This window comes from Salvelinus fontinalis, chromosome 39 (assembly GCF_029448725.1).
Source record: "Salvelinus fontinalis isolate EN_2023a chromosome 39, ASM2944872v1, whole genome shotgun sequence".
Taxonomy (NCBI): Eukaryota; Metazoa; Chordata; class Actinopteri; order Salmoniformes; family Salmonidae; genus Salvelinus; species Salvelinus fontinalis.
Genome location: NC_074703.1, coordinates 16,136,425 through 16,265,734, shown reverse-complemented (window position 1 = coordinate 16,265,734; position 129,310 = coordinate 16,136,425). Strand labels below are relative to the sequence as shown.

The window sequence follows — 129,310 nt, the reverse complement described above, 5'->3', positions numbered from 1 at the left end:
TATGATGTTCTGCCAAGCGCCTCAGGGTGAGCTGCAGGTCACAGGAATGTGTGCGCTCAATGCTGCCAGCACTCTACTCTACCGGTCAACATCACAATCCCTCTACAGGTGCTTTCTCTCTGTAAAACAGACATACACACTCACCCATACACATAATCTCTGTCTCACCCACACCCACACACACACACCCACACACACACACCCACACACACACACACACACACACACACACACACACACACACACACACACACACACACACACACAGCTGTCCCCACCTCTGTAGGTCCTATTCCACCTGCAGAGTAAGGCCTAATGCAGGTAGCCTGCTCCTTTTATGGGGTTATCCCTGAGATTTAGACAGATTAAGGGCAGGAAACGAAAGAGAGCGAAAAAAGGTTTTGTAAGAGAAGCGCAGGAAACTGTGAGTAGAGGTCTTTTCAGGTCAGGTACTACTGGCTGGCAGAGGGGATGAGTGATTTGTCTCCAGAGAAGAGGGAAAATGAAGCGAAAGAGAAAGAACATGAGAGCCACACATCTCATCGTCCTAGTGGGTGGGGACGATCAGTGATGCTGAGATGGAGCATGGGAGACATCGGACCATACGCCAACAGATGCAGAGTACTCCATTAGAAACAAGGGCTCATTGTATCCTTTTGGATGGCCCATGTACGAGAAGAGCACTTACTTACTGCATTAGAACTACAAGAGGGCACGCATTAAATTTGATCATGAATCATTTTTAGTGACAGCTAATCACTTGTTTCCACGGATGGATGTTTTTTAGTCCGAGGGCGCAGCCCTTTGGATGGAGTTGTGTGTCTACAAGGAGTAACACAGAACAGTTTATTTTACTCCATTAATGTATGTGTAAGGGGTGAAACAGTAGGTTTTATTGTGCACCGGTGTTGCTGCACGACAGAGTAAGGCAGGTATAGGGGAGGTGAGACCTCCACTCTTTCAATCCCGCTAGACAGGCCTGTATGTTTCTTGGAGCGTACGCACTAACCACCATCCGCAATCATAACATGCTACCACTCTCCTGGTCGACTCTTTGTTTGAACAAGTCCAATGTGGTCGGTGCCGTACGTTTGCAGTGTTGGACACAAGTGGTGCTGGAATGGCTACGTGAAACACAGAGAAATCAATGTCGGCGAGTAAGACGCCGCAACCTCTCTTTGCACACACCACTGAACTTTTTCCAAAGGCTATAATATCCTCTTAGGGTGAATTAGAATTGCAAAGTGCAAGGAGATTTTTGTGAGAAATGTGAGTCATGAATCTCTCAATCAATAGTGTCTCCCAGAATCAAAGTGACTCAAGACCACCACCTGGTGGTCTGAGCTCCAACCTCTGTTACTAGTCTCTCTAGACCAGGGATGGGCAACTCCAGTCATCAGGGGCCAGAGAGAGGTCCCACTTTTCCCCCATCCCTAGAAAACACAGGTGATTAAACAAATTGCGTTCTAAACTGAAAATCACAATTAGTTGATTATTGGAGTCAGGTGTGTTAGCTAGGGCTGGGGCAAAAGTGACACCAATCAGGTCCCCGATGACTGGAGATACCCATCCCTGTTCTAGACAGACAGCTTTCCTCCCACAATGTACCAATGATCCATCTTAACACGTCTGGAAAGGAAAGGGAAAGTGGGATACCTAGTCAGTTGTACAACTGAATGCATTCAACTGAAATGTGTCTTCCGCATTTAACCCAACCCCTCTGAATCAGAGAGGTACGGTATGTATATAACGTCAGTTTGGCATAGAGGAAAGGGCGGCGTTAGTACATCCAGCTTTTTTAAGTCACTGCCTTATACACTTCTTGCCCTATCGTAAACATCCCCTGGACACATAGTAGCTGGTAAAATGGAGATCACAGAGGTTATTTTTAATGGGGGCATTTTTGGTAGTGGCTAGTTTGCATCAACTACCTTCACTAAAACCACAGCAAAGGTGTTGCCTGCAAACGTTGGTTTTGATGTGTCTGCCTTGTGATTTGTTGGGAGAGTTGTCTGTCTGAAGAGGACCCTCCCGGAACAACCAAGAGAATCTGCCATTAATCCCAGACCTTGTACTGTTGCTGCCCTAAGGGCTTGGATTTCGGAGACTGCTTTGTTAACTTCTTTGGCATACCATGTAATTTTTGGCAAGTTAAATCAAGTGTAAACTGAGTTTGAAGCTTGTAGTATTAAAGTATCCATATTAGGATATTCTCATGACCCTGAATCTCTTATTATTTTGGGGTTTGAACAAGGAGATCCTTGGTTTGAAGTTGAACAGTAGGATAACCATGACGGAGCTATTTCTCATAGACCAGGAAGGCTTTCCTGGTTAGTAGGCCGACTTGGCTTCCAGCTTAATCTCCAGTTGTAATGTAATAACGAACGCAGAGAGGAATCAAAGAGAGATCAGACAGGTGTGAACTCTCCACCTCTTTCTCTGTAATCCCCTCCACCACTTCAGACAAGATGAGGCCTTCAGCTAATTCCGCCCCAACCCACACATGCGAAGCCAGGGGCTCAAGAAAAAGAGAACAAATGCTAATAATGAGCAGTATTAGAGGAGAGAAAACAAAGGAAGAGATTAGAGGTTTTCTTTGAGGTAAAAAAAAATATTTCCTTTATTCTCCTGGGGATTTTCTTAGGCCTACATGATGTAAAACCAGCCTGAAGTGGAAATGTGTTGATCTGGATGAGGGCAGTTGAGAGAAAAGGCTGCAAAGCATTACAATACAGACTAAATTCGACTACAATAAATCATTAGAGCACTCAGTACAGTGGGTTACACAAAATGTAAATTGGATCATTTCGGTCATGGTTTAATTTCAAGTGCCTCTGTGCAGTAATCAGTGCAGTAATCATTGGATTTAGCAGCATTTTTTTGTTTATGAATGCAAAAGACAGTCCATGATCTGTGCTTCATCTATGTCTTCAGGGAGGACTATGTGAATCCAATGACCCATCATTTTGAGTCTGAGGAAGCTAGCGTGCCAAGGTAACGATGGTCCGTGACATTAGGAAACACTAAAGTTCTGAAGGCAGGACGATACTGTACATCATTGGGGGATTTGTGGTTAGTATGTGAGGCACAATAATTGTGCTTGGAACCAATAGTGGTTATCTTATCGTCATGGCAACCCCTTTTGTGTTTGGGGGCCTCAGCAGATTTGGATCTCAGTGGTGGGTTTTTTATCTGGGGGGGGGGTTTTTGGATTCGAGCTGTACTGGATGTAAGCTGAAATACGCAAATGATTAAGTGCCCAAGGACGTGGATGTGTGCACCGCTGCACTCAAATCGAGCGGTATAGTAGATCAATCTTCGGCTCTGTGCACCATTTTCTCTCCACTGGAGAGGTTGAGTTTCTCTGTGAGTAAGATGAACCATGTTTGATTTACACTGGAATAATTGAACAGGAAGGCCTCCCACTCAAGGTGGTTGGAGGCTTTCACAGCCACTGTGTACATCATGGTGCTTCAGAGTCTGAGTAGATATATGAAACGATTTGCGTTCTGGCTTTAAAAATGAATATGGGTGAACTCTGCTGCAGACACATTGTCACTGATACAGAAACAAGGCCTCTATCACCCGTTGAACCCACAGGCAGAGAGAGGAAAGAGAGGAGATGGAGCGAGTTTATCATCCCCGTTGTGAAGCCCTACTGACCGTGTAGTGTTATACTGTGATGTCTGTGTGTCCAGGTCCAGCTTTAGATCCACTGGGCCTCAGTGCTGGCTCTGACAGTAGCCAGCTGAGGAAACATAATATTTAAATCATTCATAATTAGCTCCTTCCCTTTACTAAATAACACGTGAAGACAAATGGGTTCCAAGAATTTTCTAAATGGAAACAGTTGGTTTGGAATGGGAGGCAGTGGCACATGGGCTTATATTGTAGTACTCCCCACCCTCTTTGACGTTCTCGTTCATGTTCCCTCTTTCTCTTGCTCGCTCGCTCTCTCAAATGCAAATACACAGACTTCGGATACTTTCTTGTCTCTTTCCTTGATCTCCCTCCATTGTCACTATTTTACACATGCATTCTAAGGTTTTTCTCTATAATCTCTCTACTTAGATAAACATTCTCTGACATATTTACCCTGTACATTTCCATGTGTGTCTCTCTCTTTTTCATGCCCTTTGTGATTGGACTGAAAAAATGTAAATATTTATTACTTTGTACATTCTCCTCACAATACATATATAACATGACTGTACATATCAATACATACACCCAACAAGGAAATATTAATTCATTGTGCAAAGAAATAGAAAGTGTTTTTCAGTTGAATAAATATATACACAGCATTTCACATCCATCCATTTAAAGGCAAAATATAGTTACACTCTAAAGAAAATACAATAATAATGCAAGTATTAGCCCAGCAGGATTGAAGAGGTGGATATTCAACTGATTGTCTTAAATGGAGCTACTGTATTTTGAGCATTGATTGTTTGTGCATTTGGCCCCATGGCCACACAGAGAAATTACAGATTGCACCTTTAAAGACCCAAAATGGCTTTCCATTCCCACCCCTCCAGAGGTATGTGTTGAGGCCCTCAGCCCAGTTTCTCTAGGGCACTGTGGAGTATCTTCAGGTTGTCTCTCATCTGGCCTAGGGCATGCTGGATCTTACTGGGCTGGTCCAGAACCTCCAAGCTGCAGGTGAATGGGTTGTACCGGACAGAGATGGGCCGTTTGATGGACGACAAATACCGCCTGCAGGTAGAACAATAAGGGTTTAAAACATTGGGTCCATATTTGCGAATAAGCAACCATGTCATTTTAAACAGTTTCTCTGGCACCAAATGCGTATCAGCCAATTCAAATCTGCGATTCACTTGCATGTGACAGAAGTCAATGAGTGTCGAATTTGGTCAACAAAAAAAAAGAGTAGCTTATTTGATCAAATAGAAGAAGTTCCGTAACGCATAAATTGAGCTAAGTAGGACTCGTGACATCCCGGTAACTTTTAGAAAAAACACTTTATATTGGAGTTGTTTCGAGATAGCTATACATATTCATGACATGAAGCTAGTAGCATAGCATCTCTCTCCATTGAATACAGGCGGTTGACGTCAACAATTCTCATCAAATATTCAAATAAAGATTACAATAATGAGATGTATCCACCAAACCACAAAAAGGATAGGAGGGAGCTAAACAGCCTGCCATGCTGCTTTCTGGACAAGTTTGGATGGGTCTCAATGCATTGCATTCGTAACACTTTCGCATTTGCGGTAAAAGGTGACAGAGCTAGAGCGGTGTTTGTCTGACAATGAGACATCCCAAAAATCGTCTTCTAAGGGGTTAAATAAAATGGTTTTGATTCTTCAAGGGGTCTTCAGATTCAAAATCAAATAGCAAAATGACCTTAAAACAATTCCATATACAGTTGAAGTTGGAAGTTTACATACACCTTAGCCAAATACATTTAAACTCAGTTTTTCACAATTCCTGACATTTAATCCTAATAAAAATTACCTGTCTTAGGTCAGTTAGGATCGCCACTTTATTTTAAGAATGTGAAATGTCAGAACAATAGTAGAGAGAATGATTTATTTCAGCTTTTATTTCTTTCCTCACATTCCCAGTGGGTCAGAAGTTTACATACACTCAGTTAGTATTTGGTAAAATTTCCTTTAAATTCTTTAACTTGGGTCAAATGTTTCGGGTAGCCTTACACAAGCTTCCCACAATAAGTTGGGTGAATTTTGGCCCATTCTGCCTGACAGAGCTTGTGTAACTGAGTCAGGTTTGTAGGCCTCCTTGCTTGCACACACTTTTTCAGTTCTGCCCACACATTTTCTATAGGATTGAGGTCAGGGCTTTGTGATGGCCACTCCAATAGCTTGACTTTGTTGTCCTTAAGCCATTTTGCCACAACTTTGGAAGTATTCTTGGTGTCATTGCTCATTTGGAAGACCCATTTGCAACCAAGCTTTAACTTCCTGACTGATGTCTTGAGATGTTGCTTCAATATATCCACATAATTGTCCTTCCTCATGATGCCATCTATTTTGTGAAGTGCACCAGTCCCTCCTGCAGAAAAGCACCCCCACAACATGATGCTGCCACTCCCGTGCTTTAAGGTTGGGACAGTGTTCTCCGGCTTGCAAGCCTCCCCCTTTTTCCTCCAAACATAACACTGGTCATTATGGCCAAACAGTTCTATTTTTGTTTCATCAGACCAGAGGTAATTTCTCCAAAAAGTACGATCTTTGTTCCCATGTGCAGTTGCAAACCGTAGTCTGGCTTTTTTATAGCGGTTTTGGAGCAGTGACTTCTTCCTTGCCGAGCGGCCTTTCAGGTTATGTCGATATAGGACTCGTTTTACTGTGGATATAGATACTTTTATACCTGTTTCCTCCAGCATCTTCACAAGGTCCTTTGCTGTTGTTCTGGGATTGATTTGCACTTTTCGCACCAAAGTACGTTCATCTCTAGGAGACAGAACGCGTCTCCTTCCTGAGCGGTATGATGGCTGCGTTGTCCCATGGTTTTTATACTTGCGTACTATTGTTTGTACAGATGACCGTGGTACCTTCGGGCATTTGGAAATTTCTCCCAAGGATGAACCAGACTTGTGAGGGTCGACAACTTTTTTTCTGAGGTCTTGGCTGATTTCTTTTTATTTTCCCATGATGTCAAGCAAAGAGGCACTGAGTTTGAAGGTAGGTCTTGAATTACATCCACAGGTATACCTCCAATTGACTCAAATGTCAATTAGCCTATCAGAAGCTTCTAAAGCCATGAAATCATTTTCTGGGATTTCCCAAGCTGTTTTGAGGCACAGTCAACTTAGTGTATGTAAACTTCTGACCCACTGGAATTGTGATACAGTGAATTATAAGTGAAATAATCTGTCTGTAAAAAATTACTTGTGTCATGCACAAAGTAGATGTCCTAACCGACTTGCCAAAACTATAGTTTGTTAACAAGAAATTTGTGGAGTGGTTGAAAAACGAGTTTTAATGACTCCAACATAAGTGTATGTAAATCAAAAAGAAAAAAGGACCAAGGCACTCTTCATATAATTAATTAAAATGCCTTTATTAGTATGGCATGTTCAATAGAAACAAAGTTTTAAAAATCCGACGCGTTTCAGCTGCATGGCCTTCGTCAGGGAGTACAAAAACATTATACAATGTACTTTTTTAACAGCTTTTCCAATTAGCCCTAATTAGAAGAGGGAGTGGTTACAAAATTGATTGGACACACCTAGTAAGCAATACTATACACATTAAAAAGTGAAATACTGTAGCTATGTTATCATAAAAATACAATTCCAAGCTCGAAGTATCAGGACACTTAGAAAGGTAGTTCTAACCTTAAATATGACTGGGAGAAGTGTCAAGAATAAGAAAGAAATATATTCCATAGTACACTAGAACACAGCAAAACATGAACAACAAGTCTAAACATAGCTGAGTGCAATTGAGCAAAATGTCCACTAGATAACAGCAAATGGACCTATCACAACCCTACAGGAAGGATGAGAAATCCATATCGTCATTTAAACCAGGGTACTTAGTGGCCTGTAGCTTGTAAATCCCAAAACTTTCCCTTTGGTTTAACTGTTTAAGACGGTCCCCTTTTCTAATAGATGCCGCAATATGATCAATACCCATAGCTTGTAGGGAGGCAGGGTTGCCATGGTGTAAGGACTTATAGTGCCTTGCCATGGGGTAGTCTTCATTGCCTACCCGTATGGCGTACTTGTGTTCCGCTAAGCGGTCTTGAAGGCGTGTCTTTGTCCATCCAATGTAGAACACCTTGCACTGTGGACATTCCAATCTATAGATGACATGAGTGGTTTTGCAGTTAATGAAATGCTTGACGTAATACTGCATTTTGGAAGCTGTGTCAACAAAATACTTCTTCCGTGCAATATTTCTGCAATGGTTACATTTAAAAGAGCCCTTGGGTTTGTGGTCAAGCCAAGTTTTTTGAGAGTCACCCGGAAGATAACTGTGGACTAATTTGTCATTTAGGGTAGGACATCTCTTAAAGCTTATGACTGGTGGCTCAGGAAAGACTTGGCTTAATAGCGTATCACTTTGGATGATTCCCCAATTATTTTGAATGATTCTTTTAATGTACTCTGCTTCAGTGCTGTATTTTGTAACAAAATACACTCTCTGATGTATCACGAGGCACTCACCTTCGCAACAAGTTCTCTCTGTCAAGTAATCCAGCCCTTATACCTGCATCTTTCAGGACCTGAACGCTGTAGCCCCGATTCAAGAAGCGATTCTCCAATTCAGCAGATTTGACAGTCTGTAGTCTGTTTCCTGATCGCAAATTCTGCAGACTCTTTGGAATTGGCCATATGGAATATTCTCTTTTAGCCTTTTGGGGTGAAAGCTGTCTGCTCTCAGAATGCTATTCCCATAAAGGCATTTTAATTAATTATATGAAGAGTGCCTTGGTCCTCTTTTCTTTTTGATGACCAATTTACCCCTTTTACCAAAGAGCACCTTCTGTCTACCAAATTTACTATTGTGTTCCTTAGTAGCGCTTCACTTCCTCCTCTTTCTACTAGATAAGTGTATGTAAACTTCCGACTTTAGCTTAGTAGTACATCCTCCCCCGATTTAAAACTCTTATTGGTTCAATTTAAATGTTGGCAAGTATGGACTCCAAGTGTCTCCTCACGTCATCTCATCTCTCATAATGATGTGTTAGCTAACACACCTGACTCCAATAATCAACTAACCATGATCTTCAGGTCAGAATGCAATTTGTTGACTCAGCTGTTTGTGCTTGGGATGGGGTAAAAGTGTGACACCAGTCCGGCCCCCGAGGACTGAAGTTGCCCATCCCTGATCTATGTCCATCCATACTCTGCTCATTCAGATTACCTTAAAATATTACAAAACGTAATATACTAATTACGAGTAATTAACTCAAACCCAAGGTATACGCCACATGTTACACATTTCCTGTGACGTACTGAAGTGCTCACATATAGACATACACCACTTGTACGCATTGATGTACCTCATCTTAATCTTGGCATCCTCAAAGCTTTCTGAGACAAAATAGACAGGTTGGAAAGTCTGGTCCTGGTAAGGCTGGATTGCTGTCTCCTCTGGGTTGAATGGCTTGTACTCAGGTTCGTTAGAGAGAGCATACTGAAAGATGGAGATATGTGATTAGTTATCGTTTTAGACTCCTTCAGAAATGATTAGCGGCATGTTATATGAAAACAGATAATAAATTAGGAATGAGTCCCCTCTATCAGTACAATTCTACAGAGTACCAATGTCAAATACTACTCACAATGAGTTCTCCATATGAGGACAGGAGGCCGGCACCGTATGCCTTCACAGTTCCATTCTGCTTGCACAGTCCAAACTCCACGGTGAACCAGTACAACTGTCGGAGGAATGACAACAAGTGATGAGGAAATGATAAGGCTCCATTTCACACATTAGTCAAATTATCAGATTGGTCAGTATTTTATATTTCCACTAGATGGCAGCAAAGGTCCATTATTTGCAGTCCAACACCCAACCTTAATGCAGTATCTAATGTTTTACCTCTGATTGGTGACTGCTTATTTTGAAATGAAAGCTCAAAGGTCAGCTCTTACAGTTGAGTCTCTCAATATCCTCGTCTGACGCTCCCAGTGAGGCAAGGCCAATTTCCTGCAAGTGACAAACAATGGTAAGTGTTGCGCACTGATAGGACAATTAATGTATTATTATAATTGATATATTATTACTCCCAAGCATCATATGAACCATATTATAAGTTTAAATGTTTTTACCTGGGAAAACTGGGCAAATTCTTTGTCTGCAAGCATAGGAATATGGCCGAGTAACTCGTGACAGCAATCTCTGAGAGAAGGAAGCGCAAAAGCTGTGACTACATGACGCACATGAATATGTCCATTGATTAGACTGATTATCACGATACACATGAATCATACATATGTTATTTATGATCAGTTTAGTAAACTTGTTTTTATGACACACAATATTTCGAGTGATTCTACTATGTCAATAACACCAATTGACGTATGGCTCCGGGGAGTGCATGGCGGATGTACTGGGTACTGGGTACACTGGAACACTCTGAAGGCCAGGCTAGCTAGGAAGTCTCTGGCGGAGAGTAGCCCTGCCACCGGACGCGGCTGGAAGCCTGTCTTCTCTGGACAAACAAGAAGACATAGCAAGGTACCACTGTCAGACACATATTCACCAGTGGCATTGATGCTGATGTTCATACATGGTGTTTCTGCAATACGAGAACAATCCCTAATGTTGTTATTACTGTTGTAAGCAATCTACATGAAAATTAATAAGAGGCACAATCAATCCATAAAGGTGGGCACTGCGCACAGTCATCGACCAGAATTAGTCTTTCAATGGAAAGTCGTGGGCATGCAGGATTTGCCTCTGTCGGTGTTTATTATATTCCTTGAAGCTGGGCATAGTGCTGCTATTGCTCTGTCCCTCAGGCAGAGATAGACTGCTGGGCCTCACCTTTGAGGAAGGCAGAGACCTCCCGGAGCTGGGGGAAATTGTCCTCCGTAGCCACACTCCTTCTCCAGCTGCTGCAACCCACCCAGGAACTGTCTGCATGCCAGGTCAGGGTAGATGGTCCTCAGTGTCCGGTACACCTCTCTCCTGTTAAATGACAGCAGCAGCAGAGTCATTAGAACACTGTCATTCCAACTCCACAGCTATATTGACTGTAGACTATTATCATTATGAAAGAAGTCTAGTATTATGGTTTGATGTCCATCTCCAGTATACTATACATCAGCTGTTATTCTCACCATGTGGCCACCTCCTCTGGTGTGTACTCCACTCTGGGTAATGGTTCCCCCTTGTGGAACAGGGATGGATGCATCAATACGGCAGTCATTCCTTTACGAATGCATTTCTACAATGTCATGCCTTTGGTCCAATGATGCAGTGCTGGCACCTAAGAGCGACTGACTACATGGGAATAACTTTTTTGAAATATGAAAATGATGGGATCAATTTACTGTTTGTAATTCGCTGCAAGTTCAGCAATGAAGCACCTTCTTTTTCTGTATTCTGGATCACTGAATCCCTGTAAAAGGAATCATAACATTTAGTTAGCCATAACATTTTTTGTTTGTTATCCTTTTTGATAGTTGAGTATTATTGCTAACAATTCAATGAATTATACAAGTATTGTATCAATGCCATATAAATGGTAGCCTAGCAATATTGCTAAGGTAAACACTAACTGGATGATCCTGGTCCATATCTGGGTCATATTTCGTTATCAACAGGTTGCATTTATCCAGATCTCTGATATTTCTGGGGAACCAGGGAACTGAAACAGGAAAATATGGCAGAGCATAATTATTTCACACAATTTAAATGATTAGTTATTGTATTCTAAACCATCATTTTTTTTAATAAGAAAAACGTTACTATTATTAGAAACGTATGATTATTATTTCATTGAAATGTTCTAACCTTTTCCCTCTGGGATGGTGCGTACGTCGTCGGCGACTCTCTTGAGTGAGTTGATGAAGGTGTCTGTGTCAGAGATGTGCACTTCACACCTCATAAAGAACTCCAGATCACCACAGCCACTGTTCTTAGACTTCCTCCCTGGTCGGCTCTCAATATGCCGAAGCTTGGCTTCAAACGTCTGAATGCATGGTAAAGACATACATATCATATTTAAGCAAACACATGTATATTTTATCAAATTGATTCGATGCGGTAGACCTGATTTATTGAAGCTCCATCTGCAACTCACATCTAATGATGAACATGCTTTCCTTACCTCAAAGACTTTGCCAGTTTTAAAGAACCCTGCATTCTTCTCGTGGCTGACTGCGAAAACAATGTTCAGTGTCACGGTTCCTTCCTTTTCCTCAAACACAAAGCTTTCACCACCCCGCGATGGGCCAGGGGAAGAGGAACCGCTGGCGCGCTCTTTCCGGGCATCTTCGATCAGACTTCGCTTTCTGCCGACGAACGGAATGTTTAGCACAACACTCTCCGTCTTCATTGAACTTCTGTCGATTTGTCGTAGACTGTCTTCAAAATATTTTTGCAGAGTTGTATTGATTTGTTTGATCGAATAGTCTATATAGACCTATTCCCGGATACTAAGACTCCGAGGCACAGCTGTGTCTGAAGCTGTGCTATCAGCAGGGAGACAGGTTTATATCCCAGTGCCAGACAATTCTTTATGGAAATGAGTTACGCAAATGCACACGTCTGAGTTTTAGGTGTTATGCGTCATAACAGCCAATCCCCTTTTAATGGAATAAAAAAATGTTGATGAAAGCACGTATAGGCCTAATATATTGCGAAATAAAACGTTTTGTAGCCTACAAAATAAGATTATGAATACTGAGTTTTACTTACATTTATCCTAGGCTATATATTTGTATTTCCATTGATTTGTAACAGGTGCAACAAGTCATTGTGCAGACATTTCTTTTCCCCTGACTTGGGATGCTCTCCAAGGTGCTGAAACGCACTTTGGCAGACTAACACAAAATATGTTCTCACAACCAATTACAGCCTAATAATAATAAAACATATATAATCATAACAATAATTATTTTGAGAATTGATCTGAAATAACATTTTTAGCATACATTTATTTGTCAAGTTAATAATAACACATGTCCATGCATATTATACAAACAAATGTGATAGTAAAGAATGAAAAAACAGTCGATCATTTGAATTAATCAGAATTCAGGATATAATCAAACACATTCTCTAATAACGTGCTGGACATAAACATTGTATTTCGTTATTGTGTTATATAGGCCTAGCTATTTATAGCATAATGCAAGGATTTATTTTTGCCATTTGCGATTTAACCAATATAGATAGAATACTCAAGTGCGAATTAAATCGTCGTCAAAGCCTGAGCTAATAGTTCTGGAGCAGCACTATTCCAAAGTAATCCTTCTCAGCTGGTTACAGAAAATGACATCGGTTAACCTATCAATACTGTAGTGGCGGTGTTGGATTTCTAGAACATACTGAAAAAGGTATGATAAAAGAATACTTATTTTAAAGTTAATACTTGTTTTATGTAACTTCATATTTACAATGACTGACAAATTTTCCGATGTGCCATTTTCATTGGCTAGTAGTATGCCTCTGTGTGATTCATTGAGAGAGTGCCACTCTAATAATGACTACTACAATTAAAATGTTCTACTTAAAATGACTAGCGTCTGGGTTGCAGTAGTTATTTATGAATTTATTTAAAGATGAAGCAGAATGCAGTAGATGTTATAATGGACAAGCACACAGATTATAAACACAAAGAGTATAATGGAAATCTACAAGATTGATGAAATACATAGAGATTCTATCATAGCGCACATCAGTATTGAAGGTGGTCTCCTTACTCCATCTTCCGCAGGGCATTGCACAAGATCCCAATTTCCCCTAAAATAAAAGCAACATGATCAAATTAGGTAGTTCATATGTAAAAGATTAAGAAACATTCAATTCCAGTAGGATTTGGACATTCATACAGATATTGTCTTTAATTCAATTAAACTATGTTTTCAATTTGTAAAAGGCAAGACAAAAATATATCCTAGTGTGGTCTTCTGTAGCTCAGTTGGTAGAGCATGGTGCTTGCAATACCAGAGTACTGGGTTTGATTCCCACGACCACCCGTATGTAAAATGTATGACTGTAAGCCGCTTTGGATAAAAGTGTATGCTAAATAGCATATATTACATGCAGTGTATATAAATTACAATTGGTAGAAAATCTAATTTGAATAGTAATAGTTCTAATAGTACTTGAGGTTGGTATTTGCATAAGGGGTTATTGAGAAGTTAGTTTTATGAGGACTCTATAGAAATGTCACACACCACTGATGTTGTCAGCCAGGTTTCTCAGCTGCTGGGTGTTATCCAAGACTTCAATGCTTTGGGTGTACGCATTGTAGCGCACTGAGAAAGGCCTGGGGATGGTGTCGGCAAATTTCCTGTATAAAAGGTCATAACATAGGACATTCAGTTGAAAATGTGAATGTATATATTACGATATAAAGATCCAGAGAGTTCCGAAGCAAATACAGTGAATGAATGTGACATAATAAACGTTTAATTATGTACAGATGTTAAATATTACCTGACTCTCTCTTTAGCATCGTCAAAGCTCTCTGCAACAAAGTAAATGGGCTGGAACTCAGTGATTGGGTACTTCTGGAGGCTGGTCTTTGCAGGGTCAAATGGTTGAATCTTGGGCTTGTCTGTCAAACAGTACTGTAAAACAATTCAAAACAGTCAAATGTTATTCCAGAGTTTGACAATCCCCACTTATGGGAGATGTACCAGTGTCATGAATCAATCTACAATGAGCAGAATCCAGGTTACAAGTCCTCACTGTTTTGAGGTCACGGACCACAAGCAGTGTGCAATTCCTCAATGATATTCTGTGCCCCGTAAGCCTCGGTAGCAGTAAACAGGAAGTGTAGTGTGAATGGCGTCCTGCTGTGATATGTCTCAGCTAACTGCTCATCCTCTGATGACAACGTCTTATGTAACTGGTGACTTAAGATATGAATTCTGTCTCTGCCCCCTACTTCTCCAGTGAACCACTAACCCACTCCTCACCAGTTTCCCCCAGTGACACATTTAGCCTGAGCCCTGTGTGGACCACTAACAAACTGATTGACAGCTGAATTCGTAGCGGGTTAGGAGAACTTACCTGGCAGGTTTGGAAAATTAGGTTAAGATTAGGGTTAGCTAAAATGCTGAAACTGTTCCCGACGTGACTCGAACATATCTAGCTACAACCAGGTCTGCCCTGAGAACAGTCTTTGTTTCCACTAATGCGATGCTGCTGACTGACAGCCCACTGGGCTACATCATAGGGATTTGTCTATATTAGAACTGCAGGAAGGAGGCCTCTGCACGTGGGCATTAAACAGGTCATGAAAGACAACCTCGTAAAAATAGCCACATGGCTAAATGAATTGTTCCACTGTGGCTGCTTCTAGCATCCATTTCTCATTGTAAGTCGCTTTGGAAGCTGTAAATGTAATGTAAATACCTGCAGCTCTCCAAATGATGAGAGAAGCCCAGCTCCATAGGCCTTGATCTCAGAGCCCTGCTTGCACAGGCCAAACTCCACTGTGAACCAATAGACCTGTGGACAGACAGACACAAGGGCTCGTCACATATTCAAAATGGTTTTGTATTCCTCTGGTATCAGGAGTCGGCTGTTGCTGATGTTGTGAGACGTCTGAGATACTTACAGTAGCAAGCCTCTCAATGTACTCGTCGGGGGCACCCAGGGAAGCCAGACCGATTTCCTGTTCAGAACAGCGTCAAATAAATCATGTTATTGTCTATTTGCATCAGGATATTGTGCTGTAACACAGATGAAAGCGTTCTACAGGAGCAAAACCAATATTAGAGAAAGACTGGCACATTCAGTACAGTTGCATGGCATTCTTCTCAATCCTCCTCAACATTATGACTAGCATGACTGTTTTTGAAGCTGATCTTTAAAATGGTGCCCTTTTTCACGCCAACAATGGATAGTTCTCTTAAGTTATGATACCAGCAGTGGTTAAAGAACGTTCATGTCCTCTTGTGTTCTTTACCTGTGAGAATTGGGCAAAGGTGGGGTCAGCAAACAGAGGAACATGGCCCAGGAGTTCATGGCAGATATCCCTATGGAGAGATGTAAGTCAATGACTGTAGAACATATTCAACTATGTACAACTGGTCCCAAGGTGGGATGTGACACCTATATAAAGGTATGGACACACCGGTGGCATTTGCCGGCCGAACGTACTTAACAGGGTGCCGGCTGTAATTTGCAAACCGAGTACAAACCGATTCTACATGTAGAAAATGACGGAAATCGGACGGGCCCTAAAACATACAATGGCGAACGAGCGAGTCATTGATGTTTTTTCTCCTTAAAATGATGAGGGTGACACTCACGGCTCAGGTGTGTACATGGGCTTGGATTGGTGACGAATGTACTGTGTAGAGTGGAAGACTCGGAAGGCCAGACCAGCCAGGAAATCCCGAGAGGAGAGCAGGCCAGCCACTGGGCGCAGCCGGAAACCTGTGCACGCTAAAACAGAGAGGAGGGGAAGGAACCAATGTCAGTGTATGTGGGACGCTGATAGAAGCAGAGGAAGTGTGGCACTTAGCCACGATCTGTTGTCTTACACTGCAGGTAGCGTGAGATGTCCTCCAGCTGGGGGATGTTGTCCTGCCTGTAGCCGCAGTACTGCTCCAGCAGGGGGAACACACGGTTGTGCTCGCGGCAGGCGTGCGTGGGGTACAGAGTCTTCAGCTCATTGAACACTGTGCTCCATGTGGCCTTCTCCTCCGCTGTGTACTCCACCTTGGGAATGACCTGGCCACTGAAACAGAGAGACACACTGTTGTTAACAGACACTTGTGTATAATATGTTCTTCTGTACACACACACAGTCCCTATTTGTTGAGGGAGGACTAGGAGGATAGATGGGTGGGGGGGATCAGTTAGTGGATTCACTTCATTATTCTGCCAAGGTCCCACTGCTATGTAAATGTGAGCTTCCTGTGAGGGCATTTTCATTGGGGCTGGCGCTCTTTGTAGTTCCTGGGAATAATGAAGTCTCAATTATGCGAACAAAGCTAGAGGCTTCAAATCCACCACTGTCCCCTCTGTAATTTGTCCCCTTTTGTTTGTGGTCATTTTCAATAAAAGGCAAAGCGGGGAATGAAATGTGGCTGGAGGAGAGAGCCATAGATCACTTCTAGTAGGTTCTAGAAGCTCTCTTCACCTCTGCTGTTGTGTAAAAGAGAGGGACCCAAGAGAAAAATTATTCTAGTCTGGATTGATAGTTACTGTCTGTAGTTGTAGGCAATGTCGGCAAACTCCTTCCTCCTGGTTCTGTACACTGGGTCTGTGAAGCCCTGGAGTGAAAGAAGTAATCAATGTTAGATCTTATTTATGGTCACTGCCTGGCCCTGTATATAGTGTGTAAATCCTCAGCTAGGACTACTTGGACTTTGACAGCATCATACTCTCCCACTCTGCTGAGAGCCCTGGCTGGAAACACATTTTTAAATGAGGCCTTTGTAGAATGTATGCTGCTAATGAGGAATACATTTCACTTTAAAGGCGGTGGCAAAAGGGAGCAATTATCTATAATTATAGGGGCTCAATTAAAGCAATGACATCAATTTGGGGCCCTAGAGAGTTTCCATTAGAATAGATAACAGAGTGGGGACTGTCATCACGATTTGAATCTTTCATAAAACACACGTGTGGGTGCACATGCATACACACATGTACATACGCATGTGCACACACCCACATAAATCAAATTAAATTGTAATCGTCACATGCTTCGTATAACAACAGGTGTGGACTAACAGTGAAATGTTAACTTACTGGCCCTTCCCAACAATGCAGACACGCATACAATACAAAGCAGACAGCCAGTACACAGTGTGTAGGATGTAAACAGACAGTAATGATTGGTGGATCCTTACAGGGTGATCAGAATCCAGCTCAGATCCGTAGCTCAGAATCTGGTTGGCAAAGCGATCCAAGTCCTGGATGTCATTGGGGAACCATGGAACTGTAGGACGGGGGAATCTCCTCATTACCCAGTTCAGGTGAATGTGACAAATAGATATATACACATGGCCAAAACAGACCAGAGTAAAACCAGTCGAAACAGTGGTGCATAACTTCTTGAGATGTAGAAAACTACAATTTAGTCATATTTACAATTGTCTGTAGTATATCTGCCTTGTGTTCAATGTCCAATTCCAAAATGTAAATTGATTGAAACAAGTGAAGCCCAAATGAATATTGATGTGGATGGCTTTGTGGGGGTTTTGCCTGCAGGGTGCGTTTGTATTGGGATAGAACACTATCCAGTAACCATGTTGACAGTGAACAGAGCAGCAGAGGAGGTCACCCATTGGCTCATTTATGACAGTTAGAAGTACTGGACATCAACCATTAATCTAAATCGAGGCCGTGTGGTCCAGCCTGAGGCTAGGGGAACAATGGGACCCCACCAGACTCCTCTCAAAACAGCCTGTCTCCATCTCAGACCATAAATATCTCTAATATCCTCCAATGCCACATTAACCTGTCCCCCTGTCCAGTAGACCATAGGGCTAGACAGAGGGGGCTGAGGACAAGGGCGGCTGGCTTGGTGGTGGCCGTCTATCTCCGCCTGTCTGTCTGTCCGGGATGAGCGATGACCCTGTTAGGGTTCCCCTCCTCTGGGTCTGTGATAGAGGCAGTCTGTTCTGTGACAGTCGGTGACACTGGGCTCCTCTGTTTGCAGCCAGGCCAGTTGGTACCCAGTAACTAAACTAATGTCATTGTGGAAACAACTAATAAAGGAGGCTGGATGTGAGGGACAGGCCATCCGTCTCCGCGGCGACGCTCATCACATCATTAGACAGTCTGGCTGGTGGCCTGCTAATGCGCCACCCAGAGTTCAGATCATGTGACACACACACATGCTTTGTCTACTTCCCCCTTCTCCCTCCTAAACACAAATATATCATCATATAATTATTGTTATGTACACTTAAAATAATGATTTAATAGTCATGATTTTAATCAGTCATGGTTTTTAATACTTTCAGTCATGGTTTGTAATATGTTATATGCATATCTAGATTGATTATTCATTGATAATATATATACACACACTCATACACACCAGGATTAGGGGGAATTCCATTTCAACTCTAGTCAATTCAAAAAGTAATTCTGTATTCCAATTCCAAATTTTCCTTATTAAAAAGTGTTGACGAGGATTGGAATTAACCCCAACCCTGATACACACACCTGTGTCCTTCTGTTTGTTGCGTGAGAGCTCGTGCACGTGGCCACTGATCTCGGTGCGCAGGCCGTCGATGACCTCGTCCAGGGATTTGGAGTAGCTGGTGTCCACGCTGATGAAGAACTCAAACTCCTGGTTGTTCAGTCGTGACGGGCGAGACTCGATGTGCATCAGGTTGATGCCCTTCTCCTGTTGAGTCAGAGACAGAGGAGAAGCCATGTAGCTCTGTAAATCCTGTGTGACAGCTAAGTGGTTCAATCCTGCTATTAGATCTTGTACATTTTGGTTTTATGTTTTTGTATCTTTAACTTTAAAATCATTATTGTGTTATTGAAATATTATTGACAATAAAAGTTAGGTTACGTTTTTGAAAAACGACTTTAAAAACCTGTGATTCAACTCATGACGATCCAGCACTGGGAATAATGTATGTGGACTCAGCATACCGCTAGAGGGCGCCAAGGGCACATCCAAACAGTGGTCATTTGACAGGCTTTGTGGAGTCAACCATGCCCTTAGGACAGGACAGCACAGCACTAAACAATCACCCAGCTAATGCACTGTGGGCTGGGTGTTATAGAACCGACTAGAGCCAGGATGTGAGCTGTGGTAGCATTGAAAGGGCTTGCACAACAACATGCAGCATTTTTATCAATGCCATCACATCTTTGAAATCATTCTGTCAACTTTTTGCATTTTATAAAATTGCCACTTAATACCAGAGAATATTTTCCAGATTATGTTCATTTTGGATGGGATTCGATGTGTGCATATACATATTTATGCATTTCAATATCAACTGTACATCTCAATATCAATTGTAGTTTTTGGCCCATCCGGAGAAACATGCAAATCTATATTGGTTAATTATTTAAAACATTTGGTTTGGTTTAGTAACTGTGGGGAGCAGAGAGTAGAACAATCTCTTACTGCCATAGGCCCAGTAGAGAGGCGGGGTCAGGTGGCACACAGTCCCATTTCCCCTCACTCTACTCTCCCTTCCCCCCTCACTCTCGTCCCTCGTCCCCCCCCCTCTCCATCTCCATCTGGATCCCATTATCCAGACTTGCGCTCTATGGAAACCATATGGATCTGCTGTTGTTTCAACATCCAACAGCACTTAGTTACAAAACAATGCTCCACACCCCTCTCCCCCCATGGCTGGCCTGGCATCTCTCTGCATACTTTACATCTGATGTGCCGTTATTGACTCCTTGTGGTGTCAGTGAGTTTGTTTGCCCTGTTTATTAGGTCTCTGTCTGCGTGTTTTAGTTTAGGCAGATCGTTTAGTGTTTCCTTTGTTGTTGACAGGAGATCCGTACTGCAGTGTTATTCTAATATTCATCTTTATTTCATTTTTTTATTTTTAAAATAAATGTTTAAAACATACAATATACTTGCAGTGAAACCGCTCAACAACTACATCACATTAGTTATCTAACAGACTCCCATCCAGAGCACACAGAAGCAACCAGGGTCAACGCCCTGCTCAAGGGCACGTTGACAGATCTCCCACAAGGTCAAAAAACGGGGACCTGGCCTCCCGGGTGACGCAGTGGTCTAGAGCACTGCATCGCAGTGCTAGCTGCGCCACCAGAGTCTCTGGGTTCGCGCCCAGGCTCTGTCGCAGCCGGCCGCGACCGGGAGGTCCGTGGGGCGATGCACAATTGGCTTAGCGTCGTCCGGGTTAGGGAGGGTTTGGCCGGTAGGGATATCCTTGTCTCATCGCGCTCCAGCGACTCCTGTGGCGGGCCGGGCGCAGTGCGCGCTAACCGAGGGGGGCGGGTGCACGGTGTTTCCTCCGACACATTGGTGCGGCTGGCTTCCGGGTTGGAGGCGCGCTGTGTTAAGAAGCAGTGCGGCTTGGTTGGGTTGTGCTTCGGAGGACGCATGGCTTTCGACCTTCGTCTCTCCCGAGCCCGTACGGGAGTTGTAGCGATGAGACAAGATAGTAATTACTAGCGATTGGATACCACGAAAATTGGGGAGAAAAGGGGATAAAAATGTAAGAAAAAAAATAGAAAAAAACGGGGACCTGAACCAGCGACCCAACAGCTACCGGCCCAAGCTCCCAACTGCCAGCCCTCCAAGGCCCCTCAACCATATGAGACCCCCCCACAGCCCCCCCCAAAATAGATAAATAAATAACGAAAATCTATTTCCCACCCCCAAGAACCCCCTAATATTAATTTTACAGGGAGCCTGACCAGGCTTATCTAGGGCAATATATGCCCCCCCCAGTTTATATGGTCCCAGGGCATATATGGGCCGTTTGGATAGATTTGTGTACTTCCTAGGGATGTCCCTATGCTCCTGGTGACTTTTGAAGTGGAATGAATGTCTACCACAAGGCCTTGTGTGAGTGATATTAACCCTACCCGTGCCCTGGCTGCGCTAAGGCCTTGGTCCGGTCATGACAAGCTCACTGATGCTAGGAATTGACTCCTCACATGGCATCCAACCCACATCACATGGGCTGGAGTTTCAGAGGGATAAACAGGGAGTTACTGAGATGTAGCTGGGGACTGGAGCTGCATAGGAGGACTTCTTGACTCCAAATTAATACTGTAAATGTACATGGGTATAAATGATGCTGATTATGCAGCTGGTGATATGGATACACGGAGCCAATGTAAACGTTTCCTTTGTATTCAGTCCTTCCTACTTGAGCTGTCATTTTCAGTTTCTCACATTCAAATTATGATGGTTTCTACTTGGATGCCTTCGATGTTCCACTCCACACACATGAATAAAGCCATATGGGAACATTGTGTTCCTAAACCATCCATATGATCCTGTCCTCCCACTGATGACTGAGAGGTGCCCTACAGGGGGGGGGGGGGGGGGGGGTGCCAACTGATGTTGCTAAGTACAGTGGAGTCTGGTCAGTCCTGGGGAGAGGGAGGGCTGTGTTGATGGTTTTCAGGGTAACATGGCCTGTTTTTATAGAAAAGGAGGGTGTGGATGCTGGGAAGTGATTGGACTAAAACTGGGTCTGATGGTGGGGAGGTTTGGGGTTTTACAGGGAGATGGGGGTGGAGTAGGGGGTGGATCTGGGGAATGAGAGCTCATAGGTCCAGAGGAGCTTCTCATGTTTACAACTGCATTTGGAGTACAGCACGTGGAAGATACTTATTGATCTCCACAAACACTCATTAAGATTTCTTGTTTTACTTTGTGTTTTACTCCATTTTTTATCTGTAGTGGAGAGTGGGGTAAGTTGAGCCATTATTTACATTCAGGATCACTACATCAAGGGAAATATAGTATTCTTTCTAACAAAGATATCTACATATTTCAGGATAGTGTGTATCCCTGGAAATAATCAGAATTCATAACAGTTTTGAAAACATAGCTTGCCCCCCATAAAAGCGGTCTCTTGGCACAACTTACCCCAGGTAAATTGAGAATAGGGACAGGGTAGGTTGAGAATAGGGACAGGGTCATTTGAGAATAGGGACAGGGTAAGTTGAGTGGCAGTGTCCTGTGACAGTGGGTGATGGGGGTGGAAGGTCAAAGTTGAATTCATGGAATGGGGATGTGGTATATTGTATATTTAACTGTATGCCTACATTCAGATATAGATCTCTCTGTTCAATATCACTAACCCTTCCATTTCTTGACCAGTTGTCTGGGACAGGGATGTTGTTTCCACGTACCAATTTGTGGGCAAGTTCTTTTGAGGCGACTAAGCCCATGAAACTGGTCTGCAAGCTCAGCCTCCATGTCATCAGATAAGACCTCGTGCTCCTCTGCTACTCTGTCATAGCCTCTCTCTCACAAAGGTACACGTTCGTTTTCTTTTTTGTCAATGTACCTCTTCAGTGTAATTCAGTCTATTTTTTTCATCCATTACTGCTGATCGAATGGACTTCTTCCCCTCTCTCACTCCCTTGGCTGCTCTCTCAAGAACCTCAGGGGGGACTAGACCCCTGCTTGTTTTACATTTGTAGACACGGGACATGATGATGTCTGCTCTGTAACAAGACAAATGCTATATCTTGAGTTCATATGCATGACACATTGCAGGCATAATATGCATAAAACTGACCAAAATGAATCATTTGTATGGAGTATGGTAGCCATTGGCTCTACTTACCCCATGTCCATTTTCTCAACTTACTCCAAGGCAAACATTTTGACTATATTAGCCAACATGGCTACAAGGAAGAACTTTCAAGCTAGGTTTAGGATGTCATATGAAGCTTATAGAGACCCCAACTGATAAAACCATCTACATTTGTTAAGATACAAGCATCATGAAACGTAGTAACACACTAAATGAATTACTTTCGTTCTGTTTTTTGGACCTAACTTACCACTTTTTCAATGTGGTTTCTTCCTTCACAGACTCCATGAAATGATGACCTCTTCCTAAGTATTTGGTCAGATGATTAATTTTGTGTATGGTTTCTTAGAAACAAGGGGTGGCTCAACTAACCCTTTGACTCAACGTACCCCACTCTCCCCTACAAGTGAGGCACAAGACAATCCAATTCTGTTTCGACTACTAGGACATCAAACTTCGATAGCACTTCATCGTTGAAGGTTAAACAATGAATGTGCTGCCCAACAGCCCTGACTGCGTGCTACGAAGTACATAGTCACTTAAGTCAACACAGAATTAAAAAAAAAGGATGCACCTTGATACAGGGTCAACTGTTGCTGGTGGCACAACACAACATGGTTAAATGAACGCAGTAGCCATAACTGGTGACCATTTTGGGGTCTGATGGGTGTCTCCAGTCTGTTTGACTATTTCAAAAACAGAAATCTCGGCCTGCATTGTGGATCAAAGAGCGGCCTGGAAAGATTGTGTACACAGCTGCTCCCGTAGATATCTAAGATAAAGCTGTCATCACACTAACAGTTAGAGTGTAGAGCCGTAAATCATAGAGCCGTAAATCATAGAGCCGTAAATCTACACAGTCGGGCTTACATCCCCTCAACTCTAAATTCAGTCACCTACATTAACAACATTGGCTACTAATACATTGGGCAACCAGCACATTGGACAAAGACGTCAGATCAACAGCCACATGTGGGTTAATATTTGATTGAGTTGTCAACAAACTCAAAATATTTCAAATAAACCAAACCTTGAACCCTGGTTGGAAGGTCTTGGGTTAAAATGACACAAAAATGTTCAACATGTACGTGTTATGACAGCTATCCATAATGATGTAATGGTATTATTTTGATTCTGAGATAACGAAGAAACAATGTTGAGTGACACTACTTTTTGCCCAGAGGTTGAGGGAACATACTGCACCAACCTAAACCCTAGGATGAGGATACATCATGTAAAAACTTTGGGGTAGGCCTCCAACTCCTTCACACCCTGCTGGAAACTCTCCACTAACATTTGGCTAGTTAAATGTTCATGTAAATTCTGCCCCAGAGAAATGTCCAGTATTCACATGCATTTACTGGTAGTATCCAATGGTGGAGCATTGTTTTCCATTACCTTGGCCTCTGTTGCAGGAGCCTGCATGGAGATGTAACAAACTGGTCTATATGTATGAGAGAGCCTGTTCCAATTCGACACAGAGCTGTACACATTAAAACACAGCAGGCCCTACGGTACGATTTACTCCTACTGGGGGGTACTATGCACTGTATTCATCCAGACACAGGTCCTTCACTGAGGCAGGTACCAGGATGCAGGAGGATGGTCAGTAACCTCTAACATCTGGAGCTAACTGGAAACATGCTGTCTTATGAAGCGCGTTTGGTTGCGTACCTTGTAAATTCTTACATGGAGGAAGAGAAGGGAAGAGAGCGAAGGTCTGGCTGTCTCTTTAAATTGGTCCCTCGGACTGACAAATGGCAGCTAGTAAACTTCTGTCTGATCTTCTAGAGTCGCTCTGCTTTTTATGGGCGTGATCGTTACCTCCCTAAAGTTGCTAGCGATAAATGGTCCTGTCTAGCTCATTGGTAGAGATGGTGCTTGCAACGTCAGGGTTGTGGGGTCGATTCCCACAGGGGACCAATATGAAAAAATGTATGCCCTCGCTACTGTAAGATGCTCTGGATAAGAGTGTCTGCTAAATGACTCAAATGTAAATGTAAAAAGAACTGTCCTCCTGAAGGAGTTACTAAGCAGTTTTCCTGGTCCAGAACACAGCTGTGGAGTTGACTCTGAAGATACTGCACATCATTTGGATTAGTCTTTTTCCATCTGTTTTATTCATATTTGGTACGCATGGTATGAAATGGATAAAAACACGTAATCGTTTACTTTGTTTGCTTATAGCCTGTTGTTGTGCTTGTACTGTTCAATAGCCTCATACCCACCTCTCTCTTTCTCACCTACAGAAACTATTTAACCTTCTAGCTTTTAAAGTTACATTTTTTTTAAAGTAGCTATTTAATCTTTTACATATTTCAGCTTTTACATATTTCAGCTATTTCAGCTAATACTGCTTTCAACTTTAACAGCTATTTCAGAAATTACTGCTTTCAGCTGTCACAGCTATTTCAGCTATTATTTCTTTCAGCTTCTACAGCTTTTCAGGTTTTTGGCACTCCTAACAGACTGACTGACTTCTTATTTGTCCTTGACCAATGACTCATTGGACAAACACATCAGAGCATTTCAGAATAAAGATTGAACATTACTTTGCATGTGTGTGACTACAATACATTACTGCACATTTAAGATTGTTTGTTTGCACTGTGTACATATTCATATTCACGGTTATGTTGAGTGGTTTACTTCAAACAGTCTGAGGGCTTTGGCCAGCGCCCCAACCTCCTCCTTCAGGGAGAAGAAGCAGGACAGCACCCCCGCCTTGGCACTGGTCTCTTCCTCCAGGTACATGGAGCCTCTCCTCTGCAACAAGACAAGATTCACAGCAATTTGGCCTATGACCCCCAGGGCTGGACCTTACCACTGCACACATTCCAGGGGGCGTTGAATGTGGTGGGCTGTGGATTACATTCTCATCTACATAGCTATGTACAGTGGATATATCACTGGCCTGGGGGGGGGGGTTATGAAGCTGAGTGGAGTGATTGACATGGCTATGCTCTCCTAAAGTGAACCTTCTGTGGCGTGGTGACCCTTGCCATTACCTCAACTACACAACTATTTCTCTCTCTTTATGCCCTCTCACCAAACTGCAAACGCATGTCGCCCACTCCCTAATGACTGAGCCTCCACAATCTGACCCACAAACCTGATAGATCAAACAGTTGAACAGATATGCATTATATCATTAGGATTGTGTTAATTTATTCCATTGCATTTACTCCAAAGTATCACTCACAATGAAAAATCATGTTTGGTGCATGTGTTTGTGTGTGGGCTGTGGTTATAGAACCCAGGTTATTTTGAATATTCTAAAGGACTTACCTCTCAAAGCGCAAAGCTTTCACACCTTTAACCTTTCCTCTCTGACCTTTGTAGTAATGACCCCTGAAACCATCTCCTCAAAATCTCTACTCAGCACAAATACCTCGACATCCCCAATTCCTTGAACTTCACTGTTTATTGGGATTCTATCACTTTAGAATTTCTACAGTCCATTATTGTGATGAATTAACAAACACTAAACGTTTTATCATTACTTCTCAAGCAAAAGCTGATGTTAAACTGTGCACCCCTTTTCTAGATCAGATTAAAAAGTTTTAAAAAACATATTTATTACCGCAACCTGCATGGATTCATAGTCACTGACCTTTAACATTATTCACAATTACCATATGTTTACAGCAGTCTGGTCTGTGTTGCCATTCTGCTGACTAGAATATTCCAGTCACAGTGGACAACATATAGCTGGACAATGAACAACGTTCTAATAGCCGTTTCACGAAATGACACTGACTTTTTACAATAGCACGTTTTACAGGGGGTCTGTCCAATGCCAAGTATACCTGTTCCCTTCCCTATCTCGTGACATGGAATTTACTGCACAATAAGAATGATATGGCTGTATTAAATAAATTGAATCATAAAACCATCAATTATCACTATCTAGTATTATAAGCCAATAAGTTTATACGTGTATATTACTCATTCAACATTATAACATAAATTGTCATCACGATTATATTATTAGTGATAAACAACTTCATAAATTTATATTATTCATTAAACATTTAATATTTTTTTTCACACTAGATTGTATGTTTAAAATGGCTTACCTCTTTGCCATTGTCAGGTGTGGGATAGTCCCCGTTAATTCTTTTGTATGCTGCGTCCATCTTCCAGTCTTCTCGTTGCGCAGGTATGAAACCACTGATGCTGAATGTGTGTGCTTTGGTCGAATTTGTTTGAGCAACTCAAGTTAAACTTCAGCCGTTCATGTTGGACCACGTGACACCACCCCCGTTATGGTTTGTATCCCTGTCACGCAAGGAACAGAGGCCTATGGAGCCATGAAGTTATGAAACGGCTTTATTGGCACATCTGGTTCTTATTGTCTAGTGCTGGGGTAGAGGTGGCTGGGTAAATGTTCAGAATCAACGTTTCATAACCATCACTACCTGCCAAGCCTCCACCCACTCAGTAGGACTTCCCTGTGATGTAACAGATAAATATGACTTAGTTATAATGATGAAGAGGATGGTCGATGCACGCCTATACTGTGATGCATGCTCATAATGAGCCATTAGACCACTATAATGACCCGAAAATCAATAAAGTCGTATAGCTGCTACTCATATAAGGCTATGTTATGACAGTAAGCGACGCAACTTGTATCGATCAAAAGTTCATTGCATTTATTTTTTGTAGGTATTTTGTGTTATGAATGTTTCGGGGTCGGTTTTGCTTGCTTGGCCCCTCTTATCTGCATCCAGTGATGTGATGGTGCTCCTAAATGCCACAAGGTGGCGCCGAACAACAGGTTAAAACAGGTTGTAGCTAATGTTCAATTCAGCGGCCAGACTACATGACGTCCCTCTAAAAACAAACGGAGAGTTGTAAATTACTTTTCAAAAGCCGTATAGGAATACATGTACTGTATTTTTTTGTGTCACGTGCTAGGGCAACATACCTGTCAACTGGTGAATAAGCAGTAATTATTTTACATTTCACATTACTCTAATTTAAACGTTAAACAGCTATTTAAATAAATTGTCATACAACTCCATCCTTTCTGCTGGTGTTCAACAAACACAGTAGGGCAATAGGCCTAGACATGTAGGCCTATCAATAATATACCATAGGCCTACCTTCTTTGTTGCAGAGAATTCTATCTACCTCTCCTTGTTAAAATAGACCACGAACAAGCATTTGATAGCATATGCCTACTCTGCACAATTCAACAATGTGGTATTAACAATGAGAACACACCCAACCCACTCATGGTCATTATGGATAGTGACATGATGATAAATGCATGCAAGGAGAGGGTCTGACCTCTACTTGAACTCTGTATAAGAGCATTCATTTCTTCAGACTGCACATATGTCATCTCACTGTATATCAGTGACTACACACTTGTCTCATTACATGCCAATGACTGCTGTTGGATTCCATTGCATAGCTGCACAGATCGTCAATGCTGTAATAACGGTGTCATTAAACCTCATTAATGTGCCTGTCCGCTTCCTCAATGTGTTCTTCACACTGTACATCAAATCGGGGACACATTGCCTCATTAACGGTGATGGAGACAATTGCTCGTTCTTCATGTGAAGTGGCCGAGTGTGTGCAGACAACGGCCTGTTCCATAGAGCCTCAGTCCTCTTCTCTCTGTCTCACACAGAGCATCTGTTCTCACTAAGTACTCCTTAAGCCAAATGTGTTCTGGGACATTCAGTCAGTTGTGTGATTCATGTGAAAAATAGTGAGGAATGAACATTTAGCCTGTCTCAGGACCCATTCCCGGAATGTTACCCACATGTATTCGATCTGTTGTGAGTTTCTTAGACCTTTTGTGAGTCATTATCTGCACTATCATTATGCAACACAGACCTAGGATTTAATGATGTTGTTGTGGTGTTTTTCTGAATAACTGCAGACTGCAGAGTCTGTGTGATTGTAGAGACTAGACTAGGAAGCTGGGTTGGGAGAAGACAGATGACTGGGGGGAATTATAGAATTGTGAGGCTTAATTGTGTCTTCATGAGAGAAGAAGAGTTGTTGTTGATTTATGGCCTGATTGACGGCGGTCCTGTGAATCGGGTCCACATGTGCACTGTCTCCCAGCCCCAGTCCAGTGTCCACAGGGGTGCTGAAGAATCTGCTCTGGGTTTCCACTGGCATTGTGCAAAACTCTTTTTGAACTGAGTGAGAGAGAGAGAGAGAGATTGGAAGGGGGAGGGAGGGGAAAAGACGGGGGGATAAAGAATTAAACTTTGAGGCTTTCAGCAGGGCTGTTGTAAAGAGAGTGAAAGGGGAATAGGGGCCGTGTGGCCAGCCACATGGGCTGTTCTCACTCAGATAATGGAGGTCTTTCTGTGGCACTTAACCCCCTCGCCGCACGCTGGGAACGGGCAGCCGAGCGCCCACCGCTTCTCAACAGACACGCTCAGACACGCTCACCCGCTGCATAATTGAATTTTACACCCAGGAAAGTCACCCCTAGCCACCTCCCTGCTACACGTGGCTCTGGCAGCAACTCTCCCAGGATCACAGCACATCTCACCCAGGCCAGCACAGAGAGGACGCAGGCCCAATGTAGGTAGACCCATTGGGAGAAGGGTGGATAGAGAGGTATAATTACTCCATGTGATGGTAGACCGTGGTCTACTTTACTGTAGAATCTTGGTTGAAGTGTTTGGTGGACTTAAGCATTTTTTTCTGGACACCATTCAGTTGTCTCTCTGACTTCATACAATACCGGATTCTGAAATGTCAGTGTGCAGTGTTTGTATTAGGAAACTCCCATGATACCATCGAAAGTTGGTAGGAAGGGAGGAAGAGAGGCAGATAAAAATCTCAATAGTGGAGATTATATTTAGACTGAAAGAGGAAGTCTGTGTGTCACCAGTCCAAATAGAACTGCCCTCAAATAGAACTGACCTAACTGATGAGATACATTTTAGCCTTAGGGTCTGTTTCCACAACATAAAAGGGTACTGGGGGAGAGGGGTTTGGTTATGTCTCTAACCTGGCAGTTGGTGACCCAAGAGTGTGTGTGCGGGTGGGGGTGTGTGTTTGTGTGTGTGTGTGTGTGTATGGGGGGGGGTTAACGATGAGGTAAAGAGAGTGAATTAAACCGACCCATTAAAGGCCCTGGGTGTGGAGGCTGGCTGACGATCTCGTCTTTAGGAGGGACGCGGACGGCTGAGCAGGCCCTATCTCTCTGCTCCGGCTCTCTCTGCCCTCTTGACCAAACACAATAGTTGTTTCCTCCCCACGACTTGGTCACTTTCACCTGTCACTCAGACTTTCTCCTGTCCCCCAGGGCTGTGTTCCTATCTCTCTGTGGGTCTGAGGAGAACGGCTCCAGGTGAGCGTCCATGTGTGGCAGGCTGCTCCTCCTCAGCAGTGAGTGTGTGTACTGTGAAGCCAGACTCCCCTCTCTCACTCCCCTCCCCCCAGCCATTCTGTTCTGTACCCCTCTCAGTATCACCACCCATCCAATCTCTGCCTTTATATACATAGTATTATTTACAGAAATATCCCTCCAATCTGAGCTCCATGATATCACCAGAGACATGAAAGTATAATGGTCACCCATGTTTGTTTGCATCATGGTTTGTCTGTCTGTGTAGGTGAACGACCCAGCCAGGAGACTGAGTTTCTTTGGTTTGTTCATTGTTCATCATCTGCTAAATAGCATGTTATTTCATTCTAAGTTAATGAGAGAACCTATTAATGTAACTTAATGTGTGGTAACTTGCCAGTGAAGCTGATGGGGAGATAGAGTTTAACTTAAAGCCCAGTGTTGTTTGCTCCTGTGTTCATTGAGGGTTTCAATACTTCCGGCCTCCATCTGCTGGCTGATGCATTCGTCAGGTCCATTGTGAACTCCCACACACGCCTTTCAAGCTGCTCTGAGACCTGTATTTACATGGTGGTGATCATAGGCAGACTGCACAGTGTTTGTACCTGCGTGCCTTAATTAGATCCCTGTGATGGACCGACATCCTCCTGCTCTCTGTCACACAATATACCAGTCTCACTGTGCTGCCCACACAGACAGGACATCACTTCACAGCAGCTAATCAGCCACTACAGTCATGTTCACTACATTGGTCAGCTTTCCTGGCTGTTGCATGACGTCAATGAAAGCCTTAAAATGAGCTCCTCACAAACTTCGGCGAGTTTACATTCTGGCATTAGCATTCCATGAGAATAGCTCAGAGGTTATTTATAGGGCCACGAGTTTTTCCTGACCACATGACCTGCCCAGGAAAACTTTTCGCCCTATATTCAACATTGTGATGCACTGACGTACAGTTTCCGCCACCAGAGGACGCCATTCTCTGGTCTCCCCAGGCAACCTCCTCCTCCTCTTCGCCTGTCGCTGTGGCCCCTCCCTTCAAAGGCATAACCTCTCCTAATCCCCCGGTTTCCGTGGAGACGGCTCAGACGAGCAGGTGACGCATTGACAGGGAGCAGATGGTTGCCCGTGGAGGTAAGCATGGCTGAACAATGCCCCCATATTCATCATACAGCCCCTCTCTCTCAACTTCACTCTCTGCATTCTCAACCACACACACACATACACACACACATCAGCATAAACTCTGTAACTCCCCTCCTCTTGAAAAGCTGTTTTTTTTACACAGATGCATGTACACACATGCACACACACAGGCACACAAACAGTAACAATTATTAAACCTTTCAAAGAATGTTGGTTTCTTGGCCCAGGGGACATTCTGATGGACTAGTCCTGGACAGTATTTTTAGAGGACTGAAGGGTGGATAGGGATTGTGATGTACAGTAGAATAATACAGTATTGTTGTTGGGGTGGGGGCTACAATACATTGAGGGATTGACAAGAGGTTGGGATATACTGAGATTTTGGAAGAGGGCCAGTAGCACAGTTAGATAAACAACGGGACCTCCTTGCCCTGGCCTCTGCGAGTGCCTGTCTTCTTGCAGGTGTTTGTGGGGCCTTCGGCGCAGTAACTCACTTTTCTAACAAAGCTCATTCGTTACTCTCCATCTCCCCTGGAGATAAAGTACAGACATCCCTCTCCCTTCCTCTCTTTCTTTCGTCCAACTCCAGAATAATCCAGCAACAATACAGGAGCTTGAAGGCGGTGTGCAGCGATTCGCCGGAGGCCTGACTTGTTTTGAGGCGGGGGAAGGTGGGGGGGGGGGGGGCATTATGGAGATCAGCTAATGCATGTAGAATACTGGCGAAGAAAGTGTGCGCCTGTACAATGGAGTCCTCTTTGGTGGCTTCAGAGCGCTGTGCTTAACCCACCACACCTGGAGCTCAAAACAGGGTGCGAGAGTACCCCAGCACACCCCACTTCACCCCCACCTCGCTCCACCTCACCCCACCTCAGCCACCAACACACTTCCAGCACCTATCTATACAGTCTGAGGAGCTGGGCTCGGGGTGGAGGAGGGGGGCTGCCTGCATTCAGGGCCTGACTATGATAAAGACGCACAGTGAGGAGCCATTGAAGAGCCCTGTGCCTAAAATGGAGTCACTAATAGGTGCCTATTCAGCAAGGAAAGGGTTTTCTGAAAGAAAAAAAAGTTTTGGGGGGAAGCAACAATCGCTATGCCCTGCTACCTTGTATATGTCAAATTTATACAGTCCCCAGCCTACCCCCTTTTTGCTATTTAAGAGAATCACCATTGAAGAGATTCCATGTATAATTTGGAGTCTCCTTTTCTTACTTGGAAATGAATTGAATAGTCTGTTTCTAAAGTGAGTCCAATCGAGTGGCATGGCTCTCCAAAGAGAGACACGCTCTCTCTTTTCTCTTTTCTCTTTCTTTCTCTCTTTTTATCTCCCTCTCTCCCTGATTGTTACCCCCGTACACATGTGTCCAACTTGTACTGAATAGGTGAGGGCCTGTTGACCAGCATTTTGGGTTTCTTGAATACCACTCTTTCTTATAGGCCTACTTTGTGCCAGTGTGCCAGTTTTGCACGTGCATGCACCAGCTGTTTCCTTGATGGGGACACTCACAGAATAGTTTTTGAATATGTAATTTGGACCCAGAACAATATGGGTGTTAATGCATGCAGCTTTGTGTATTGATGAATATAGACTAGTGAATAGTGACCCTGTCTATGAGGAGGATGTGCATGGCTGTGGATAGTATTGATGGTTGTTACTAGGCAGAACAAGGGGCCTTGCCCAGTGGGAGAGATGTCATTAATATTGAAATGCTGGGACCATATTGAGAGAGAGGGCACTAATGGAGGAATACGGGGACCATATTGTGCAGTGTGTCACAGGGCTAAGCTGACAGATTGATGAGATGAGGAAAAAACGTTGGTACCGGAGGGGGGGCCCAGTGTGATGCCCCAGGCTGAGCGGGGACCAGGGGTTGGAGGGAGCCCGGGTAGCAGGGTTCCCCTCAGTCCTGCTGGGCAGAGGTCATAGTCCCCCTTTGATTCACAGCCCTGCTGCCAACAATGGGCAGCACAGAGTGGGCAGGCCTCTCTCCCTTTGAACAGCGTGAATATGCTTGTATTGGTATTTTTATGGGGCTTTGTCAGCTTTGTGTGTTTGTGCGTGTAATGTGTGTATATGCATATGTTTTGTGAGTGAATGTGCTGGGGATGCTATTGCCTTAGCAACTCTTTATTTGACATTTGATTTTAAACAGGTTATAAACATTATTATAAGCTGGGTGGTTCGAGCCCTGGAGGCTGATTGGCTGACAGCCGTGGTGTATCAGACCGTATACCACGGGTATGACAAAAGGTATTTTTGCTGATCAAATTACATTGGTAACCAGTTTATAATAGCAATAAGGCACCTCAGGGGTTTGTGATATATGGCCAATATACCTCGGCTAAGGTCTGTATCCAGGCACTCCACATTGCCCTTAGCCGTGGTATATTGGCCATATTCCACACCCCTCGGGCCTTATTGCTTAATTACCTTGTTTGTTTTTCTAAACCATTACATTAAGTCAATTCATAAGACGTGTTGTTTAGCATTTCTATGTGCTTTCAGGTTCTTATAATAAGGGATTTAGGAACAGAACAGTACATGACAAAGTGGTAATAATGATGTAACAGCAGGTATAGGGTTGTAATGGTTCATCTAGTATACAGGCAGACCCTCAAAATGAAGTGTTACCCCATTAGTTCAACACTAACCTGTGGATTGCAATGGAGTATCAATCTTGGTATGGATCTGACGTCAGATCAGTTGTGATGTGTCATTTAGAAGAAAAAACGCCAGTTTAATTCAGGGCATTCAGACAAGCATAATATAAAGGTGATATAACTATAATAATGATATAAGCTATATCAAAGAAAATGACCCATTATCGTAAAAAAGTGTTGAGACATCACAGCACGAAACAGACTGCCAGTGACTTATCCCAGGCTGTGCTTCCCTTTACAATGCATTTCCAAGCAGTGTCTTAGCAACTGGCATTGTGACATCTGGATTACCCAAGGTGCATTGCAGAGACCCCTGTTGGGCAGAATGGAGGGAGCCAAGGGGAGAGTGTGCTTTAGGAAGGGACCTGTATAGGCAGGGTCAGGAGCTCAGATACACCCATGAAGCTTTAGTCTGTCCGAAACAACTAATTTCCTTATTGAGTTCATATGGGAAAATACTTTTGTCTAAAATGTAAACTTTTACAGAGTTAATGGACTGTGCTCATGATAGGAAAACAGCTTTACAAAAACTTGTGTTACATTTCTCAGCTTTTCATCAGTTTGAAAAGAGCTTCTACTAGACATACAATTTAGAAAGGCTGTCAAAGATATCAAACAGCCTACAAGATAGCTTGTGTGTGTCAGTGTGTGTTTAAATGCCTCTTGTCACTAGGGGCAACGGTTACCGTTACTCTCTGGTTTGGGGTTTGTTAATATGTCACTACTGTTTTTTACAAAATGTCCTCTCAAAACAAATTCTAAGTTAAAAAACATCCAACTGAAGACAGACACACTCTAGATAATAAGCTTTGATTGATAGGTCTCTGTTTAGAACAAACACAGGCACATACACATGTACACATTCACACGAATGAGGTCTGATTTGGGGAATTGATAGAGTCCATTGTTTCCACATAGCTTGGTCTCTATATCCCCTGTAATGTAACTATGTCTAGGAGATGTATGCTCTAGCGTTATAGCAGCCCAGAATGTGATCCATTTCTATTCTCTGTATTTGGGCTGAAAAGCTCTCTGTCCAGCTGTTTGTAGTTTCTGGTCTGGCCTCTGTGTGTGTGTGTGTGTGTGTGGTTTGGTTGGGGACGATCTTCATTCATGGCTTTGGAGGATCACGGGGTCCGCCTGACCCAAATGTGAAGGACATATAAGAGAACATGAAATGTGTTTTTGTGTGTAAATGTGCCTCAAAGTTATGACGAAAAGGAACTCTGCGTTCGTTAGTATTATATTACATTCATCTGTTTTTACTCGGGGAATAGCATGCACCAGTGACTTAGACTGGTTTAACAAGGTGGTAATTATTAACAGCAATAATCCACATATGAAAACACAGTTTCAGTCCTCCACAGGAAGGTATTTCATTCTCTTCCTCCCCATGTCCATTCAGTCGCTGCAAGAGTGAGGTAGCTATATCAACATCATGGAGAAAGAGCATATTTTGTAGTATGAGCCATATGAATTGACCTGTAGATGTCACATTGTCCTCTCACTCAGTCGGGCGACAGAGAGGGGATGTAGGCTACAGTTTAATAGAGAGGTCAGAGAGATTAGTTCAGGGGACATGTGGGTCATTGAGAATGGGCGAGGGCCAGAGCCTTGCTGGGGGAACAGACTGGACAGAGAACAGCAGGACCAGAATATCCATCCTACCAGGCTCCTGGCCCGGCCCAGACGTCCAGTCAACACCATCACCTGGCAACATGGCTCCTGCTCAGCACTCCACCAGGACAGGGTGAGTCTGGCCACCGAGCCCTCCTCTTAATCAACAGCAGAATGGACTGAAGCCGGACCTCCCCCATATCCCAACTGAAAAACACGTCAAACTCTGTTCAATGAGTCCCACGGTGAGAACATGAGAGAGAAGAGCTGTAAGACCTGAGCATCTGTTCACCTCTTTGACACTAATGAATGTTAAGTAGGTTAGCCGGTAGTGTGCCACCGTCCCAGAGGTCATTGTGACCGGGGTGGCAGAGGGATGCTGGCTTTGTGTCCAGCCACCCGGTGAGGGGCCGAAAATGGCTGGAACGCTAACTCCTGCTCACACAATCACCAGCGCCGATGGTAGCCATATTGATCCTCTGTGCTACCAGATTAAAGTATAAAGAGAGCTCTGTCTTGCCAGTGGGGGTCCCTTCTGACTCCCAGAGGTCACTTCGGGGTCATGGAGCCCTTGCAGCCCCCTGACCCACAACAAAACGTGTACACACACCAGAGGCAGGACACAGACCTTGCAGGGATGAACCCTATTAAACAGGACCGGTTGGATGATCACATTCAGCTCTCATTATAGCTGACCCTGGGCTTTCTCTTTTGGATCTGGCTGCTCTCTGGTTTTGTCTCTAATTTTAACCTGGTCCGGTCCATGCTGGGGAGCTAACTCTGCTCTTTTGTGTGGCCGTCATAGGTTTGCTATGTGCATGATTGTCTTCTGAACCCGATCTCCTCGTCCGCGGTGCCATCTTGCGTCGTATAATGGTCTCATTGTTTTCCGACACCTGTGGTTCCTCCGGTGCGCGCTTAGTGTGTTGTTCTTGTCCTTTGTGTTGCTATGGTAGTCCTTTGTGTTGCTATGGTAGTCCTTTGTGTACAACATTGCTAAATTGAGTGTGCGACATTGCTGAATTGCTGCGGCGTGTATTTACAATATTATTTTGCGTTTGTCTGTAGTTCTATCTGTAGTATCAGTTCTCATGAGGCTTGTTGTGTGTGTGTGTGTGTGTGTGTGTGTGTGTGTGTGTGTGTGTGTGTGTGTGTGTGTGTGTGTGTGTGTGTGTGTGTGTGTGTGTGTGTGTGTGTGTGTGTGTGTGTGTGTGTGCTCCCTAATGCAATCATATGTCCCTGTATTGGCCCTTTATTGCTGACCTCAACAGGATGCTCTGATCAGGATGCTCTGATCAGGATGCTCTGATCCCTGGTTCTCTGTTCGCTGTGCTGCAGCCTTGATTAAACGTTGATGAAATGCCTATTATTGTACGCTGGCTCACAGAGAGGGTGTAATCAGGGGAAAGTGAATTAATAAAACATCCCGTCTCGTACTCAGGAGAGGAGAAAGGGATCCCCTGAGAAACACAGGCAGATGGCCACAAATCTGAGAGGACAAGGGAAAGTGGGATGGGAGAAAGCGAGGGTAGAGAGGAGACAGAGAGGGTAGAGGGAGCGAGACCAGCCACCACTTTGGCGATTAGCCCTTAATTGGTAATTTGATCTCCCCTTTTCCACCTACTCGTTATTGATAAGCTCCCATCATATTTCCCCTTTTGACTGCCCCTGGACTAGCAAGTCAGCATTTCCTGCCCTCTGAGGCCAGGAGCCTGGCAACCCACGCTGCGGCCGTGCAATGGTAAACAGCGCCCCCCCCTGGCAGGAAGTGCCTGAGGTCGGTGGAGAGGAGGGGTGGGGGGCGTCCTTGAGACACAAGCTAGTGGAAACTCCATCTGCCAGGAATCTACCTAATCTCATCATCTGAATTGGACAAGGAAAAGGGAACGCCAATCACTTTAGACAACCCTCAACCGGATTATGTGTTTTGTGATGACGGATCAATGATGATGAAATGGCATCAAAAAGGAAAGCGGTCAAAATCACTGCACCGCAGTGCTAAGGCGCCACTACAGTTTAGGGTTTGATCCCAGGCTGTGTCACAACCGGCTGTGACCGGGAGCCCCATAGGCCCAGGGCCCTCCAGGGTAGGGGAGGGTTTGACCGTTGGGGCTTTCCTTGGCTCATCGTGCTCTGGCGACTCCTTGTGACAGGGTCGGGCGTCTGCGAGCTGACTCCGGTCGTCAGTCGAACAGTGTTTCCTCCGACACGTTGGTGCGGCTGACATCCGGGTTAAGCGAGCAGTGTGGTAAGAAGTAGTCGGCCAGGCGGGTCATGTTTCAGAGGACTCCACCTTCACAATCGCCTCTCCTGAGCCCATTGAGGCGTTGCAGAGATGAGCCAAGGGACCTAATTCAGGGAGGAAACAGGGTATAAAAAAATATGCTTGTGGACATACTACCCTGAACACGCTTGTTAGTGATTAGTGGTTAGTGGTTAGTGCTGGGACTGGAGACCGCCTGGGAATACCAGGTGCCGGAAGCTACAAAAAAGAGAGTAATAAATAAATAATATAAACGTAAATTATGAAGAGGATAGATTGATCAGATTGGAATGACCCCACTTCCCTGCCATGTTCCCTGGGGTGTAGTTTTACACCATTAATATGACATGTAATTACTGTCTGTGTGCCCTCTTGCCCTCTGGCTCAACTCTCATGTTTAGTAACAGGCTCAGGGCTCAGGGCTTCTCCCAGCAGCACAGTTCATGACTGGGAATGAGCTCTGGTCCTTATTCATCACAGCACTGTTCTGGCAGTCTGGTGAAATAGGACATATTTGGTAGCTGAGCAAAAGGAGTCTGGGTAAAACACTATGCACTATACATCCCCCTTTCCTCTTCCTGTCCTCCTCTTGTCCTCTCTTTTCTCTATTCCCAGTGAGATTTGCAATTATCACCAACTCACAATTCCCTCATCCACAGCCATGCCATCCTCTGGTGTGTAAATGTACTGGGTTTCACATTCAATGTGTAACAGTCCTGACCTATTTATGTTAGTTTTTATGTGTTTATGGTCAGGGCATGTGTTTTGGGTGGGCAGTCTATGTTATCTGTTTCTATGTTGGTTTCGGTTTGCCTGGTATGGCTCTTGATTAGAGGCAGGTGGTTTGCATTTTCCTCTAATCAAGAGTCATATTTAGGTAGGGCATTCTCACTGTTTGTTTGTGGGTGATTGTCTCCTGTGATGTCTTCGTTATGTTAGATGTATTCACTTTTGGAGCTGTTTGGCTGTTCGTTCGTTTCGATGTAACGTTCCTGTCCGTGAGTTTACGTTTATGTATGTGAGTTTATGTTCAGGTTCCGTTCTACGTCGTTTTCTTATTTTGTAGTTTTGAAAGTGTTTTGTTTTGTTTCGTGTTACCATCTTTCATCGTTGTTCATAAATAAAGATGGCATATTTCCCTGACTCCGCATATTGGTCTGAAGATCCTTCTCTCCTCACCTCATCTGAGGATGAGGAAAGCGACAGCTATTACAGAATCACCCACCAAAATACAAAGACCAAGCGGTATGGGAATGCTAAACGGAGTAAGGGACAGAAGAAGGAGCAATGGACATGGGACGATGTATTGAATGGAAAAGGTGTCTATACATGGGAGGAGATCCTAGCAGGTAGAGATCGCCTTCCATGGGAACAGCTGGAGGCACTTAGGAGAGCGGAGGCTACCGGAGAGAGGAACCGGAATTATGAGGGAACGCGTCTGGCACGGAAGCCGAAAAAGCCCGTGAGTAACTCCCAAAAATTTCTTGGGGGGGGGCTAAAGGGTAGTGGGCCAAGGGCAGGTAGGAGACCTGCGCCCACTTCCCAGGCTAACCGTGGAGAGCGGGAGTACGGGCAGACACCGTGTTACGCAGTAGAGCGCACGGTGTCTCCTGTACGTGTGCATAGCCCGGTGCGGGTTATTCCACCTCCCCGCACTGGTAGGGCGAGATTGGGCATTGAGCCAGGTGTCATGAGGCCGGCTCAACGCGTCTGGTCTCCAGTGCGTCTCCTCGGGCCGGCATACATGGCACCTGCCTTACGCATGGTTTCCCCGGTTCGCCTGCATAGCCCAGTGCGGGCTATTCCACCTCGCCGCACTGGCAGGGCGACCGGGAGCATTCAACCAGGTAAGGTTGGGCAGGCTCAATGCTCAAGAGAGCCAGTACGCCTGCACGGTCCGGTATTTCCGGCGCACTAAGCCACCTGTGCGTCTCCTAAGTCCTGTACACACTGTCACTTCTCCCCGTACTAGTCCTGAGGTGCGTGCCCTCAGCCAGGTGCCACCAGTGCCGGTACCACGCACCAGGTATAGAGTACGCTTTGAGAGTTCAGTGTGCCCTGTCCTTGCTCCACGCACTAGTAGGAAGGTGCTTATCATTAGCCCGGTGCCTCCAGTTCCGGCACCACGCACCAGGTCTACAGTGCGCCGTATACGGCCAGAGCCATCCGTCTCCCCAGCGCCATCTGAGCCATCCGTCTCCCCAGCGCCATCTGAGCCATCCGTCTCCCCAGCGCCATCTGAGCCATCCGTCTCCCCAGCGCCATCTGAGCCATCCGTCTGCCAGGAGCCTGCAAAGCCGCCCGTCTGCCATGAGCCTGCAAAGCCGCCCATCTGCCATGAGCCTACAGAGCCATCCGCCAGACAGGAGCCGCTAGAGCCGTCAGCCAGACAGGATCTGCCAGAGCCGCCAACCAGACAGGATCTGCCAGAGCCGCCAACCAGACAGGATCTGCCAGAGCCGCCAGCGAGCCATGATCAGCCAGAGCCGTCAGAGAGCCATGAGCAGCCAGAGCCGTCAGAGAGCCATGAGCAGCCAGAGCCGTCAGAGAGCCATGAGCAGCCAGAGCCGTCAGAGAGCCATGAGCAGCCAGAGCCGTCAGAGAGCCATGAGCAGCCAGAGCCGTCAGAGAGCCATGAGCAGCCAGAGCCGTCAGAGAGCCATGAGCAGCCAGAGCCGTTAGAGAGCCATGAGCGTCGAGAGCCGTCAGAGAGCCATGAGCGTCGAGAGCCGTCAGCCTGCCATGAGCGTCGAGAGCCGTCAGCCTGCCATGAGCGTCGAGAGCCGTCAGTCTGCCATGAGCGTCGAGAGCCGTCAGTCTGCCATGAGCGTCGAGAGCCGTCAGCCTGCCATGAGCGTAGAGAGCCGTCAGTCTGCCATGAGCGTCGAGAGCCGTCAGCCTGCCATGAGCGTAGAGAGCCGTCAGTCTGCCATGAGCGTCGAGAGCCGTCAGCCTGCATGGACCTGCCAGAGCCGTCCAAACAGGACCTGCCAGAGTCCTTCAGCCGGGATCTGCCCCTTGTCCCGGTGTTGCCCCTTGTCCCGGTGTTGCCCCTTGTCCCGGTGCTGCCCCTTGTCCCGGTGCTGCCCCTTGTCCCGGTGCTGCCCCTTGTCCCGGTGCTGCCCCTTGTCCCGGTGCTGCCCCTTGTCCCGGTGCTGCCCCTTGTCCCGGTGCTGCCCCTTATTCCAGTGATGGTCCTTATCCTGGTGCTGCCCCTTGTTCTGGTGCTGCCCCTTGTCCCGGTGCTACCCTTTGTCCCGGTGCTGCCCCTTGTCCTGGTGCTAGCTGTTTATTTAGGGGAAGGTAGTGTTAGGGTGGGCATTAGAAGGGGTAGAAAGAAGAGGGGAGTGACTATGGTGGTATGGGGACAGCGTCCTGAACCGGAACCACCACCGTGGTCAACTGCCCACCCGGACCCTCCCCTGGACTTTGTGCTGGTGCGCCCGGCGTTCGCACCTTGGGGGGGGGGGTACTGTAACAGTCCTGACCTATTTATGTTAGTTTTTATGTGTTTATGGTCAGGGCATGTGTTTTGGGTGGGCAGTCTATGTTATCTGTTTCTATGTTGGTTTCGGTTTGCCTGGTATGGCTCTTGATTAGAGGCAGGTGGTTTGCATTTTCCTCTAATCAAGAGTCATATTTAGGTAGGGCATTCTCACTGTTTGTTTGTGGGTGATTGTCTCCTGTGATGTCTTCGTTATGTTAGATGTATTCACTTTTGGAGCTGTTTGGCTGTTCGTTCGTTTCGATGTAACGTTCCTGTCCGTGAGTTTACGTTTATGTATGTGAGTTTATGTTCAGGTTCCGTTCTACGTCGTTTTCTTATTTTGTAGTTTTGAAAGTGTTTTGTTTTGTTTCGTGTTACCATCTTTCATCGTTGTTCATAAATAAAGATGGCATATTTCCCTGACTCCGCATATTGGTCTGAAGATCCTTCTCTCCTCACCTCATCTGAGGATGAGGAAAGCGACAGCTATTACACAATGTGTAATTAGTGACAACAAGGTCATTGTGTCCTAGCCAAGGCATTCACAATTTATGGGGAAATTGGTCGTTGTCCATCTCCTGGTAATTATTCAGAAGGGCTGCCATTAATGGCTGAGCATATTGTGGTGTGTTTTTCTAATAAGTTGACTTATTTAAAGATATTGTTCGATATAATGTCTGTCATCATCTGTAGAGGTGATGTTCATTGTTGCACAGAGCAGGAGAGGCCCATACATACAAAGGAAACTTGTCACTCCAGGTCTTGGAGATGGGTAGACCCGATGCTGCCCTGTCACTCCAGGTCTTGGTGATGGGCAGACCCAATAATGCCCTGTCACTCCAGGTCTTGGAGATGGGCAGACCCAATACTGCCCTGTCACTCCAGGTCTTGGAGATGGACAGACCCAATACTGCCCTGTCACTCCAGGTCTTGGAGATGGACAGACCCAATACTGCCCTGTCACTCCAAGTCTTGGAGATGGGCAGACCCAATACTGCCCTGTCACTCCAGGTCTTGGTGATGGGCAGACCCAATACTGCCCTGTCACTCCAGGTCTTGGTGATGGGCAGACCCAATACTGCCCTGTCACTCCAGGTCTTGGAGATGGACAGACCCAATACTGCCCTGTCACTCCAAGTCTTGGAGATGGGCAGACCCAATACTGCCCTGTCACTCCAGGTCTTGGAGATGGGCAGACCCAATACTGCCCTGTCACTCCATGTCTTGGAGATGGGCAGACCCAATACTGCCCTGTCACTCCAGGTCTTGGTGATGGGCAGACCCAATACTGCCCTGTCACTCCAAGTCTTGGTGATGGGCAGACCCAATACTGCCCTGTCACTCCAGGTCTTGGAGATGGACAGACCCAATACTGCCCTGTCACTCCAGGTCTTTGAGATGGGCAGACCCAATACTGCCCTGTCACTCCAGGTCTTGGTGATGGGCAGACCCAATACTGCCCTGTCACTCCAGGTCTTGGAGATGGGCAGACCCAATACTGCCCTGTCACTCCAAGTCTTGGAGATGGGCAGACCCAATACTGCCCTGTCACTCCAGGTCTTGAGATGGGCAGACCCAATACTGCCCAGTCACTCCATGTTCTGGAGATGGGAAGACCCAATAGTGCCCTGTCACTCCAGGTCTTGGAGATGGGAAGACCCAATAGTGCCCTGTCACTCCAGGTCTTGGAGATGGTCAGACCTGATGCTGTCCTGAACCTCCAGGTCTTGTTGATGGTCAGTCCCAATACTGCCCTGTAGCCACTTGCAGCATCAAAGCATGGATAATTTCCCATCTTGAGAGCAGACTGGCACAAGCAGGCACAGGTCAGGAAGGTCCACCACACAGCTCTCAAAGGGGGGCTGGGGGTCAGAGCAGTCCTCTCACAAGGCAAGTTCCATTGTACTCCTCCTTCTGAGGCCCTTGTGCCCCGTCACCTACTCCGGTGTGGGGTTATGGCCCATGAATGAGGGGTGAGCCCCTGGAGCTGACTCGGCGGCTCTGGGAGCTGCCACCCGCTGCAAAGAGAGATGGATGAGCTCCACTGGTGACTGCGGCTGGGTTTCCGATGGGGATGTGCGCACGTCTCTTGGTGATTGATGAGCTTAACATAGTGCCCCATGCCCCATGGGTCAGACTGATGGACACACCCAGACACTGTGCTGTCCATCCAATGGAGCCGAGCTGGTAAAAGAAGGGCTGTTAAGTCACACATGGACCAAAAAGTGTCAAACCAAAAGCAGTCTGATAACTGAACAGATAGAGCAAAGATGTGTTTGAATGGACACATTACAATTGGCTATCACTATGATGAAGTGTCCAGTCTGTGCTACAGTAGAGCCCCACTGCTGGAGACTGGAGTAGTGGAATAGTGGTACAGACCAGCTCATTATAGAGACAGAGGGGCAATTGATGCACCAGGAGGGGTTTCACAGGGATGTCTATGGAGCTCTCTCTGTCTGTCTCTGTGTCTGTCTCTGTGTCTGTCTGTCTCTGTGTCTGTCTGTCTCTGTGTCTGTCTCTGTGTCTGTCTCTGTCTGTCTGTCTGTCTGTCTGTCTGTCTGTCTGTCTGTCTGTCTGTCTGTCTGTGTCTCTGTCTCTGTCTGTCTCTCCGTCTGTCTGTCTCTGTCTCTCCGTCTGTCTGTCTCTGTCTGTCTGTGTCTCTGTCTCTGTCTCATTGGTTTGTTTGCTCTAGCCATTGTTATTGGCCGGGCCACACTGAGTGATATAGATAGTCTTCCTTTGAAAGCAGTTCATCTCAACACTCTCTCCATCAGCATTAGTTCATCTAAAGTTGATACATTTGTCTTGGTCTACAATAGTGTTTCTGTACTTTTTCTGAATTCTTTACAATTGAGAAATGACCTGAAAGGATTGGATGTTGAATGTTCCTTTCTGTCAGGTTTAAGAATGGCCTGAGATGATTTTGTATGCCTTGTTGTGTGTGTTCGTGTGTTGTGCTCACTGATGTCTGTTGTCCTGTCTGTTTTCCAGGCACCTTGTTATCTGTCCTTTGCCAGTAAGGCCATCTTGTGGGACCGAGGACTCTACCACTACACAGTAAGTGCCAAAATACAACTCTAACTATACACAGCACATGTACAGCTATGTAGAGTAATAAAACCACAATCTTTATAAGGTGCACAAACACTGTTACATTACACATAAAAATACAAAAACTGCACAAATTCACACATACACACAGGCATGCATAAAACACACCCGCAAACAAATACACACAGACGCACGCACCCACACACACACACAAACACATGCTTGTCCCCACCCCTCCCCTTCTCTCTAAAGAGCTCTGTGAGTAGTTGTGCCACAATTAACTGTGGAGTTGCCATGGGGACAGCAGAGTTGTGTGGGCCGGCTTCCTGTCTTGGCCTCTGGTTAAACAAACAAGTGAAAAGGGGGGACAAAGACGTTCGCTGGTCCTTACAGCCTCATTTACATCTTCAACTGCCTTCAGCACTTCTGTATTCACCAAGTTTATCAGCCCGGCATCACCCTGCTCTCATTCTCTCTCCTCTCTATGCACTGGAAATACCTGATAAATCATCGGGGTGTAACGAGTAACGGTAAACAGCTCCTGTCTGACGGTGACAATTCAACTCCACACTGAACTTTATGGGCCGTCCCAATCCAAACAGGCCCATTGGACAGGCCAAGCAGATGAGAGGCTGTTGAACCAGTGGTCCGCCACTCAGCCGATGCTTCCGATCTCCCACTACCGTCACCCAGGACACGATGCTTCCGACCTCCCACTACTGTCACCCAGGACACGATGCTTCCGACCTCCCACTACCGTCACCCAGGACACGATGCTTCCGATCTCCCACTACTGTCACCCAGGACACGATGCTTCCGACCTCCCACTACTGTCACCCAGGACACGATGCTTCCGATCTCCCACTACTGTCACCCAGGACACGATGCTTCCAATCTCCCACTACTGTCACCCAGGACACGATGCTTCCGATCTCCCACTACTGTCACCCAGGACACGATGCTTCCGATCTCCCACTACTGTCACCCAGGACACGATGCTTCTGATCTCCCACTACTGTCACCCAGGACACGATGCTTCCGATCTCCCACTACTGTCACCCAGGACACGATGCTTCCGATCTCCCACTACTGTCACCCAGGACACGATGCTTCCGATCTCCCACTACTGTCACCCAGGACACGATGCTTCCGACCTCCCACTACTGTCACCCAGGACACGATGCTTCCGATCTCCCACTACTGTCACCCAGGACACGATGCTTCCGATCTCCCACTACTGTCACCCAGGACACGATGCTTCCGACCTCCCACTACTGTCACCCAGGACACGATGCTTCCGATCTCCCACTACCGTCACCCAGGACACGATGCTTCCGATCTCCCACTACCGTCACCCAGGACACGATGCTTCCGATCTCCCACTACTGTCACCCAGGACACGATACTTCAGACCTCCCACTACTGTCACCCAGGACACGATGCTTCCGATCTCCCACTACTGTCACCCAGGACACGATGCTTCCGATCTCCCACTACTGTCACCCAGGACACGATGCTTCCGATCTCCCACTACTGTCACACAGGACACAATGCTTCCGATCTCCCACTACTGTCACCCAGGACACGATGCTTCCGATCTCCCACTACTGTCACCCAGGACACGATGCTTCGGATCTCCCACTACTGTCACCCAGGACACGATGCTTCCGACCTCCCACTACTATCACACAGGACACGATGCTTCCGATCTCCCACTACTGTCACCCAGGACACGATGCTTCCGACCTCCCACTACTGTCACACAGGACACGATGCTTCCGACCTCCCACTACTGTCACCCAGGACACGATGCTTCCGACCTCCCACTACTGTCACCCAGGACACGATGCTTCCGATCTCCCACTACTGTCACCCAGGACACGATGCTTCTGATCTCCCACTACTGTCACCCAGGACACGATGCTTCCGATCTCCCACTACTGTCACCCAGGACACGATGCTTCCGACCTCCCACTACTATCACCCAGGACACGATGCTTCCGATCTCCCACTACTGTCACCCAGGATACGATGCTTCCGATCTCCCACTACTGTCACCCAGGACACGATGCTTCCGATCTCCCACTACTGTCACCCAGGACACAGGGAGTACCGAGACAGTAGGCTGCAGAATGCACACGGACACAAACCAACCACAGGTGCTCAAACAAGAGCACTGGTTCTAAGATAGGTTATTTATACACATGGGTGTTTACAGAAGGAGTTAGCTGTCAGTTTAACAGTTCCAGGATCTGTCTTGTATAGTGTTCTGTTGTCTCAGGCTCTGCCAGTGATTGCAGTAGTATTGCCCTCTCTGCATACCAGGGCCTGGTGCTGCTGAATCAGTGTAACCAGTGACCACACCGTTGGACTAACACTGATCATTATGCCAAGACGTTATGTCAAAGCTGGCATGGAAATTGTTCTTATTGTTCTATTCTACCAGATCTATTCAACACTGTTTTCAAAGGAAGACTATCTCTACCACTCAGTGGGACCCAGCCAATAACAATGGCTAGAGCTTTGTACTGTTGTGTTGGGGTAGTGGGCCTGTCGTGTTGTTGCGTTGGGGTAGTGGGCCTGTCGTGTTGTTGTGTTGGGGTAGTGGGCCTGTCGTGTTTTTGCGTTGGGGTAGTGGGCCTGTCGTGTTGTTGCGTTGGGGTAGTGGGCCTGTTGTGTTGTTGCGTTGGGGTAGTGGGCCTTTTGTGTTGTTGTAGTGGGCCTTTTGTGTTGATGTGTTGGGGTAGTGGGCCTGTTGTGTTGTTGTGTTGGCGTAGTGGGCCTGTCGTGTTGTTGCGTTGGGGTAGTGTGCCTTTTGTGTTGTTGTGTTGGGGTAGTGTGCCTTTTGTGTTGTTGTGTTGGGGTAGTGGGCCTGTTGTGTTGTTGTGTTGGCGTAGTGGGCCTGTTGTGTTCGGGTTATGGGCTTGTCGTGTTGTTGCATTGGGGTAGAGGGCCTGTTGTGTTGGGGTAGTGGGCCTGTTGTGTTGGGGTAGTGGGCCTGTCGTGTTGGGGTAGTGGGCCTGTTGTGTTGGGGTAGTGGGCCTGTCGTGTTGGGGTAGTGGGCCTGTCGTGTTGGGGTAGTGGGCCTGTTCTGTTGGGGTTATGGGCTTGTTGTGTTGGGGTAGTGGGCCTGTTGTGTTGTTGTGTCGGGGTAGTGGGCCTGTTGTGTTGTTGTGTTGGGGTAGTGGGCCTGTTGTGTTGGGGTAGAGGGCCTTTTGTGTTGTTGTGTTGGGGTAGTGGGCCTTTTGTGTTGTTGTGTTGGGGTAGTGGGCCTGTTGTGTTGTTGTGTCGGGGTAGTGGGCCTGTCGTGTTGTTGCGTTGGGGTAGTGGGCCTGTCGTGTTGTTGCGTTGGGGTAGTGGGCCTGTCGTGTTGTTGTAGTGGGCCTTTTGTGTTGTTGTGTTGGGGTAGTGGGCCTGTTGTGTTGTTGCGTTGGGGTAGAGGGCCTGCTGTGTTGTTGCGTTGGGGTAGTGGGCCTGTTGTGTTGTTGCGTTGGGGTAGAGGGCCTGTTGTGTTGTTGCATTGGGGTAGTGGGCCTGTTGTGCTGTTGTGTTGGCGTAGTGAGCCTGTTGTTGTGTTGGGGTAGTGGGCCTGTCGTGTTGTTGTGTTGGGGTAGTGGGCCTGTTGTGTTGGGGTAGTGGGCCTGTTGTGCTGTTGTGTTGGGGTAGTGGGCCTGCCGTGTTGTTGTGTTGGGGTAGTGGGCCTGTTGTGTTTTTGTGTTGGGGTAGTGGGCCTGCCGCGTTGTTGTGTTGGCGTAGTGAGCCTGTTGTGTTGTTGTGTTGGGGTAGTGGGCCTGTTGTTGTGTTGGGGTAGTGGGCCTGTTGTGTTGTTGTGTTGGAGTAGTGGGCCTGTCGTGTTGTTGTGTTGGGGTAGTGGGCCTGTTGTGCTGTTGTGTTGGGGTAGTGGGCCTGCCGTGTTGTTGCATTGGGGTAGTGGGCCTGTTGTTGTGTTGGGGTAGTGGGCCTGTCGTGTTGTTGTGTTGGGGTAGTGGGCCTGTTGTGTTGGGGTAGTGGGCCTATTGTGCTGTTGTCTTGGGGTAGTGGGCCTGCCGTGTTGTTGTGTTGGGGTAGTGGGTCTGTTGTGTTGTTGTGTTGGGGTAGTGGGCCTGTTGTGTTGGGGTAGTGGGCCTGTTGTGTTGTTGTGTTGGGGTAGTGGGCCTGTTGTGTTGGGGTAGAGGGCCTGTTGTGTTGGGGTAGAGGGCCTGTTGTGTTGTTGTGTTGGGGTAGTGGGCCTGTTGTGTTGGGGTAGTTGACCTGCCGTGTTGTTGTGTTGGGGTAGTGGGCCTGTTGTGTTGTTGTGTTGGGGTAGAGGGCCTGTTGTGTTGGGGTAGTGGGCCTGTTGTGTTGTTGTGTTGGAGTAGAGGGCCTGTTGTGTTGGGGTAGTGGACCTGTCGTGTTGTTGTGTTGGGGTAGTGGACCTGTTGTGTTGTTGTGTTGGGGTAGTGGGCCTGTTGTGTTGTTGCGTTGGGGTAGTGGGCCTGTTGTGTTGTTGCGTTGGGGTAGAGGGCCTGCTGTGTTGTTGCGTTGGGGTAGTGGGCCTGTTGTGTTGTTGCGTTGGGGTAGAGGGCCTGTTGTGTTGTTGCATTGGGGTAGTGGGCCTGTTGTGCTGTTGTGTTGGCGTAGTGAGCCTGTTGTTGTGTTGGGGTAGTGGGCCTGTTGTGTTGGGGTTATGGGTTTGTCATGTTGTTGCATTGGGGTAGTGGGCCTGTTGTTGTGTTGGGGTAGTGGGCCTGTCGTGTTGGGGTAGTGGGCCTGTTCTGTTGGGGTTATTGGCTTGTTGTGTTGTTGTGTTGGGGTAGTGGGCCTGACGTGTTGTTGTGTTGGGGTAGTGGGCTTGTTGTGTTGGGGTAGTGGGCCTGTTGTGCTGAGGTAGTGGGCCTGTTCTGGATGGTGGATGTGGGGTTAGGAAGACGAGTTGGCGGGCCACTAGTACTACTTCAGGGGCCTGAAAAGCAAAGCAGGGTCATTTTCTCTCAGTGAAAGTAGACAGTTGCTCTGAATGCTAAGCTGCATCTGAGCCTGGCTTCTGACACGAGCTGATAATCAGATTTACTCTGCTGAATCCGCTGGACTCCACAATGCGCTCCACTGTCATCCCCCCTCTGCCCCCCACAAACCTCCCCCAACCCCAAACTTCTCCTCTACCAGAGCAAAGCTAATTACACCCCGCAGAAACACAAATCTCCATGATTTAAAAAGTCACTCTTTTTCATGGGTTTAACCTTGTTAGAGCCTAAGCCTGGCTTTCTTATACGCCAGGCTCTCTGTGAGGAATTCTCTGTTCCTCCTCTAGACAGACACACACAGGACAGAAACACACTTCTGTTTCGCCTCGAGTCGTCTCCCTGTCAGTGGGTTCACTCAGAAAAAGTGCAATTAAGTGTGTGTGAGTGTGAGCCTGTGTGTAAGCGTGTGTGTTAGCGTGTGTGTGTTTGGAGGGGTCGAGAGCGCACGCCGGCCTCTCCTCTGCAGGCCATCTGGGACTCTGACTAATAGACTTCCTACATTCATCTTCTAGTGCTTGTACATCCCCATCAGGGAGCTGTTGACCACAAACAGGCCCGTAATGACATTATCCAGGGCTGGCTTTGGGTTGGCTGTTCTGTGTGAGGCCGGCGTGTGGGCTGCCTGATGCCAGGAGGTCAGGCTGTTTCCTGGGGCCCTGCAGGAGCCCAGAGGACTCCTAGGTGTAGTCATAGGCTCCACTCTGTTGCTCTGAGAAGATCAATCAGGATGGAGTGAGCCGTCAGGGTGTGTCAGGGTGGGTGTGTCAGAGTGGGAGGCTGCTTAAAATACCAATACTGAGTGAACCTCATCATGGTTGAGTAAAATCATTTTAGTTATACAGGTGTGACAAATGTGTGTGTACAGTTGTGTGTATCTGTTACCCAATTAAGAGACCAGGACATCTACAGCTTTGGGGGTCATGTACACCCCCCCCCCCCAAAAAAAAACATGTTTAATGGAGAGGTAGTACAAGCGGGAGTTAGAAGGTAAGGCATGTGTGTGTATGTGGGGTTGTAATGGCAGGGTCCTGCCGTAAAGGGCGTGTTGAGACCTGCCCTCTGACGGTCTGACACGTTGTGGGCTGGATGACACCCTTCTCACCTCATAAAGCTCTTCAGTGGGCGGGAGTGTGGGGAGATAGAGGGAGTGAGGAAGAGGAGTGAGGAGGAGGGCGTGCTCCTGGACCTTTGTTCTCTTGTTCTTCTTCCTCACTTTTCTTTTCTTCACAAGAATGCAAATGTGTAAACCCTCAGCTCAGAGGAGAGGGAATGAGTGTAGATGGTGGAGGGATTTAAGGCTGATCCTGCCTGTGTGAGTCACATGAGTCACAGACAGTCAGCATCTCTTTTTCTGTGTCTGAGGGGTACTGAGGGCTCATCTCCACACACCCCCTGGCATGCTGTGTGTGTGTGTGTGTGTGTGTGTGTGTGTGTGTGTGTGTGTGTGTGTGTGTGTGTGTGTGTGTGTGTGTGTGTGTGTGTGTGTGTGTGTGTGTGTGTGTGTGTGTGTGTGTGTGTGTGTGTGTGTGTGTGTGTGTGTGTGTGTTCATGCCTGCTTCTGTGGTTGTGTGTTTTTGTGTTAAGGGTTAAGGGATAGGTGAAAGACGAGGTGAACTTTGTTTAGGTGTCTCAGATGTAGCCGGGAATCCAAGACAAATAAATGTCCTCTCTCCGTGTGTGTGTCAGTGGGTATTTTATTACATTTGGGTGTTTGTTCTCTAAAGGCCAGAGAGGGAGTGAATTAGTCCCTGGCACTGAGTCTGTGGGCTGAGTAATGTCCCCTGGCTGGCGTGCAGTGGGTAGCGCGGCGTGTGCAGCCCCATCCCCCCACAAGTTTAATATTGACCGTCCCGCCTGCTTTTATCTCAGCACGACCCATGTTTAAATAGCAATAGGACCATGTCCTGTGTGCTCAAAGAATCTTTATCATCCTCACAGAAGTGTGTGGGTGTGTGTGTGGGTGGGTGGGTGGGTGGCTGGGTGTGTGTGTGTGGGTGGGTGGGTGGGTGGGTGGCTGGGTGTGTGTGGGTGGGTGGGTGGGTGGCTGGGTGTGTGTGTGTGTGGGTGGCTGGGTGTGTGGGTGGCTGGGTGGGTGGCTGGGTGTGTGTGGCTGGGTATGTGTGGCTGGGTGTGGGTGGGTGGGTGGCTGGGTGTGTGTGGGTGGGTGTGTGGGTGTGTGGTCAAGACAGGTAAATTAAAGAAGGCAGGGAGAGGTTGAATCTTTCTCCTGCTGTGTTGAGAATGCATGTAGCCTGAGATCTGTTCTTCAGACACAAGGGGGCACTGAAGTTGACATGCATTATTTGAATTGTCTGTACGTTGGCGATCACGTTTAATTAATGCTGTGATACTCCTTCATGTTGCATGTGGAGAATGACTTTATGTTGCTTTATTTACAGTATTTGGAAACTGGGATTTTATTTAAATGATCGAAAACAAAATACATCTGATCTTTCTTTCTCTCTCTCCCTGCCCCACACTATGTTTTTGATGTCCCTTTCAGGACCACACTATGTTTTTGATGTCCCTTTCAGGACCACACTATGTTTTTGATGTCTCTTTCAGGACCACACTATGTTTTTGATGTCCCTTTCAGGACCACACTATGTTTTTGATGTCTCTTTCAGGACCACACTATGTTTTTGATGTCTCTTTCAGGACCACACTATGTTTTTGATGTCCCTTTCAGGACCACACTATGTTTTTGATGTCTCTTTCAGGACCACACTATGTTTTTGATGTCCCTTTCAGGACCACACTATGTTTTTGATGTCTCTTTCAGGACCACACTATGTTTTTGATGTCTCTTTCAGGACCACACTATGTTTTTGATGTCTCTTTCAGGACCACACTATGTTTTTGATGTCTCTTTCAGGACCACACTATGTTTTTGATGTCCCTTTCAGGACCACACTATGTTTTTGATGTCCCTTTCAGGACCACACTATGTTTTTGATGTCCCTTTCAGGACCACACTATGTTTTTGATGTCCCTTTCAGGACCATACTATGTTTTTGATGTCCCTTTCAGGACCACACTGTCCGTGATGGACGTCCTTCTCTGTGTCCTCGTTTCCTGGTTCACATGAAGGCCTGTCCTGCAGACCTCAGACCCCCACGTTTCCTATCCAGAAACCCGAGGCCACGTCCTCCTCGCCAGGAACCGACACAACAAAGACAAGCCCTTAGCGGCCTGAAGACGCATTCATGTGCAGGTGAGCCACAGCAAAAGCATTCCTGCTGCTTAGACAATACAATATACTGTACAACAACAACATACAAGATAAGAAATAGTTTATTAATCCCACAATTCTTCCTCAGTGATTAATAAAGTATGTCTTGTTAATCTTATCTTCAGAGACAGATAACCTTGTGGTATCATAGGGCATTGTTGCTTTTGACCCCACACCGTTGCTCATTAGGGAACTAGGTCTCAGTGTTAAGAGCATTGGAGGTAACCACCTGGGCCTTCGTTAGTCCTTAATCCGTCCCTCGAACCACTTTGTTAAGGCCTAATCCCTCTCTTTCGGCTCTGGGGAGGAAGTGTCCATAGCGCCGCCCTCCTGGTGGTCCTCTGCTAGGGTGTTAGCCAATGAAAGGCTGTGCCAGCATACCTGCCGCTCCTTTCAGAGCCCTGCCTCTGATGTGAAGGCATTTGTCCACCCCTCTCGCCAGGGCCATAGCCACACTACAGCACATGGCTTTGAGATGAGTGTGAGGAGCCAAGGGGGAACCAGGGGGATTGGGGTGTTTCTCTGCTCTGGAATTGGGTTCTAAAAACCAATTATTCTACCATATGGTGGTCGGCATCAACACAATCGTCCCTGACCCTGGTCCCTGAGGGAAACGTGCTGTGCGGTATTAGCGGGAGGGGGTGTGTGTAGCTGTGTGCCCCTGACACATGTCATTCATATACAGGCATACACACACATACACACACACACGCACTTCATGTGTGTGTAACAGATGGGAAGTGCAGGGCATTGTGAGAGGAGAATAGTGCAGAAATGTGCTCTCCTCCAGTGCAGCTCTCTGTATCCCCCTGCTACCGCTGACTCCTCTCTGTCACACAGACCCCCAGGAAACAAGAGTGCATTGTCTCACAACCCCCCGGCCCCGCAGAGAAAAAAGGAGTGTGCATAGGCAGAGAGAAAGAATAGAGAGAGGGGAGATGGAAGAGGGCCGGTGTCGGCTGGAGCTGATGTTTGTGGAAGGGATCTGAGAGGGGGATGAAAAGAGGAGTGTGGGGAAGAGAGAGAGTGGCTGAGCAGAGAGGAGAGAGTTCCCAGGTAGTGTGAAGTTCAGATTCAGGAGCAGGACAAGAGGAGTGTGACAGAGTAGAGGTATAACAGATGTCTTCTAGGAGATACAGACATCTTAATCAGGATATTCTAATGCTGCTCTCAGGAAAGGAGGATAAGCTGCCAAGATGCAGGATTTGGATCAGTTAATTGATATGCGGGTGGAATGTCGTAAAATGAATGACAAATCATGATGAGTCAAGTTTTTATAAATAGCCCTGCCTCCAGTACTGGGTATCATTCTGAATATATAATATTAAGATGGGAATTGGGCAGCTGGTCCAACAGGTTGGGGTTTCTTCAGCCTTTGTTAGAGCACTGACCCACACAGCAGGGAAAACAGTGTCTGCTCCAGGGCTCACTAAAGTGGGAAAGAAAATGTCACTGGCAGGTATTGGCAGAGACGCCTTTGAGCTGTAAAAGATGATGAATACCATTTATAGATGACCCTCTCTGAGGACCCCACATGTTAACTATTCACCACCATTCTTTGTCAGAACTGAACAATGCCCAATGCATAAAGTTAAAAGCTTGTATCCCCAGCATACCCCTTGCCTAGGTTGAGACAGTCTCTGACAAGACAGTATCATCGTAAATTAGACTAATCAAAATCTGTATTGAATTTAATACAGGAGAGGAAAATGCACCCCCCCCCCCGGGCATATCTGCTTGTGTAATGTATTTACCCTGTCTATTGCAGACTCCAGGAGCCTGCAGCACTGCAGCACCACCAGAGGGAGGCGCTTAGCTGTTGTTGTTCCCTGTGTTCCAGTGCCAGTCTCTCCCTCTCCCAGCAGAGCCTCCCCTGAGCTCCCAGTCTGCCCAAGTCCAACATCCTCTACTGTCACTGACTCTGGGCAGCAGGGGACTGGATCCAACCCTGCTCCAGCCTCAGCCCTACCTCATGTCCATACTCAGAAAGGAGAGAAGGAAACAGAGGATGGTGTTGAAGAGATGGATGAAGGCACTTCGGCTTCCTCAGGGGCCTTCCGCCCTCTAAGGCCAGACCAGGAGCCCAATTCTGGTCCTGAGGACATAGACCCCTCAGTCTCTCCAGTCCCTAGTGTCTGTGAGGGTTCTCTCTCAGACTTTAGCCGCCCACCATCCAGCCAGTTCAGCCGAAGCACAGACCTGGGTAGTGGCCGGAGCAGTCCTCTATGTGGTATTGTACCTACGCTGCTTTGAGACAATTGAAGTGAAATGTATTCAAAGCTGTTGCATTCCCCATGGGCTAATTAGTTGTTTCATAAATGTAGAAATTCATAATTACTGTAACTGTTGTACACTACCACTGTTCAAAAGTTTGGGGTCACTTAGAAATGTCGTTGTTATTTAAAGAAAAGCACATTTGTTGTGCATTAAAATAGCATCAATTGATCAGAAATACAGTGTAGACATTGTTAATGATGTAAATGAATATTGTTGCTGGAAACTGCTGATTTTTTTATGGAATATTTACATAGGCCCATTATCAGCGACCATCACTCCTGTTCCAGTGGCACATTGTGTTAGCTAATCCAATTTGATCATTTTAAAAGGCTAATTGATCATTAGAAAACCCTTTTGCAATTATGTTAGCACAGCTGAAAACTGTTGTTCTGATTTAAAGAAGCAATAAAACTGGCCTTCTTTGGACTAGTTGAGTATCTGGAGAATCAGCATTTGTGGGTTCGAAGGCTCAAAATGGCCAGAAACAAAGAACATTCTTCTGAAACTCGTCAGTCTATTCTTGTTCGGAGAAATGAAGGCTATTCCATGCGCGAAATTGCCAAGAAACTGAAGATCTCATACACTGCTGTGTACTACTCCCTTCACAGAACAGCGCAAACTGGCTCTAACCAGAATACAGTAGAAAGAGGTGTTGGAGGCCCCGGTGCACAACTGAGCAAGATGAAAAGTACATTAGAATGTCTAGTTTGAGAAATAGACACCTCACAAGTCCTCAACTGGCAGCTTCATTAAATAGTACCCGCACAACACCACTCAACGTCAACAGTGAAGAGGCAACTCTGGGATGCTGGCCTTCTAGGCAGAGTTCCTATGTCCAGTGTCTGTGTTCTTTTGCCCATCTTAATCTTTTCTTTTTATTGTCCAGTCTGAGATATGGCTTTTTCTTTGCAAACTTTTGAATGGTAGTGTAGGTGATCGAAATCCTTAAATATTCTGTGATTTTGTACACAGACTTGAATGTTTAATTGTAGCCAAGGCTTGCTTTCCTATCATTTCAAATGGAAGGATAATTATTCCATATATCTTTTTTTCTTTTTACAGCGAATCTGAGTGACCTGGACTCAGAGGGTGGCTCTCCTCTCTCCCAGCACGGCTCCTCTTCCATGTCCCTGTCTGCTCTGGCCTCCTGCACCCCACAGGACCCCCCAACACACCAGCCCCCAAACCCAGCGCCTCACCACCCTCTACACCATCCCCTCCCTCACCAGGCCCAACACTGCCCACCTGACTGGACCACCACGGAGCCCCAGACAGGCCATGTCCTCCCACCCTACCCAGACCCATCCCTGGACCCCAACCCAGACCCTACTACCCTAGCTTTCCCCTCAGACACCTGGCAGTCCTGCCCCAGCCCACAGTGCAGGATAACTCCCCGACCAGGGTCAGGGTTAGGGTCAGGTTTGACCTCATCTCCTGTGGTAGTGGAGAGGCAGGACTGGACATCACACCGCTGGTCCATCCTTCCCCCCATCTCTCCTGTCAGAGGTGAGGAATGATCCCTGCTTGTCCCATATGGGCCGTTCACAGCCTCCTTCCCAGCCCTCCCAGCCTTCTTCCCAGAATCCCTCCCCGCCCAGCAGCAGCCAACACTGGTGCCCCTTAGCTAGCGCCACAGGGCTGATTGTCCACAACATGGCTGGACATCTTCCCTGGTACAAAGAGACGGCAGCCAACAGACAACAGAGGAAATCAAAGCCTGGCTCTATAGAGACATCCTCCTCGGATCAGATGCTCCTGTCCCCATCGCCGGTCTGCATTGTGAGGGTCTGCTGTCAGCCCTGTTTTGTTTCCCCTCATAATAAATAACGCAGAAAGCTTTTCTTTTTCCTTTAAAGCAGCAATAGAAAGAGGATTCTTTTGATGAAGAGCTGGTACCGTTTGATTCCCAGTTCAAAGGCGCGCGAGGCCCCTTCACAATAGGAGGGAGTGGGGGGTTCCCTGCCTCGTGTGCCGTCCCCACTCAGCCGCGGCTTCCCCGCGTTCTCTCCATTCTCCCGGTCGCTGAAAGGGAGACGTGTAGCCGATGGTCATAAATCCACACTGACCACCGCACGCTGACGGGGGAAACAGTTAGAGCTACGGTCCACAATAGAATATAGCGGCTTTCCGTCGCAGCTAATTTACCGTTTAGAATAGAGATAAAGGACGGGGCCACTGACATCTGACTTTTATGGGGGACTTTATGAAAGACTATGAAAAGAGAGCAAACAATTGGGAAATTGTGTAGGGATTTTCATTCTCTAACAGAGGTATTGAGAAGGCGTCTGCGCTCTTCTGAGGTCCTTTCTACTGATTAGTGTCGGTTCCAGGTGCGTAGGAGTCAAAATAAGAATACTGAAAGAGATTTCGACCAGCACACTGTTGAAAAAAGGAATACATCCAAAACTGAGGCTTGAATGTAACATAAATATGTTTATTAGAACATCATGGTGCCCCAGAAATCAATCAAGTGCATAAATGAAAGATGAAAAAAAACACAACCATTCCCGGCCTTAGGGCTTTCCTCACTGTAAATAGTCGGCACACACACCTGGCTTCTATAATAGCATATGTCTCATGATCAAGAAAGAAAACATCACAAATCTATAAATCGGTACCTTGTACAATAGACTGCGTTATGTACATTTTATACAGAATATACAAAAGCAAACAGAGAAATATCATAAATCATTGCTTTTACATATACATTGTGACCATTTCTCTCATAGATATCTACAGTTCTATATGGTGGCACACTGTTCTCTATGGGGAGATACAGCTATATGGTGATACACTGTTCTCTATGGGGAGATACAGCTATATGGTGATACACTGTTCTCTATGGGGAGATACAGCTATATGGTGATACACTGTTCTCTATAGGGAGATACAGCTATATGGTGATACACTGTTCTCTATAGGGAGATACAGCTATATGGTGATACACTGTTCTCTATGGGGGATACAGCTATATGGTGATACACTGTTCTCTATGGGGAGATACAGCTATATGGTGATACACTGTTCTCTATGGGGGATACAGCTATATGGTGGCACACTGTTCTCTATGGGGAGATACAGCTATATGGTGATACACTGTTCTCTATGGGGGATACAGCTATATGGTATTACACTGTTCTCTATGGGGAGATTGTAACGGCAGATTTCCTCCTCTTCGTCTGAAGAGGAGGTGTAGGGATCGGACCAAGACGCAGAGTGGAAAGTGTCCATAATTTAGTATAAAATTAACTGAACACTACAATGAAACAAATGAACAAATAGAATCCAACCGAAAACAGTCCCGTGTGGCACGAATACTGACACGAAAGACAAACACCCACAAAAACACACGTGAAACCCCGGCTGCCTAAGTATGATTCTCAATCAGGGACAACGATTGACAGCTGCCTCTGATTGAGAATCATACCAGGCCGAACACACAAAACCCCAACATAGAAAACAACACATAGACAACCCACCCAACTCACGCCCTGACCATACTAAATAAATACAAAACAAGAGAAAACAGGTCAGGAACGTGACAGAGATACATCTATATGGTGGCACACTGTTCTCTATGGGGAGATACAGCTATATGGTGATACACTGTTCTCTATGGGGGATACAGCTATATGGTGATACACTGTTCTCTATGGGGGATACAGCTATATGGTGATGCACTGTTCTCTATGGGGTGATACAGCTATATGGTGATACACTGTTCTCTATGGGGAGATACAGCTATATGGTGATACACTGTTCTCTATGGGGAGATACAGCTATATGGTGATACACTGTTCTCTATGGGGAGATACAGCTATATGGTGATACACTGTTCTCTATGGGGAGATACAGCTATATGGTGATACACTGTTCTCTATGGGGAGATACAGCTATATGGTGATACACTGTTCTCTATAGGGTGATACAGCTATATGGTGATACACTGTTCTCTATGGGGAGATACAGCTATATGGTGATACACTGTTCTCTATGGGGAGATACAGCTATATGGTGATACACTGTTCCCTATGGGGAGATACAGCTATATGGTGATACACTGTTCTCTATAGGGTGATACAGCTATATGGTGATACACTGTTCTCTATGGGGAGATACAGCTATATGGTGATACACTGTTCTCTATGGGGAGATACAGCTATATGGTGGCATGCTGTTCTCTATGGGGAGATACAGCTATATGGTGATACACTGTTCTCTATGGGGAGATACAGCTATATGGTGATACACTGTTCTCTATGGGGAGATACAGCTATATGGTGATACACTGTTCTCTATGGGGAGATACAGCTATATGGTGGCACACTGTTCTCTATGGGGAGATACAGCTATATGGTGATACACTGTTCTCTATGGGGAGATACAGCTATATGGTGATACACTGTTCTCTATGGGGAGATACAGCTATATGGTGATACACTGTTCTCTATGGGGAGATACAGCTATATGGTGATACACTGTTCTCTATGGGGAGATACAGCTATATGGTGATACACTGTTCTCTATGGGGAGATACAGCTATATGGTGATACACTGTTCTCTATAGGGTGATACAGCTATATGGTGATACACTGTTCTCTATGGGGAGATACAGCTATATGGTGATACACTGTTCTCTATGGGGAGATACAGCTATATGGTGGCACACTGTTCTCTATGGGGTGATACAGCTATATGGTGATACACTGTTCTCTATGGGGAGATACAGCTATATGGTGGCACACTGTTCTCTATGGGGAGATACAGCTATATGGTGATACACTGTTCTCTATGGGGAGATACAGCTATATGGTGATACACTGTTCTCTATGGGGAGATACAGCTATATGGTGGCACACTGTTCTCTATGGGGAGATACAGCTATATGGTGATACACTGTTCTCTATGGGGTGATAGAGCTATATGGTGATACACTGTTCCCTATGGGGAGATACAGCTATATGGTGATACACTGTTCCCTATGGGGAGATACAGCTATATGGTGATACACTGTTCTCTATGGGGAGATACAGCTATATGGTGGCACACTGTTCTCTATGGGGAGATACAGCTATATGGTGATACACTGTTCTCTATGGGGAGATACAGCTATATGGTGATACACTGTTCTCTATGGGGAGATACAGCTATATGGTGATACACTGTTCTCTATGGGGAGATACAGCTATATGGTGATACACTGTTCTCTATGGGGAGATACAGCTATATGGTGATACACTGTTCTCTATGGGGAGATACAGCTATATGGTGATACACTGTTCTCTATGGGGAGATACAGCTATATGGTGATACACTGTTCTCTATGGGGAGATACAGCTATATGGTGATACACTGTTCTCTATGGGGAGATACAGCTATATGGTGATACACTGTTCTCTATGGGGAGATACAGCTATATGGTGGCATGCTGTTCTCTACGGGGCAGTCGCAGAGCAAGTCACTGGTTCATTTATTTCACACAGAAATAAATGTAGAATAAGAATTTGTTCTTAACTGACTTGCCTAGTCAAATGAAGGTTAAATTAATTGAATTATAAAATAAAAATATTTCACCCAGATGTAGACAGACCCAGGTTTTGGTGAAAACATTTCAACATTTTACAATTCTAAACTCAGCAAAAAAAGAAATGGCCCTTTTTCAGGACCCTGTCTTTCAAAGATAATTTGTAAAAATCCAAATAACTTCACAGATCTTCATTGTAAAGGGTTTAAACACTGTTTCCCATGCTTGTTCAATGACCCATAAACAATTAATGAACATACACCTGTGGAACGGTCTTTAAGACACTAACAGCTTACAGACAGTAGGCAATTAAGGTCACTGTTATGAAAACTTTGGGCACTAAAGAAGCCTTTCTACTGACTGAAAAACACCAAAAGAAAGATGCCCAGGGTCCCTGCTCATCTGTGTCAACGTGCCTTAGGCAAGCTGCAAGGAGGCATGAGGACTGCAGATGTGGCCAGGGCAATAAATTGCAATGTCCGAACAGTGAGACGCCTAAGACGGCGCTACAGGGAGACAGGACAGACAGCTGATCGTCCTCGCAGTGGCAGACAACGTGTAATAACACCTGCACAGGATTGGTACATCCGAACATGACACCTGCGGGACAGGTACAGGGTGGCAACAACAACTGCCCGAGTTACACCAGGAACGCACAATCCCTCCATCAGTGCTCAGACTGTCCGCAATAAGCTGACAGAGGTTGGATTGAGGGCTTGTAGGCCTGTTGTAAGGCAGGTCCTCACCAGACATCACCGGCAACAACGTCGCCTATGGGCACAAACCCACCGTCGCTGGACCAGACAGGACTGGCAAAAAAGTGCTCTTCACTGACGTGTCGTGATTTTGTCTCACCAGGGGTGATGGTCGGATTCGCATTTATCGTCAAAGGAATGAGCGTTATACCGAGGCCTGTACTCTGGAGCGGGATCGATTTGGAAGTGGAGGGTTCGTCATGGTCTGGGGCGGTGTGTCACAGCATCATCGGACTGAGCTTGTTGTCATTGCAGACAATCTCAAAGCTGTGCGTTACAGGGAAGACATCCACCTCCCTCATGTGGTACCCTTCCTGCAGGCTCATCCTGACATGACCCTCCAGCATAACAATGCCACCAGCCATACTGCTCGTTCTGTGTGTGATTTCCTGCAAGACAGGAATGTCAGTGTTCTGCCATGGCCAGTGAAGAGCCCAGATCTCAATCCCATTGAGCACATCTGGGACTTGTTGGATCAGAGGGTGAGGGCTAGGGCCATTCCCCCCAGAAATGTCCGGGAACTTGCAGGTGCCTTGGTGGAAGAGTGGGGTAATATCTCACAGCAAGAACTGGCAAATCTGGTGCAGTCCATGAGGAGGAGATGCACAACAGTACTTTATGCCGCTGGTGGCCACACCAGATACCGACTGTTACTTTTGATTTTGACCCCCCCTTTGTTCAGGGACACATTATTCCATTTATGTTAGTCATGTCTGTGGAACTTGTTCAGTTTATGTCTCAGTTGTTGAATCTTATGTTCATACAAATATTTACACGTTAAGTTTTCTGAAAATAAACGCAGTTGACAGTGAGAGGACATTTCTTATTTGCTGAGTTTACGTTCAATATGCAAGCAATATATAAGATGAAGTTTGTTATTTTTTCCATATTATTAAAATATCGACAGTATAATGTATGTGAGAACAAAATATACATTTTTATGAATTTGCTGAATTTCATTCCCATAGTTGGGGATGTCAATGTCTTGGCCAGAGTGTTATACAGGCTAATTAATGATCCCTCTCGTGTGTGTGTGTGTGTGCAGTGTGTGGGTGTATTTGGTGTGCAGGAACCCCTCTGCAGTCCTTTTCAAATGGGGTCCTCTCTTTGTGTGCTCCCCTCAGCTCCCTTTCAGGTCCCCACGCCAGGGCCCAACAATCAGAGGGCGACCCCAAGGCGACCCCTCATTGAGCATCATCTCCAGAGTGTAACTGTCCTTGACAATGGAGTGGGACGCTGGCCTATTGTGGTGCCCTGCCTGGCCTCTCCACCACCCAGACCCAGGGCACCGCCCAGCCTTTCAGCCCCACGGTGTGGCCAGAGTGGGGGGACAGGGGGGTACATGGGGACACAGAGGAGCCTTGTCTGGGCTGACTCCTTCCTGCCCTGCCTGGCCTTGCCCCAACGCCCCCGTATCCACCAACACCACCGCCCTGACTCAGTAGCACTCCTCAGAATGAAGGCTGACTTGACAGCAGCAATATGCTTTAAAGTGTCAAGTCAAGTCCCTCCATTGTCTCTCTGAGTAGAGAGCCGAGGCACTGGAATGCACAATGATGTGTGTGTGTGTGTGTGTGTGTGTGTGTGTGTGTGTGTGTGTGTGTGTGTGTGTGTGTGTGTGTGTGTGTGTGTGTGTGTGTGTGTGTGTGTGTGTGTGTGTGTGTGTGTGTGTGTGTGTGTGTGTGTGTGTGTGTGTGTGTCGTCAGACGTAAAGGAGCTGAGTTTGTGTGTTTTTTATTTGCGTGTGTATATATTATGTGTGTCTGCTATCTGTTTTACATGTCCATACGAGAGAAGAAGAGCTCATTCTCTAAGGCTGTCATTGTGACAGAAACCCTCAGCACACCATTTTCAGTTACCGTTACAAAAAAAAGGCAAAGAAAGCAGGTGTGTTTTGACTGTTTTGAGAAGAGTCAAGTAAAGAGTGATTTAAGGGCGGACGTTTGGCCTATCCTGTGAGTGAGGTATGTGGTAATGAGGGCTTAGAGGGAGAGCATTGCTCCTGTGTGTATAGTAGCATCTCCCGTAGCCCCAGGGTCTGACTGGCTCTGTGTAGGCTGACACAGACTCCACCTGGGGGGGCATCCTCTCCAGTGGAGGTCCTGGTTTGGTGGTGGGGTGGAGGGTTGATGACACCGGCTCAGGGCAAGAAGGAGTGGGAGTTTGCTGGGTGTCTGGGTGAAGTGTGTGTTTGTTGTGTGTGCATGGGTATGATACCAAGCCGTCTCTGTGAAGCCTAGAGGGGACAGGCAGTCAGGGACTAATTGAGTTACAACCAGGTGTTGGAACCAGTTCAGGGAGCAGCGAAAACCCATTTTTCCTTTAGAGGAATGGAAACAGAACCGGGAAAGAAAGGGATCGCTAGTGTTACGGAACAGAATCGTTACTTTTAAATCTTGAACCAGTTAATAATGTAATAATGTAAATGTTTTATCACATTTTTTCCCCCTAATGTCTAGTATATATTGTAATTCTGTAATTCAGTGAAGTTATGATGCTAGTAATAGCATAAACATATTCCAATTCACATCATGTCATGATGCCCAGCAATTCAAGCCAAGTCCCCTCCACGTCCACTCCTCTCTCTCGCTCTCTCCCCACCCGTGAAATTTCAGTCACATCTCTCACCTGCACTTATCTGTCCTCAAACGTGTAAACAACTAGCTTACACATTCCACAGCAAGTTGCTCTATCCACGCTTCTTGGTGGACTAAATGAAAGAACCATGTTGATTTCACAGGGTAAAAAATGAACGAAAAGGAACTGTATTAACTGTTACTTTTTGGGGGGGTTCGAACCGGTTCAGAACTTTATTATGCTGGTCGGAACACTGTAAATAAATAAATAGGGGTTCTGCTCGGAACGGATCCTCTATTTCTAACCCAATCCTCCATTTCTATTGCATCATGTAACACAGTACAGTAGTATATTCTCTATGTGATATGCCAATCCTGCTTGTGCTGTTTCAGATGGCGGTGACACAGTGTCCACCTGGTCCCGCTGTTCTCAGGTCAGCTCTAGCCAGTCCCATGTGTTTGATGAACTGGAGGCCATCGCCCCGCGGACAGGCTCCTGTCTGTCCCTAGACCACCCACTCAGCCCAGCAGACTGCAGCCCACCTGGTACAGGTCCTGTACAGAGCACCCACATTATGTCCAGTAGATCGTATAAAACCTGTCAAGGGTCTACACAATGATTACATCAGAAACGTGCTCTATATTTATGTCAAACATGTGCTCCTCTAACTGTAGACACTTGGAAAAGAAGAGCTTTGTTGTATGGCCATTGGCTTTTTACTTTGTATCAAAGTTGGTGAATTAACTGTTTATTTTTTTAGAGCAGGTGAATGCTTAACCAGCTGCTTGTGGACTGTACCTGATGTTTAGAGTGGTTTCTACCTGGGCAGTCCATGGTGTTCAAATTAATTACCATTATTTAGACAGTTATGTCAATGCAAAGGTCACGGCACCTAATTGTCTTTTTCCTATTTGTGGTTGTTGTTGTTGTTGTGGCCATGTTTGTCTAACCACCATTAATTAAACATGCTCTCCTTCCTCAGCCGCTCTAATGTTATGGACTGGGGTGTGACAGTGATGTGTGTATCTCAGCGCTCTGTTGTGGAACACTGTGTCACGTCTTTGTGTGTGTACAGTAAATGCGTGTGTGTGTGTCTCGAGGTTGGTCAGTGCAGTGAGCTGTGAAGTGGAACATTACCCAACGCAGACAGTGATTTTCTCACTCACTGAGGACTTCCCCAAGCTTCTCTCATCCCCTCTAATCCCTGACAAGGTGTTTAAGATGTTTAACCTGCTCGCTTGACCTGAACCTCCGTCTGACCTCCATGACCTTTGCCCTGAGGATGTGGTGGGATCATGTCAGTGGTGTAACATCTTCCTCAATTGACAAATATAGACATCTATTATCAGTATAGAGCCTGGAAAGCAAATACAGTGTGTCTTTACAATAGGTTGCATTGTCATGGCTAATGAGGGGGTTAACTCCCAGCCTAACTGAAAGTGTGTCAACACAATGTGTTTCACCCACGCTGATCCACGGGACTTCCTTCACCACAACTCCTTAATCAATCAGACAGACAGACAGTTCCCTTTTTTCTCACCTGAAGGGGTTTACCTGACAAACAGAAACACACCCAGAGACACACGCAACGCATTGTAGAGGCAGGAGCACTCCCTAGGCCATGGGTAGGCAACCCTGGTCCTAGAGGTCCACAGGCACGTCATGTTTTTGATTTAACTGACCTGGAAGACCAGGTGTGTTGAATGTAGGGAATCACTCGGTTGGTCAGGTGTGTTGAATGTAGGGAATCACTCGGTTGGTCAGGTGTGTTGAATGTAGGGAATCACTTGGTTGGTCAGGTGTGTTGAATGTAGGGAATCACTCGGTTGGTCAGGTGTGTTGAATGTAGGGAATCACTCGGTTGGTCAGGTGTGTTGAATGTAGGGAATCACTCGGTTGGTCAGGTGTGTTGAATGTAGGGAATCACTCGGTTGGTCAGGTGTGTTGAATGTAGGGAATCACTCGGTTGGTCAGGTGTGTTGAATGTAGGGAATCACTCGGTTGGTCAGGTGTGTTGAATGTAGGGAATCACTCGGTTGGTCAGGTGTGTTGAATGTAGGGAATCACTCGGTTGGTCAGGTGTGTTGAATGTAGGGAATCACTCGGTTGGTCAGGTGTGTTGAATGTAGGGAATCACTCGGTTGGTCAGGTGTGTTGAATGTAGGGAATCACTCAGTTGGTCAGGTGTGGTGCCTAGTTGGAACAACATCTTGCAGTACCTGCATCACTCCAGGTACAGGGTTGTCTTCCCCTGATCTAGGCAGAATTAATTTAAAGTCGCTCAAAGTCTCTAAAAGTTAGTCGCTCAAAGGACATACTGTAAAAAATGCTGTACAGTACTTAACAACTAGAAAACGATCCAGATGTGATACTTTTTATGCGCTATAAAACACAATGCATTCCACTATGGCTGTGAGATGGTGGGACTGAGATTGCATTGAGAGGAGAAGCAGGGTTGACCTGCAGCGGAGCGTGATATGAGGCAGCTCCAGCCCAGCGGCTGTGTGAAATCCCCTCCCAGGGAACAGCAGCTCCACACCCTGCTCTCTGCCTGGACGACGTGGGCCGAGGATTTGCATGGGCAGGGAGCCCACACTGTTACTGATCCCCTTTTAATTGGCCATGACAGAGAACTTTGGAGCCTAGAACTGGGGGATGGAGCTGGAGGGTTGTCAGTCATATTTGCACACACACCTCACTGATCCATACAGGACTATTTCCTCTACCTCTAATCTGGTTCAGAGAGGCTATCCCCGGCCTATCCCTGGTTATCCCTGGCCTATCCCTGGTTATCCAGGGGTCCCTGTGGTAACCCCCTGCACGCAGGGAATCAGAGAAGGTGGTCACTCTGGTCCTGACTAATATAATTATTGTTGAGTCCCGTGTAGCTCAGTTGGTAGACCATGGTTCTTGCAACACCAGGGTTGTGGGTGCTGCGTCCCACAGCATGAAAATGTATGTACTTGTTACTGTAAGTTGCTCTGGATAAGAGTGTCTGCTAAATGTAAAACTTCTTTTATTTTTATTAAATGAGTTAGTAGATGGACTGACTAGTGCAATGGACTCCATTAGTCCATTTTTAATGCTTTAGTTCTGATGTGTTGGATCTGCTGTTTCACATAATGTTCAGTTGGTACTGTATGTCACCTCTGCAGAGATGTCCCCAGGCCTGGCTGCTCTGACAGTGGGCTGTGACTCAGGGGACCTGGGCTCCCTGTCCCGTGTGCAGCTCCTGCTCCTGGACCGGTCGGACCCTGTGGAGCCCCACTGGCTCGCTGGTCAGAACATGTACTCCCCAACAGAAGACAGAACAGCAGGCCACACAGCGGAGCACCGAGCCAGAAGACCTCTTAGTCCAAGACTGTATACTACAGGTATCCCTGATTTACAACTCAACACCCAACCCAGTCTGTGATTTATTTGTGAGTCAGTGAATATGATTGGACTGGCACGTCTTTATATACACAATGTGTTTGAGACATTGTCTCAGTAAGATTACTAGATGAAAACTCACTCCTTCGACAGTTTCTGTAACATCAGTTACAAGAGCCAAACTATGACCTTTGATAGAAAGAGAAAAACCGTTGATTTCACAACAGGGAAAATCCAGACAGAGGAGTATTCTGTAGAATAGGTTGGACAGGGGAATACCAAGCAGCGTTATGGGTGTGTGCCTGTCGTTCGTTTGCCGGCCTTGAGAGTAATGTCTTTACAGTGTGAACCGCCTCTCATCTGCTCCCAGGCATGCTGCTGCAAGCTCTTAACTGAAAGGCCATAAAGATATGGAGGCTCATTTCTGGCTTTGGCGGAGCATTTTATTGGGATATGATATGCCATATTAATAAAGATCAAACCGCTTCACGTTTATCATTAACATGGAGACCTCAGCCCAGACACACAAAAGTATCTCTTTTAACAATGGCACAATCCGGATGTGATTGTGTCTGTGCGGCACGCGCATATCACTCTGGGTGATGCAAGAAATGGCATAGAAAGTTGACCAAACGTCCTGTAAAGTGGTAAAAGGAACATAAGTGGTTGATGAGCAATAAGCACGTCATATTGTAGTTTTATAGGCAAACAAAAGATGTGTAACTTGTTTTCCATGATATTGACAATACTAATGCTCAGTGTGATGCTTCTCCTCTGAATTGGCAATGGCCTTGAATACAGTCATTGAATCAAACTAAATCCTCTTCACTCGGTGACGTATCACTGTGGCCTGCCTGGAGATGTAGACATTGCAGGGAGCTAGTCTGTCTGTCTGTCCTCCTAGGTGTGTCTCCGGAACAATGTTTTCCCATTCTGTGTTTGCACCTGGCACGCTTCTACCAGACAGGTGCTCCTCCATGGTTTTTTCCCCCTCTTTTTATATCAGTATTTGCAGAGATTAGGAACCATACTTTTGACTAATACATGGCATTACTCATATCGGTGCACGCACTCAAACACAAAGGAAAACATACACGCAAGCGTGTACACCGGGCACGTTGGCACACGCGCACACACGATCCATCCAGTTTGTGTCTTCAAATTGATGTGCGTGTGCGTGTCTGCATGGATGTGTGTGTGTGTTTGTGCGTTGTTGTCAGGCGTCCTGCAGCCCATAACAGCTGGCAGCTGTGGAGACGGCAGTGTGTCTGAGAGGTGTGTCGCCACAGGCAAAGTCCAGGGACAGGGTGAGCACACAATGGTGAGTGTCTGTAGGCCCTCCCCTAAACTACCCCTCACAACAACCCCCCCCCCCCCCTGTGGCTTTCATCCATCTCTTTAAATGACTATTGCACATTGTTGTTTAAACACGGACTATACAAACACACAGACACTGACTGAGACAAAGACCTCTATTTACAGTATAAACTTGAACTGGCGTGAATTTGTAACTGCCATCCCGGATCAAGCAGCCAAATTGTTGTTGATAATTGAAACACAATATAACAACAGTGAGAGAAGTGTGCAGTGCAGCAGGTGTATAGTTAATCAGTCACAGGTCACCGGAGGGAGAGGCTGGTGACTGTACCACTGAAAGAGCAGACAGCCTATTTACACCACGCTCCACTCAGCCCACTGCTCTATCCAAGGGGGGACCACTCACTCACACTTAGATGTGGCTCTATACAGGGGGGACTCTTTTGGAGGATGGGCCGCTGGTGGGATGGATCAGACAGGGTCAGGGGTGAGGGGTCAGGGGGTAAACGCAGCGCTGCGAGTGCCGCGGTGCAGTGGAATGGATGCAGGTGCTCCACGCGATAGACTATTCATCTCCTCTTTATGATGGAGGAGAGAGCTTCCTCTGCTTTCTGAAAGGCTCAATGTGCCTTATAAGCTCCCTGTGATTATGTCTAACCACAATGAAGGGTTCTGAGTACCTGGGGCGTGATTCATGTTAGGCTATTTGCATACTGGACCACTACTACACCACAGGTTTAGAGTCTAGTGTGCTGGTACGGGATTGGCACGCATTATGTGGTTATAATGTGTTTTTTCTGTAATAGTCATGCCTGATTGGTCAATGTGGTTTGAACACAGGTCAGACTGAATAATGTGATCGTCGTGTCGCGGTTTTATGTTTGTGTTTTCAGCAGTCCCACACCGAGGATGGTACCAGGTCACCATCGTCATGGATCAGTGATTCCAGTCCATCAGGCATCATATCCGGATCCACCAGTTCCCAATGCGAGTCCTGCTGTGGTACTGCATCGTATAACTCTTATCATATCCACACATAATGAACATGATCTCGTAACAACCTTATTGATTTGATTTCCTAATCGTTATACTTCAACTTGCTCTGCATATTATGCATTCAACCCTTCTCTTTAAACTTAAGCATACGTCTCTGGAAACCCTCAACAGCTATCTTTAATCAGTCAATACCTACAAGAGGCTGTCCTTAACATGAGGGTTTGGTCTCCGTAAAAGCCCCCTCTGTCCATACTAGAGCGGGTCTTATTCAAAGCCATTGTGTTCTTACTGTCACCGCTGTGTTTGGCCGTGTTTCTCTGCGTCCGGTACACTTAAGCCTGATAATCCTCCGTAGAGCCGGCTGGCGAGCAGAGTGGTCCTCTCCTGTGTGGCCGTCTTGTGTACACTGATGAATAATGGTTTCAAAGGCAGAGCAAGTACTGTAGGACCAGAAACACAGAGAAAACAGGCTTCACAGGAAGGAAAGAGAAAGGAAAGATCAATTGGGTTTGACTTACCCCCTTTACATTTCTCTCTCTTCTGTGAAGCAGAGAGACACTCTTTTTGAGCTAAAACTTTCTCCCCATTCAATTTCTCCTTTTCCCTCTTCCCTCTCATCACTTTCTCCTTCGTCCTTTTTGTTCTTCCTCCACCTCTACTTCACCACATCTGTCCTCAGCCTGTGATCATGCCATGTGTTTTAACGCTGAGTGACTCTCCTGTATCAGTCATTGTGTTATGTTGGCCCTAATGGCTCGTGGCTCGCTGTGTTGCGGCTCAGTGACAGCACCACTATAAACCCAGTTGTCATACCTGTGATTCAGCGGCCATGCTTGAAGGCCACCGTTCTCAGCCGTTAACTATGACCAAGGGCACAGTGACATGTAACATGTCCTCTTGGCTCCACTGCTTGTTGTCTGATGTCAGGACACCATGACTGGTGGGTTACACTCACTGGTCAGATACCAGGAGCTGTGTCACATGACTACATCTATGTTAACTTACAGATGGGGCGGAGTCCGAGGGAAGTGACCAAACCAGCCAGGCCCTTACCATCTTAAATGACAGGGGTGAGTGACATTTTAGTGAGATGTCTTAATGTGGGATAGTAAAGTTTTCCCACTGTATTATTACCTCTGTTTTACATGCCTGCAATGGAACAGGCCATAATGCTCATTGGACATAAGACAACCGTTTGTTGTGGTGGAGACCTAAACATCCCAAAACCCCAAAAGACGGTCTTGTTTACTGCAGCTCTGCGACAACAAACTTGTCACATAAAAAACAAGATGTCATCCCAGGTATCCTTGGTGATGGTCTGTGTGTTCTTGCACAATGACCTCTGGGAGGCCAAAGACATGGTCAGAGCCCAGGAGAGGGTCATGGGGAGGGCGCTGAGGGGTCAGCCCCGGGTTCAGCGAGCCTTTGAGAGGTGCCCAGTGTGTGGGATGGCTTTGTGTGGCCATAGGTTAGGTGAGATTGGGTTTCCAAGCGGAGGAACGGCGCAGTTAAAACTCTCAATAGAGCTCCCTAAGTAGTCCATAGAATGACACTGTTATGACTCAATGTGACACTATGGGGACAGCATTGTAGGGTGACAGCATGTTGTTCCAGTATGAATTTACGAATCCAATAAGGATTTTGACCTAAAAGTATGTCTCCAAATAAAGAATATACAACAAATGTGAAATACAGACCCTGTTGTCGTAGTTATCAGTTTTGTTATAACAGGTTTATAGCTTTATAATGTGGCTTGTTTCAAATAAAGTGCATGAACCAATAGGCAGAATACAAGCCAATGTCACTTAGGCCAATGACTTACCCAGTCAGAAACATCATGCAATAAGATAAGATAAGTCAGTAAGATATGTGGTCTGTCCCCAGTGAGCTCTCTGATAAGGTCTGTGTAGCTGTGTAGGTACAAATTCATGACTGTTTCAATTCTGCCCGGTCACTCCTGTGTTTACACCAGAGTTTAGCATTCAGCTGTTACTGAAGACGTTAGTGCCCTAAGTGAATATCGTTATGAGCCGGGGCCACAAAAAGGACTAACCTGGACTGACCCTGGTAGATTGTTCCAGAAGGCTTCGGGGAGCAGCTAGCTGGACAGATTAGGGACGGTGATAGAGAAGGGAAAGACACTGGCGCAGAGATTAGTCGTGTTTCCCCCCCCCCCCCCCCCCCCCCCCCCCAAAGAGGACCACACACTGACAATGTAGCTGTGTCACCATTGTCACTGAACCACTGTCACTGTGGGCTCAGTGGCCATTGTCTCCTCCAAAATCCACCATCGTTTTCTCTCCCTCCTTGCCCTTTTTCAAACCTGGATTCATCCAGGCCCTTTGATTGGCACTTGTCAGGGGCTGATAGAGAGGATGACGTGTTGGAAAACGAACCGCCGATAAAGGAGACCTGAAAAGGCCAATCCCTCTCCATGAATAATAATCTGGACGGATTTGCCTTTTTTGTCCGTCCCTCCCTTTATTCCAGCCTTTCTTCTGGACAGATAGAGGAGTTGAGGCTCTGGGTGGCATCGGTGAATGGCACTGATTGTCTCACTGACGCTCATCCCTTTCTCAAACACACAAAGAAAAAGATACAAGTCCGACCTTCCTGCTTCTTCCTGGTGCACTGGATGTTGGGGTGTTTCTGTGTGGAGGAGCAGTCAATGTGTGCATTTTTGTGTTCAGGGGCAGAGCCAGCCAGAAGGGGGGGTGGTGTGTGATTATTTTTTTGTCTTCGGTGGCCTTTTGAGATCAGGGAGGGGATTTGACTTGGCTACACACAGCCAAATCCAGCTATCTGCCACGATTCAGATGGCTCTGTTGGTATGGTAACCTGGTCTGTGTGTTTTAGATGGTTTCTAAGCAGGCCACTGTCTTGTTTCCAGCTTGAACTGACCAGTAATCACTCCCCAGCATTCACGGATTAGGCCATGTTAGAATAGGAGCTTTTAGAAAGGAAGGCACCAAATCGTGAATAATTTGGGCAAAGCTTTTACTTTGTATCAAAGATGACTCAGAGTCGCTATGTTTAAAATGACCAGTCTAGATGGGTCTTGTCCAATAATGAACATAAATATATTATGAAATGTGTTCATGTAAGATGTTAAAGCGCTTGCACAAATGCATCATTTCAGATAGCAATTGAACTGACATTTTGTCACCGTTCCTTCTAATTTCATGGTGTATAGGCATGCATTCTATACAGTATGATATCATTTGTATTATACATCTCCTTGGTCCTTCCAATTTCGTTTAAATAAATAATCTAAACATGATTGATGTTGCACACAAATAAATATTGTAGACCGAATGATAAATTCTATGTTGTATCGGTGGACAGTATTTTACTACCCAAAAGCCTTTGACATTGAGAATTGTGCCCGACACAGAAACTGAAGTAGACATGTGATTGTGTTCACTGTGGTGGAAGACGGATTGTCAAATGAGACATGACTATATCCATCTGAGCTGCTGACCTCTGACCTTTCAGCGCGATATATGATATATGATGACAGTCTGTGACGTTTTGATGAAAGATAGATCTGAACCCTATCACTCTGTTGGTCAAGCTTTCTCCCGATCCTAATGTCTAACGAACACCATCGTAATGTCTAACTAACACCACCGTAATGTCTAACGAACACCATCATAATGTCTAACGAACACCATCGTAATGTCTAACGAACACCATCGTAATGTCTAACGAACACCACCGTAATGTCTAACTAACACCACCGTAATGTCTAACGAACACCATCGTAATGTCTAACTAACACCACCGTAATGTCTAACGAACACCATCGTAATGTCTAACTAACACCACCGTAATGTCTAACGAACACCATCGTAATGTCTAACTAACACCACCGTAATGTCTAACGAACACCATCGTAATGTCTAACGAACACCACCGTAATGTCTAACGAACACCATCGTAATGTCTAACGAACACCATCGTAATGTCTAACGAACATCATCGTAATGTCTAACGAACACCATCGTAATGTCTAACGAACACCATCGTAATGTCTAACTAACACCAGTTAGTTGTTATGTTAGACATTACACCATCCTAATGCTGAAATATTGAAATCTCGTTTGTTTTATGTGGTAACACAAGTAACACTTATGGTAAAGAATGACTAAATGTTTTTTTTTAAAGGACCTTGTAATCACAATCCAAGCCTCGATGTACCTTGAGTCTTCATTGATGGCACTCGTTGTCCCTGCGCTTCCAGGCCAGGAAGTGCATTCTGACATTTCATTGACTCCTAATTGGTGGCCAGTGCCAAATCGACTGAGTGGTTAAGCTTCCCGAAGGGAGTGTCCCTCTTTTAGTTAGGATGTGTAAAGAACAGAGGAGTGGAGATGTGACTGGGATGTTTAGGGAGGACAAAGAGGTGAATGTGTGTTTGTGAGGGGGGGGGGGGGTTGATTCCTTAAGTAGCAAGATAGATGTACACAAATGCAGAACACCTAGCATGTTGACTTTCAAAGTGCTTTGTGGAACTCTACTAGGCACACAACAGTAATATTAAACTAAGTGAGTCAGCATCATGAAAATACAACCAGTGAATGAGTACCAGAAACAAGAAGGTGCCAAACCATAACCATAAACCGTGTTAGTTTCATAGATCTGCTTATGGGGATATGACTGCAATATGATGACCTCTCAGACTCAGATGGACTTTGAAATCTGCCCAATGCCATGAGATTATTCTCCATCTCTGTGTCCCCATCCAGGCCCCAGCCCAGACCAGGGGGTTCCAGTGAAGGAGGAGCCTGGTTGCCCTGATCGGGGGGAGCGAGGCTGGGCTTCCACAGGGGGCAGGAGAAGGCCCGGGAGGCTGGAGCGCAGGATGAGGGAGAAGGAGCGAAAAAGGGAGGAGAGAAAGACAAAAGTGCTAAACATCTACTCCAGACTCCAGGACAGCGGGCCCCTCCAGCCCAGCCGCAACAGGGGCCGCTCCAAGTTTGAGGACTGTGAGTGTATCAGTGTATCCATCCACCCTCACACATTTAAAACCCAAAACTGCCAACCGACACATATTGATCTGCCCACTGCCTCTTACCATAAGGGAGCATGTTAGCAAAACACAAACACATCTACGCTCAACACTGCGGCCTCTCTACTTTTTAAAATAATTATTCTCCCCAACACAATTTTCCTTTAGTCCAGAGCACAGCAGTCGATTTCACCATTTCAATTAGCTGCTTTGTAAACAGGAGTTTACCCTGAAATTCTTCAGTTTCTCCCAAATGTAAAATTTCTGTCATGCCACCCATTGTCACTGTGCCGAGCCTGGCAAGTCCCACAATGAGCCTGTAGTCCATGGGTCAAGGTTAAGGGGGTGGGGCCCCTAGACTGGTCCCTGGGTCAGGGTTTCTCCTGTGTGCACAGCCACTTGTCTGATTGGACAGGTTTGTTCAGCCAGTAATAAACCGAGAGGAAGAACCCTGCAGCTGTCCTTCCACACAACAAAAGGAAGGTTTTTACCAATGATGAGCTTTTGTTTGTGTGTGTATGTGGTGGGGAGAGGGAAATGTTTCTCTTTCATAAGTGTGTATTGGCTTCAACTATTTCTCAGATCTCAGCTCATTTTATATTTTTAGCAGTCGTCTTCAAGCATCATGTTTATGTCTTCTGGTGTAACTTTCTGTTTGTTTTTGTGGGTTGTGTGATAATGAGTGTCAGTGTGTGTGTGTTTGCACGTGTGTGTGGGCTGCTGCCCCTCGCTCAGACACGTGTAAATGTGTCCCCTCATTAGGGGCTGAAAGGCACTAATTGGCCTTAATTGGCACCCTCTCGTCTGTCACTGACCACTGGCCAAAGCACTCCCAGAGAGACGCCTCTCAACGCACCCCTCCCTCGTTCCATTCTTCCTCTATGCACTTTTCTCCCACTTTCTTCCTTTACTTCCCCATTCATCCATTCATCCTTCCATCCATCCTTCCTGCCCCTAGACATTCACTTTCTCCAGTGCCTCTGTTTGTGCCACACTCCCTGTTTCCCATCAAGAGTACATGACTGGGCTAGCACAGTAGTAGAGAGACTGTGGATTGTACACAGGAAGGTGTACATGACTGGGCTAGCACAGTAGTAGAGAGACTGTGGATTGTACACAGGAAGGTGTACATGACTGGGCTAGCACAGTAGTAGAGAGACTGTGGATTGTACACAGGAAGGTGTACATGACTGTGTTAGCACAGTAGTAGAGAGACTGTGGATGGTACACAGGAAGGTGTACATGACTGTGTTATCACAGTAGTAGAGAGACTGTGGATTGTACACAGGAAGGTGTACATGACTGTGTTATCACAGTAGTAGATAGACTGCAGATTGTATACAGGATGTATAAGCAATAGCGGAGTGATGATTGTTTTCATACAGATAAGAGCGAGGTCAGGCCTGAACCTCAATGTTTTCCTAGTAGGCTAGGAACATACAATGCCTGTGTTGACTGAGTGCATGATTGTTTTGGATAGATACGCAAAAGGGATGACTGTAAGTGCATGCAGGGAGACTGGTGCCCCCTCGGAGCTCCATTGTGTGCTGTTGTCCCCTGGAGTGCTGCTCAGTAGCTGTACCTGTGCTGCTGGCGACAGTGACTCACTCTGCCAGGGTCTCTGATGAATGTCAGTGTTGATGGGGAACACCTGGCGGCCCCGTGACTGCACCGCCTCAGCCCCGCCCCCCCGGACGCCACTCAGCCTCAGCCGTGACTGCACCACTCAGCCGTGTATTAGCGCTCTATTCAGTTAGGTGGGGAATCCACTGCAGTCGTTTGCTCGGTTGTTTTCACCGCAATGAATAGCTTCTCAATGAATGAGCAAGGGAGACCAATCACTTAGAAAAGAGGGTGTATGTGTGTGTGTGTCTGCACACATGCGCCTGTGTCTGTGTGTATATGTATGTATCTGTGTGTGTGCGTGTGTGTGTGTGTGTGTGTGTGTGTGTGTGTGTGTGTGTGTGTGTGTGTGTGTGTGTGTGTGTGTGTGTGTGTGTGTGTGTGTGTGTGTGTGTGTGTGTGTGTGTGTGTGTGTGTGTGTGTGTGTGTGTGTGTGTGTGTGTGTGTGTGTGTGTGTGTGTGTGTGTGTGTGCCCGTGCGCTAGGGTACAGTGCCTTTATGTAACGGCTGTTTGCTCAGCCTTTGATCTAGAATACCTCTGTGTATTTACCATTAGCGCCAAATGACTGGACAAACAAACAGCCAGCCTATTGATGAGCATCAGCGTGGAATATGCACGTTAGCTGCCGCTGTTTTCAAAGAGCGCAGAGAAGGAGAGAGGCAGAGAGCGGCAAAGTGAATCTGTCAAAGAGTCTATTATATGGTGTCTGAACAGAGAGGGCCCTCCACAATGGCTTTATTAATGGCATAATGTCAAGGAGAGGCTGGGCAATAACACAGAATTTGGCTTTGTCAGCTTATCAGTACAGATCAGTTATAGCAGATGATTAGAGGCTTTGAGGACTTATCTTTGTGGATCTGTGTGTGTGTGTGTGTGTGTGTGTGTGTGTGTGTGTGTGTGTGTGTGTGTGTGTGTGTGTGTGTGTGTGTGTGTGTGTGTGTGTGTGTGTGTGTGTGTGTGTGTGTGTGTGTGTGTGTGTGTGTGTGTGTGTGTAGCAGCGCTAGGTGATTGGACGTAGGCGTGCGTATGAGTGTGTGTATGCGAGCTGTGGTTTGTGGTGAGGTGGGTGGCATGCTGCCAGGGTCGGGAGTGTGGCGCTGCGTGTGTCTTTGTTTGTTTTCCTGACACAGACTTTTCCCCCTCATCCTTTTGGGGAAAGTGAAGGGGCGGAGCCACGGGTCCATGGAGCAATGATGAGGCCTGTTGCCAAATTCTGCCCCCCCTCCTGAATCCACCATGCTCAAAGGGACTGGAGCACACTGCCAAATTCTCCTCCGACTCAAAAGAGATGTTGAATAATATTTGGTTGCGTTATTAAAGAATCACGAAAAGTTGATGAACTATCCTGTAAATATGGTTCTAAGTTTCTTTCATGTAAAACGATAACATCATGTAATCGTCATTGATTAATTGGCTAGTCTGGCCATGAATCATTAGCCACTGCTGTTACAAGACTAGAGGAAATGTACAATATGTTTAAGTAATGTCCGACCCCCTGTCTTCAGCTAACAGTTGTGTATGGATATGGACATTGTCTTAGATACACACTCTCTGTGAATGAGTTTCAACATTGAGTGGAGCTCAGGAATGAATGGACGGATGATCTCCTCCTGCACCTCCTACTGGCCTACTGAAGCTCTCAACTTCCTGCTTGTATAATGCTGTTACTGTAACATGTAGTCTTCATATAAACATCGTTGGTTGCTCCATTGTGTAATTAATACACATAAATATACTCTACAATCGTATCATGGAACAATCTAGACCAGTTTGGTTGAATTAATGTCAGTGAATGGATGATTTTATTATCATCATACAACATGTCAAACTACTCAAACTATACTGAAGCTTTGGTTTATTTAAGAATGTAGGACAAGCACTCATTATGTCATGTTTTGATACTACAGAATTAAAAGATCATAGCACTTAAAGAGCTTAGAACCCAACGTATCCCCAAAGGTTCCCATGTAGTCTGTCTGTTGTGTTACCGTCACAGTGGATAACGTTTGAGCCTAGCCAACGCCATGGAAAACCCATGCTCATTACATGAATGTAATTACTCTAAATACAGGTTTTTAATCAGACACAATGTGGGTTAGGTTGGGCTCTGACATTATCCCGCTGGAAAAATGGGGTCATTTCTCCTCTAGCACTGAATGTGACCTTTGTTTGGGGAATTATGGATACTTGATACATGTGATGATGAGCAGAAACAAAGGTCTGGGATTAAGCGGGGAAGAGAGGGAGCAAAATAAACAAGAGGACAACACGTGTTATAACACAATAGAACCACAGTTTACATTTCTTGACTATAATGTACGGTATTGAGAACGTTTGTTGTTGCAGTCATTCAGTTATTCCGACTTAACCTAGATTTCGATCAAAAATAACGGTTATATGCAAACTACTTTCTCACTTTGAATGATTGTTTTGTTCAGATTGTGACTCTGTGAGAAAGTATGAATCATGCGTTCCTGCACGGTGTCAGATCAGCAGTCAGGCCGTTTGTCATCTCTCAGCTGGAGACATTGACAGTGATGTCCAAGTGTGTGTTAAATGAGATGTGACTGGTGGCTTTTCGCCGTCTGCGGACCGGTGGACATCTTTGTGGTGACTGAAGAAACTGAACAAAAAGCAGCAAAACAAACGGCAGTGAAAGTGAACCTCCTTGCTCATCATCATCACGGCCCCATTGTTCCTCCCTCAATCGCTACTGAATCGCCTCACTCTCATTACAGATTACAGGTTTAGCGGAGTGACTCTCCCCTTTCTCTCGCCTTTCTGTGCCACGGTCCTTCTCTTGATTAACATTTTCTGCTAGGCTTCACACCAAAGGCACAACCTGTGTGCTTTAAAGGCCATCTGAAAAAAAAGCCATCATGCGCTGGAGTGGAATCAGATAAGGCTATCTGGCAGGAGGTTTTAGTGCCTGGGCTTTGTCCCGCTCCTCCACCCGCCTTCGCTTCCTCCCTCAATCTCTCACTCCACTGCACCTTTTGTCCGGCTGATTTCCCGACGGAGTGGCCCCCTCAGTCGCAGACCCCCTGATCTATTCCCTCCAGCACGGACTTGTGTGTGTGTGTGTGTGTGTGTGTGTGTGTGTGTGTGTGTGTGTGTGTGTGTGTGTGTGTGTGTGTGTGTGTGTGTGTGTGTGTGTGTGTGTGTGTGTAAAAGTGAGTGCCTGTGGGCACACATCAGGCCTGAGAGGTGCAATTCATAGGCCCAGGAAAGAGAAGAAGGCCTAGAATAGAGAAAGAGAGAGCACTACCTACCAGGGACAGGACTGATGGGAACTGCCTCAGCCCGCTACCATGCTAAAGAGAGGAGACGGGGGATCCATTTACTCTGTTACAGAAGCTGTCAATTCACTTCATTGGATTGATCAGTGCACTGATCCAGGCAGTGGAGTATGTGTGTGTCTATTGAAGAGGGTTAGATTGGGGTCTGGGGGCTAGCTAATACCCATCCCAGACGCTGCTCGGGGACCGAACGTGTGACTCGTGGGTCTCAGCGAAAGCCCCTTCTCGTCACAGATATTTGCAAACAGATGTACACAGCCGCCCCGCAGGTTTTGATCAATCAAGCTTTAACAAGTCAAGTTGTCTGGATGCGAATGTAACAATTTGCATGTGAAAGGCAGAGGCTGCGGAAGGTCTGGTTTTGATTAGGCCTAAGCAGATAAATGGCAGATTGAAACGGCCCCCTGCAACCGGGGAGCAACCCAGAGGTCCAGGGGTTTAAGTCAGACTGATACAAACTCTGTTTCTGTTACTTTCTTCTGCTACCCAATGAATAGATCCATTATTCAGTGGACTCTTTCTCATCTCTACTGAATTGAAGTGGAAGCAGCTTAAAGAGCTCTCCCCTTCTCTCCCCTTCTCTTCCCTTCCTCTCTGCTTCTCTCCCATTCTCTTCCCTACTCTCCTGTTTCTCCTTTCTGCTGCTTTCTCTTCTCCTCCTCCAGATTTGCTTTCTGAAATTGACGTGGATGTGTGATTAGCTATCATAGCAAACGAGATGTAGTCCCTTCAGTTGCTATCTGAAATGTTGACCACTGTAGACTTGTGGCATCCTCAACATCCGTATATATACAGTTGAAGTCGGACGTTTACATACACCTTAGCCCAATACATTTAAACTCAGTTTTTCACAATTCCTGACATTTAATCCTAGTAAACATTCCCTGTCTTAGGTCAGTTAGGATCACCACTTTATTTGAAGAATGTGAAATGTCAGATTAATAGTAGAGAGAATGATTTATTTCAGCTTTTATTTATTTCATCACATTCCCAGTGGGTCAGAAGTTTACATACACTCAATTAGTATTTGGCAGCATTGCGTTTAAATTGTTTAACTTGGGTCAAACGTTTCAGGTAGCCTTCCACAAGCTTCCCACGAAAAGTTGGGTGAATTTGGCCCATTCCTCCTGACAGAGCTGGTGCAACTGAATTAGGTTTATAGGCCTCCTTGCTCGCACACGCTTTTTCAGTTCTGCCCACAAATTTTCTTTGGGATTGAGATCAGGGCTTTGTGATAGCCACATACCTTGACTTTGTTGTCCTTAAGCCATTTTGCCACAACTTTGGAAGTATGCTTGTGGTCATTGTCCATTTGGAAGACCCATTTGCGACCAAGCTTTAACTTCCTGACTGATGTCTTGAGATGCTGCTTCAATATATACACATAATTGTCCTTCCTCATGAAGCCATCTATTTTGTGAACTGCACCAGCACCTCCTGCAGAAAAGCATCCCCACAACATGATGCTGCCACCCCCATGCTTCACGGTTGGGATGGTGTTCTTCGGCTTGCAAGCCTCCCCCTTTTTCCTCCAAACATAACGATGGTCATTATAGCCAAAAATGTATATTTTTGTTTCATCAGACCAGAGGAAATTTCTCCAAAAAGTACGATCTTTGTCCACATGTGCAGTTGCAAACCGTATTCTAGCTTTTTTATGGCAGCTTTGGTGCAGTGGCTTCTTCCTTGCTGAGTGTCCTTTCAGGTTATGTCGATATTGGACTCGTTTTACTGTGGATATAGATACTTTTATACCTGTTTCCTCCAGCATCTTCACAAGGTCCTTTGCTGTTGTTCTGGGATTGATTTGCACTTTTCGCACCAAAGTAAATTATTCTTTAGGAGACAGAACGCATCTCCTTCCTGAGCAGTATGACGGCTGCGTGGTAAAATGGTGTTTATACTTGCGTACTATTGTTTGTGCAGATGACCGTGGTACCTTCAGGCATTTGGAAATTGCTCCCTAGGATGAACCAGACTTGTGGAAGTCTACAATTTTTCTTTTGAGGTCTTGGTTGATTTCTTTTCATTTTCCCATGATGTCAAGCAAAGAGGCACTGAGTTTGAAGGTAGGCCTTGAAATACATCCACAGGTACACCTCCAATTGACTCAAATGATGTCAATTAGCCTATCAGAAGCTTCTAAAGCCATGACATTATTTCCTGGAATTTTCCAAGCGGTTTACAGGCACAGTCAACTTAGTGTATGTCAACTTCTGACCCACTGGAATTGTGATACAGTGAATTATAAGTGAAATAATTTGTCTTTAAACAATTGTTGGAAAAATTACTTTTGACATGCACAAAGTAGATGTCCTAACCGACTTGCCAAAACTATAGTTTGTTTAACAAGAAATTTGTGGAGTGGTTGAAAACGAGTTTTAATGACTCCAACCTAAGTGTATGTAAACTTCCGACTTCAACTGTATATAATTTTTAAAATGTGTACTACGTGCTCAAACCCCTTTACTTGTATTAAACGTTTCCCCTAAAGTGGGTTATGATGGCTGTTTCTCTTAGTCAATCAATACATTGACCTCAACTGATCCCAGGTCTGTAAAAACTCCTCTCTCTCTACACACACAAAGACTTAGCAGCCAAGTGCCACAGGAGGCCCCTGAGTGTGCTGCCTGCCCGGCTGGGAACCCCAGTGAATACACTGGCCCTTTTTGCCCCCCCCCCCCCCCCCCCCACCATCACTACCAGAGGGATGCTGCTGTCCTCGCATTGATAAAGACCAGACTCTCACACACGCACCGACACATACACACACTTGAATCCTGGCATACTGTATATCTAGATATTAATTGGAAAACGTTCAAAAATCTCACAGATGTTTTGTGATCAGTATGAAATCAGATAAATAAGATATAAACCCAGTTTGAGATAATATTAAGTTTATATTTCAGTTTGGTGATGTGTGAGGATTTGTAAGCAGTTGATTTGAATTTAACACTATAGCAGAGGGTTGTGTGTGGCTTCTCTTCCCGCTAGAGAGCCTGTTAAACACAGAGGTTTGTATTTACTCTCTTCTCCCTCTTCTCCTCTTCCTTTCTTTTTTGCAGTCGACTTCTTGGCAAAGTATTGCATTTTCAGCCAGGAGAAGCTGGCAGAATACAAAAGGGCTTTTGAAGCAGTAAGTGAAAGGGGATTTAAACCCTCTCTGTTCACACTATGCCTCAGATACACTCCTTCTTTCTTCCTGGTTTTCTGTCTCTCTCTCTAGTTTTTACTCTCTCTCTCATTTTCACTCTTCCTGTCTCTTTCTTTCTCTAGTTCTTACTCTCTCTCTCTCCATTTCACTATTCCTGTCTCTCTATTTCTCTAGTTCTTACTCTCTCTCTCTCCATTTCACTATTCCTGTCTCTCTCTTTCTCTAGTTCTTACTCCCTCTCTCCTTTTCACTCTTCCTGTCTCTCTATTTCTCTAGTTCTTACTCTCTCCATTTCACTATTCATGTCTCTCTTTTTCTCTAGTTCTTACTCTCTCTCTCCTTTTCACTCTTCCTGTCTCTCGTGATTCTAACTTTGCTTACATGATGATGTTGTTGTTGTTGATGATAATGTTGACGATGATCCCTTCAGGTTGACAGCGATGCTGATGGTTACATTTCCTGCCTGCAAGTGCTGCTGGCACTAAAGAAGATCATCCCTCCAGAGCTGCTAACTGATGAAGAAGAGATATATGTCTACAGGGTAAATACATGTCACGATCGTGTGGAGGATTGATGGACCAAAACGCAGCTTTAGGAAAATAAGCCATCTTCTTTTATTTTTTTAAAGATGACGAAAAATAAACACGACACGAAACACTTTAACAAAACGAACAAAACAACAAACGACCGTGAAGCTAAATAACGTTGTGCACTTACACACACAGGCTACAAACGTTCTGACATAGACAATTACTCACAACCAATGAGAGCCTATGGCCACCCTAAATAAGGCTCCCAATCAGAGACAACCGAAATCAGCTGTCTCTAATTGGGAACTCATTCAGGTAACCATAGACTCTCCTAGACAACTAAACATACATAGACAACACTAGACACATGTACTCCACACAAACCCATATACTATACCCAACAACCCCTTTACCATAAAAACACCCAAAACCAACAAAACACAAACAATCCCCATGTCACACCCTGACCTAACTAAAATAATAAAGAAAACAAAGAATACTAAGGCCAGGGCGTGACATAACCCCCCCCTTGAGGCGCGAACTCCGGGCGCACCATTACACAGTCTAGGGGAGGGTCTGGGTGGGCTTCCATCCACGGTGGCGGCTCCGGCTCTGGTTGTGGTCCCCACGTCACCACAGTACCTAACCACCTCCTAGGCTTCCTCCAAATGACCCCCCTCCACATTAACCCCATTGCATTAATGGGCAGTTCCGGACTAAGGGGCAGCTCCGGACTAAGGGCCAGTACCAGGGTAAGGGGCAGTACCAGGGTCAGGGGCAGTACCAGGGTAAGGGGCAGCACCAGGGTAAGGGCCAGCACCAGGGTAAGGGCCAGCACCAGGGTAAGGGGCAGCACCAGGGTAAGGGGCAGCACCAGGGTAAGGGGCAGCTCCGGACTGAGGAATGGCAGCTCCGGACTGAGGAATGGCAGCTCCGGACTGAGGGACTGCAGCTCCGGACTGAGGGACTGCAGCTCCGGACTGAGGGACGGCCCATGGCTGGCTGACGGATCTGGCTGCTCATGGCTGGCTGACGGATCTGGCTGCTCATGGCTGGCTGACTGATCTGGCTGCTCATGGCTGGCTGACTGATCTGGCTGCTCATGGCTGGCTGACGGATCTGGCTGCTCATGGCTGGCTGACGGATCTGGCTGCTCATGGCTAGCTGACGGATCTGGCTGCTCATGGCTAGCTGACGGATCTGGCTGCTCATGGCTAGCTGACGGATCTGGCTGCTCATGGCTAGCTGACGGATCTGGCTGCTCATGGCTAGCTGACGGATCTGGCTGCTCATGGCTAGCTGACGGATCTGGCTGCTCATGGCTGGCTGACGGATCTGGCTGCTCATGGCTGGCTGACGGATCTGGCTGCTCATGGCTGGCTGACGGATCTGGCTGCTCATGGCTGGCTGACGGATCTGGCTGCTCATGGCTGGCTGACGGATCTGGCTGCTCATGGCTGGCTGACGGATCTGGCTGCTCATGGCTGGCTGACTGATCTGGCTGCTCCTGTCTGGTTGGCGGCTCTGGCAGATCCTGTCTGGTTGGCGGCTCTGGCAGATCCTGTCTGGTTGGCGGCTCTGGCAGATCCTGTCTGGTTGGCGGCTCTGGCAGATCCTGTCTGACGGACGGCTCTAGCGGTTCCTGTCTGGCTGGCGGCTCTAGCGGCTCCTGTCTGGCGGACGGCTCAGTGGGCTCATGGCAGACGGGCGGCTTTGCAGGCTCATGGCAGACGGGCGGCTTTGCAGGCTCATTGCAGACGGATGGCTCAGATGGCGCTGGGGAGACGGATGGCTCAGATGGCGCTGGGGAGACGGATGGCTCAGATGGCGCTTGGCAGACGGGCAGTTCAGCCATCGCTGTGCAGACGGCAGACTCCTGCCGGCTGAGGCGCACTGTAGGCCTGGTGCGTGGTGCCGGGACTGGTAGCACCGGGCTGGTGACACGCATCTCAGGGCTAGTGCGGGGAGCAGCAACAGGACGCACAGGACTCTGGGGACACACAGGAGGCTTGGTGCGTGGTTTAGACACTGGTGGTAAAGGGCTGGAGACACGCACCATATAGCTAGTGTGTGGAGGAGGCACTGGTGGTACTGGGTTGGGGCGGGGAGGTGGCGCCGGAAATACCGGACCGTGCAGGCGTACTGGCTCCCTTGAACGCCGAGCCTGCCCAACCTTACCTGGTTGTATGCTCCCCGTCGCCTGACCAGTGCGGGGAGGTGGAATAACCCGCACCGGCCTATGTAGGCGAACCGGGGACACCATGCGTAAGGCTGGTGCCATGTACGCCGGCCCGAGGAGACGCACTGGTGACCAGATGCGTTGGGCCGGCTTCATGACATACGGCTCAACGCTCAGTCTAGCCCGGCCGATACGTGGAGCTGAAATGTACCGAACCGGGCTATGCACGCGTACAGGAGACACCGTGCGCTCTACTGCGTAACACGGTGTCTGCCCGTACTCTCGCTCTCCACGGTAAGTACAGGGAGTAGGCGCAGGTTTCCTACCTGACTTCGCCACACTCCCTTTAAGGCCCCCCCCAAGAAATTTTTGGGTTGTACTCACGGGTTTCCAGCCTTGTCTCCGTGCTGCCTCCTCATATCGCCTCCTCTCGGCTTTAGCTGCCTCCAGCTCTTCACGAGGAAGGCGATATTCTCCCGGTTGAGCCCACGGCCCCTTACCATCCAGTATCTCCTCCCATGTCCATGAATCCTGTGTAGGTAGGTCCTGTTGCCGCTTTCCATGCCGCTTGGTCCTATAATGGTGAGTAATTCTGTCACGATCGTGTGGAGGATTGATGGACCAAAACGCAGCTTTAGGAAAATAAGCCATCTTCTTTTATTTTTTTAAAGATGACGAAAAATAAACACGACACGAAACACTTTAACAAACCGAACAAAACAACAAACGACCGTGAAGCTAAATAACGTTGTGCACTTACACACACAGGCTACAAACGTTCTGACATAGACAATTACTCACAACCAATGAGAGCCTATGGCCACCCTAAATAAGGCTCCCAATCAGAGACAACCGAAATCAGCTGTCTCTAATTGGGAACTCATTCAGGTAACCATAGACTCTCCTAGACAACTAAACATACATAGACAACACTAGACACATGTACTCCACACAAACCCATATACTATACCCAACAACCCCTTTACCATAAAAACACCCAAAACCAACAAAACACAAACATTCCCCATGTCACACCCTGACCTAACTAAAATAATAAAGAAAACAAAGAATACTAAGGCCAGGGCGTGACAATACAATACACACAACACACACACACACAACACCTTCTGTATCACTTTGACCATGATGGTTTTTCTCTCAGATCCTGGAGATGGTGGATTTCAGGGTGACAGATGGACTTACAGACCTGAGGCTCTTTGCTGTGATTGCGAGCCTGGCGCAGAAAATAGCCACCATGGAGTGAGTATTCCAAGTCACTAATCCAACTCCCTTTCACAATGAAGTCGGAAGAGGTGTCACTGACCACCCCACCATGAATAAGAATAATAGTGTGTGTGTATGCATCAGTATGTCTGTCCACTGTGTATGCATCAGTATGTCTGTCCACTGTGTATGCATCAGTATGTTGGTCCACTGTGTATGCATCAGTATGTCTGTCCACTGTGTATGCATCAGTATGTCAGTCCACTGTGTATGCATCAGTATGTCTGTCCACTGTGTATGCATCAGTATGTTGGTCCACTGTGTATGCATCAGTATGTCTGTCCACTGTGTATGCATCAGTATGTCGGTCCACTGTGTATGCATCAGTATGTTGGTCCACTGTGTATGCATCAGTATGTCTGTCCACTGTGTATGCATCAGAATGTCTGTCCACTGTGTATGCATCAGTATGTCTATCCACTGTGTATGCATCAGTATGTCTGTCCACTGTGTATGCATCAGTATGTTGGTCCGCTGTGTATGCATCAGTATGTCTGTCCACTGTGTATGCATCGATATGTCTGTCCACTGTGAATGCCTCTGTGTGTGTGTACTGTTTTGAGTGTGTTTGTGTATGCCTGTGAATATATTAAGACTACAACACGCCTAGTCAGGCCATTTAAAGCTGACCTGGGCAGTCATGATCCCAGTACAGAACCCCATCACACTGATTAGAGTTTGGGGCCTCTGTCACTACATTATATCCCATATGCCACAGATTCCCACACACTGCACGTTTCTCCCTGGCCGTGGTTTATGGCTGAGTACTAAGTACTGTGAGCAGGGCCCGCCTGAAGCTCCAGGGGTCTCCAGGGGTCAGGGGCTGCTCAGGGAGACACAGTCCAGTGTGAGAGCTCCCTCTCAGGGTGGACGCGGCCAGTGTCATGGGTCCCCTGATTTACGGCTGGCCCTTTGTGTGGCCCCATCAAGAGGAGAAGAGGCTCCTACTCAATCTAATCTATGCCTATAGACTGTCTGACTTCTCCAGAAATGGAGAGAGTCTGACTGGGGTGTTTAGTCTGGAAAGAAGTAATTGTGATCGTGATTCATTTTACCGTCCAGTACATGGAAATGGAACTCTTTTCAGAGAACTTGTAAATGGTTCCTGGATATATCTAACAGGTACCATGCCCAATCATTAACATCTCAGACAATACTGGCATGTAATACTTCCAGAGTTTCCTAAACTGCCAATTTTCATCTGTAGGTCCTTAGATGGAAGTACAAGCTTCAAGACAAAGATTAGTCGTCTTAATACCCTTCCCTAAAAAACAATAGCGTCAGTCTCTTATCTGGTCCTAGCTGAACTAAATTGATCCTGTTACCTGCTCTAATCCTGTTGATTTTAGTCGTAGCGTAAAACTAATCTGTAACAGTAGCCCAACAATACTACTCTCTAGCTGCCTTTGAGGATTCACCAGCATGAGTATCCCAAATAAAGATGTACCATGCCGTTATTTCCCCCTTCCCCCGCAATTCCCTTACTATCCTTTAAAACTTCAGTCAACTATTCAATCTAGTTCTCCCCTCTGTGCCTCAGTCTCTCTCGCTCTCGCTCTTGCTCTTGCTCTCGCTCTGTCTCTTTCTCTCTTTCTCGCTCTCTCTCTCTCAATGTCTCTCTCTCTCAATGTCTCTCTCTCTTCTCTGGCGTGTTGCCCCTGACTCAGTCCATCTGTCCCTGTATAACACTGTGCTTCTCAGCCCTCCTTGTACATCGCTATTCCCCCAGGGCAGATCACATGACCTGAGAGACACATTTCCATACAGCAGCAGCCCATCAGAGCCAGGGTTGCATTCCCTTACAGGACACCAGTGGGGCCTCATGCCCCCACTGAACCCCCCGGAACCTGGAAGATCTGTAGTGGAATTTCACTCCTAGCTCCTAGTAGTCTTTCCTCATTCTGACCTCGTGTGTGTGTGTGTGTGTGTGTGTGTGTGTGTGTGTGTGTGTGTGTGTGTGTGTGTGTGTGTGTGTGTGTGTGTGTGTGTGTGTGTGTGTGTGTGTGTGTGTGTGTGTGTGTGTGTGTGTGTGTGTGTGTTTGTGTGTGTTTGTGTGTGTGTGTGTGGTTCTAGTGCATTATTTTGAATGAATCTAGTAAAAGCCGCATGATGGTAGAACAGTAATTCCCAATGTTCCTGCCAATTCACTAGTGACTCAGACCACTGAGAGGGAGGAGGTGTTCATTTGGCAATGAGCAGGGAAACCTGAGACCCTAGACGGTTGAACCGCTCACCTTTAAATAGACTGACCCACAATGCAATGTACCTCTCACCCTCTTTCTTCTCACTTCTGAGTCCCTCCAAATGCATTCTCCTCTTCTTCTCCCTCAGACCTGCTTTTATTCATTCTCTCCTTCCTTCACACTGCATTCAGACCAACTGTGGCCTGCTCAAATCCCCCTCTTCCAAAAACAAGTCTCAATTTCTACCTGTCACTCGATTTTAACTGGGTCAATATGCGTTTGCGTTCCAACACTGACCCCCAACCTCATCATGCCCCTGCCCCCCTAATGGAGGGGTGACCGCCAAAATGTTGGACGTTACGTAAGTAAGAAGTCTGCTGGGTTGTCCAAGGCAGGTTGCCGTAGGAGGGCCAACAAAAGAAGTGGGTTAGGCTGCTATTATCCTCCTCACTGGTCCTTCCCGGACCCATGTTTGGGGTCGGCCATTATCATGACTGTCCTTCCCTGCACCGTCATTTGGGCTCTTTTACTGCAAACCAAGTGCAATTAATGATCATTAGCTGCCCTGTCTCCCCTCGTTCCCGTCAAGCCCCTCCCGTCTTGGCCGCGGTTAGGGAAGTGGGCCAGTCGCAGCGCTGGGGGCACTCAGGCGTGCGCTCAACTCGGTGGCAGAGTGCTGATTCCATTCTTTCCCACTAACAGGCCATTCAGCGCGTGGGCCGGGCCGGGGAGGGACGAGGGCTCATTAGCACGGGGGGCTCGTTAGAGACCGGGGGACGGCCGTCGCTGTGCCACACGCTGGACAGGAGAGGTCTGTCCCAACACAATCGTCTGTGTCTCTGTCTAATTATCTGAACGGGGACTAGATTGTGTCGGTCAGCGAATGGTCACATTGCACCAGAGCGTGCCCTGATCCCCGGTCTCCCCCTCCCCCTACCTCCACTGAACCCCCCACCCCCACCCTACTACCCCTCGCCCACCACCCTCACCACCCTCTCACTGTCTCCATCCAGAGCAGTTTTATTCGTTAGCTGTGGCGGGATGTCCCCGTATCCATGGTCATTGTTTGGGGGACAGGCCACGGTGAGCAACCACAATGGGCTCAGAACACTTTACCATCACGTCTGCCCAAACAGCGTCACATGGGAGAGCCCCGCCAAAAAACACCCGCCACAGGGACCCAGACCTCCCCAACTGGGCCACCTCTCCTGTTTTTCTGTTTACTCTCTCTTTCTTGCCTTTACCCTAACACTATAGTGACACTGTAGAGATATCCACAAAGAGATGTAGTGAGATTCATTTTGACCGTACGTGTGCATATTTATATGACAAAGAGGATGTTTCAAAAGGAGAGGGATTTTTAAGTTCCTCTGAGTGTGTCATGATCAGTGTCATGATTGTCTCCTGAATGACACTGTCTGTGTCTCTTTTTTTCCAGTGTATTTATGCGTTCCCTGATAAGCAAAATGGACTTCCATTCTTTGGCATTAAAGCTATACAAAGCAAAGGTAATGACAACATTTGGTTTGTATTATCTCATGCCTGTTGAATCATCATCTTCAGTATGGACGATGGTCTACAGTGCCTTCAGAAAGTATTCACACCCCTTGACCTTTTCCACATTTTGTTGTGTTATGACCTGAATTTAAAATACAGTATATACTGTAGATTAAATAGAGATGTTTTTTGTCACTGGCCTACACACAATAACCGATAATGTCAAAGTGGAAATATGTTTTTTCAAAATTTGTAAAAATGTATTCAAACTGAAAAGCTGAAATGTCTTGAGTCAATAAGTATTCAACCCCTTCGTTATGGCAAGCCTAAATTAGTTCAGGAGTAAAAATGTGCCTAACAATTCACATAAGTTGCAGGGTGTAATGAACACGAGGGGAGACAGAGAGCTGGTTTCAAGCGCAGGGTGCAGCAGGTGTTTATTGCAATGGACCACAGGAGGAGGCAGGTAGCTGGGTCCAGGGGCAGGCAAAAGGCTACACACAGGGGGTCCAAAAGGGCAACAGCACAGGCAGGGAAAAGGCTGGTAACGTAGTCCGGGAGATCAGGCAATAGGTAGATAACAGGACATGCGATAGGCTAAAGTACAGGCAGGGAATAGGCAAAAGGCATTGTTAGTGAGGCAGGCAAAAACTATCATACACGCGAGGAGTAAATCACGGGAAAACCAGAGCTCCGAATGCTGTGTGTCACAAAACAAACAATACCTCACAATGATGGGGTTGCAAAGAACTGAACTAAATAGTGTGTGATAATGACATACAGGTGTGTGTGAACAGGTGATTAGAAATCAGGTGATTGGGATCTGGAGAGTGAGCTGCGTTCAGGGGATCGAGGTTTTTGAGAGTGTGAGCTGGAAAGTGGGCTGGAAAGTGAGCTGTGTTCAGGGGATCTACGTGTTTGAGGGTGTGAGTTGGAAGCAGACGTTGCACAGGGACTCACTCTGTGTGCAATATTAGTGTTTAACATGATTTTTGAATGACTACCTCATCACTGTACCCCACACATACAATTATCTGTAAGGTCCCTCAGTCGAGCAGTGAATTTCAAACACAGGCTCCCGAGTGGCGCAGCGGTCTAAGGCACTGCATCTCAGTGCAAGTGTACCAGTGCACTGGTTTGAATCCAGGCTGAATCACATCCGGCCGTGATTGGGAGTCCCATAGGGCGGCGCACAATTGGCCCAGCGTCGTCCGGGTTTGGCCGGGGTAGGCCGTCATTGTAAATAAGAATTTGTTCTTAACTGACTTGCCTAGTTAAATAAAGGTTAAAAACTTTTTTTTTTTTTTTATATAAACACAGATTCAACCACAAAGACCAGGGAGGTTTTCCAATGCCTCGCAAAGAAGGGCACCTATTGGTAGATGGGTAAAAAAATAACAGACATTGAATATCTCTTTGAGCATGGTGAAGTTATTAATTAAACTGTGGATGGATTATCAGTACACCCAGTCACTACAAAGATACAGGCGTCCTTCCTAACTCAGTTACCGGAGAGGAAGGAAACCGTTCAAGGATTTCACCATGAGGTCAATGGAGACTAAAACAGTTAGAGTTCAATGGCTGTGATAGGAGAAAACTGAGGATGGATCAACAACATTGTAGTTACTCCACAATACTAACATAATTGACAGAGTGGAAAAAAAGTAAGCCTGTACAGAATAAAAATATTATAAAACATACATCCTGTTTGCAACAGGCACTAAAGTAATACTGCAAAAAAATGTGACAAAGCAATTAACTTTTTGTCCAGAAAACAGTGTTATGGTTGGGGGAAATCCAATACAGTACATTACTGAGTACCACTTCATATTTTCAAGCATAGTGGTGGCTGCATTGGGTTATGGGTATTCTTGTAATCATTAAGGACTGGGGAGTTTTTCGGAAAATAAAAAAGACAGAATGGAGCTAAGCACAGGCAAAATCCTAGAGGAAAACCTGTTTCCGTCTGCTTTCCATCAGACACTGGAAGATTAATTCACCTTTCAGCAGGACAATAACCTAAACTCAGTCCTAAACTTGCACCCAGCGGGGGCCCCAGATCCAAGTTTGGGAAACCCCGACCTAAAACCCAAGGAAAATCTACACTTGCTTACCAAGACAACATTGAATTTTCCTGAGTGGCCAAGTTACAGTTTTGACTTAAATCTGCTTGAAAATCTATGTCAAGACCTGAAAATCGTTGTCTAGTAATGATCAACAACCAATTTGACAGAGCGTGAAGAATTTTGAAAAGAATAATGGGTAAATGTTGCACAATCCAGGTATGGAAAGCTCACCATCACATACCAAGAATCACTCACAGCTGTAATCACTGCCAAAGGTGATTCTAACATGTATTGACTACTTGCATTACAGAGTGTTTTGTGTAGATGTCAATTAAATCCATTTTAATTCCACTTTCTGAAGGCACTTTATATTCATGTGGTAATAATATTCAAAATAATTCAGGTAGTTTGCTTATTCTCTACCTGTAAAGCCCATCTTTACCATGTATAGTTTAACATTTACCATAATCACTCTCATGAAGGTATTTTCATGCTTACATCACAAGATCTCTTCCGCGGTACCTCTCCCTCTTTCATGGCCCCGGGAGGGTAATTACAGTGAAATAAAGACTTGGTAAACACTTTGAAGGGCATTTCAAATGAAAGCTTAGTAAAACTAGCTTTTTCCAGAAGGACCAAGTGCATCTATAGAAAGCGAGAGAGAGAGAGGCTCCTTTTCGCTTTCATGGATTGCGGGGCCTTAATCTCATTAAAGTGTCCAGCGGTGTACCTCCCGCGCCGCTCCGCCCCTCCCTCCCTTTAATCAGCCCTGAGACACACTACCACTCATCTCAGATGGACCAGGGTTATAGGATGGCCATTCACAAGAGGCAAGGCAGCCCGGCGCATTCAAATGGGGAGGGCAGGCCGACGGGGCTGCTGAAAGGCACATAGGGAACATGAAAGCATGTGGCCATGGGTGTGGAAACTGAGCCTGGTCTAGGTGGAGGAAGGCTTAGTAATTATAGAGCTGGTGGTAGGGATAGGGTTGATAACTGGGCTGCAGGAGCTGGAGGGTAGAAATGGGCTGATTGCCAGAGGATTATACCCCCTCCCCCCAATTATTACCTAGAATGCATTTAACTGTGCAAACAGGTGCACTCATACAAGACTAGAAACAGGCCGATGTAACATGAGACGCTAGGAGAGGCACACACCGACCGACACACACATACACAAGACACACACACACACCTCTGCCCTGTCTAAACCAAGTCCACACCATTGCATTTTGAAAAGACCTCTCTTTTTTCCACCTGTATTGACATGGTGTTTGTCCCTCTACAGCAGCTGTTCATGTTCCTGCTGGAGGGGCAGTCAGTGGGCGCTGTGGCCCAGCAGGGCTGTATCAGCGCAGAGCAGCTCCTGGTGGAGCTCAAGGCCGGGGGCATCCGACCAGAACAAGAGGAAGCCATCAAAAAGGAGCTCCGACACATCAGCTCCCTGGACCTGCTGGACTTCCTGGCATACCTGCCCCTCTTCGTCCTAATCCACAACTCAGTCATCGCCAACCCACTGGATGACTCCAGCAACCTGTGATGTCATCGGCTACACAGGCTTGAACCCTATCTGTCATTAGCTACCACACACTGTGGCAACAGGGTTCCAGGGTTCCCTTTATAAAACGATAGCTAATGCACTTAAAGTTGTTTTTGAGATGTTCTTTTTGGGGGGGGGGGGGGGGGGGGGCACATTTCATGTAACAAGGTCGACATTCTGAGACATTTCTTCAAAAGGGCTTTGGAGACACCGTTTGGAATATGCATTTATAAATAGCCTACTGAAGGTGGACGTCTAAGCTTGAGAATGGTGCTGTCTATGGTACTGAAATATGCAGGGATTTTCAGTTGCGGTTCATGCTGGATCAGTAATGCACTGAATAGGGACATAACACGTTTAGACTCCAGTTAGACAAGGGATACACAGTTGATGCTCATGGGGGACCAAATCCTAAAATGCAAGATGCAGGTGCAACTTCGAACTTTTGCACAAATTAAGCATTGATTTAATGCATGATTTATGCCAAACCTTTGTGCGGGTTTTTAAGATAGGGGTGGTGAATATAATGGCTCTCCACCGCTTTAGTAACTGAGTAATGTGGCATTATGAAAATAAAATAAATGAAGCATGACCTAACCTAAATCTCCTATGTGTTTTCAATCATTTCCCTCAGCTTTAAGAGAGAGGGTCCGGCAAGAAATTACAAATTAGATATGGCAGTTATTTATTTAATTTCCCTCAGGCTTGACAGAGTTGGGGAGGAAAGCGTTAACGCACTCTGACAGGCGGTCACGGAATTGTTCGGACCATTCACTGCTGTTTTCGGGTAGCTGTGTCCATCGTCTATGATGCCTAATAAGGGTACCAAAGAGAGCTATACATATTGCCTGTCGCTTTTGTGTCTTGTGCCCTTCTTGGTAAGCTCTATTTTTATTTTACCTTTATTGTAACCCTTTCCTGCAGTCAAATTATCAAATCGCCCTCTAGTGCAATCATGGGTGGAATGTTATTATTTTTTCATAATTAATACCATTTTTTAATTACAATGAAAATTCTGTGTTTCTATGTCAAATGGTTTTGTGTTTCAGTCTTCTGTGATGTATATAAAGTTTAATATTTGGATGCAAACTCAAAATGTAATACATTTTCAGTTGCCTAATTATACTTTTTTTAAGGCCATAACCGTGTGTGAGGTGTATACTTTTGTTTTAAAGTACAGTAGATTTGTTTAAGACTACCAAGAAAGACTGTGTGACCCTGACTTAGCCCACTGCAGTAAAAGGTTAACAGGGCGTTCCATTGAGAGCAAGGTCTATTTACCAAGCGAGCCCAGCCTATACATAATTTACAAAATACAATATGATACAAACAGGCCTATACAAAATTACAAACACACTCAAGAAAAACAATCACATTCCTCAGCAAAGAGGTCCCCAATCAACAATTTGAACTCCCCAAAAGGCACCACACCACATCCGTAACTCTGTAGATTGTTCCATACGTGAGGTGCTAACAAACTAAAAGCAGAGGCCGAAGGGATTTCCAGAGTAAGCCATCCCTGAGACCGGGTATGGTGCTGTGACTCGTATGTCTAAAGGTTATTAATGATGTTAATGATGCAGTGATGCATCTGAACCGGTCACCAGTAATAAAATGAAGTGTGCTATGGTAAACTGCATTTAAAGGTGTTAATGAAGTGGCTGCTGTATTCATATAGATGATGTCACCATAGTCTAGGAACTGTAGGAACGTCGGTAAAATGATCTGCTTTCTACTATTAAGTGAGAGGCGGGACTTTTTTTCTACAGGATAAGCTCAAGCTTCTTCACTAAATCCTCTATATGCTTTTTAAAAGACAGCCCATCGTCTATCCAGATGCCCAGATATTTGCATGCAGGGACACAATCGATGTTAACACAATCTAAAGTGCATGTGCTCTAGAAAACATAGAATTCAATACTAGTTTGAGGTCAATAAAGGTTTTCTGTAAATCAATGAAAGCAGACTGAAGATCAGACAGAGCCTTGTCAACAGAAAGGGCAGCAGAATACACAGCACTATGCCCGCACACAAGTGAAGGATACACATTTTTACAGACAAACCAATATTGTTTATATACCGTAGTTAGTAAAATGTACAGGACCCAAAATCGAAGACTGTGGGACACCTTTCGTAATATCCAGGAAACCTGACTTAACACCATCAGAAAATGCACATTGTGTCCTGTCTATAAAGAACTTGGTCTCAGCAATAGATTTAAAATCAGTATTTGTCCACCTAGAGTTAGATAATGGTGGATTATACACAATATCCAGGCTTTTTGTAGTACTAGGCTCCACTCAAATAAAATGTAGGACTAGTAGCCAAGCTTTCGAATATATTCTTATGTGGCTACATTTTTACTGGATAAATCATGAATGAAACATCAGCTATGCTGTTTATCTTGGTGTCAATGAATTGTATATTGTATTGTGGTAACAGCAATAACTGCTGAGCAATAACCCTTTCAGCTAGAGATAGTGGTGAACAATACCTGGCACACTTTGGCGATATTCCCCCTGGCAGCTGCACGCAACAAATGGTTTATTAACTTCAGCCAAACTGTTTTTTTCTTCACAAGGGCATTTGTTGAGTGCTAGTCGCGCGCTGCTGTATGAAAGGCACACGCCGTCAGCCAATTCAATGCGCTGTCTCCTCTCCACCACTAGACAACCGCATTCACTCATTAAACCAGGCACGCGCCTCGAAGCAAACGAGTCCCTACCTGTCAAACTCGATGCTTCTTGGCCTCAGGGAATAGATAGGTACCTGAACTAGAGATATTGTCATCTAAAATATTTAATCGGTCTCTGTTTCATTGATTGAATCTTACAAACCAAGGCAAACAAGCCTACCAATTGCCAACTTTTGTAATGAATATAACCAAACAACTACAAATGATGTCCTTCCCTTTGATTATGCTTAATGTCAGTTTCAATATATAGCCTACAGTTGCGGTCAAATATATTGGCACCTTAACAATTTACAGAGTGCAATGAAGCAGAATGTTATGTGTGCTCTTTGCAAAACTGTTTGAATGTCTATTTTTACCCTGTAGGCACCTGCAATTTACTACAGGTGAGATTATTTACACGTAGGCTAAACGAGAATAACTTTTCAAGCTTTACGTTTTTTCTTGTCATTGCATCTAACTTTATTTTCAGAGCTTAAACCCTAAAGTTCTATATGATTCAGAATCCTAATTTTGATGCTTTGTCAACGAAATAAATTGGTTTCAATTACAGATAGGATTGTTTGTTTTACATTAGAGGTTCCAAAAACATAGTCAGCTGATAGAGTTCACTGTTATTTATACAGTTTCGTTTACTAAAGTTGATTTTAGAGTTTATTGTACGGGATTTCACTGAGAGGATGGCATAGACAGATTAACGGAGCCATTGTCACAACTGGGACTTTTTCAAGTGCTATTTTTGGGTGCTGGGCTGTAGCTACATATTTTTCTCACTCTGATATGCACGCGCTTGCGCGCTGCTGCAGCATTGAGCTGGTGCACATCAGAATTGACATGCAGCATCAACGCTCCAATATTCATGACACGTCGCAGCTAGCCTAACGCCAGGCGAGATCTATTATCACCCCATTAAGTGTCCTCGGGCTATAAACAGGGCTATTGGATTCTTGAGGAATCGAATTTACTATTGTTGTATTACTCTATTTGTATGTTAATACCTTATATTACAGAATGTACTGTTTTTTTTTACGCACATGGAGACGCGCGTAAAATGTGTGATATGGCATGAATTCGTTGGTGGAAGTGTGCATAAAATAGGTTATATTTCTATTAAAAAAATGTAACAGAAATATATTTCATCCCCCACTCTCCTATATCCTTTCTCCCATTCCATCTCCAGTCAAACACACTGTAACTAAAAGTGAATGTAAAATGCAAACGTACAGGAATAGGAAATACTAGAAAATGTTTTATTATAAGTCTAGAGTGTAGAAAATATGGTTATAGGCTTTTCTCTTTTCAACCAACATGATATAAGTAAAGGCAATGTGGAGCTGGCAGTATAGCAATAGACAATGAATCGCCATTGTGCTCTGTTTGGACAATAGCTGCATAACCTTTGATCATCGTGAACTCATGAACTGATCATTGTGAACTCAAATACAATAACATGTATTTCCTATTAAATAAGACACATTGGTGCTAAAATAAAACGTTGGAGTGTCAAACCCCTTCTTGAAACCTCATTAATCAATGACCATACACAGAATAGCCAGCTGCAGAGCATTATACAAGTCTAAAATAGGCAAGAGGTAAGAGCAACTTATCAATATAAATATATACAAAAGAAAACATCTAAAAAAAATCTCTTTACATACAAAAATATCTTGATATATTTCAAAAACATGTTTGATATAGAATTTCATATAATACAATCCGCACATTGGAAGCATTTTAGAACTAAATGTCACAGGAGTTTACAAAGAAGGGTTGATGTTCTTTGATTGGATTAAGCATAGTTTGAGAACAACATTTTAAACAATGTTTTGTGTGCTGTTGTAAATCACTTTTGAAATGTTGTTTTCGTGGGCGAATGTGCTGGAAGGTTGGATTCCCACGCTGTCAGACATGGAAAGCCCGTTTTCTTATTAGTCCTTTGGCGCTTGGCTCAACACTGGCCTCCATGTCCGCAGTTTCTCCGGTTGCAAGGCCGTTCCTTTAGGTGGACTGGTTCGTGGACGACCGGAGCAGAACGCCAGCTCAGTGCGTCTTGTTCTAGAAGGCACGAGCTCCTCTGTGATCCTCCCGAGCGCATGCTGAGAGTTTACATCATTCAATTGATCCATATTCCTATATTAACGAACAAGAAAATGAGGTAAGACATTAGTTCAGTTATTTTCAGTTGATCTTGAAAACGTAATAATGCAAATATTATTTATAACAAAGCATAATAGAGTACTTGTAGAATATGAATGATAGGCCTATTATAAAAACATTCGTACCTTATAGGCTGATGCTCAGAACCAGTTGGTGAAGTCCAGGAGTTCCTGCTCCTCGGGACTGAGAGGGTCGTAGGACCCCTCATCGGACGAGTAGGAGGAAACTGGAGAGCCTGCCATGGAGTTCATCTCGTTGGGGTAGTTGTTGGGCGACAGGACCCCGGACTGAAACGCTGCGCTCACCGCGTCGTGCTCATCCAAAAGTTGCTGCAGTGCGCGAATGTACTCCACCGCCGACCGTAACGTTTCCACTTTGCTCATCTTCTTGTTGGCCGCGCCATTGGGGACGTGTTCCCGGAGAGTGGCGAAGCCGTTGTTGACAAGTTTCACTCTGTTGCGCTCCCTCTCGTTCCGCCGCGCCACGGTGTGCGGCTGCTGCTGCGGCAAGCTATACCCAAAGCCGGCAAAATTCAGCCTCCTCTTGCATCTTAGCAGCTCGGGCGAGGATGAGCGCTGCCTCTTCACCTTGGATGCTGACTTGCCGCTCCCTTGGCTGCTGGTAGGGCTGAGCTGGATACTCTGTGCTGCGGCAGCAAAGAAGCAGGAGGGCGGCATGAACTGCTGCTGGCTCACATTTATTTCCATCTTGGCTGTGATGTCCATTGGCACGTATTGAAAAAGAAAAATAAGAGTTGCAGAGAATCTCAGAGTTCTTCTTTGGATAGATCTGTAGCAGTGCGTCCTGCTCGTGGCGTTCACGTGTGGCTTAATGCTCACTTTAGCCTTGTTTAATGGGCGGTCTTGTGGGCTTCTGCCTCGCACACTCCTCAGTCTGAACTGAGTCCTGAGAAAGGCTAGTAGCGGGGCTTATACACTGGCAACCCCACGCGCTGGACCTGACCACGCCTCCTCCTCGTGCTAGTTGTATTCACCTTGGCTCCTGTGCTGTTGCAATGCGTACGCCGGACGCGTGCCACTTGAACCACTGAACAAACAGTCACCAAATCACAACTGGTTGCAGCATGCAGACTTGTTCCAGATGTCTTGAGAGTTTTGAGAAGTAATAGAATGTTACTTTTCATTCAACGCTGCTTTGGAAATCTACCACCGGATCACATGATTACGCATGACGCTCCTCATTTAAAATGCATAAAAATAGAGCGTCTTTGGTTCAGAAATGCAACTTATTTGCTAGATATATTGAATTGTTTCATGGCGAATGAGAGACGGAGGGTCTTGTTCATAAAAGTTGGCCACAGTTTGATATCATTTAAAATAAGATCTAGATCGAAAGACAAATAAGGTGTAATTAAATTGTATGTGTAAAATGAGTAAAACGTGTCCCTTTATGGGTGAATCAATTTTCAATTTTTTTTTTGAATATATATTTTTTTGAATAGCTTATACAAGTGAAACTATTAGTCTATACTAGCTTTTTACGCATGCAGATAACCAATTTCCCAAGTGGACCGAGAAGTAGTGCTGAAAGGCAGCTCTCAAACTCTGACGGACCTTAAGGGCGCTTATAAAATAAGTTGAGATTTAGTTGTTTGCATTGTCCATAAAGTATGGGCAGTATACTATAAGGTATACCTTATAGACCCCATTGACAGTAAGTTCTTTTGAACACTGTCGGGTTGGCAGGCACAAGCAGACCCCACAGTCTTGGATGATCCACCGTTTATTGTTAACACTTTTACAACCGCATTTGAATGCTTCGTCTTTCGAAGAATGAAGCTTTGTCCAGCAGAGGCGAATTTTCCACTTTCATTAGGCTAGAGCTAATCATCAACATCGGAGAGGCGAAACGGAAGGGTAAATCTGAGAAGGGGCCATAAGAAGGACGCATTCGAGGATGTTTTGTGTATGATTTGATACACCCTACTTTGTTACAGTAACGACTCGACACAGTGTATTTCGACAATTTTGTTTTATTTTAAAGGGCAGCATAATAGAACATGTCTTTCACTGAGAACAAAACCAACCGACTCCACTCATGGGGATAAGTGTGTGTGTGTGTGTGTGTGTGTGTGTGTGTGTGTGTGTGTGTGTGTGTGTGTGTGTGTGTGTGTGTGTGTGTGTGTGTGTGTGTGTGTGTGTGTGTGTGTGTGTGTGTGTGTGTTTGAGGGGAGGGGGTAAATTGTGAAATTTTTCTGTGTTGGCTGTGGCATTCAAAATCAAGCCTGCATTGAGGAACCCAGCCCCCACCAACTTTTCTTTTCTTTTTCCTCCTTTTTTTGCACAGCAAGAGAGTTTAGAAAAGAAGCGTGGTTTCTATTCAGTTTCCCCCAGCCCCCTCGCCATCGTCGGCTTTCTGAAACGTATCTAGCATGCCCTGTCAGTGCGGTTCCAGAGTCCAATTAGCGCTTTGTAAAGACTTTTTTCTACTGCAGATCTTCCAGAGGCAGGCAGAGCGCTCCCTCTATTCGAGGGTTCCAGTCATAGCCGAGTGTAATAATTAATATGACATCTGGGCGCCCGAGTCTCCATTAAAACACCTCTGTCTTTCTGCTTTTGCAGTTCACTGAGACATCATAAAACAAAACCCATAAGGGCCCATTTGTCCTGGGAAATAATCCCTATGTGATATGCGGGATTAATTTTCAATTTGTTAGCTGTTAAACTAAATTGTGGTGTTTATTTTTTTAAATAATGTGGTCGTTTGGGGTCGCCAATGGCACTGACTCTTTGTATCATTTCTGCAGGTGTATTACAACAGATCAGTCTTATAATAACGTGAAAAGCCCCTACTGAATGCATTTTGAAAGATACAAACACAGTGATCACGGTTATCAAAATTCTGATTTATCTTAACTAACAATTTCAATAAATGAATAGGTCTAAATAAAAAAGTTTAAGGGCATAGCCTATAGCTGCATTAACTATTCAATTGTGCTAAACTAGATTTTTTAGATGAAAGACCATATCTGAAATAAGACATTTGAAGTGCACAGTGTTGTCTAGCTAGCGTACATGACAGTATAGTGGACTTTTATTTTGAAGGTTTGGGACGTTTAAAATTAGGCTACTTTAAACATCTATCTGATGCTTTTGTTTAACTTATTGAGTAAAAGAAAAGTGCTGTGCTATGCATTTGATTAATTAATGAGACCTGTCAAGAACATCTGGAGTGAATGGTAATGACCCATGCCATCACAAGGCATCTGAGTAATCTGAATCAACTTCTCTCAGTAGTTAGCCTATTGAAGAGATGCTGAACTGAATATTTATCTGAAATTCCCTACAGTCGATGTGGACAATCATCCAATCCTGTCTGTGGCCAGTGATGTGCAGCTGTTTAATGGGTCGTGACTACCTGTTCTGGTCTTTACACACACACACACACACACACACACACACACACACACACACACACACACACACACACACACACACACACACACACACACACACACACACACCACACACACACACACACACACACACACACACACACACACACACACACACACACACACACACACACACACACACACCACACACACACACACACATAGAGAGAGCGAGAGATCACCAGTGGTGGAAAAAGTACCCAACTGTCATACTTGAGAAAAAGCAAAGATACCGTAATAGAATATGACTTAAGTAAAAGTCACCCAGTAAAATTCTACTTGAGTAAAAGTATTTGGTTTAAAATATACTTAGGTATCAAAAGTGAAAGTAAAAATAATTTCAAATTCATTATATTAAGCAAGCCAGATGCCACCATTTTCTTGTTTTTATTTATTTATGGAAAGCCACAGGCACACTCCAACCTTCAGACATAATTTACAAACAAAACATGTGTGTTTAGTGAGTCCGCCAGATCAGAGGCAGTGGGGATGAACAGGGATATTCAGTTGATAAGTGTGTGAATTTGACTATTTTCCTGTCCTGCTAAATATTCAAAATGTAACGAGTACTTTTGGGTGTCAAGGAAGATGTATGGAGTAAAACGTACACTATTTTCTTAAGGAATGTTGTGAAATAAAAGTACAAGTGGTCAAACATATAAATAGTAAAATAAAGTGCAGATACCCCAAAAAACTACTTACTTAAGTACTTTACACCACTGGAGACCACTGAAAACAGTGGCTCTGCTGCAGTAAATATCCACAGGCTGTTATGTGCACTGAAATTATTCCGCACTTCTGAGAATATACCAACAAATGTAGGCCTTTCAAACATGTAGGCCTTATATATAGGCAAACCAACGGTGGCTTGGGTTCCTCACTCAAAGGGTCATATGGGTCAGAAGGGCCTTGGGTCCCTAAACAGTATGCATGAGGTGAAATAGTTGGAAAATATTTTGTCTTGTACTGCAGCATCCTCTAGAGGATTGACAGTGCATCACCCAAATGCCTTTCAAGTCCCTGTAAACTTGATGGCAGTTGTACTGAGTTTTTAAACCTTTTTGATTTAATGCCCACAGCAGTCTACCACGTTATTCTTTTAGCTTACTGACATTATAATTTATCATTTACACTCATAGAATATTCTGGAATTACAAGGCTATATTATGAACAATTGAATAATCAGCTAGGTGGGATTCAGTATTTGTGCATTAACACAAATGCAGGGATTATGTTACAATATAATATATTTTCGTTGGCTGTTTAATTTGTCTTTATTTATCAATAACTATCAATATCTGTAGGATTACAATAAATATCGCAGCGTGACCATACGAATCGCAAATTACAAAACGCATGAAGCTTGTCTGGAGTATGTTTCCGTACTGTTTTTATGACGTGCCCTTTGTTTAAGGAAGAGCGTACAAACCCTCACGTTTTATAACTTCAGTACAGCTTTCTGTTATTTTTAGTGGTTATGGTTGATAATAGTTATCACGCCAAGTTTAAAAGCAGAAGCAACGCTTAAATATACGCTTTAACACAGCTAACTACTTGATGTTTCTCTAATTTGCATTTGGATGGTGCAAATTGCAGCTGTCAGTGTCCAGCTCAGCTGTCAAACTGTTATCTGGTGATATGCGGTCCTTGAGCTATGTTCAGCGTGTTAGTTTTGATTTCCCCGGAACCCTTTTCCCTCATGCAATTTGTCTTGGGGATGCGGACAATGACTCGGTAAAGTATCAGCAGCGAGACAATTATTCAGGGATCTTTCCTTGTGTCCATGTTTTCAGACATTGGCAATCGTTGAAAATAAATGTGTGTAGTCTCACTGCTCACGGCGTTAGTGTATCCACCTCTTAGGGCCAGTTATACATATTATAGGCCTACCAATGACATGTATCAACTCGTTTTTTTGTCAGTTATTTCCCCCACCTACGTGGCAACATAAATCATTTTTTAGAAGTCATAGACTGCTCTGCCCACTCTCCACTTGCCCATTTATTGTCCAGCTGTGCCTTTCTAGTCCCTGTACTGTAAATAGCAACTCTTGCTTTAGAGGGTCTCTGACTCATTCCCTCCAGTCACGATAAGAGGGTCAAGAGTGAAATAGTAGATGCCATAACAGTACTCCTATCACGTTCCTTGACCTTCCAACATATTTATGACAACATGTCTTATATCTATGGAAACAAAATGTCCTGGCTGTGACTGTACCCAGGGCCTTGACACCAAAACCTTGACATTAACTGTTATTCTTTTTTACCAGCTGAATGAACTTATTGTGGGTGACACCAGTGGAAAGCTGCATGTGTACAAGAAGGATGACTCCAAGCCTTGGATCACTAGAACATGTGTGGGCATGGTAAGCGGCTGCTTAGAGGGCATTTGATCACTTCTCTGAGTTCAAATGTCGGCACATTTAAGTACAACTGTAGTGGCATAAAAGAGGACATTTGAACACCGCTGTCTGCACATCTGATTTATATTGTTATTTTAGCAGATTTAGACAAATATTTAATGAGTTATTTTTTTGGTTTATTTTTTAGCTCACCTGTGTTGGTGTTGGAGACATCTGCAACAAAGGAAGGGTGGGTGTGCAGAAACTGCATAGTCCTCCAGTCAGATGAGGAATATTTGTGTGTCATTTTCCCCTTGCATCCAGTGTGTGCTATCACCTAACTATTCACTGCCTTAATTTATCCATCAGAACTTTGTAGTTGCTGTGGGTGCAGAGGGATGGTTTCACCTGTTTGACCTCTCTGCAGTGTCAGGAGCCAAGTCAGATTCATCCAGCCAACAGGAGGCGCTGTTCTCTGACGACCAGAAACCCTGCTTCTCTCAGCACATTCCTGCCAACACCAAAGTCATCCTTATTAGTGACATAGGTAACCTCTCGTTCTGCACCCATTTCGCCCTAGATGTAGGCACCCTCAATGCAATTGACCGCTTCTGTTTTTCGACTGCTTTATTCTCAACTGTGTATGTGTGTGTACACGCTTTGCAGATGGGGATGGGCGCAGTGAGCTTGTAGTGGGATACACAGACCGTGTGGTGAGAGCGTTCCGCTGGGAGGAGCCTACTGATTCTTCAGACCTGAGCTCTGGACAGCTGGTCCTGCTGAAGAAGTGGCTTCTGGAGGGACAGGTAGGTCGATACACAAACATGAAATATGTCAATCAAAGACTGAAAAGTCCTATCCTACGAAGCAATCTACTCAGGGTTTTCTAAAGCTTACCAGCTTCAGCTAGCTTTACGTTCCAGCTCAGGCTTGGTCCGTTTTACGACGGTGGATATTGCTTGTCCGCCTGCCGCTAACTAGCAGGCTTGTAACTGCTCATGTCGCACATGGCTAGTTGAACTCTTCATTGAGACAATGCTGAAACATTCACCCATGAATTAATCAGTGCCACATTTTCATTTGTTCTGAAATAAAAATGAAGGAAAAGTTATTTTGCAAATTCAGCAGGCTATGGTGTGATAAAGGATTTTAGAAGTGCCGTCTTTATTTTCTAACTTATCGTTAAGGCTGTCTTTGGTGTGCTTATCAATGCACGAGCACAGTTCCACTCCTATTGATATTTGTTATCATGAAGTCACACAAAAGTGTTACATTGCGTGAAGTTTAAAATGCATTCTATCATTACTAAATGTGTAATGTGATTTACTTTAACATGACTATTTTGTAACACACAAAAAACATTTGATTAATAAAATATTGAATCGGTCGTCTTCCTCAAATGGAGGGGATGATGCAGCCTTTGCAAGAGGGAGTGAATCTGATTTAAACGGTCCTCAACTCGCCGCTCAGTCATTTCATTCAGGGTACATGAAGTTAGCCTGCCCCGGAGCAGGTTAGTTCCTAAGGATTCGTTGTATGACCGGTTATCCCCATCATATAAACCCCACATAACACTGGATGACTTCACATCCTGTAAAGTGTGCACTCTACTATTTCTAATCCATTATTTCCTCCTGTGACAGGTGGACAGCCTGTCAGTAAACCCAGACCTAGTGGGTCTTCCTGAACTGATGGTGTCCCAGCCTGGTTGTGGCTTTGCCATCCTGCTGTGCACATGGACACAACAGGGCTCCTCTGAGGCGGGGCCTGGGGAGGAGGCCCCACCCACTCCTGGCAGGTACATACCACTGGACATGCAGAGCACCTAATACATATACAGTACACAGTAGTAGACATGTAACAGTGCTTTGGCTGTCTAATGATAGATAGGCTGTGCCAGTTCATGTTGGTATCGTCCTGTGTTTGTAATGTGTCTGTCACAGCGAGGGTCCCTCCAGAGACGTCATTCTGCATCTGACCACTGGTCGGATCCACAACAAGAACGTCTCCACTCATCTCATCGGGAGCATAAGCAGAGGCTCCAAAGGCGACTCCTCTAAATGCGGCCTGTTTGCCCTCTGTACTCTAGATGGTAAGTGTCTTAATTAAGTTGTTCAGAAGAGCAACGCTGCGTAATTCGCTAATCGCACCACTGACCACTCTGAACTTTTGTCCGCAGTCCGTCTCATAACAGAATCCTAAGGAGGATGTGTTCAGACAGGACGTGTTAACATCACGGCAGTCAATTATCTTCTAAAATAATGAGCTAAATCTTAACTGCAGTGGGCTCAACAACAACAAAAAATCAGATCCAAGGTTTATATGACTTGTGGTTGTGAAGATACCTGACAGACTTGTTTATCTCAACAGACATGACCCTGTATATTAATCCTCCTTATAGAAACCTGCTGAACATCTCTGACAGGCAGTATATCTGCCAGCTCACAGAGCTGCCTAGCCTGCTCCGCTGCCCCCTTAAGGGGAAAAGGAAGACCTTTCTTACTCTCTCATCAATTACAGTTTCTAACAAGGTCACTCAGAACTAGGAAAGGCATGTAGAACGGAGGGAGGTGTTGTGGGTGAATGTTACCAGAGGAGACTGGTTGTGGTTGTTGCAGGCTGAGGGCTCTGTGAGCTCCTGGAGAGACTATCAATTATTAAAGAAAAGGGGAACCAATAGGATTATCTTACTAGAGAGTCTGGGCCAGTCACAGATAGGCTAATAATGATGCACCAAGAGAGGGCTTGACATGCCTGTGTACCCTAATTAGGATCAACGTTTGAACAATTCTGCTGAGGGAATAGTGAAATGTAGCCAGATCATATTACAGCCATTTTATTTAAACAATAAAGGTGACGCATGAAGATAATGTTGCAGTTTAATATGAAGTATTTTGATTTCGATTCAAAGCTTGTTGGTGTTTTCAGGAGAGATTGAGGGACAGAAATGGTGTTGAATAAAGGTTACCTTCAACATAGTCATCTAAATGTCTCCATCCCTGAGCCCGAAGCAAGGAAATAGGGCAAAATTGGTGTCCAGCACTCAGAGTGCTGCTGTAACCACAGAAATAAATCATTCCATTTAATGATTTCCTTAACCTCGTGAGAACCAGTGATCTGCAGGTCTTGAGTTGTTTAAGTTCTCTGTATTTTTTTCTCAGACAGTCGTATTATATGCAGTATAAACAATACTCTTGATACCATTAACAATATTAAGCATAAAATGTTGGTCATTTTAGTATGTGAATAATGTGATTGTGTGTTTTTGTGTTCCAGGCACACTGAAACTGATGGACAGTTCAGAGCAGTTGAAATGGTCAGTGCAGGTGGATCACCAGCTCTTTTCTCTGCAGAAGCTGGACGTCACAGTGAGTTTATAAAAACAATCTACGTTTTTTTTATTGACTGTTTGTGCCTGTGCGGTTTTTGACATTGTGACTGTGCCTCTTGTCTCCAGGGCGACGGCAGAGAGGAGGTGGTGGCGTGTGCCTGGGATGGTCAGACCTACATCATCGACCACAACCGCATGGTGGTGCGGTTCCAGTTTGACGAGAACGTCAATGCTTTCTGTGCAGGTGAGACTCTAGTCATATCCCTCGCCTATGTATACCTGATTTACGTGATGACTAAGCAAATGATATAGACATTTACATTTAAGTCATTTAGCAGACGCTCTTATCCAGAGCGACTTACAAATTGGAAAGTTCATACATATTCATTCTGGTCCCACCGTGGGAATTGAACCCTGGTCCCCCCGTGGGAATTGAACCCACAACCCTGGCGTTGCAAGCGCCATGCTCTACCAACTGAGCCACACGGGACCACATAGACCAGTGGTTCCCAAACATTTTTATAGTCCCATACCCCTTCAAACGTTCAACCTCCAGCTGCGTACCCTCTCTAGCACCAGGGTCAGCGCACTCTCAAATGTTGTTTTTTGCCATCATTGTAAGCCTGCCACGCACACACTATATGATACATTTATTAAACATAAGAATGAGTGTGAGTTTTTGTCACAACCTAGCTTGTGGGAAGTGACAAAGAGCTCTTTTAGGACCAGGGCACAAATAATAATTTAATAATAATCAATAATTTTGCTCTTTATTTAACCATCTTACATATAAAACTTTATTTGTTCATTGAAAATTGTGAATAACTCACCACAGGTTCATGAGAAGGGTGTGCTTGAAAGGATACACATAACTCTGCAATGTTGGGTTGTATTGGTGTGGTGGCTAATTTCTGTATTATCAAATGAGGACAGACAAACTTATCACACAAGTCGGAGTTATACTTTAACTGAATCTTTATTAGTTAGAGCTTTGCAATAGCGATGGCTGGTCGACGAATCACGCTAAGATGATTCGTTGAGAGCCCAGAGACAAAAGGTATTTTAATAGCCAAGATACACCCCTTTCAACCTATATGACGAACAACAGATATATAGAATGGGTCACAAGGTTAAGCTCTGTATGAAATATACCTAAAATACATAGCAGACAGTATCTGCTGGGTCAACAGTTTTCATGGTATAGAGACCAGTGTCTGGCCCTCTGACTCCAAACCAGCTCTCCCTGGTACAGTATAGAACAGAAACATTAACACATGCTCTGAAATGCTCTTTAGGTTTTATCACCCAAAAGACATCGTAAATCTCCTGTCAGTGTTATCTACCAGAGGCCCATCCTCAGTAGAACACACACACAATAGTTAACAGAATACTCTATTCTGTTGCATAAAACAACCATTTGATACAATAAAAGTATTATAACATAATCTTGCAATTCTTCCACCATATTGGAGAGAGTCTTAAATCATTTCCCACACACAGTCTGTGTTTAGATTTCATGCTAGTGAGGGCTGAGAATCCACTCTCACATAGGTACGTGGTTGCAAAGGGCATCAGTGTCTTAACAGCGCGATTTGCCAAGGCAGGATACTCTGAGCACAGCCCAATCCAGAAATCTGGCAGTGCCTTCTGATTTAAATTCAACTTTCACAGAACCGCTTGTTGCTATTTCGATGTGGCTCTCTTGTTCAGATATCGGTAAGTGGACTGGAGGCAGGGCATGAAAGGGATAATGAATCCAGTTGTTTGTGTCGTCCGTTTCGGGAAAGTACCTGCGAAATTGCGCACCCAACTCACTCTGGTACTTTGCTATATCACATTTGACGTTGTCCGTAAGCTTGGGTTCATTTGCACACAAAAAATCATACAATGATGGAAAGACCTGTGTGTTGTCCTTGTTAATGCAGACAGAGAAGAGCTCCAACTTCTTAATCATAGCCTCAATTTTGTCCCGCACATTGAATATAGTTGCGGAGATTCCCTGTAATCCAAGATTCAGATCATTCAGGTGAGAAAAAACATCACCCAGATAAGCCAGTCGTGTGAGAAACTCGTCATCATGCAAGCTTTAAGACAAGTGAAAATGATGGTCAGTAAAGAGAACTTTAAGCTCGTCTCTCAATTTAAAAAAAAACGTGTCAATATTTTGCCCCTTGATAACCAGCGCACTTCTGTATATTATAAAGGCGTTACATGGTCGCTGCCCATATCATTGCATAGTGCAGAAAATACACGAGAGTTCAGGGGCCTTGCTTTAACAAAGTTAACCATTTTCAATGTAGTGTCCAAAACGTCTTTCAAACTGTTAGGCATTCCTTTGGCAGCAAGAGCCTCTTGGTGGATGCTGCAGTATACCCAAGTGGCGTCGGGGGCAACTGCTACCACTCCACTATGTCTCCCTGTCATGGCTTTTTCGACATCAGTATAGATACCAACACATATTGACCAACGAAGTCCATTTGATGTCACAAAGCAGTCCAGTAATTTAAAAACAGTAATTTAAAAAATCCTGTCTTGTTGTCCTGGTTTCTAGTGGTTTGCAGAAGAGTATGTCTTCCTTAATTGACCCCCCATAAATGTAACGGACATATATCAGGAGCTGTGCCAGGCCCGCCACGTCTGTTGACTCATCCAGCTGTAACAATTCACTGGCTTGTATGCGAAGCAGTAATTGTTTCAAAACATCTTCTGCCATGTCACTGATGCGTCGTGAAACAGTGCTGTTTGATGAAGGCATTGTCTGTATAGATTTTTGGGCCTTTTCCCCAGCATTGTCCCAGCCATATCTACGGCAGCAGGAAGAATTAAGTCCTCCACAATAGTATGGGGCTTGCCTGTCCTAGCCACTCGGTAGCTCACTATATAAGACGCTTCTAGCCCCTTCTAATTAATGGTATCTGTTGCTTTTATGCAAGTCTTACTACTTGAAATTTGTCTAAATTCTCGCTCAAAAAACTCCTGTGGCTTATTTAAAAAATTGGCATGTTTTGTTTCTAAATATCTGCGCAAGACTGAAGGTTTCATTGAGTTGTGAGATAGTACTTTTGCACATATAACACACTGTGGCTGAGGAAAGGCACTACTCCCAATATAAGTGAGCCCCAAATCCATGTAGTTCTCATAATATTTGCGCCTCATCGATGGTCCAACGTCCCTGTCTGTTGTTCGGTGCCTTCCCAGGTACCTACGGACAGTTAGTGGAATTCCCGCGAGAGAGTAACGGTTAATGTGATTGGATGTTAATTATTTGACCAGGCTACCTGTATTTGACATTGTGTTGTTATTTCGCTGAACACTAGATGGTTTAATTGTATTTTTGGTAGTGAAACGAGGCTACTCAGGCGAGAAAAAGAACTCCCCCAAATGTATAGCCCCGTTGGAAAATATAATGGACTGTTTGAAAATGTGAAGAATTTTTTTATATTTTTAAATACAATTATTATTATTATTTTTAAATGTGAATCACATTTTAATTTGGCGTACCCCCGACGGCATTGGGTACCCAAATTTGTGAATACCTGATATAGACAGTATTAATTCAGTATGTTTCCAGCTGATGTCACCATTAGATGGCAGTGTTGGATTTCAGGCTCACATAAACAAGCTTCATCCTCTATCTCAGGCTCTGTCAAACGCTGTTTCTCCAATCTCTGCACGAGCCCCAGTGGCTCTCTGAGGGCAGAGAGAGATCATATTGTTATCTAATAAGCAGGATTAAAGAAATGTGCAAGAGAATCAAATCAAATGTTATTTGTCACATGCTTTGTAAACAACAGTAAAATGCTAACTCACGGGCGCTTTCCAACAGCGCAGAGAATAATACAAATAATAATAATACCACAAGGAATAAATGTAGAATGTGTAACGATGAACGCATGTTGAAGCTACAGACAGGACTTAATCGTCAAGCACAGTGCCTGCCTTCTACAGTGCTATCAGAGTCAGTGTGAACGACACATGCTCAGGGGTCATCCATGCTTTGTCTCTGTGGTCATTGGAGTGCATTAGCTCAGCCTCACCACTGTTGGCATTGCTTGCGAGCCAGTGTTCACAGGGCCACAGTGATGAGCAAATATTTTCTTACTTACTAAAGGGGGAAAAAATGCATTGTTGGTCATTTGGTGCTTGTTTTTAAGCACTTCATGGTAAGGTCTGTCTGTACCTGTTGTATTCGGCACATGTAACAAATAAAATCTGATTTGAACAGTCTTATTTCTAAGCATCTCCTACTGTCACAATGTTTATTTTACTGTAATGACTAGGGCCTGGAGTTTTTCCTGATATTCAACATGAACAACATGTGATTAGGGAAAACTCAGGCCCCTAGTCATGGAATATGTGGAATATGTTCTTCCCTGTGGTTGTCTAACCAGCCTTACATGTTGGTGTTTAACAGGTCAGTACAACTGTAAGGATGGCAAGAACAGCCCCTGTCTGGTGTACGTCAGCTTCAACCACAAGATATATGTGTACTGGAGGGTGGAGCTGGAGCGCATGGAACCCACCCATCTCCTTAGGGTCCTGGAGGAGAGGCCAGAGTTCAAGGCCCGGCTGGAGCAACTGGGAGTGGGTGAGTTGGAGTTAAACAACAATATAAACCTAAAAGCTACTCTCATTCAAATCATATCTAGAAAAAAAAATGTTAGGTCTAACCTCATCCCCAGGCTCATTACTAGAGAGAGCCGACAGGTGGACTAAGTAGTTTGAAATACATCTTGCATGTAATTTAATTAGACCACAGCACCAGGTAGAAAGCTCCTGGGTTTCCCTGTCCACCATTTTGTTTAGTTCCCCATTAACTCAGCTAATGCTACCTGACACATAAACAGTATCTACTGTTCTGTATTCATGTAATCTAACTGAGAGTAAGGGAAACAGATTAAATGTGTGTCCTCAACTCGTCTACATGTATGTAAAACCTGTCCCCGCCAGCAGACTGTTGTTCTGATGCGTGACTGGAGTATTTATAGAGGCAGAGGCTGGAATCCACACATTCACTCCAATGGAGCAGAGGGGACCGCTCTCTCTTCATCTCGCTCTCTCTGCCTCTCTCTCTTCTTCGCTCTCTCTATCCCAGGGGAATTCTCTCTCAGCAGGCTAGCAGCACTGTCAAACACTGCCCAGATTCACAAACACATCACACGCACACACACACACAAACATAATGGTGTCTTTTTGTAGGCACCATGCTGCCATGGTTCATGGGCAAAGCCTATGGGTAAATGAATGGAGTTTTTGGATAAACGCGCCAAAAATAAGGTTGGTGGTAAACATAGGCTTAGGGGATCTTGTTCTATGAGATAATCTTTATCCGCTAACATCATTTTTTGTGAATTCTGAAGCATTTATGTCACCCAAAAAATCACAAAGCACATAAAAGGCTTCATAATTCATAAAGGTCACGTTAACGCCCTGATATTATCTCATCGAACAAAACCTATAAGATCTCCTAAGCCTGTGTTAACCTCAGACCTTATTTTCTGCGTTTATCCCAAAACCCCATTCTTTCCCATTCATTTTCCCCATAGAATCGAACCAGAGGTATCTCATTTCAGTTTTTAGGACGACAAGCTCTATTCAGGCTTATCTTTCTGCTCCGTGAGCACTATCTCCATCTGTCCCTGGGCTGTCCCACTAATGAATGACATAGACTGCACTACATTATACAGTAGCTAGCTTTCTGTCTGTTTATGTTTGTGTTGCATATGCACGTACTGTGTGACTGTTCGTTTGTACTATACTCTGCTGCTCTGCATGGCCCTGTCTGTCTGTGCTCTCAGAGTGACAGATGGTCCAGCTACCTGACCCAGTGGAGGCTGCTGAGGGCAGAACGGCTCATAATAATGGCTGGAACGGAGCAAATGGAATGGTACCAAACACCTGTAACCATGTGTTTGATGTATTTGATACCATTCCACTTCTTTTTGTCAATGTTTTTATTGTTGTTTTTGATTATATAGTCTGCAGATAGCCATTTCATGTAGGCCTTATTCATAAAAATAAAAAGAAGTGCTGACGACAGATTTCCTAACAGCAGCTAAGCCTAGTAGCTTCCTGTTCCTGCAGCGTGTTAATAATTGAACCCCTGGGCGTGTTGGTGCTCCTTCCTGCGATTTCAGAGAACTGTTACCTAACTCATCATGAGACACATAGTAGTCATGGAGACTGAGGGCTGAGGAGGGTGTAAAGACAGGGAGAGAGGGGTGTAGGGACAGGGAGAGAGGGGTGTAGGGACAGGGAGAGAGGGGTGTAGGGACAGAGAGTGGGGGGTGTAGGGACAGAGAGTGGGGGGTGTAGGGACAGAGAGAGTGGGGGGTGTAGGGACAGAGAGTGGGGGGGGTGTAGGGACAGAGAGTGGGGGGGGGGGGGGGTAGGGACAGAGAGTGGGGGGGGGGGGGGGGGGTAGGGATAGAGAGTGGGGGGGTAGGGACAGAGAGAGAGAGGGGGGGGTAGGGACAGAGAGAGGGGGGGGGGTAGGGACAGAGAGAGGGGGGGTAGGGACAGAGAGAGGGGGGGTAGGGACAGAGAGAGGGGGGGTAGGGACAGAGAGGGAGGGGGGGGGTAGGGACAGAGAGAGAGGGGGGGGGGTAGGGACAGAGAGAGGGGGGGTAGGGACAGAGAGAGAGGGGGGGGGTAGGGACAGAGAGAGAGAGGGGGGGGGGGGTAGGGACAGAGAGAGAGAGGGGGGGGTAGGGACAGAGAGAGAGAGGGGGGGTAGGGACAGAGAGAGAGAGGGGGTAGGGACAGAGAGAGAGAGGGGGTAGGGACAGAGAGAGAGAGGGGGGGTAGGGACAGAGAGAGAGAGAGAGGGGGGGTAGGGACAGAGAGAGAGGGGGGGGTAGGGACAGAGAGAGAGGGGGGGGTAGGGACAGAGAGAGAGAGGGGGGGTAGAGACAGAGAGAGGGGGGGGTAGGGACAGAGAGAGGGGGGGGGGGTAGGGACAGAGAGGGGGGGGGGTGGGGACAGAGAGAGAGGGGGGGGGTAGGGACAGAGAGAGAGGGGGGGGGGGTAGGGACAGAGAGAGAGAGGGGGGGGGGTAGAGGACAGAGAGAGTGGGGGGGGGTAGGGACAGAGAGAGGGGGGAGGGGTAGGGACAGAGAGAGGGGGGAGGGGTAGGGACAGAGAGAGGGGGGGGGGGTAGGGACAGAGAGAGAGTGGGGGGGGGGTAGGAACAGAGAGAGGGGGGGTAGGGACAGAGAGAGAGGGGGTAGGGACAGAGAGAGAGTGGGGGGGTAGGGACAGAGAGAGGGAGAGGGTAGGGACAGAGAGAGGGAGAGGGTAGGGACAGAGAGAGGGAGAGGGTAGGGACAGAGAGAGGGGGAGAGAGAGAGAGGGTAGGGACAGAGAGAGAGGGGGGGGGTAGGGACAGAGAGAGAGGGGGGGGGGTAGGGACAGAGAGAGAGGGGGGGGTAGGGACAGAGAGAGAGGGGGGGGGTAGGGACAGAGAGAGAGGGGGGGGGGGGTAGGGACAGAGAGAGAGAGGGGGGGTTGTAGGGACAGAGAGGGGGGGTTGTAGGGACAGAGAGTGGGGGGGTAGGGACAGAGAGTGGGGGGGGGTAGGGACAGAGAGAGGGGGGGGGGTAGGGACAGAGAGAGAGAGGGTAGGGACAGAGAGAGAGAGAGAGAGAGAGAGAGGGAGGGGCTAAACCCAGCTAGCAGTGTGACATCCGCTTATTGCTGATAGATAGCGCTGCCTGTGTATGTGTAGCTGTTGCCTGTCACCAAGTCTGAGTTCCACACACAATGGTAGACATCTTCACTCACCCATCACAAATAACAACCAAACACACCCCCCTTCTCTGACTCTGTCGACAGAACTGAGATATTATATATGAGTCATTGCTTAATAACAAGGAAGGGAGTAAAGTAAATGTATCTACAGTGTGTTTTATGTTTAACTAGAAGCTTCTTTTCTCTGGCTTCACAATGTGACAATGCAGGATAATTATGGCTGTTGCTGTACAGGTAAAAGCAAGACACCGTGAGGAGAGAGGCATATTTGTTATACCTATGGGGACTTTTATCTCTCTCTGCTTGTGTTTATTTCAGCAGTAAATGAATAATCTGAATGTCTTCTCAGCGACGTTGCCATGCAGATGGTACAGTTTACTTTGTACCACCACTCTCAGGTGTTTTACTGTGGCAAACTAAAACGTTTATGTTAAGTGAACCTGTGTACCTGTCTGCAGTATGTCATTACTATGTAAATATGGGTTTGAACAAAACTTAGAAAGTTGGACCCTCAACAAGAAAGCGAGGACATGTAGCTACTACATATCACCTGTCTGCATCTCTTGATTTAACATCCTGCCCTAATGCATTTTCGGTAAGGGACCAGCTAAATGAATGGCCCATCCGTAATGCATGGAATCCTGCTTCTGCATGATGATGTCACACTTTTTCTGCATTACCTTCCCTAAGCAACCATTGTCATGCATTCTAAACTCCCCAGTTTAAGTGAATGCTGGTAGAATAGCTCCTCAGAGCAGCAGGGAGCTCCTCCACTGGCTCAGCTATAATTTATTATTCATATAAAGCAGTGCTCTGCATTTCAAAACCCACTCTGACTCAACCCCACTGAAGACAGTTTAATACAGAGCAGTCCCAGCTCCCTCAGAGGGACTCGAACCTGCAACCTTTCAATCAGAAGGCGCCCATGCCGCCAGAGGACAGACAGGTCATATGATCATTGTCTGGTCAAGGGTCATAGCCACCATTTGTGTCTCTGACAGACGCCGAGGACAGGGAGGCCGTGAGAGAGCTGGTGGGAGACACGCTCTATGGACACACGTTGAAGAAGCAGGCCGGATGACCTTAACACGACCCTCACCTCTCCACTCCTCCAACCCCCCCCTTCTCTTTCTCCTCGTTTCTGTAAATACTCTGAATAAAGGCTGAAACACACACTGACTGTTAGTTGTCTCATGTTTTTGGTAGAATCTTATAATGAAATGTGTCCAGTTTGCCTAGCTCAGCGTGTATCTATTTCATGCTGTCTCACTGTCAGATCTCCCCTCTGGCATAGTTATTGGTATTCCATGCACCAGACTGGTTTAGAAATAGGGTCTAGAAGACACATTGAAGTGATATATGCTCTCAATGTGAATAACATGTATAGGTTCAACCACCAATATTTATTCCTGGTTTTTGATCTGGCAAGTTATACCAAATGTCAGCCATTTTAGTCCCTTTCTTTCTGCCTTTTTGTTCTGTGATCTTTGATTATCAAAGATCTGTAGTGGTACTGATGTTGCATAATACCAACAGCGTTATGTAACTTGACCATCAACGTAGCAGCAAGACTACTCTTGTTGTCAGTTTTGTATTGCAGAGGACTTCTAAGTCGAGGCAACAAGTGTAAACACTGGCTGACTGCTGGATTGGTCTATAGGGGAATCTTCCTTTCTCCCGAAGGGAAGATCCTATATCAGCCTCTAGTCTGTCTACTCTGGTTCTCATGTATTTTAAATGAAGAGGGACGTGTGGAGGACTCAGTGGCTGCCTCGTGTGTGTGTGTGTGTGTGTGTGTGTGTGTGTGTGTGTGTGTGTGTCTAGACTCTGGGCTCAGGTGTCTCTTGTGTATCCTCTCCTTTATGGGCCAAGGCCCTGCAGTGCAGTATATACCAAAGCAGGGACACTTTGTTTTTCATCTGTTTAGTTTCACTTCTCCAGGTTAGAAGTTGCATACAGGTAGCTGCCAAAATAATGGAAACAAAGAGAAATTGAAAGCAGCTGCTTCCACACAGGTGTGGTTCCTGAGTTAATTAAACGTTTAACATCCCATCAAGCTTAGGGTCATGTTAAAAAAAATTGGGCTGGCCATTATTTTGTCTACCATGGCTATGACCCCATAGGATGGCAATGCCCCCATCCACAGCATTTTCCACCACCATTAACAAAACACCAAGGGATGGAATTTCTTGTGGAGGAGGGGTGTCGCATCCCTCCAATAGAGTTCCAGAAACTTGTAGAATCTATGCAAAGGTGCATCGATGCTGTTCTGGCTTGTGGTGGCCCAACATCCTATTAAGACACTTTATGTTGGTGTTTCCTTTATTTTGGCAGTTACCTGTACTTTCATTTAGGTATTTAATGAACCGGTGATGGGAACAGTAGAATGATGTGTGTTCTATGTCCTCCTTCCTCTCTGTTAATCATTATATTCATGGGAATGCCAGGCTGTTCAACAAGTTATGTGATTATGTTTTTAGGTTGATCGTTGCACCCATTACTGTGGCATGAGAAAAAAAACACTGATATATGCCCTTATATGTAGCCGGCCCATTGGTCAGGAGCATTCCTATCAGCTTTGTCGAGACTTGTTCCTGTTTTGACCGTTAATGGTCAAACGGTTGGCACATCAGTGTGTCACGCTGGTTCCCAGGACCTGTGTCTCTGTGCGTCAACACTGAAGGGACAGAAAAACACTGCATTCTAAAACTGGGTTCCACTTGGGTCTCGACTTTTGACTCCGTCTGCCGACTAAGGCCTCTGACTGCAGTCCCAGTACTTGCTTCCTTGTTATTCAGTATATAAAATCTTCTAATGTTATGTTCTTAAGTGTATTTCTCTCTACTTTATATACAGTTGAAGTCGGAAGTTTACATACACTTAGGTTAGAGGCATTAAAACTCGTTTTTCAACCACTCCACACATTTCTTGTAAACAAACTATAGTTTTGGCAAGTCGGTTAGGACATCTACTTTGTGCATGACACAAGTCATTTTTCCAACATTTGTTTACAGATTATTTCACTTATAATTAACTGTATCACAATTCCAGTGGGTCAGAAGTTTACATACATTAAGTTGACTGTGCCTTTAAACAGCTTGGAAAATTCCAGAAAATTATGTCATGCTTTAGAAGCTTCTGATAGGCTAATTGACATAATTTGAGTCAATTGGAGGTGTACCTGTGGATGTATTTCAAGGCCTACCTTCAAACTCAGTGCCTCTTTGCTTGACATCATGGGAAAATCAAAAGAAATCAGCCAAGATTTCAGCGAAAAAATTGTAGACCTCCACATGTCTGGTTCATCCTTGGGAGTAATTTCCAAACGCCTGAAGGTACCACGTTCATCTGTACAAACAATAGTACACAAGTATAAACACTATGGAAACACGCAGCCATCATACAGCTCAGGATGGAGACGTGTTCTGGCTCCTAGAGATAAATGTACTTTGGTACGAAAAGTGCAAATCAATCCCAGAACAACAGCAAAGGACCTTGTGAATATGCTGGAGGAAACGGGTACAAAAGTATCTAAATCCATAGTAAAACGAGTCCTATATCGACAAAACCTGATCGGCCGCTCGGCAAGGAAGAAGCCACTATTCCAAAACTGCCATAAAAAAGCCAGACTACGGTTTGCACATGGGGACAAAGATCGTACATTTAGGAGAAATTCCCTCTGGTCTAATGAAACAAAAATAGAACTGTTTGGCCATACTGACCACCGTTATGTTTGGAGGAAAGGGGGGGGGGGGGGGGCTTGCAAGCCGAAGAACACCATCCCAACCGTGAAGCACGGGTGTGGCAGATCATGTTGTGGGGGTGCTTTGCTGCAGGAGGGACTGGTGCACTTCACAAAATAGATAGCATCATGAGGTAGGAAAATTATGTGGATATATTGAAGCAACATCTCAAGACATCAGTCAGGAAGTTAAAGCTTGGCAGCAAATGGGTCTTCCAACTGTACAATGACCCTAAGCATACTTCCAAAGTTGTGGCAAAATGGCTTCAGGACAACAAAGTGAAGGTATTGGAGTGGCCAACACAAAGCCCTGACCTCAATCCTATAGACAATTTGTGGGCAGAACTGAAAAAGCATGTGCGAGCAAGGAAGCCTACAAACCTGACTCAGTTACACCAGCTCTGTCAGGAGGAATGGGCCAAAATTCACCCAATTTATTGTGGGAAGCTTGTGGAAGGCTACCCAAAACGTTTGACCCAAGTTAAACAATTTATAGGCAATGCTACCAAATACTAATTGAGTGTATGTAAACTTCTGACCCACTGGGAATGTGATGAAAGAAATAAAAGCTGAAATAAATCATTCTCTCTAATATTATTCTGACATTTCACATTCTTAAAATAAAGTGGTGATCCTAACTGACCTAAAACAGGGAATTTTTACTTGGATTAAATGTCAGGAATTGTGAAAAACTGAATTTAAATGTATTTAGCGTATGTAAAATGTATTTAGCGTATTTAAATGTTTTTAGTGTATGTAAACTTCAGACTTCAACTGTAGATGTGTGTCAAGCCCCAGCAAATAGAGTAATGTCAAGACCAGCAATCGGTGCCGTATTTATAAAATTATTTCCCACATAGGACGCCCCTGGCCTGGTATAATAAATGCAACATGGAGGAGTAGTATGGATCCTGTGTGAATTTGACCTTTGCCCTGATATTTCCCCAATGCAGTCAGGCTGGATGTTACACTATCTAATACAGAAGCAGCAGATGGATGACCATGGGAACTGACCACCCATGAGTAATCTCCCCGCCAGCAGTGTGTGTGTGTATATTTAAGCAATTGGAGCTATTCTTGCCTCCACCCTCCTGTAGGTTTTACAGTTCTATTGATAGTCAGTGTTGACATATGTTTAGTTTCAGTAAACAGATGTCAACAGGTTAGAAGTTACACCTCGTCACGTCCGTTCATTAAGGAATTGAATGAATCGGCGATGGGAACAGTAGAATGATGTCTGTGTTCCATGTCCTCTTTCCTCTCTGTTAATCATTGTATTAATGGGTTTTGCTAATCTGTTCAACAAGTTTTGTGATTATGTTTTTAAGTTGAATTGTTGCTCCCATTACTGTGGCATGAGAAAAACAACACTTTTTTGACTATGTGTAATGGATGGAGGACTTTTTTTCTCAGATGGAGAATGTTATCATTTAATATGCTTCCACAGAGCATGGCTACCGGGATAGTGTAATCATAGGAAGGTTGAACAACTGTTCTGATGAAGCAGAATGGTGAGGCTATGATCAGGGCCCGGGGTCTATGACAACTGACAACATCACGTGTCTAAACACACTCTATAATGGATGCATTTGGATCATTTTAAATGAAGGATAATTTTTTTGTCTGCTGTTATTAAAGTTGCTTTGCAGCATGTCATTTGATTTACACTACATAATATCATTTTGGGCAAATTATCAACAGCTATAATTACCTTAGAAGAAAGGGGTACATTTAATATCATTACAAATTATAATAATCCAGTTATAATTGAAGTTAAAGCTGAAGGGGAAAAAATCTGATATGGAGTTGAAGAGCTTTATCCAACATAAAAGGGTTTGGAAAACTTTCCCTTTGAGTCTATCTAAGCTCAAAGAGATGGCTAATAATAAGTACTGTAGGAAATAGCATCTTCTCTATGAGTGAAAAGAAAATTGTCCAACTCTGAAAACTGCCAGCAGCCCCTCGTACAAACAGCCTTTGCGGATAAACCACATGAACTTCACGTGATCCTATGTGAAGTTAATGTGATAATATGTAAAGCAACATGTCATAACATCAAACTACACAAACGTGATCACGTGAAATGTTCCAAAAACACATGATTTCACATGTGAAATCGTGGGATTTTTCACATGTCAGATCATGTGTTTTTTCTGTAAGGGAGTATCCCCCTCAAATCCTTCACCTTTGCCATCAGGTCACTCGGTTGTCATGGCAGTCTCCTCAGACGGTTAATAATAATGCGTGTCAGATAGCACTTGTGTGACACTAAAGAAGCTCCCCCCCTTCCCTCCTTCCCCTGATCACTAGGACTGAGACTGATTCATGTTCAAATCAAATTGTATTGGTCACATACACATGGTTAGCAGATGTTAATGCGAGTGTAGCGAAATGCTTGTGCTTCTAGTTCCGACAGAGCAGTAAAATCTAACAAATTCACAACGACTTCCTTATACACACAATGTAAAGGGATGGAATAAGAATATGTACATATAAATATATGGATGTGCAATGGCCATGCGGCATAGGCAAGATGCAATAGATGGTATAAAATACAGTATAGACATATGAGATGAGCAATGTAGGATATGTAAACATTATTAAAGTGGCATTATTTAAAGTGACTAGTGATACCTTTATTAAATCCATTTATTAAAGTGGCCAGTGATTTGAGTCTGTATGTTGGCAGCAGCCTCTCTACAGTATGTTAGTGATGGCTGTTTAACAGTCTGATGGCCTTGAGATAGAAGCTGTTTTTCAGTCTCTCGGTCCCAGCTTTGATGCACCTGTACTGACCTCGCCTTCTGGATGATAGCGGGGTGAACAGGCAGTGGCTCGGGTGGTTATTGTCCTTGATGATCTTTTTGGCCTTCCTGTGACATCGGGTGCTGTAGGTGTCCTGGAGGGAAGGTAGTTTGCCCCAGGTGATGCGTTGTGCAGACTGCACTACCCTCTGGAGAGCCTTGCGGTTGAGGTTGGTGCAGTTGCTGTACCAGGTGGTGAAACATTTAACACGTTTAAAAGTTTTACTCACGTCAGCCACAGAAAAGGAGAGCCCACAGGCTTTGGTAGCGTGCCGTGTCGGTGGCATTGTATTGTCCTATGAGCGTGCAAAGAAGTTGTTTAATTTGTCTGGGAGCAAGATGTCGATGTCCGCGACGGGGCTGGTTTTCTTGTTGTAATCCGTGATTGTCTGTAGGCCGTGCCACATACGTCTCGTGCTTGAGCCGGTGAATTGCGACTCTACTTTGTCTCTATACTGACGCTTAGCTTGTTTGATTGCCTCCCGGAGGGAATAACTACACTGTTTGTATTCGGTCATGTTTCCAGTCGCCTTGCCATGATTCAAGTTTAAGTTCAGCCATCATTGTCCCTTCAAGGTCTCCTCTTTATCAAACCCTGTATACCTCTATAGGCCTACCGCCCCCGTTTCTTTTATATATCACAGTGTTTATGTGCCATTCTGTGTGTTACAAGCCCACATGCTCCCCTGACCTCTGTAGCACATAATTAAATAGAACAGTAAAGTATGTATGTATCGATGCTCAGTAGCCCCTCTGTGAGAGCCTCCATGCACTATCTGGGTCTGTTGCACTACAAAGCCTTATTGATTTTTACATAATAGCGCTACAAGGTTGCATTCATACAGGCTGAATAGGATTCATACAGGTTGAATATTGAAGTAATGTTGGTAGTTGTGTACGTACGCTTCATACAGTGTCTCAACCTGAATAGACATGGTAGTGTAATGTAATCAGTCCTGGTCCTTGTGACTACATGAGAGCTGTTAGAAAGATAAGCCATAACAAAGTCCCTAGTCCATGAGACAAAACTCATCTGTACTGTGCTTTTGCTGAGTCTCTGTGGTGGCTACAGTCTGTTCCAAACTGGCGTGGTACCCTTGTTTATGCTTAGGCTTGATGCTCGTGTTTGTGTGTGTGCGCGCGCTCAGGCTTGATCCCAGTGACACCGTGACGGGTTCTGATCCTGACAGACAGCCCACCGGCCGCTAGCCACCTCACAAGGGTCCTTGATGTGAGGTCTAGTCTCTGTCTCCCCCGCGCCCCCCGCCACGACATTTGACACAGCTGAATGGCATCCAATGGCATACTTCACCATTCCATAAACTCACGATCCCCCTCGGGGGTCTAACGCGGGCTGAATGACACAATGACATTTTAATAAGTGGCGAGTTTTATCACAGCGGCGAGGATTTCAAACTCAGTGTGTCCACCAAGCGCGGCACGCACATTGATGTGAATGTCAGTGTAATGTTTTTTTATTAACCACAATGTTCCTGTGGGTCTGCTAGTCAGTGTGTAGAGGGCACTGCATGTTTCATTACAGACAGGAAGGAGTCATGTTGCTGTCTGTGGGAGGGGGAACTCTCCCTGTGGGATTTTCCACCGTGTGTGTGTGTGTGTGTGTGTGTGTGTGTGTGTGTGTGTGTGTGTGTGTGTGTGTGTGTGTGTGTGTGTGTTCCCTGATTAATATCCCCCCCAGCAGCTCTCCCTGGTCTCAGGCAGCAGTAGGCTGGAGGCTGTTCGTGACCACCCTTCCGGTACCCACAGGAGAACACTCTATGTGCCAGACAGAATCATCACTTCACCACAGCAGTGAGAGATTGAGGGAGGGATGTAGATGGAGAGGAATAGAAACCCAAAGAGCAATTTCTCTTTGACTACAATTGTGCTTTCTTGTCCAATATTTATTTTCATATCATGATCTAGTGCATGATTTGAAACAACACTTTTCTTTCAATTGCCATAGTTACACCATTCAGCCTGCGATGCTTAAAAGCAATGAAGGCTCTTCCATTCGTGACCGGTTGGACACAGTCACACATTGACCATCTTTCATCAGTGGAACGCCTATGTAACCTGAGATAGAGCCCATGTGTAGTGATGACGACTCAGAGAGAGATTCAGTGTGTGATGGTTCTGTGAGTGGGAGTGTTGTATCAGCTTTTCATCCACTGGGTCTGACTATGTCTCCTGCTAGGCTCTGCAGAGCTCCTCTCCTTCCAGTAAGCGAGAACTGTCTCCGCTACAGTGTCTATTTGTTTAGGTGTGAGGGTGTCATAAAATGGACACCATACTCAAGGTCTGCGGGGAGGTGCTCTGTTACCCTGCAACACTCTTCCAAAGATGGCGAGAGACTTCAGACGAGGCTAGACTTTAGTGTGGGAGGCAAAAGAGGCCTCACTGCCTCTAGTTTAATGTATTTTTAACCATGACTAACAGAATCACAAGTGATACACTGTTTTCTGTTTTATTCACAGCAGTTTTCAAGTAATCAAGCAAGAAAATAGCTTGGCGGAGGTCCAGAGGTGTCAAAAGCCTCAAAGTACCAAAGTACAATAGAGTGTACCATTGCTGTTTCCTGTGTTCAACATTTACACCATATGCCGTTTGTTCTCTGCAGAGGAACAAATCATGTGGTGAGTTAGAGCTGTGACAGGATGTGGCCTGTGCACTGACTCCAAAGGAAAGTTGCTACTGGCCTCCCAAAGCATGCTGCGATGGCAAACTGCAGTTTTGCACAGATGACTATGCTTTGGGTTATCTGTAGGGTGCTCGGGGGACGTTCTGTACCTGGCTTTGATATAATGTAGCTCCGCAGAGTGCCTTCTCTCTGTGTGCCGACACTTTTGAGCCCACGCGTTGTGTTTAAACCTAGGATATGCCAAGGACGTCCCATGGCTCAGATGAAACAGTTACTGAGAGACAGTCCAGATGAGATGAATGGACTTGGCTGTTTTTGTGACATGACAGCTGATACATCTGTTTAAATCCCGAATGATGCACGAGCCTCAGTCATAGAACAAACAGTAGCAGCAGCACAGGACAATAGCTTTTTAAATTGAGTGATCTCTTTAGACGTTTCCTTAGCCGAGGTCCATTTCTCTTCCATAATTGACATCGGCAATGTTATTCTGAATCCTGTGTACAGCAGTACCTGTTCTTATTCCATCAGCACTGTGGACATGGAGAACAGTGAGAAAATAGTCTCTTGTGACAGCCTTAACATTGAAGCTGATTTGGTTTTGGGTGCCAAGGTAATGACTTGGTCATAGAGGCCTCTGCTAGTAGTGTTGTTTTGAGCTTGTAGTCCTTCGCAGTCAGAGATAAATCTGTGTAATATGAATGGCTGTAGTCCTAAGGCTGTTTGTTGGTAGCAGTGATTCAGCAGAGCACCCGGGGCAGGGCTGGTATTGGGGATTAACAGAGGCAGCCTGCCTCACCGGTTCCTCTCTGATTGGGGGGGTGGGAGCATGTGTAACAGGGTTGGTTATGTTTCCACTTGTCACTGAAAAAATATCTATTCAATCTTTATGTATTCCTATTGGTTGGTTGAATTTACATATCAGTAAGGTGTTATGCTGTTGGTCATGCTTGCAGATAGAAGGAGATCGCAAAATGTACATTCTTCCCAGTCTGATATTGAATTGCAAGCGATAGGTCACATTCTGAAATAGTGTATTCTATTTACGTAATTGCAATGTGTACGAGTTCACTATGTACATTTCCATATATATGTGCGTGTGTGTGTTTTTAATGAAGCCGGTGACTGATATGGTAAACTCCTCAATGCAGTCGGATGACTCCCAGAACATATTCCAATCTGTGCTAGCCAAACAGTCCTGGAGCTTAGAGTCCACTTCATTGGACCACTTTCCATATTGAGCGAATCACTGGTACTTCCTGTTTTGAGTTTTTACTTGTAAACAGGAATTAAGAGGATGGAGTTATGGTCAGATTTGCCAAATGGCGGTATATATCTCTGTGTGTAGAGTAGAGGTGATCTAGAGCTTTGTATGCATCTCTGTGTGTAGAGTAGAGGTGATCTAGAGCTTTGTATACATCTCTGTGTGTAGAGTAGAGGTGATCTAGAGCTTTGTATACATCTCTGTGTGTAGAGTAGAGGTGATCTAGAGCTTTGTATGCATCTCTGTGTGTAGAGTAGAGGTGATCTAGAGCTTTGTATACATCTCTGTGTGTAGAGTAGAGGTGATCTAGAGCTTTGTATACATCTCTGTGTGTAGAGTAGAGGTGATCTTGAGTTTGTACAGAAAAAACAGTTCGATTTGTATTTTCCATTTCCTTGTTCAGCTACGACTAGGTGAAACAAAGGATATTACAGTTCTTCAGATCACATTGATAGGATAGGCTCGAATGGAGCTCATCCAGTTTATTTTCCAGTGATTGCACGTTCGCCAATAGAACGGAGGGTAATGGCAACTTATCTACTCGCCCTCGCAGTCTCGTTAGATATCCCGCACGCCGACCCCTATAGCGCCGACTCCAGACTCCACAGGGATTTGGGCCTGGTCTGGGATGAGCATTATGTCCTTCGCCTCTGATTTGTTGAAATAATCCTCATCCAAATCGCTGTTTTGTTGTCCAGAAGTTATTTTCGGTCATATGAAACAATGTCTGAAACAAAATAGAACAATTGATCAGGAACGCGTAAGACAACACCATTATAATTCCATGGACTCTGCTTATGGAAAATCCTGACTCTGCCATCAGCATGACCCAACAGGAACCGGGACTCATCGGACCAGGCAATGTTTTTCCACTCTTCAATTGTCCAGTGTTGGTGATCGCGTGCCCACTGGAGCAGCTTCTTGTTGTTTTTAGCTGATAGTAGTGACCGTGTGGTCTTCTGCTGCAACAGCCCATCCATAACAAGGTTCAACGAGTGGTGCCTTCCAAGATGCCGTTCTGCACACCACTGTTGTACTGCACCGTTATTTTGTCTGTTTGTGGCCCGCATGTTAGCTTGCACCATTCTTGCCATTATCCTTCGACCATCTCATCAATGAGCTGTTTTCTCACACAGGACTGTCGCTGACTGGATGTTTTTTGTGTCACAACTTTCTGTAAACCCTAGATACTTTTGTGTGTGAAAAGCCCAGTAGGCCGGCCATTTCTGAGATACTGGAACCAGCGCGCCTGGTACCGACGATCATACCACGCTCAAAGTCACTTAGGTCACTCGATTTGCCCGTTCTAACATTAAATGGAACAGTAACTGAATGCCTCGATGCCGGTCTGCCTGCGTTATATAGCAAGCCACGGCCACGTGACTCACTGTCTGTAGGAGCGAACCATGAACAGGGGGGTGTACCTAATAAGTGTACAAAACATTAGGAACACCTGCTCTTTCCATGACATAGCTTTCACTTGGATTCAACTGGTCAGTCTATGATCCCTTATTGATGTAACTTGTTAAATCCACTTCAATCAGTGTAGATGAAGGTGAGGAGACCAGTTAAAGAATGATATAAAATAAATGGCGGTGTCAGAGGAAGTCCCGTGTGGTGCCAGGTTAACAACCTCTCCCTCAACGTGATCAAGACAAAGGAGATGATTGACGACTACAGGAAAAGGAGGACCGAGCATGCCCCCATTCTCATCGACGGGGCTGTAGTGGAGCAGGTTGAGAGCTTAAAGTTCCATGGCCCAAACACACCAAGACAGTCGTGAAGAGGGCACGACAAAGCCTATTCCCCCTCAGGAGACTGAAAAGATTTGGCATGGGTCCTCAGATCCTCTAAAGGTTCTACAGCTGCACCATATAGAGCATCCTGACTGGTTGCATCAATGGAGGTCCATCCAGGACCTCTATACCAGGTGGTGTCAGACGAAGGCCCTAAAATTTGTCAGACTCCAGCCACCCTAGTCATAGACTGTTCTCTCTGCTACAGCACGGCAAGCATGCAAGAGGCTTCTAAACAGTTTCTACCCCCAAGCCATAAGACTCCTGAACAGTTAATCAAATGGCTACCCAGACTATTTGTATTGTGTGTGTGTCCCCCCCCCCCCCCCCCCCTCTTTTACGCTGCTGCTACTCTCTGGTTATTACCTATGCACAGTCACTTTATCTCTACCTACATATACAATTATCTCGACTAACCTGTGCCCCTGCACATTGACTCTGTACCGGTACCCCCTGTATATAGCCTCGCTACTGTTATTTTACTGCTGCTCTTTAATTATTTTAAATTGTTTATTTTTTACTTATCTAAAAAAAAATAACATAATTTTTCTTAACTGCATTATTGGTTAAGGGCTTGTAAGTAAGCATTTCACTGTAAGGTTGTATTCGGCGCATGTGACAAATAAAATTTGATTTGATATTTAAGCCTTGAAACAATTGAGACATGGATTGTGTATGTGTGCCATTCAGAGGGTGAATGGGCAAGACAAAATATTTAAGCACCTTTGAACAGGGTATGGTGGTAGGTGCCAGGCGTACCGTTTCGAGTGTGTCAAGAACTGCAACGCTGCTGGGTTTTTCAAGCTCAACAGTTTCCTGTGTGTATCAAGAATGGTCCACCACCCAAAGGAGATCAAGCCAACTTGATACAACTGTGGGAAGCATTGGAATCAACATTGGTCAGCATCCCTGTGGAACGCTTTCGACACCTTGAAGAGTCCATGCCCCGACGAATTGAGGCTGTTCTGAGTGCAAAAGGTGGTGCAACGCAATATTAGGAAGGTGTTCCTAATGTTTTGTACACTGTGTGTGTGCGTGTGTGTGCTTGCGTGCGTGCGTGCGTGCGTGTTAGATATTGCAGGCTTCCTGGGATTTGCTTTTGTATGTTATCGCTGTAAGAGCGAGTTAGCTAGCATTCTCTAATTGTAGTGGTCGCATTAGCTCCCTGCTTATTCAGTTATTTTCATGCTAACAGACAAATCACAAATCTACAGCCATCAACATACTGTTGGTCCTGCACTTCTAATGTGCTTCCTTGTCTATTGCCAGGCACTTACATTTATTGTATTCTGTACTATTTTTGTCATTGTTATGACGTTTGATTACAAAATACCCAGTCTGATATTGACATGCAAATGACCAATAACGAATCTACAGCCGTCAACCTACTGTCCGTCATATCTAATGTGCTTCCTTGTGTCTATCAATAAACACCAATCAACGGGGATCCCTGGCTGGACAGTCTTTTTTTTAAAAGCACAACACAAGAGTTCCGTAGTACGATCACATCTGTTAC

At 45.5% G+C, this 129,310-nt stretch overlaps 4 protein-coding genes and 1 pseudogene across 7 annotated transcripts; 2 read left to right on the top strand and 3 right to left on the bottom strand.

Annotated features, from left to right (window-relative positions):
* Nucleotides 1-2,645: 2,645 nt before the first annotated feature.
* On the bottom strand, nucleotides 2,646-12,490 carry LOC129838391 (tyrosine 3-monooxygenase-like; annotated as a pseudogene).
* Nucleotides 12,491-12,587: 97 nt separating this feature from the next.
* LOC129838554 (phenylalanine-4-hydroxylase-like) lies at nucleotides 12,588-27,243 on the bottom strand. The gene is made up of 13 exons (XM_055905608.1): nucleotides 26,959-27,243; nucleotides 25,529-25,645; nucleotides 18,816-18,999; nucleotides 17,492-17,580; nucleotides 16,842-16,909; nucleotides 16,175-16,371; nucleotides 15,941-16,076; nucleotides 15,595-15,664; nucleotides 15,244-15,300; nucleotides 15,039-15,134; nucleotides 14,115-14,248; nucleotides 13,853-13,968; nucleotides 12,588-13,415 (listed from the first exon to the last, which is right to left on the bottom strand). The coding sequence occupies exons 1-13, from the start codon at nucleotides 27,016-27,018 to the stop codon at nucleotides 13,372-13,374; spliced, it is 1,368 nt and encodes a 455-aa protein (XP_055761583.1). The 5' UTR covers nucleotides 27,019-27,243; the 3' UTR covers nucleotides 12,588-13,371.
* Nucleotides 27,244-35,428: 8,185 nt separating this feature from the next.
* On the top strand, nucleotides 35,429-93,995 carry LOC129838530 (uncharacterized). 2 transcript variants are annotated; one of them, XM_055905569.1, is made up of 16 exons: nucleotides 35,429-35,772; nucleotides 44,384-44,449; nucleotides 52,477-52,660; nucleotides 54,447-54,908; nucleotides 56,018-56,461; nucleotides 64,204-64,356; nucleotides 66,967-67,185; nucleotides 68,404-68,504; nucleotides 69,394-69,502; nucleotides 70,504-70,566; nucleotides 74,245-74,484; nucleotides 82,496-82,566; nucleotides 83,015-83,125; nucleotides 86,456-86,553; nucleotides 90,199-90,268; nucleotides 93,611-93,995. In XM_055905569.1, the coding sequence occupies exons 1-16, from the start codon at nucleotides 35,602-35,604 to the stop codon at nucleotides 93,860-93,862; spliced, it is 2,814 nt and encodes a 937-aa protein (XP_055761544.1). In that variant the 5' UTR covers nucleotides 35,429-35,601; the 3' UTR covers nucleotides 93,863-93,995. The 2 variants fall into 2 exon arrangements, with proteins under 2 accessions (XP_055761544.1, XP_055761545.1); XM_055905570.1 differs by lacking the exons at nucleotides 35,429-35,772; nucleotides 44,384-44,449 and having other exon boundaries at nucleotides 51,619-52,660; nucleotides 64,204-64,362.
* An 8-nt stretch (nucleotides 93,996-94,003) lies between these two features.
* itfg2 (integrin alpha FG-GAP repeat containing 2) lies at nucleotides 94,004-116,726 on the top strand. 3 transcript variants are annotated; one of them, XM_055905572.1, is made up of 11 exons: nucleotides 94,004-94,740; nucleotides 104,396-104,491; nucleotides 104,676-104,717; nucleotides 104,837-105,014; nucleotides 105,134-105,273; nucleotides 106,111-106,265; nucleotides 106,411-106,559; nucleotides 107,744-107,835; nucleotides 107,925-108,042; nucleotides 112,213-112,386; nucleotides 116,549-116,726. In XM_055905572.1, exons 1-11 carry the CDS (start codon nucleotides 94,669-94,671, stop codon nucleotides 116,626-116,628), a joined length of 1,296 nt encoding a protein of 431 aa, XP_055761547.1. In that variant the 5' UTR covers nucleotides 94,004-94,668; the 3' UTR covers nucleotides 116,629-116,726. The 3 variants fall into 3 exon arrangements, with proteins under 3 accessions (XP_055761547.1, XP_055761546.1, XP_055761548.1); XM_055905571.1 differs by lacking the exon at nucleotides 94,004-94,740 and adding an exon at nucleotides 103,502-103,860; XM_055905573.1 differs by lacking the exon at nucleotides 94,004-94,740 and having other exon boundaries at nucleotides 104,398-104,491; nucleotides 104,895-105,014.
* ascl1a (achaete-scute family bHLH transcription factor 1a) lies at nucleotides 97,784-99,641 on the bottom strand. The gene is made up of 2 exons (XM_055905574.1): nucleotides 98,837-99,641; nucleotides 97,784-98,684 (listed from the first exon to the last, which is right to left on the bottom strand). Exon 1 carries the CDS (start codon nucleotides 99,434-99,436, stop codon nucleotides 98,852-98,854), a length of 585 nt encoding a protein of 194 aa, XP_055761549.1. The 5' UTR covers nucleotides 99,437-99,641; the 3' UTR covers nucleotides 97,784-98,684; nucleotides 98,837-98,851.
* Nucleotides 116,727-129,310: the final 12,584 nt, after the last annotated feature.

What these genes read in the sequence shown, in the direction of transcription:
- LOC129838554 (XM_055905608.1), bottom strand. Translation starts at nt 27,018, where the DNA reads ATGGACGCAGCATACAAAAGAATTAACGGGGACTATCCCACACCTGAC. An exon ending in GATGCTAAAGAGAGAGTCAG is followed by an intron (nt 13,969 to 14,114) that starts GTAATATTTAAC and finishes CCTTTTATACAG; the next exon opens with GAAATTTGCCGACACCATCC. An exon ending in CCTGGCTGACAACATCAGTG is followed by an intron (nt 13,416 to 13,852) that starts GTGTGTGACATT and finishes CTTTTATTTTAG; the next exon opens with GGGAAATTGGGATCTTGTGC.
- LOC129838530 (XM_055905569.1), top strand. Translation starts at nt 35,602, where the DNA reads ATGTGGGTCATTGAGAATGGGCGAGGGCCAGAGCCTTGCTGGGGGAAC. An exon ending in CCGGAGCAGTCCTCTATGTG is followed by an intron (nt 54,909 to 56,017) that starts GTATTGTACCTA and finishes TTCTTTTTACAG; the next exon opens with CGAATCTGAGTGACCTGGAC. An exon ending in ACAAAAGGGCTTTTGAAGCA is followed by an intron (nt 82,567 to 83,014) that starts GTAAGTGAAAGG and finishes TGATCCCTTCAG; the next exon opens with GTTGACAGCGATGCTGATGG.
- ascl1a (XM_055905574.1), bottom strand. Translation starts at nt 99,436, where the DNA reads ATGGACATCACAGCCAAGATGGAAATAAATGTGAGCCAGCAGCAGTTC.
- itfg2 (XM_055905571.1), top strand. Translation starts at nt 103,765, where the DNA reads ATGCGGTCCTTGAGCTATGTTCAGCGTGTTAGTTTTGATTTCCCCGGA. An exon ending in CTAGAACATGTGTGGGCATG is followed by an intron (nt 104,492 to 104,675) that starts GTAAGCGGCTGC and finishes TTTATTTTTTAG; the next exon opens with CTCACCTGTGTTGGTGTTGG. An exon ending in GCCCCACCCACTCCTGGCAG is followed by an intron (nt 106,266 to 106,410) that starts GTACATACCACT and finishes TGTCTGTCACAG; the next exon opens with CGAGGGTCCCTCCAGAGACG.